The sequence below is a fragment of the Protomyctophum parallelum genome (assembly GCF_964188405.1).
Source record: "Protomyctophum parallelum genome assembly, chromosome: 15".
NCBI lineage: Eukaryota > Metazoa > Chordata > Actinopteri > Myctophiformes > Myctophidae > Protomyctophum > Protomyctophum parallelum.
In genome coordinates, this window is record NC_139710.1 from 15,724,101 (window position 1) to 15,868,279 (window position 144,179).

A 144,179-nucleotide genomic window follows, 5' to 3' on the forward strand; every position below is an offset into this window, starting at 1 on the left:
TCATTGTAATTTTTTTAAACATCCTCCTAATCTCCTCACCTGTTTTATACATGCATAACCTTACTGTCCACTGGGTGGGCCCCTAGTCCCATTTCCAGGTGGAATGACAATATCAAATTAAGTGTCCATTAAGTGTCTATAGTTTGTCAACCTGTGGATATTTATAACAAAATAATATATTTCTAATGTCAATAGCAACATCATTAGTATCCTGTTCTTCCAGAAATAAGGTTAACAAATAACAGGCTCCTGCTCCAATTCAAGTGGCTGTCATTATAATATTATTTTGGTTGTGTGGTGATATCATGATGATTCGTCTAGAGACTAGAGTGCACCTCCATAAGAGCTTTCACATCTAACCATAGGCTTAGGGGGTGCCACACATGCAAAAGGTGACTCATGCTTAATGACTCATTCTTAATTTATGCTCCAACAGCGTTGCACACCCAAAAATAGAAATAGTAGATGGGCTATTTTGGTTATGAGAAAGCATCTATGACAAAGTTATGTATAAATCAGGCTTTACACAGCCCTGGCCTGGCTGGCATTGATAGGCTATTCGCTCTGCAGAGCACACCTTCCTAGGATCTTTTTATTATTATTATTATTATGAAGGTTGTCTTTGGAGAAATATTTTTTCCCCTCCTATATATGCCCAGCTTTCCGGGTTTGTGTGAACATAAGCATTCTCTTGTGATTGACATTGGCTGATCACCCCATAGTGATGATTTGATTGGCTGAGCAAAGTAGCCTTGTATACTGTGATATGGATTCCCCTGAGTCTGCAATAAAGATTTAATTGAATTGAATAGCCTACATATTGAATTAAAAGGTGAGGGCAGAAAAGTGAAGACGCAAAAAGGATTGGCGGAATGACTTTTGTGATTATTTGATTGGCTGAGCACGGAATGTGATGTATGATGATGTATGATGATAAGAAATATGGATATTGTGTCTCTTGTACTTCTGACCCTGTTGCGAACACTAATTTGATTTAGGATAAGAACAACAAATATGTCAGATAAGTCTGTCAGTCAGTCAGTCAGTCAGTCAATCAATATATAATCAATCAATCAATCTGTCAGTCAGTCATACCCCATTGGCAGCAGCCATCTGTACTATGACCTCGGTAGCGACTCGGCTGAAGTAACGGCCGTCGCTGCCCACCACCATGGTACATCCCTGTCGATCCCGCAGGTCAATGGAAGACAGCACACTCTGGATGTAGTTCTGTAAATAGTTCTTCTTCCCCTCGAACACCGCTGTCTTCCTCCTCAGTCCATTGGTACCTGGCCGCTGGTCGTCGAACGGGGTCGTCTGGACCGTCACCACGGGGATGGGACTCGTCTCCATCCTCCACGGAACCCAACCAACCGAGAAGTCTCCTCAGTTCTCAGTCAAAACAAAAGTGGCCCCTGGTTAACTAGGAGCCCAGGGCAGGAGGCAATGTGATGATTCTTTTGATGTTCCGACTCGCTCGACAAAGACGGCGCACCAATAAACTCTCGATCAGGGATGAGTTGACTGGAATGGATCAGAGATAGACTCGCGTCAGGTTTTCCTTGCTTCGTGAACTTGTTTGTTTCCGTGCAGTGTCAGTGTGAAATAATAACGTAGGCTACCACATGGAAGATGTTGCTAATGATGCTTGTGTGCGTTTGTGTGCGTCTTCTTGGATTGGAAGTAGGCTAAAGTGAGTGCATGTGAACTCTCCTCTTCTGCTTGACAACTCCCTCTTTGACGCTCCACACGGACAGCCGCCTGCCTGCTAGAAACCCAGGGAGGGCCAACAGTCCCCACAATCAGCTGCCTGCGCCTCAGGACTAAAATAGACCATAATTTGGATTGAAGAGAGGATTGTGTCTGCCCGGTCTGCAACCGGACACTTCTTATGTCTGTCCACACTAGACCCGCTACGCAACACCGATATAACATGCTGCTAACGAGTCACGACCATTGTCAGCAGCCAGCCGGTTACTTTGACGCACGTTACGCACGTGCCACGTAGTTCTGTTTGAGGAAATGTCAACTTAATTAGGGCTAATCGGGGCTAATTAAACTAACTATTACCATCAAAAGCTACCTTGGCATTCACAACATGACATGTTTCAGGGCTACCTTGGCATATCATTTGCTTGGCTATTGTATTTTACTGTGTGCATTTATAGCCTAAATATGCTCAAATTATTTATGTTTTAGGAGGACAAAGCAATTTCATCCGAAATTACACCGACAACCCAAACATCAAGCTGATTGACACATTTGACAGACTCATTAGTAAGCTAGTAGCCTACATTTTATTTGTAGAGCACCTTAAGGCATTGAGAACATAATAAATAACAAAACAAAAGACAGTCAAAATGAAATCAATGTAGGCAAGCGTTGAAGCATCCCGTTCATAAACGTGGTCAACAGTGCCACCTTGAGGCGCGTTCGAAGAACAAAAGTTTTAGTAGACCTAGTAGTAAATTGTTATGCATGCATGATGTACATTTCCTACAATATATCATCATATCATTATTTATGGTTGATTTATAAATTCTGCTGTGGAAGCACATCATAACTGATGATGACGACCCAAAGAAGCACAAACTCAGTGCACAGAGGATTTAATAACGCCTTAATTAAAAACACTTGCTGTATGTGATATTTATATGTTTACCTTATTCATCTGATAATTCCTACAACATCGGTAATTGTTATTATTTGTTTTGCAATTAAACATTTCACACTTTTTTTGTTAAAGCTGACACTTTCAACTTACATGATGCTAAATGACACTGGCAGGCCTCACCTCGCCTCTGAATAGGCCACCGCCACACGAGAACGAGTGTTAAAAAGACATTGGAACATTAGCATTAATACCTTTGACCTTGTAAATTGATTTAAACACGTTGGGCTAATATATCTGCAGTGAGTGGCATCTTGGGTGAAAGAATGAAGAGAGATCCAGGCTTTATTGTTGGCCTTCCCTCAAAGGAAGACTCTCCTATATTGACAGTTAAGGCCTATTCATAGTCTGGATTTTCGGTGGTAAGGTGACCACCGCTCCGGTGGTGAGCTGACCACCGGAGCTGAAATAACGTTGAGCGGTGGTGAGTAAAAACAGAGAGAAGGGCTGGAGCGGTGGTGGTGGTTTTGCTCTTCACCGCGGCTCGTGACGTCATATTGTAGTTCGGTGGTCACCCCACCACCGTAAATCCAGACTATGGCCCTCATTTATCAATCGGGTGTAAAATCTGCCACAGATTCGAGTGCAGGTTTCGTAGTACACCCACGTCGCCACGGCATTTATAAAGTGATCGCAAACAGCTGATCCTTCCTTTATTTTGTTCTCACGTTAATAAATGTCACGGCTGAATTTGATCTGGCACGCCCTAAGAAATCAAGCCTCGCCCTCGTTTTTGCGACATGAACAACGGCAATACGTTTCCTGAAACCATGGTTACATGAAAAAATAGGTTTCTCCCGTGCCTTGCTGCCCGCCTCACCCCCCTCTCTCATACACACGCACAGCACGCACACGCAACTTGCAAGCCCAACTAACTGGTGTGTTGTTAAACAAATAAAGAACGAACACCTGCATGAATTAAATAAAGTTGTAGGCCTACCCTGTCTGTTTCACTCTCACCTCGCTTGCCTTGCTGTCATGCACGCACGCATCTACATGACACATTAAAATAAAGCTGTCTGTTTCTCCTCTCGCTTCGCTTCCCTTGCTGCCCGCCTCACCCCCCGCACGCACGCACGCACATATCGCCATTTGCAACTTTCACTGTGTGTTGTTAGTTGTATATTAAATTATTAAAGTATTTTTAATTTAATATACAACAAGATATATTAGTGAACGAAAACCTGAACCTGTGAACCATAATTAAATAACAAATAGGCACACACACGTGACACGCTGCTGTTTTGCAGCTGCTCCTCCTGTCCTGTCTGTCTGTCTGTCTGTCTCTCTCTATCACAGTGGTCCGTCCGTGACCAACTGACCATGCACGTTCCGACGTTCGACAGTCTATTTAGACTGCCTCGCAGACGTCGTTAGTCACTGCAGTGGCCGGGCTGTCAACTGTCATTATATGAATGTGCAGCCAAAACAGTATATAGCCTCATGTGGCTGGTGGTGGGCAGCGTGGGCTGGCTGGGTAATATACCTATATCTCCGATGCAGTTCCCACTTGCGCTGGGAGCCTGGCACGGTACATTTGGCATTCGAGCGACGCGTCGGGTTTATTATATTGCACATACCGTAAGAAAGACATCGGCCTTCATGCTGTAGATTAGGCTACAGTAGGCTATAGCCTACCTGCACGTTGGGACTCTCTGCAGCTGAGCTGCAGCACTGCTAAACTATAGCCTACTCTCCAACGTCCCGTCATGGAAATATTTCAGGTTTCAGCACAGACAGCCCAAATCCTCGCATGTATGCGCTGATGCAAAACACTGTTTAAATGGCTTAAGCATCTCTTGCAACATTGTTTTTAATTGCGCGATTTTATCTCCTACTAATTTCATATGACACATGTATTCCTTAACATTTTTATTTATTTATTTTTTACATGTAGCCCATATACATTATACATACCTTTTATATAAACATTTTAGGAGTGAATACATATATGTTTAGATGCCTGTGACAGCCTCTCAGCAGTTCAGACAAGGCTGCTCCGCTTGTGTAAGACAGAAAAACAGCCAAGGACAAAGCGTACGCCAGGTCCCGACCAGACGTGACTATTTGTCCTACTCAAGTTCAATTTCAAGCTTTGCCGGAAATGATAAATGCCGAAAATGTCGGCAATTTCGGCGTGCGCCCATATTTTGGCGTACGCACGGTTGATAAATGAGGGCCTATGTATGAGCCTTTAGCCTACAATTAGGTGACAAATTGGCTACTATTTGGCCATACAATGTATCTTGATTGATTGGATCAGACACTGTCACAATTGTGGAACAGGGAGATATTCAGGGTCCTGACTCCTGCCCCATGAAATAATCAGTGAAGGTAGGGTAGGCCTAGTTGTTTTCTTATTTGGTTAGGAATAACTGTGTTAGATAGCTCTATTCTGATATCATTTCTGTATAGTATACAGCAATGATATCAGAATAGAGCTATATAACACTTAGTATTTCATGGGGCAGGAGTCAGGACCCTATAGACTCAGTGTTTGTTCAGTAACAGGATAATCCATGTCTCCAGAAAATTCATTTTCAGGTCGGGATACCAATTTGATCCAATCAGGATAGAGAACTCATACAGATTAAACAAATGCAATTGGAAGTGATGACACAAATACAAATGGACAGACAAAATTGCAACACTAAAATAAGCTGATAAATCGGTAGCCTATAGCTGGCCCTCTACTCTCCTGACTGCATGGGTAAAATTATGCAAACCACCAAAAATGAGAGGTTGTCTCATTTTTGGTTGAGAGGTTGAGAGGTGGTCTATCTTTTCCTTCCTACTTGACTCCTTTAAAGGGATAGTTCCGATTTTTTTAAACTTAAACTGTATGAAATACTTGCCATTAATATAGTGGTTGCAACTGCATTAATTGATTGCCTATAGGTCCTGTGGTGGGAGTTCTGCTCTGGTTTTGGTGAAATATTAAGTAGTTCCGGTCATTTTGTGGGGGGCACTGGGGTCACTCATTAAAAGGAAATTAATCCACAAAACGTCCAACGTTAATTTTTTACCCCTCTATCACACGGAACTGTTTTTTGTGTCCATATCACTATACGCCCCAAAAATAGTTCCATGTGAATGTGATAGAGGGGTCAAAGTTGAACGAAAGTGCACTAGTATTTTAGAAATAGGTCAACAATACATTCGTTTTGTGGATTAATTTAATGAGTGACCCCAGTGCCCCCCACAAAATGACTGGAATATCCAAAACCAGAGCAGAACTCCCACCACGGGACTCGGGAAATCAATTAATACAGTTGCAACCACTATAGTAATGGCAACTATTTCATACAACTTAAGTTAAAAAAATATCCCTTTAATAGAGATGGTCTTTGTGCTAGTCTTTCTTGCCTTGTTGCTTAAATATATACTGTAGCCTATACAGTGTTTTTAGCTCAACACATGTGTGTCATGTGTTGTGAAATAAAAAAATCACACCCGTGTGAAGTCCAAAATGCCAATAATTACATTCAAAATCAATCATTGAAAAGTTACTGGCATTAATCTAAAACACATTTGAGATTTTCATTTCAAAATTCAAATGCAATCATAGCAGACCAACAAACATGCACATTTTTCTAAAATGTTATAGCTAAGTTTTGGTAGGCTATAAGTGTAGATGTGTGGTTGGTTGGTAGGCATTCTCGCAGGTATTCTATTCGCATAGTGCATATGGTCAAGTGATTAAATGAATAAACAAAGTATCAGATATTTTCGATCATTTATTTTGACAGGTTGGAACGACACAAAAATTACGTTCAAAGTCGTCAGACATTCACAAATATATTATCAATCTCATATTTACATTATAGTTCCATCAATAACTTGAACGTCAATGTAGGCACATAAATAACATGCAATTATTAACCACTTCTCTAAGAAATGCGCAGAAATCATCATCACATTATCAAATGTGAATGCTATTGGCAGTGTCTTTAACAGCGTGGGTAAGCCAGTCTGAAGTGTTCTGGTATTGAAGGAGCAGTGCTCAGCATTGACGGCGGACAGAATGGACTTCCAGAAGCCTGGAGAAGACTCGGAACCAAGCAGGCCGGGGGAGCCGCGAAGAGATGTTGACCATAGTTAAAAGACCTCTGCTGGGGATCCGAGTTATGTGGAATGGTGCGAACTGATTTGCTCATGATGCTGTCAATGCTGAAAGAGCACTTTGCCTGTGCCTTCGGTTCTGCGGGGGGTGCTGCTGTGCAAAGGGGCACAACAGCAAAGTCTCTGGAGTCACGGTCGGTCCCGTGGCTGTTGGGACCACCAGGGTAAGGTAGGTAGGAGGAAGGGAATGGCACGATGCCCTCTTGAAGTGGCATGTATCGAAGGGGTGCCGTCGGAGGTGCCTGGCCCTGGACACAATACGGCCTCCCGTATGATCGATAGCAATTAAAGTTCGGGTAAAACATAAGTCCGTCTTTGCTCAATTCGGGTTCGTTCCTCTTGAACCGCTTTCTGCGCCTGAGGAAGCTGCCGTTGTCAAACATGTCCTCCGAGGCAGGGTCGAGCGACCAGTAGTTCCCCTTCCCCGGGTTGCCAGGTGCCCTTGGAATTTTGATGAAACAGTCGTTGAGTGACAGGTTGTGTCTGATGGAGTTCTGCCACGCAGGGAACTTCTCCCTGTAGTAAGGGAACTTGTTGCTGATAAAATCACAGATGCCACTCAGCGTCAGTTTCTTCAGCGGATTCTGCAGGATCGCCATGGTGATGAGGGCGATGTATGAGTAGGGGGGCTTCACCGACGCGTCCTGGGGTCTCCTGGACAGTGGCGTGTCTGCGTAAAAGCTGTTCTCTTCGGAGGAGTCGAACTCGGAACAGTCCAGTTCAGCACCGGACTCGGCGGAGGAACCCGGGTCCGTGGCGCATTCTTTCCGATACAGCTGGCCGTTGGCAGGCTCGTCCTCTCCCATGATGTCAATATCGTCGTCCTCTGAAGACACGGTGGCATGGTGTGCAGTTTCATCACTGGAGAGCGTCATGACCAATTAAGCGTTGACTATTAATGGCGCGTAAAACTTCCAAGTTCCAAAGCTTGCTGTGCGTAAAAAGCTATATGCTATAAGCTCGCATAAATGTGCGTAAAAGCGCACGAAATCAAATGAAGGTACTACTGTCCCGTTCTCAGTTTCTCATTGCCTGGAGTTTGCAGAGGTCTGGCTTTATAGGGGTACAAGCTGTTGCCCTGCAGGCCATCCCCATTCACCCTCACAACCTATCAGAGGAGACTGTCGCCGCAGGGAGCTACAGCAGACAAACAACGTGCGCGCGGGGGGGGGGGGGGGGGGCTTCTGTAGGGGAATCCTCAAAATGCTAAATAGTCTATCTATGCAATCCCTTAAATTTACAGATCTCAGAATGGTATTAGGCTATATGCAGTGTTATATTCTAATGTTTAGGGCAGGCTATGTCCAAAGTTTTAACACTTACGCCTATTCCCAAATGTTAAATGTAGGAATAGGGCCTAGTAACAGAACTGAGTTGTATTGAGTTTGTGCTTGAAATGTACTGTAATTCTGCAAACTGTTAATAAATATTTCAATCAACCAATCAATCAAATAATAATAATAATAATAATAATACCAATAATATATATAGCCTAAATAAATGAAAGAAAAGAAGAAGAAAGAAAAACAACTATAATAATAATTCGTGGGGTAAACCAAGTAGGCCTACAAAAAACAACTGCAGATCTGCCCACATTATGCCGCTGCTTTGATAAACATTTCAACTTCAAGCATAATGTAGTAGGATGTGCTTTGAACATGGGAACATTTCCTGTTTTAGAAACCTGGGCTCAGCAGCACAGTAGCGCGGCTGGAGATGGGATGCGCTGGTAAGTTTTAACACCACACCTAACCCCTGATAAGAAACTGAGCGTTTCCCCCGAGGAACCCCGCGGTTTCGTTTAGTTTGCCACCTCTGGATGCCCGCAGGTGGCCTGACCATGAAAATGGCCGTGGCCGGTTCCCCGCGGCCTGGGGAGAAAAGGGGACTATAGCCGCCTTAACGAGGCGATCAGCATTAGAATCGAATAGGAAACGGCCCAGCTGCACAGTGCGCTCAGGGCTACGGGGATCAGCTCAGGTTTATGGCCAGGCTGAATGACCAAAGTGATCCTCAAAGCAAACGTTCCAACGCGAGAATACATAGATCGTCCATAGTCATTCATCTCCATTACAAATGACTACGATGGGAAAATCCCACCCATTTCCTCACCTGACTCATGTGTGCTAGTAAGCCTGAGTCGATTGACAAAACAGATGCATCAGTTTAAGATATAACAAACAAAAAACAACACAATTTTGTCGTGTAGATTGACAGTGTACCCAATAAATATAAAAACACATTAATCAATATACAATTCATACCTTGCTCATGTAACGGTAATGCTCCATATGTTACTAATGATCTCCATGAGCAATAAAATCTATAAGAAATGCCTTAAGAACAGTTTTAAGTTTCTTTTGAGATTCATTATTATAATGAACCTTGAATGAAACTTAGAACTGTTTCCAGCAAAGTGAGTTTCCAACACTTTCCAGTAAAGGTGCTATTGCTGGAGATGTGAATTTTGACAGAGAGGGGTATTGTCTTAAAAACAATAAAAACTAAGGTGTAAATGCACTTTAGGAAATGTAAGGTCTTTGTGAAGTACTATGGTGGTATTACTAGGTTAGATTAACACATAGCACAAAGCCATTCAATCTCCAATTGTCATGCTGATAGCCCAGAGTAGTCACCAACAACAGGTTATTTATATATATATAATCTGTTATGACAAAAAATAAAATAAGCATACCACAGAAAGATGCACAAACAATCAGTTCTAATAACTTAAACATACAAGGTGGTTTATTAAAGCCAAAAAACATTTGAAAATAAAACATTTGTGCCAAATTTGAAATGCAACTATATTGCAACAACATAGTCTCATCATCTCATTTTTCAAAAATAGCAGACCTACAAGTTCATAGCGCGCCATTCGGTAGCGCGCTATGAGCTTGTAGATCTGCAATTTTTCAATAGCTAAATTATAACATAATGTATGCAACACCAAAAGGGGTTCCCGCTCAAAATGGGTTAATACGGTGGATAGTGCTGTAAATCAAGACTAAAGGTCCTTGGACACATTTATTTTTCAGAATAACGGCAGAAAAAAAAATTGGAAAAACGCAGCAGTGTGCAGGGACCTTTATAGTCCGCACACAGTATAGCTATGGATTAGGGAGTTTGGCTCTGTGAAATTAGCTCAATCAAATACCGAATATCACTGATAAAAATATGTTCCCTGCATGGCCGAGAAGGTTTTATTATAAAATTATCATTAACAAACAGCCATAATACCGTTTTCAATATGCAAGTCTTGTATATGGACTGAGATTTTTTTTATTAGTTATCACACAATTATTCTACTACATAGTATCTCCATACTCTAGTCTAGTCTAAAAATCACCAAGCTTAACGGAGACGAAAAACTGGAGTAAAATCTGTCAAAACGGTCCCAGGTTTGTTGATGGTAGTTAAGTCCAGGATCAACTCTTGAGTTTACCATGAGAATCAGAGTGGGGAGGTTTCATCTAATCTCTGTTCTTTGCCTGTACCACGGTAGAGATAAACTGCTCCCGTAGAATGTCCCTGTCCAGGTTCTTACCTACAGAAGAGAAAGGGGACACAGTGTCGTGTAACACAAAACACCAGATGAGATGACAACACAGACAGTACATACAGCCTGTGTGAGGAATCATGTTTATACGTTTATTAACCATTTTGACCTGAGATCAGATTCTAAAAATGTCTTCTACATCCTGACAGTTTTCTCACCAAAAGGGGTTCCCGCCCAAAATGGTTTAAGAGAGAATCGTAAGGCAGCAAGCGCCAAACAGCATTATGGCTTTTGAATCAGTGCCGAATAACCGAGCTAAACTCTGGGAATTGATGCTATAAGTGGGGAAATGCAAATGTCATATATAACGAGCCAGCTTATTAATTAACCACTTATAACCCAATAGTCCCTATTCTGGGAATTTCATAATAGGCAGAACATTCCACAAACAGCAGATCTGCAAGCTCAGGTGGAAGAGAGGGGGAAAAGGAGGCGGCCAAGGATAGACCCCTGGGAGACCCAGGTCAACGATGTATACGGTTTAATTGGTTAATTGGAACAGCAGTAGATGTCCATTACATGGAGGGATGGAGAGCTTTCCACACTGTGAAAAGTTTATTTTGCATACATGCCAAATAATTGCGGGGTAGAAGTAGAAGTTGATGATGGTTGTGTATCTTTTACAAGTTTGTTTATTAACCTTTATTCTTTTAAAACTGGCAGAAATATAATTACACTTCAATGCTACATTGTACATGTCAGATTACAGAACAGCCAATAGAGGGTCGCAGTCCCGACCCCTTTCATGACCAAACGACAGGCCCAGGAAATAATTCCCCATGCATTTTCCCCATAGACATTTCAAAAAGTATTTATTTAAAGATCTGTAAGCCTTGAAAAAAGCCAACTCGGATCGTGACAAATCATGACAACAAAGACAATATTTTGGGCTGAACAAATAATTACAAAGAAGAAAAACAACAAAAAGTGTTTTTATTTTTCTAATTATTTGTTTGCCCCCAAAAATTGTGTTTGTTGTCATGATTTGTCACAATCCGAGTTGGCTTTGTTCGAGGCTTACAGATCTTTAAATATATGCTTTTTGAAATGGGAAAAATGCATGGGGAATTATTTCCTGGGCCTGTTGTCGTCATGAAAGGGGGCGGGACTGCGACACTGAGGTGTATCCAACAATCTCTAAAAGAAAAAAATAAATAGTCATAGTTGTATACCGAATATATGATGAGATGAGTCAGGATTAATGTGACAGAAGTGTGTTGGTACCTATAAAGACTAGTCGGTTGAGTCTTGGTTGCTCTCCCCAAATCTCTGGCGTTTCATCAAGCTCATACAACTCATGGACCCCCTGAAGCATTACCTGGTGGGCTTTACCTTCCACTGATAGTATACCCTGGGAACACGCACGCACGCACACCCACACACACACACACCCACACACCCACACACCCACACACACACACACACACACACACACACACACACACACACACATTAACCTACCGGAATTGAGCAGTTCAACCGATTAATGCAGATAATAAAGCAGTCGTTACTGGCCACTGCTGTCACAGTTCAATCCATTGTGCTCATCACAGCACTGGTCCTCAACATGGGGGCCAGGAATGCAGGGGGTCCCCAGGTAAATGATTGAACGTTAGGAACCAAATGGGCCCATATAGGTTTTAAACTCCGTTCAAAGTTAAATTAACAGAGGATTTTCCTGTGTCGAATGGAGTCCCAGATATAACAAGAAAAGATCAAAATTAGAGTATTGGGGTCCTTGAAATGAAGAAGGTTGATAATCAGAGTTCTACTGTACCTTTAACCGAATGATGTTCATGGGAAGTCCTGCTTTGTTCTTGAAAGTCTTCTCCCATAAGAGATTCTTAGAACAGTAGGAACACAGGAGTCAAAAGGACTATAACAATAGAACAAATCATTAACGAGTGTTCTGTCAAACAGTTCGCGAGTCCCAACAAATATGTAAAATGTACTTACATTCACTACCAAATAGTTTTCACCACAATTAAAATAACACACGTTATGAGTGCTTACATAGGTGTAGGCATTTAAACTCTGTTCTGATGAAAACACCAAACAAAACAACAGATCTACAAGCATTGTGAGCTTGTAGATTGGCGATTTACGCTACTTTTATAGAGCTTGAAAAATGGTCGCCCTACATAAGAGTCAAAAGGACTTTGGAAAAGAATAGAACAAATCAGTGATGACAGAGTGGAGAGATGTATAGTACCTGGATGAAAGTGTTCAAGACATCTTCTGAAACATCTCCAGCAACTTCAAATGTGGCTGTCAATATACTCTGAGGATCACACAAAACATAATGGGCCTCATTGTCGAGTGCTTTCTATGGAAGTCATTTTGTGCAATGAAAACAATTTAGCTGCATACAGTTCCCAGGTTGGGAACATTACAATTAGCAAATAATTCACAGTCTTGTTTAGTGTTTAATGTTACTTAGGAGAGTAATATGTTTACTTTACTTATTACTCATTAGAAAAACGTATCACTTGGAATCAAGAGTAATATAGTTACCGGTACATAATTTTCTTTATACTACTTTTCACCCGGGCCCCTTCCACCCACAAAAGAACACAATCTATTTAGCCAGCTCCTTTTACAACTGAATCCAATTCATTGGAATAAGAAGTCTACAATCAGCCAAACTGAACTCAACAAATCAACAATCTGAACTGCACACACATGGCTGTAGCATCTCAAAACAGACAGTATATATTGTATACATAAATAACAAACAATAAAATAAAGCAACAGACTCTGACCTTTTTGAGACAGACTGTTGATATTATATAATATTACATACCGGTATTACTCCCCCCCCCCCTCCCCACCCCCCCACCCGCAAAAAAAGGAATGTACAACAACACAATCTGTTTAGTCAGCTTCTTTTAGAGCTGAATCCAATTGTTTGAATACTAATATTAAGAAGAAGAGTCACCAATCAGCCAAAAAGGCTATAAAATAATAATGCACAATCTCTCTCTATCTTTTAAATTAAATGTTTTCAAACGGCAGCCAACAAAACAATAAAGTAATATGTGCTATTTTTGTAAATAGCAATAATATTACTGTTTTGGCAGAGTAATAACTTACTTTACTCATTACTGGGAAAAATAATAATATTACAGTAATATGTAACTAGTAACTCGTTACTGCCCAACACGTTATCATTTGTCAATGAGTTACATGCAGTCTCTGGAGAGGTGTGTCACTGTCTTTCAGACTACAGAAAATTGGGAGTGAGTCTGGAGTTCTGAGTGCAAAGGATCAGGGCTGCAACTATCATTTATCTTAGCGATTCATTTGTCCATTACTTTTTTGATTTATATGTATAATTTAATTGACACAAAAAAGTGATTTTTTAAAATTATAATCAATTAATCATTAGTCTGATTAATCCTCTATATTTATACTTTGTCGTACAACAGTGTCACACAAAAACAGCATATCTACAAGCTCACAAAATTGCATTGCGATGTGTTTTGTATGTTTGATAAACATACACATTTTTCCGCCAAAATCTATTATTTAAATCGATTTCTCTGTAATTTTGTATAATTGATTAAATCAATTAGTTTGATTAATTGTTGTAACCCTAATGGGAATTTTATTCCACAGGTTGGAACCCAGGAGGGAGAAGAGTCTAGGATATGTGGAGCGTTGTCCAGGGTGTTTTATGGTTGGATTGTGTCTTGAAGGTATGGGAGTGCCATACCTTTGGTTGCCTTGTTGTAGTACTAGACCAGCATCAGTGATTTCTAGCCAATGAAGTGAGCAGGAAAATATTTTGGGTGGTTGAAGTGTTGTTATCTGACAATTAGTTGACTTTTGGTGAAAATACCTGCATATATCGGTATCGGTTGATATCGGAATGGGAAATTAGAAGTTGGACAATATCGGAATATTGGCAAAAAAGTCAATATTGGACATACAGTAGTTGACGACTAGGCGAGCACCATAAACAAGATAAAGTGTTGACTATCTCATCATAAATGTGATGGCATTGATCATTGAATTTGATATAATCCAATCGGGATTAGTATAGGTTTACTGAAACATGGTTAAAAAAATAAAAACAGTTAAACGCGTCCAACGCCATTGATGAGTTTGTCAATGAATGTGTCAAAAACCACAGATCTACTCAGCACCTTAAAAACCAGCTTTGACACCCATCCTTATCTGCCTGCTTCACACACACACACACACACACACACACACACACACACACACACACACACACACACACACACACACACACACACACACACACACACACACACACACACACACACACACACACACACACACACACACACACACACACACACACACACACACACACACACACACACACACACACACACACACACACACACACACTTCCTTAAAACATTAAGGGCACTTTGCAGATATTTGGGGCTTTGTGTTGAAGTGTGAAGGTTACACGCTTCCTTTTTATTTGGTATAACAACAGAAAAGCAGCATTCTCATTTACATGAAAAGAGCAACGTGGGGAGGTGGGAAGGAGGGGAGGTAAGGGGGAATGAGGAAGCGTTAAACCCCATGCGGGAAAGGGGACCAGGAGAAAATGGATAACAATGCCTTATTTACCAACACACCCCTCTCAAACAGTTCACATGTCCCCTTATCCTGTGATAAAACTACAACTGTACAGCTGCTGTGGCTTACTTTAGTGTGATAAGTTAGCCACTATTAGTTAATGAAGGATGAATAAAGGCTTAATTCATGTGACTGTGTAATGACATTTTCTTCAAGTATTACACCAACTTATATACCATGAGGCTATGTAATGTAGATATATTTCTCATTGTACACTGTGGATTGTCATATACCACAGTCATATTTATATCATAATGTGGAGACAGAATGTTTAAGTAAACGTTGACTATATTTATACTGTAAATATTACTAATGCTGTTGATATACTGTTGGTGCACTTTGACTACTTAATTTGTACCTGCTCATAGATCATACAACATGCAAATCCTGGGCAGTCTTAAGTGCTGAGGGCTGAGGTCCCTGCACTTGAATCTCCTTTGGTACCTAACACCACGCCAAAATTCAAAAACTAGTCATCAAAAGCAGAATCTTTCCAAGTGCGACCCCAGCTACTCTCTTTTTCTGTATCTTAGATACAGAAGATTAGCTGTTGCTATGCACCAGCTAATGGGGATCCTAATAAAACTCTATAATACAACTCTATATCTGTCCTGTTTCATAATTAAAGTACTGCCATGACAACGGAATTACCCCTGTGGTCGTTACAGGCCAATCCATCCAACTAACTTCCCATGGTAGATCAACACTTCTAGTCATGTTCTGTTGTTAGCTACAACAACAGTACAGCGTGACACAATAGTTTAAGAGCAGCATTTATGACAGCTGAATTCAAATGACTGTAAACCACAAACGTCTAGCCAAAAGACTTGTTTGTCTAGCCAACGCAGTAAGCCAAGTGATGCCAAGAACAGAGAGTGATTCAATGTATATGACCCAGGTTGAACCCATTTGTCGTGTAACAAGACAACATCAAAAGCCTCAGGTCGATCTCAACACAAAAAACTAAAGGAGGGTGGGGAGGTTTCACTAGAGTGTCATGGCTCAAGGGAATGAAAGACACGATTTTAGCCTCAGGAGAAGGCATTATCTTCCTGTGTGGGCAAGGGAATTCTGAAATTAATCAAATCAGGAAAAACAGCTTATTAATTCAAAATATACTGAAGATACCTTGTCAAGATGTGGTCTTGTGTTCGTCACTATTAGTTGCATCTTCTCTGTTAAACTGAGGACAGAGAGGATTAAACGTTACACAATACTCTTTGCTCCATGTCACTCAAGAGGCTCACACTTGCACAAAAACTAATTTCACCCACTTCTTCACATGATGACATAACAATAAAACTGATATCCATGTTGCATTTACAGGCTTTGCTAATCTCATTCATCTACTGTGTAGAATGCATTAAAACTAGAAAAGTGCAATTCTGGGAAATTGCAAGTGTGGTTGCACGGATTCCTCGCGAGCCGCGAGGAAATGAATTCTGTCTTGAATTCTTCATGTATTCGTTCTTTTTCATGTGGGAATCCATTTGCACACTTGTAATTTCTGAGTCTATACTAGAAAGTTCTGCCCTTGATGAATTTTTGCCATTTATATTACATATTGTCCTGTAGGGACTTTAGGGGTTATAGAAAAGATTAAAAAAAAATTCCCATTGAACTCAATGAACAAAAAAGGTTTACTTCATCTGGCTTAAAAGTTCTCGGACCTAGAACAATGGGTGTTGCCTACAGCAACAATGCTAATGATTCAAATTAGCCTGTACGCATTTGTATGTATGCAGCAAACGCTAACTGGGATTGGGATGCTATGAAACCATTTTTATTGGCTTTGTTTGAGGTCTGTGTGAGTACACTGTCTGCATAGAAACTCTGTAATGCAATAAAACCTTTGACCATTCATGTTATGTTTGCAGCTTGTCTGTGTGCATTCCTCCATACATAATAGTTGGACGATGGAGTATCCTTATTATCTTTGTATATTTTTTGTGTCATGCACATTGTAATGGTATGTATGATGATGGCACTGTGGATGAAGACGATTCAGAAAATTAATAATTAAAACATAAAAAAATAAACCTACTACCACCCACACGCTGTAAGCAATGCAGCCCCACCCCTCCTTTTCGCTGACCTCACAAGGAGGCCAAACGTTATGTCCAGCAGCTTGAGTCCTATGTGCTGTTAGTACCACACAGGCAGAGCGGCGGGGGGCCGCTTCAAACAAGCAGTGTGGGTTCCCAGGAGGAGGGGCCTGGGCTCTGAAAAGCACGGGAGGCGGGGGGAGGAAGGGGGCTATCTGCGGGGACAAGGGAGCCTCCTCAGGAGCCAGTGGACACACACAGCTCTAATCCTCCACAGCTGGGCTCAGAGACACTGGCTGGGGGCGTGTGTAAAGAGAGCTTTAACACCACTGATGCTCCATTCATTAGACTGCAATTCTACAGGGGTTACAATATAGCGACCTCCCCTGTGCAGCATGACATGGGGACGTTCTATAGAGGAGTCCGTTAATTAAGAGAGTAACGTGGAGAACGACAGTATCAAAAGCCAGAGATCCCGCACTAACGGCGCAAAGAAGAGTGGTCATTAATGCTGGTGATTATCTTAAATAACATGTCAAGCGTTCTGCGTTGAGAGGCTGCCAGTATAACATGTCAAGCGTTCTGCGTTGAGAGGCTACCAGTAGACTTTATACATTTATTTATCAAAATACTGACTCAAGAGATTGTATTATTTATTATTATTAAATTAAGTATCCTTGGGAACCAACGACTCCCAGGCCATGTAGCCCATATATCCCCAGGACATGACGCTAATATGTCACAGGGTCTGATTACCCCCAATCCAACCCTTGATGCCGAGTGCCAAGCAGGGAGGCATTGGGTACCATTTTTATAGTCTTTGGGATGACTCAGACAGGGATTGAACCACCGACCTCGCAATCTCAGGACAGACACTCCACAAGGCCATTGAGCTGGTTGTTTACTTAGGCAAAGCCTTTTTTAGGGTAATTGATTGAAATCTATTGTTGTTGCCACTGTAAGGTCAGGACTGATTTGGTTCTCGCCCATTCTTTCATGACCCCCCCCCCCCCCCAACCCCCACCGCGGCGATGAACGCTTGTGAGGGATGACATGTTGATGATGCGCAATGCTACAATAGCAGGTTTGTGCAAGCAACATGTTTGTACAAACAGAAATACATTCAAGGACTTGAGGATAAATATTGAAGAAAATCAGGGAGGTGTTAAAGGCACAACGGTGGGTGGACTTCACTTGTCCTGCCATGTCAGCTGTGCCTTTTACACCAGTGATTCTCAAACCTTTTTGTCTCAGGTCACCCATGGCTGTAAACAATTTCATCCATGGCACCCCGGAATGACATAGTTTTATTTTTTCAGATTATGGTACGGAAATATGCAAATATTTCCCCCTAAGATACAGTATGTCACAAGGAAAGTATGAGAGATGAGTTTCCATTTAGGACAGATTGAAAATAACTTTATACTAGATGTTTAACCAACAAAGAACAGAACCCCAGCCAGCATTGCTAGTTTGTAGATCTGCTGTTTTTTGGTCAAAGAGATTTGGTGTAGATCGAAAAGGAACGTTGGATAAAGTATTGAGGATCCCTGAACCTGTGTCACGGCAGCCACTTTGAGAAACCCTGTTTTACACAGATGTCGACTCAGCTCTGGGACTCACTTCGCTGCCAGCTCAAAGGCGGCACGAACATTACCCACATTCCGTCTTCCGTCTGATTTGCAGCTCTGATGAACTAGAACAGGAGATGATGGTGAATTTAATGTGACTTCAGACCAAACAAACTTGTTCAGACTAGTCAAAGACTACTTAAAACTGCCAGATTGCAACAGACTGGCATTTTGTTTTATCAGCACGAAATCAGTCTGACGACAAAACATTATTTTCTCCCATGCAAATTGCAGAAAGCAGCCAGCAGTGCTGGTTTGCAGTGTTACCAGGTCTGCTTATTATAAGCGACTTTGGGCTGGTTTTCTTGTAACATAGCTTCCTATTCATAGTTGCCTGTTGCTTTATAGTTTGGGCTTATTTCTGAAGTGTAGTTTCTTATTTGGGCTTGCTTTCATGATTCTTTTTAAAAATAGCTAGGAGATTCTCACCAAAACAAGTTGGAGTTTATCTGGAGTTGATTGATTGGTATTATATATATTAATTGAGAGTTTAATTGAGAGTTCACACCAGGGCTGACTACACCATGACGAGCAGACTAGAAGCCCACTCTACAGTGGAGTAATTTACCCCCCCCCCCCCCCCCCTCATCACTACAACATGGATACCGTCGCTCCCGACATCGGCAACCGACCGGACATGTTCGGTTCTTCATCAACGGGTTCTGACGCGTCGATAAGGCAATATGGACGGCAAGCGACGGGAGCTTGCCATCGGGAGTCTCCTGCCGACGGTGGTTTCAAACTGGCCGACAGCTGACCGTCAGTGCTATGTGGAGGTAGCTTTAGATTGTATGAGAGAGGTCTCAACATTTCTTCTATAGTCTCTAGAGTCTAGACCATCGTATGGCTGGTTAAAATGTGAGAGTTTTGCCTGTCTATTTTCACTTTCCCATTGTAAGCCGCAAGCTTCTCTGGAAAACTGGCTAATTGGAATAGACTGGATTCCTGACATTTCAACCATGTAGCTCAAAGTAAAACCGATGCAATCAAACTACTTCATCTATATAAAATAAAGGTTGGAGTTGGCCTTGTCTGTGAAAAACGATATATATATATATATTGTTATTTGAGTCACACTGTACATAAGACACTCACTTTGCACCATTCTTATTGTCAAAGGCATGCAGATCTAGAACTTCAGATAGGTCCACCCTGTGGAGAAACGGTCAAAGGTTAATTTACAAAACATGATGAGTAACAATAAATTTGGGACTTAGCACTTGTCAAAAATTAACACAAGCGCATATGAACCTATATGAATTAATGTAAATCTATTGGACTTCTGGAAAATGTAATTGGTCCGTTAAAAGAAACCACCAACCGCTGACTGAAATCAGAGCTACGTACATGAACGTTTTTCTAATTAACCCCTCGTTGCACTGCATCTTTCATCTGTTTCACCCTGCTCTGAACTTTCCCAATGGGGCAGAGGAGAGCAGCAACACACCCAAGCCTTTGATACATACCGAGAGCCGTGTTTGTGTTCAGCAGATGCTACCAAGACTTCATAACACACAACATTCTAACACAAGAGCACACCTAGTAGGCTAGTACATACCATAATGCAGAAATATACAATGAATTAGGCTGCAAGCTAAAAGGTGGACTAGTAGAAAGTAAAGCATTCTGGGGAACTAGAGACACCACAGCATGGTGTGTTGTGTTAGCGTTAGCTCAGTATGTAAGGGCAGTTAGGTGGTGTCTCTCATGCAAGGTCATGCCTAAAAAAAAGATCAGAGCTAAAGCAGCACACGGCAGGGTGGCCATCTGTTACACGGAACAAAGACAGGAACTTATCTAGAGAAAATACATATCTTACCATATCAATATGTTTTGTTGGTGAAAATATGAGCTTACCTTGATTTCTGGGTTTCTAGAATCTTAGCGATGCCATTTATAGACCTGGAGTGACAGAACCAAATGTTCTCTTTTAGTATATTTAGATAACAAACGGAGGCTGAACCCTAACCCCACATTCCATCTCCTGCCTTTAAAGATTTTAATGTCTTACTTCAATGTGATCATATGAAACTGGAGTTTAAAAAGCATTGTCGTAATTGAGTAAGCCTGAAAGCCATGCAGTATTTATTAAGTATGTGATGTTGACCTGACAGTGTCTTTGAGCTGAGCCAGCTCATCTTCATTCACCAGATCTGTCTTGTTGATGATGGTTAGGTCAGCCACAGCAATCTGTCTGAAATGACAGCACATTCAACATTCTGATTATTTTGTGGTATTCAAAATACAGTGACAGAAAAACAGTTGACTTGAGATCCTATCAAAATAGAATGAAAATAAAAGAAATGTGCCAACCAAGGGCATACATATGTTATTCTTCTTTGTACCCAAGATGTGATCACTGGTCAATGCCAGAATTCTAATGCACCACAAAACAAACATTTCACCACCCTTTGGGCCCAACCTCAAAGTGTGTATGTGTGTTGTATACAGGTGGGCTAGCAGAGTGCAATACATGCTAATGTCATATGGCAAACTGTTTAGTTTAGAAGTGAAAACACAAATAAAGGCACAAAGTGCAAAAGGTCATGTGACAGGCATTTCATGCCAGTGGGAAAGGGCTTTAATTGGTCCTTAATCATCCTGGTATTTGCTCAGCAACAACACCAAGCAGCTGCTGGAAACAAAATGGCACAGTAGAGGGCAGACAAACAGACAGAAAGCCATGCAGGGAAGACGCAAGGGGGCATGGGGCGTAGATCATACTAGACAGACAGACAGAATACCTGGCTGCTTCATTGACCAGTCCTTCTGGTTTTTCTTCGGTTAGATGCTACAGGGAGAGGAGAGAGTGGATCTGAGTTCCATGAAGTCAAAACGGCCAGGACTTGACATTGGAGACCGTTTTGAGCGGACCCTGTGGGGCCTTCATCCAACAAAACCCAACTTCTATGCTTTTTTGCCTCTACCTGCTATAAGCAATAATATGTCAAAATTTGAATGACCTTTCGTTTTTTTTGTGGATATTCAGACAGCCAGCAATGAGTAAAACGCTCCCCCAAAGAATGTAGCCTCTGTGACACATCTAGGGGCCACAATCTGCATTCAAAGATGTTCCTAGAAGCTTTGCCTTTGTTAGAAAAAAACCCGGTCGTAATGACTTACCAATCAGGAAGTAAGTACACAGGCAAATCGACCAAGATGGGTCGACCAAGATGACCCCTAGATGTGTCACAGAGACTAAAATGTTTTGGGGAGCGTTTTACCCATTGCTGGCTGTCTGAATACAAAAAATGTAAAGGTAGTTAAAAATGTGACGTATTATTGCTTATAGCAGCTTTAAGTCTACACAAAAATGTCAAGAGATAAATGGATAAAAGACATTTTTACAACAGATAGGGTTATGTTGAGTCTCAGGAGTATAAGTGACTCACCAAACATTTGAATCCCCCTCTCCACCCACACCCACACAATAATACAAAATATAATCTTTTCCATTTTGTTTGTCTCATCTCCCGTGAGCACTGAGCAGTGTTTGCCTGCCAGTTAAATATGTAATAACAGATAGAGGAGTTTTTACCCCAGATCCTGATCCCTAAACATCAATCTGTCACCCAATGCATCTCTGCTGCTTCCTCCTCCATGTAAATGGAAAAGAACTAAAAGACTGCTTTCTTTTTTGCTCCTTCTACAGTCAAACCTGTGAACTCTGAGACAAAAGGCCTCGTATTGAGTTTGAGGCCAAGGGCTCAAGTGCTCTTTAACCCTATATTCATAGTTGACTGGAGTCCCCCAGGGCTCCTTACTAGAATCCCTCCTTTTTCCCTTCTATGCTAAATATCTTAGCGGAAAATAGCGGAAAATCTACAGGCTCACAAAGCGCCACTGTCGCCACATGATGTAGAGCAGCTATCTTTGCCAAATGTTGGCCCCCAGAATAGGGGTTCATATGGTTAAATCTATTGAGTCAGACAGAAGAGGGGAAGGGTGAGTGAGTGGCTGTGACAGCCATATTACAATGGTCACATCTCAGATATCAATTACTCCTTCACTAGGTATCATCCTAAATTGCTCTCTATCGTTCTTTTAACTTTTTTACTCGCTCCATCTCTTTCTCTCTCTCTCCATTAGTGATGCACTGAATATTCAGCCGCAGAAAATATTCGGCAGAAAATGTCTTTTTCGGCCTATTTGGTTTCGGCCCGAATAGGCAGAAAATATATCACTGAATAGTGTATACAAGTAATGCATTCAAAAGAGCTGAAAAAATGTTTTATGGACCCATAATAGTGATTATTATTTAAGTTAAGTTTTGCCATAACCATTTATTTGACCATAAATCAGGTAGCTTTAAGGTACAGCCATGACAGCAATGGTAGGAAAAAAAGATATATAGTATTAATCATATTCGGTATTCGGCCGACTGTTTCCTATAGTCGGTATTCGGTTTTGGTTTTGGCCAAGCATTTCCCTTTCGGTGCATCCCTACTCTCCATCTCTCTGAGGAGGACAGAGGCAGAAATGTGTCGCCTTACCAAGCATTGACACCTTCAAATTAGTAGCCTATTACCCAGGTGTCACTTGCCCTGTTTCTCTTAACTATTTCTGCACTGAGGATGGCTGGGTGTGCACATAATATTATCTTGCACTCTGGGCGGGGGTTAGTTCACACCAGCAGTACAATGAGTTCAGCAGCCTGCCCTACAGTTGCTTCAACTTGGCAGTTACAAGTGATATTAGAAAACATTAAGACAGCTTTAAACTAAAGCAATGTTGACCTTTGGTGGAACACACACACTGGAACAGCCAGGAGGACAATTAATGGCTTTTCCACTTACAATAGTACAACAACATTTGATCTCCAGTACCTGCGTAAGACAAGCACTGCTGCATCCATAAGTGAACAAAATAGTTGGTAAAATTATATACCAGAAACTTAACCCTAGCCTTACATGCGGGCAAAATGTTCTACTTTGCTAGTATAAAACATAGCATATCTGGACTTATAATATCATACACACAATCTAAAGTTCTACCCAAGTTCAACATCACCTTTAAGACTCATTATCATACCTGCATTCCATACTTGGCATCAATGACAGAAACAATGCCTATGAACAGAAGAATAAGTGAATACATGTTATTATTAGTGACAAGAGCGTTCAGGGCACTTACAGAACCTGTACTTTGTTATGAACTCCAACAGCCTTTTGGACTTTGGTTTGTCGAAGCAACTTTCTCCAAGTTATTTTAGCAAATTCCACTTTGGGACTGCAGGTCTGAAACATCAGCATAATGCAGGGGTACCCAAACATTTCTCATACAGTCTCATACTTGCTGTTGATTCTTCATACTCCTCTCATAGACACACAAACACGTTAAAAAAATAACTACACCAACAAGATGCTACTGCAAACATCTTACCATCCAAATAGATGTCACTGCCTAGTTCAGCGTCAACCCAAAACATGGAGGCCACAGCACCTGCAAAAGGCAATGAAGACATACGCACTGACATGTAGTGTGGATTTGTTTTTGGGTGTCGTTTAAAAAAATAATATGGAATGTTCCCATAAAAGTGTTACTTATTAAGTATCAACACTATTATTATGTGTAATCAATCACAACAACACATTTGCGGAGCATATTAGGTGAAGTAACTCAGATACATTCAACCACCACTTTCCTAAGAGGAAATGGGAAAGACATCAGGTTTGGTGTGAAATATTTGAAAATGCCAAAAACCTTTCTGTGCGTCAGCTAAGAACCATACACAGGTTACAGATCTCACCTAGCCTTCGAGTCCAAGAGAAGAAGCAGCCTCTCCATTTTTACCAATGCACCACGGTAGTCACCACTTACCAAACCAGTTAAATTATCTATCTACATATCACCTCTATCTTAAGCCATTTTGACCTGAGATCAGATTCTAAAAATCTAAATCCTGAGTTTTCTGAAAAAGCTGTTTCTATGTCAGTCGTTCTTCGATTTCTCAAAAATAGCAGATCTACAAGCTCGCTATGAGCTTGTAGATCTGCTATTTTTCAATAGCTAAAGCACCAAAAGGGGATGTGACCATTGTAATATGGCTGTCACAGCCACTCACTCACCCTTCCCCTCTTCTGTCTGACTCAATAGATTTTACCATATGAACCCCTATTCTGGGGTTCCCGCCCAAAATTGGTTAAGTGTAAGATTGAAGAGGGATACTATATTCACTGTACATGGTCATAAGATTGAGCGATATTGTTTGGGTGTTATTAACAAGTTACATAAATGTCCGTTTAATCATTTAATATATGCTGCGAGGAAAAATATTCTGTTGTCTTGGATTAATGAGGAATTAATGAGGATTTAAAGGAATGATTTTGTATATGATAAACATTATATTATCATCATATATTATCAACATAATTGCAATATCCTCATGGCCCACTGCTCTAAACCAAACTCACCCTTACGTTTTGGCATTCACACTCTGCGTCTCCCACTAGCAGGGGTCACAAATATTGTATGCATGTATTCTACTTGAAACTCCTTGGAACAGATAAAACTAATATCAGAATCTTTCAATTGTTTTTCTCCCACTGGTACATTTGGTTTGTTTCCATTTTCCTGTGGAAGAGGTTATTCCAAGACCCTATGTCACCACACCAGCCCCAGCTTGTTCACATAATGCACTTTTGTCAAACCGTCAAGCGAGAATAAAAAAGGTATTGTAAATATTTGATAGGCAAGTAATGAAAACACAGTTTCTGAGTGGCATCTCTCACATAACTCATCTGGTCCTATCCTGAATTGGAAGGGCAAGCCCCCTGGGAGCACTATGATCGACAAGACTGTCTGAGCCAATGACAGCCCTGTCCTTGCCAATAACGAGCCTGTCTCAGCCAATGACATGACAGAAAAGTGAACCAAGTCCCAGTCTGAACGTGTTCTGTTGCTTCCTGTCTATGCCGCCAAGTGGTGCGTGACTGCCCGTGCCACAGGTTCCTGACATCTGTCACTTGGCGATGCGCCCCAATCGTCACAGGGCGTGTTCCCTATTATTGATTCAGTCCTGGGAGACAAAATGGCTTGATAGTTTTTCTGACTGCTCTGATGAAAATAAGCTGCTGGGATATTCCCTTAACCTGGCCTTGTCACCGCAACACAGATCTGGATCTAGAGAGTTAAGAGTTAGCTAGTTTTGTGAAGTCTAATTACAAAGCACAAGTAACAACATACTCACTAGTGAGTCCTTGTCTAGCAGCCAATATTTGTTGGGCATTTGTTTGTTCTGATTAATGTAAAGTGGCAGCACTGACCAGGAGTAGAGGGTCAAGGGTCAAGTCAAATAATCCTTTACTTTAATTAGATATAATGGCAATTTAGAGTTAGACATTGGACAACGATTGTACTAAGGAATGGAAATGTACTCCCCGTCTTCCTCCTTCTCTAAAATGGTGCATTTTAAAAGCACCTCACACACACACACACACACACACACACACACACACAAGTTAGGGAATAATTAGGTAACAATTTGAACTTTTACACATATCTTTCACCCAGGTATGCATAGAAAATACTGCAGCATTGATTTGTATTTTATCCAAAGTTATTTGTTTTGTACTTTCACTACATGTGAATTACCTGGATCAGCTAGACCGGTGGTTTCCAACAGGATGTAGTCAAATTTACCTTTCTTCTCCATTAAGTTCTCTATGGCTTTAAGACCATTGTCCCTAAGAGGAAATAGAAACAACCATAAGTTATAATAAATAGATTGAGTTGGACGGTTGACCATTGGATCATTCATGAGACACGTACATATATTATGCTGTACGTAGTATACTATACAACACATGTCACGTGTCATTTATGAAGTACAATGCAGTGGCGCCATCGGAACAACAAAAAGTACGGGGACATTATTATTTGAGGTGGGGGGGAAGCATGCAGGCAGCCAATATACACCAACGATTGCGCAAAAAATGGGAACCGCGCTAGAGAGACTACCAGCGCCGGTCGGAAAAAATAAATAAATAGACCAGTCATTCCCCAATACAGACAGACATTCAGACCCTTCTGACCCCCCCTCCAGCACCTATGGTACGATTTAGATAAGCTTTATATTAAGGTTTAAGTCACTGTTTTCTCACAAGAACGTCTTATTTTAATTCAAAGAACTGTACACAACACATTTTAGGCTACCGTGTTCATACATACAGTAGGTGAAATGCTGACAATCTGTAATTGTGAATTACATATTTAGCCTCTTAGACATTCAACTTCAACTGAGATATACTACTACAGTACTGTGGTGACTCCATCCTATTTATTGCACATTCAAATATCTGTATCTAGGCCAGTAGGCCTACAGTTAGGCTAATGACAAGTTAATATGCAAATAAAAATTAAATATATGGTAGGCTATTTCCTATAATATCAAAGCAGCTTATATGAACAGTGCATTCTCGATATGTGCCGGCGGTGTATCGATTATTTCCCGCGTGAGGAAGTATCCACAAATATTGCAATATCAATATTTCAGCACACCCCTACTACATGGTCTATTACAGGCTACACTGTGTAACCTACGGTACTTGCTTAAAGCCACAAATCAGAACTAATCTTAATGAATAAAATGTTATTCTAATCAATCTGTATGATAGAGTATGTTATCCAATGTACAGTATCTATACATCTGAAGTGTTTTAGACCCCGGTGTCAAATAGGACACCTTCCGGTACTGCTTGACAACTAGTATTGCCTGAAGTTTATAGCAAAATAATTACCCTAACCAAGCATTCATGCCTTATTGGCAGAGCAGTACACATTATTGTTATCTTTTAAAAAAATAATCTAAACCTATTGTTCTGATATGAGGAGATCAATAATCTAGTGTGACTCTGTGTCTTCTGTGTATTTCTCTGTGAAATGTTGACATTAAATAATGGCTATAAACTGGCCATGACCGTGATGACACATACTTGACCGAGCAGCAGAGGCAGCCATTTCTGAGTTCTAACCACTCCTCATACAACTCTCCAGACTGGCTCACTGCCAGGGACTTCTCCAGGGCACTACCTGTAGGCAGTGGACAATCATATATTTTAAGCATATCAGTGCACCACTCAGATAGGCTAGCTAGATGTACATAATGTTTTTGTCACAACTTTTACAAGATCAACCAACATACAACAGGCAATACAAATGAGTAAAAATCCTGTGTGAAGTGAGTGGTGCAACTCCGCGTGGGGGTCGCCGGGGGGAGGGGGGGAACGCACAGGAACGCACCCAGGGTGCCGGCCCGGTTCTGGCGAGCCGCCCCGCGTCCGAAACGGTAGAGAAATGACAGTTACCGTGTGGGGGTCCCCAGAATATCCAGACCCCCGGGAACATGCCCAGGGGGCCGGGCCGGTTCCGGCGAGCCGCCCCGCGTCCGAAACGGTTGAGAAATGACAGAGTTACTGTGTGGGGGTCCCTCTACTGTACCCTCTACTGTACTGTACTGTTACTGTACTGGTACACCTGAAATCATCATATATACAGTTAATATGTGCGTGTGTGTTAGGTTGCGCACAGGTGGTGAAAAACAACCATGCTGTTTTCGTGCTCAGACGCACCCACCCAGCCACCCAGCAACCCACCCACACACATAGCTCCGTAAGGGAGTGGTTGAACCACAAACAATAAGTAATACGTAAAAAAAACAGGCTGATAAAAAAGTTGAAACCCTGATAATGTCATTGTAATCCAAATCGTTTCTAGTTATTTTTCAAATGAGAAAGGTTTCAAGTTCAGGCAACCCAGTCAACATAGGTCATCTCAGGCGTGTCTGAATCGGAGAGAAGTCTTTCAACAAACAGCAAGATAAAGATACTATAGCAGGGAATCAGGGATTGACCCCCAATAGAATGTTCATTTGGACAAATGGACAGCTGTCCAGCAGTAGCCTACTTCAAATAATGTGGGACATTTCTCTGGGTCCATTTTCTATTTGATGTTCTCGATTAAAGTGTTCAGCATTAGTGCCGATTACAAAACCTTAAAGAGCTTTTGCTGGCTGCCTGGCATGTTTTCTGGTGTAGGTTTAGTAGGCTGCTCTCTGGACAAACGTTTTTTTCCCTCTGCGGCAGCACTATGAGAGCTTTATCGGTTTAGGGAAGTTTAGGCCAGGACCTCCCTGTAAATCTGCCCACCAAAAGACATGAATGCCTATGAGATGTTGGCACTTTGGTTTCCATGTAAAGTGTTGGTTTGCTGCTCTCTAGTGGAAAGCTGTGGAAAAACTACAAGGACCATGACAAATCTCCTGGTTTGTGTAACATTAAAACATGCACTATTTGGAAATGGTCATGGAGTAGAGGAAGATGGCACAATGCTGTCATATAATCTATAAAACAACAAAAACATAGACCTTACCTTCTCCAAATTCATTGAGTATCACAGCAATTCGCTTGTTGTGGTTCTCTGTTAATATGTAGTTTAACAGTGTAGTCTTCCCTGCCCCTAAAAAATAAATAAACATTTAAGAAGATATTTTTTGCAAATGTAAATTTGACTGAATTTGAGAAAGACAGGAACATAAAAATCACACCCGTGTGAAGTGAGGGGCATCATCGTACATCATCATAGACCATCTCATTCCGGCCTATCAGAATTTGCGTCCTAACCTTCGTCTTCAATGTTTGTGTTACGCAATGTTTGTCTTTACACGAAAACTCAAACTTGTCCATTCATTGTCAATGATATTTAATGTTTGTGTAGGACAAAGTTTGTGTTTGCACACTAAAAGCTGGACATAGGAGGGTCTAGCGCCCCTCAATAAAACATACACCAAGCAGAAAATAACAGTATATAAATGACATAATACAACTTAAGGCAGAGGACAATAACTAGAAACTAGACATAACTAGACGAATAAAATGAATGTAAATTAAAAAAAAATCACACTTGTTTGAAGTGAGGGCGAGGGGCGCTCTTATCATACATCATCACGTTCCGGCCAATCACTTTTGGCGTCCTCACTTTTCTCTGGCCATTCACTTTTGCCCTCTCTTTTTTTTATCCTCAATTCCGTGGTTCACACACACAGAAAGCTGGCTATAGGAGCCAGATTTATGTGTCTGCAGGTGTCTCAGCCAATCAAATCATCGCTATGGGGTACACAGCACACATTGACATTGCTCCGCCAACCAAATCATCGGTATGGGGTAGGGTACACACAAACCCACAAAGATGGGCATAGGAGTGGCTAGAAGAATCTGTGTTTTAAGTGGGACCAGGGGCCTGTTTCACGAAACTTGGATTAGAGATTAAGCCGGGATTTAACACATATCCTGGCTTAATATATCCTGGATCAGCGATTAACCGGTTTCATGAAAGCTGGTTAATCTTGCCAGATTAATTTAACAAGTTAACCTGGATATGTTGAGGCTTGATTCGGTTTCATGAAAGTGATGCTACATTAGTTACCATGGAAACTAATGCTTTGGACTTAGCCTGCTCCGGACCAGGCTAACAGCCAGGTTTAACCTAATCCTGATGTCTTTACTGTTCATTAAACACCCAATGCATTCTCGATGGCAATAGCACAAACTTTGGCATGCTACTAGTCCTACATACTTACACCTAGAAACCCCATTCAAACCTATTTAGGTTCATCTTACGGTGGACATGTTTGCCTGAAAAGGAATCTTTGAAATGTTTCATAGTTTTAGAAATATAGTGCTTTCAAATTTGAGACATTCATAGTCAGATAGTGGCATGTCAAAAAATCACTTTCACCTAGAACTTTTTACTTTGAAATGTTTTGTAGTTTCTGAGTTATTTAATTTAAGCAGTCAAACTGATCACAAACCAATGATATTTTCCAGACTTATTCAATTATTATGGGTTTATGTTACCTTATTTGTATCGGTCTGCATTAAAGGACTAATTTAAGCACTATATAAAATCAAATAACCAAAATATATAGGCTGCACAACATCATGACAGCTTGTCAGCTGCTTTTGGTGAATGTTCCCCAGAATAGGTTTGATGTCGTGCAAGTGCACGGTTAAGAAGAATTATTATATTATATTATATTATATTATATTATATATATTTTTTTTGTAAAAGTGAAAACCACTAAATATTACCATTACTCATTGTTTTACAACATATGACCATTGTAACGTTTCACCCACTATTGAACCCATGACCCACAGTTCACCAGTCTGGCCCCTGTCTGGACAACAACCCCCTTCCCCAAAGGTAGCTCCCTCAGAGGAGGGAGTTATGGCCAAATATCACAATGCGACAATATCATTATGCTTACAATATTAATAATTCTGTTTTAAGTTAATAGTAGTGGTAAAATGTAAACTATATTTTTGGGGTAGTTAATCATTCAGTCTATCCACTATTGAGAGTATGTTCTCTCTTTAATTACAGCAGCAGTATTTATTTTAGAAGCTTAAGTCCTTGTATCAGTAAGTCTTGAATAGATTAGTAAAGATACTGAGATATAGTAATGCAACTATTAAGGATGCAAACTGCCATAATACCCCATGAAGAAGAAGGATCAGTAAATCTGTGTTCTACAGAATGCGTCTAGAGACAAAAAGTCAGGCTATCTATTCAGCCAGGCTTGCTGATCCCGGCTCGCCAAATCCGCCAATTCTGAGCCTCGCTTGGCTTTAGTGGAACGGAATAAACCAGGCTGTAAAGACCAGGATTGAAAAAGCCTGGTTTGGCCTAAATCCTGGATTAGTTAATCCAAGTTTCGTGAAACAGGCCCCAAGTGTGTGCAAGCATGTATGTGTGCATATGTGTGTATACATATGGAAGGGAGCTAAGCAATGGATTTGTTATTAACCCATTACAACCGAGAAAGCATCACTTTGTGCCCTGCTGCGAGCTTGTATTTTGAACATTTAAAAAGAACCAGGGGTCACTGGTTCAAACAATTTCCAGATGGTCAAATACAACTACGGTTTTAGAAGGCACTTGTATAATTCGCCTCAGGTCTTAATTGGTTAAGGCAAGGGCCATGAATGTAATGAAGAAATCCTATCCTGCCCACTGCCTAGCAGACACAACGATACCACCATAGCAAGCAGATTAGGCCAGTCTGTGATTGTGATTTATGGCTGACATTTTTTGTAGAATGAGCAGTTTCCTACCCAAGAATAGTGTGGTCTGAACTCTGAACCCATTCAATAGAGGGAATTGGGGGAAGGACTTCCTGACCAACAATTATCTGGATTCAATCATGAGCTGTTGTCAAGAAAACCTATATTTTGGAGCAATACCCTGATTGGAAATGGGTTAATTAATGTGCCTTATCAAGGCATTTACAGCACCCAGTGTCACTCTTAAGCTTCAGCCTACTATTTGTATTGACCTAGTATTATCACGTTATTTATTACGTATAATCATGTTGACACAGTCATTTTCTGTAAATGTCATTCAAATATTTGTATGATATCCCATAGACTTTTCTAAGAACATGCAGATCAACATACCAGTAGTGTTGTAGTAGTAATAGCCATTGTTGTTCTATCTAGTAGCCATTTTTTCAGACATTAATTCAAGAGTACACACCTCAGTGTTGGTCCATCTACTTGTAACAAAGCATCTGAGCATGTAAAAATGGAACCAAATGGATCTGTACACTGAGTTAAATTACACTAGTGGGGACTTTACAGTATTGCTGGTTTAAGGCAGTGTTATTTTTTTCAGAATATTTGTATTTAGTCTTAGTCTTTTGAATAACATACCATTTCGTTTTTGTCTAATTTAGTCTTAGTCAACAAAATTAACACTGGTTTAAAGATTGGTCCATGGCTTGAACTCTGGCCAACTCTGTTTCCTACCAAGGTATCCAGTAATGATGGTGACAGGTATCTGCTCAGTAGCGATGGGCACCAGCTCTGGGCAGTCATCCTCCTCCTCCATCACCACGCCATCCATGCTAGATGGACACACATTAACACAACATCAACCAATTCTGTAATAGGATTTGAATGACACCATGGTAATAGCTATTAGCTATAGCTAGTTCGACATAGTAGCAACTACTCTGGTAGCAATAGAAAGCAGAACAGCTTTCACATGTGCACAATTCAGACTTGCATTAACGAAACGGGTATGACAACACGTTTAAGCGATTAATAATTTAATAATTTACGAGGGCTTTCAATCGTTTACCCGATTCAATGGCAGCGAATGCAGAAGAATCAGAGATAATCCAGTGGTACTTAAAATAATGCACTATGCATCAAATTTGGACACTGTGCAGCACTGCCCACAGCTCCGTGTAAATCAGGAAGTGGCAACAATGGTTCCGCCTATTGCATGGGGCAGAGAATAGCTGCAGCACGTGCCACGTGCTAATGCTGTGCAGTACATTTCGAGTGTTGTCGACTTGAAGACAATACAACACTTTTCGTATAAATTAATGGCCAATGCATTCTATCAAAACTAACTTTGTAGATGTAGCATAGCGTCGTTCGTATGTGGTTCGTGTTCGTCAGAGTGCTATGTTCGTCCTCCTCTCCCAGTTGCACACAGACAGTGTAATGTACAATCAAGAACGACAGAGGGCGAAAGAAGCCAGTTTAGGTCTCGCTGTGTGCACCTGCAAATCAACCAGCTCACAACAATGCCACGCAGTTTGTACAAGTTTAGATGACTCGCTATATTGAGATATGAGTCTCTATATCTCAGGGTTAGGGTTTTGACATCTCGAATTATAATAGATAGATGTCACATTACGTGTGTAATAATCAATACGAATATTAATCTATATGTTTTTTTAAATAGCGATGTATAATGCTGCCTTAGTTACAAATTAATAACGTTTGGTTCGTACCAAACACTACGCACTACGGTATCATTACCCCGTGCGGCGTGCAGTGCATGCTTGGTGTGTGCGTGGAAAGAGAGCGGGAGGGAGAGAGACGAGACAGAGAGACAGACAGGCAGACAGACAGAGGAAGAGAGAGCCGCCATAACTAAAAGCAGAGAGAGAGAGATTATTAAACACGACTAGGGCAGTAGGGCTGCTTATCTCAGCGCGTGTGCGTGTCTAATCCATTCCATCCCCTCCCACCCAGCGAAATCCCGGTGTCTGACTGTCTGCTATTCTGCAGATGATGATGATGGTTCAAATGCGGAAGTTTCCACCCAGAGAGTGAGCATGAGGATTGCGATGACTTTAGTGCAGCAGACAGCAGTTGACTTGTAGCTCCTCCGGCGCGCTGTGTGGGACAGTGGGGAGAGTCAGTGGGGACACTGGACTAGATATTGGAGAAGCCACAACAATCTGGAGTTGAACTTCCATGGCTTCCCTGGCGAGCGCAGAGCGACGAGCTTTCGCTCTCAAAATCAACAGGTAATTACAGATCTTCTGCAGACAGTCACAACACAGTCACATATTGTTTTGTGTACAGTGGGTGTGGACTCTTAACATTGGACACTAAACTAAGCCCTCGTACACTAGTTCAATATAGCTATAACTGTTTGTACACGGAGAGTTTACAAATGCAGAAATGCTAGACTAGACTATCCAGAATTCATAGTATTTGATAGTAACTTACATTCTCTTAACTCCAGATTTACTGTGTAGCTGTCAAGAGAGGATTCCTGACAGGCAGCCACATGTTGTGAATGCTACTGCTCTTCTAGTTGATTTCACTTTCTAGTTTATTTAAACAGCAGTAGCCTTGAGGATAGAAGGACATTTTATGGTGCCCCGGCTATTCATATTTTCTATTCTTTATGCATGCTTCAGAAAACCTTGCATGACTTTTATTAGGCCTATATAAAATAGCCTGGCTTTAAATTTCTGGTATCAGTTACAAAGTACAAACTAATACAATGTTCCATTGTCACTATAAAAATGAATGAAGAATACCCGGTTTTAAATCTCCCACGTGTCGACAATAAGCTGGCATTCTGAAGTACCTTTGTCAACTTCATTTCCTCTGCATGAGGAATATGCTGTTTCTACACCAGACATTGTGTCGTGTGTGTGTGTGTGTGTGTGTGTGTGTGTGTGTGTGCACGCACCTGCGACTGTCCTGCTATGAGTAAGAAGTAGGGAATAGGGATGTGATGATGGTTCCTGTGCTGTGCCACTGGTCAGGTGTGGAGGAAGTGTTGCACATGGGAGTCTATTGTGTACATACATGCTTACTTTGCACCAGTCATTAAAATAAACACTGACACTTCCTATGGTTAGCACAGCGCATACATACAATGTCACAGCACAAGCTTATCATCTGACAAAGGTACAGCTGGGTGGCTAGTATTGTACTATCCATGACATGATCATCACATTACATTGAGTAGTCATACATACCACAAGCATGGTCAGTACTTTGTGGAAGTTGTCAGATGGTGATAAATGAGGTTGTTTATGTATTAAGTTTTGAATGTTTTTCCATTCCAGCTTTATTTCCAATTGTGATGTGAGAGAGAGAGAGGTGATGACATGCAGTTATTAACAGCCTAAATGTACTGCATTATTTAATATCCTTTCCTGCATTTGAATCAATAGTGCCTTTTATCTACCAAAGTACTTCTGAGTCAATAAACATTCATTCATTCAACTCTACCCACGGGGCACGGCAGTGAGGCACCACCAGCTAAGCTTCTTTAAAGGCCAGGGGAAATCTTACGTACCTCGTCCGGTAGAGAGCTGACGTCAGCTGCTGACCGAAGTATAGACGATCAGCCCCAAATCAAGTGATGATGAGGCAGCAAATTGATCTATCTCGGTAGCATGAGTGACACGATGTCACTGATTGGGTTGGACAAAAGCACAGGCCAACAATGTGTGGTGATGCACCTTGATTTGCCACAAAAAGGTTTTACTGAGTCTACGCCGCTGGAAGATGAACCAATCAATCCAGACATTCCCTGACCCTGAATGCTTTTCTCTCATATTGATTTTCACCAAGGTAGCGAGAAGCAAAGAAGTCATTGTATCTACTTCCTGTCCCCATCTCTCTATCAGCATGTTTTACTTCGCCTTTTTATGGCAATATTATTTTTATGGATTTAAATCAGGAAATACTAACTTCATCTCTTCTTCATTGCTCATGTGCATGATGAGGAGTGGAAAGAGAAGTGTCTGGCATAAAGCACAACTTAAACTCCATAAGCCAGAGCTAAATATATTAGTTGGTACTAATATGGATACTAACCTGTGATGCTCTGCCACGGCCAGTTAACGTTCCAGCATTGAACGTATTGTTACTTAACAGCATATGGAGGCAGGGGTGAGAACAGCTGTGGACACGGGGCCTCTTTTAGTTCAATACTCTCTAAATGGGTGGGGGATCAGTATTGGGTTCCATCTGGATTTCCTCTGGGTTTTGACTAAATAACATCTGTTAACTCTCATGGGTGTGGGTGGACCACTGAGTTACAGAGCAATAGAGGTGGACAAGCTGTCTAAAGCACTCACGGCTTCCTACAAGACCATTTATATAAGTGACAAACCTTGTGGGAGAAGCATTCTGTGTCCACACAAAGTCGTCCCTGTCTGAAGTTTCAGACTTGCGTCTTGGAGCACCAATTGGCTGATGTTTGTGGGTGCCTCGTTTCCGACAGGAAGCCAAGAGGTGATGGTAGTGATAGCACTAAGACCCATTAAGTCTGCAGGCATATGATAGTATGAGACATGTGGCGGGGGAATCCCATTGGTCTGCTTCCTCCTCTTGTCATATCCACCACACTACTCTCTGCTTTTCCTGTTTCCAGATTAGATGAGATGAGATTTATTTTTGACCATTGAAATGCCACAGCCACCAACCTCCAGTGGAATGACTTGAGGATCATGATAATAATAACTAGAAATGCACTCAGTCTCTGACCCTTGCACACAAGTAGGCCATGTATGGCCTACTTGTGCGCAAGCAGAGCGTGCCATGAGGTGCGCTCACCAGTCACCACTGCTGGTACGAGTCTTAAAGCTCCCTGCTGCTGTCTGGGTACGACTGCTGCTCTGACTTCTAGAGCTCTGTCTGGGTACGACTGCTGCTCGGAGTCCTAGAGCTCTGTCTGGGTACGACTGCTGCTCTGACTTCTAGAGCTCTGTCTGGGTACGACTGCTGCTCTGATTTCTAGAGCTCTGTCTGGGTACGACTGCTGCTCTGACTTCTAGAGCTGTCTGGGTACGACTGCTGCTCTGACTTCTAGAGCTGTCTGGGTACGACTGCTGCTCTGACTTCTAGAGCTGTCTGGGTACGACTGCTGCTCTGACTTCTAGAGCTGTCTGGGTACGACTGCTGCTGAGTCCTAGAGCTCTCTGTCTGGGACCTCTGGGTACGACTGCTGCTCAGAGTCCATATAGTAGAGCTCTCTGTCCGGGTACGACTGCTGCTTGGAGTCCTAGAGCTCTTTGCTGTCTGGGTACGACTGCTGCTCTGAGTGCTAGAGCTCTCTCCTATTCTTAATCCTTTAGACCCGACCTTATACCAACCTTGAATCGTACCTTATAGTTACTTCATCAAGAATGGTGGTCCCTTATTGGCTGTTGGAGGACACTGACATACATACATACATACATACATACATACCCAGCAGATCGCAGTAATTATGCGCTCTGCTTGCGCAAGTAATAATAATACATTGCATAAAGCATTATAGACATGGGATGCATAGCAAGTGTAACACTTGCTATGCATCCCATATCTATGATGCATTATAAACATACCAGTATCTGCTCATAACACTGTATAATTGTAGCTGTAAGAACACGTAATAATCACAATGCCTTCTAACAATCATAATATCATATCACATCATTTTTGATAGTGACTTATATTGTCAAGTGTTTTAATATTTCATATTGAGTGGACTTTCCCTGGCTATGGGTAATACTTGCTTGTGATTATTTATGAGTTCTTTTAACTACAATTACACATATGAGCTGATTATTATGTATGTTTAAATATTGGATGCATCATTGGGTAAGTGTTACCCAATGATGCAATAATATTAGAGTTCAGTGCATTTTGTGGAATGCTTGGGCAATGATTTCAGAAATGCTGACATGCACAAACCTTACCTACGCACAACAAGTGCTGGCCTGCTAAAGGCAGCCTGACAGAAGGACAATAGACTTGTTTGTTTCATATGGGAAGTGGATCTTTGGCTTGTTTAAGTACCTTCACATAATTGTATTGACCTGTCAGGAATAGTTATTGTTTTTGTCCTGCTCCATAGCTTGAGAAAAATTGCAATATGAAGCTGCAATATATACACTTTGCAATATGAAGCTGCAATGTATACACTTACAACGTCACAGTGCTTGACACGTGAAGATCTGATTTCAATGTTATGCATGCCTTTAAGTTCAACTGATTCAAATCTCTCAATGCTAAACATTGATGACTATTAGTATTAACAGGATTTTGTCAACCAGTCCAGATCAGTAGACCACATGTTTAATTGATTATATATTAACCATTCATACACAATACTGTACTTCGTTGACTGGGATCCCCAGAGGCTCTGTCCTTTTAGCCCCCTCATTTACAATTTCTCCCTGTACATTTTCTCCTGTAGCATTATTTTCTTTAAAAAAAAATATATATATATATTTTGGGGGCTTTTCTGCCTTTAATTGGATAGCACAGTAGAGAGAGACAGGAAACAGGGAGAGAGAGACAGGAAGTGACACGTCATGTGGCCAAGGCGGCCAGGCTCGGGAATCAAACCTGGCTGCACCAGAGCTCACAGGTGGCATGCGCCATAACCACCAGGCCATCCTCGAGGCCTGGTGTGTGATGTATTTGATGTATGGATAAAATGTGTATGAGTAATCTACAGAAATGTGTTTTGCCTAAATCCGCCTCATGGTGGCGCTATAACAGGCCGTTGAGGAATATTTGGGGCAGAGGTTCGTCGTTGGCATCCAGGGAGTGTGTGTGCAAAGTGTGGCATGGATCGGGCCAACGGTGCCGGAGATTAGCTGGTGACAGACGGAAGGACGGACGGACACACGCACACACACACGGACGGAGTGCAAAACATACTCTCTCCCCATGCCTTCGGCCTGGTGGAGACAACAAGTAATAAATATGAAATGGTGAGTCTTGCTGCCATGTTACACAGGTAAAAGAGATAACCTTATGTCCTTATCACATGCCTAATTCGTGATATATTATGTTGACAGTCACAGTAGTAATGTCATATCCATAATCCACCCCCATACATCTGTGCAGCCGTTTTAACATCAATCAGCTCATCAGTGTTAATTACCCAGATTAATTACCGTATTATATTATAATGAAAGAGACAGGAAGCGGGCAATTATTTTCATCAGGCACACTTAACGTTGCTCTCAGAGCGAAAATGCAATGTTACAATTCCTTCCATTTCTTGTTATTCTCAAAATGGGGGAACTGGTAGATTTAGGAAAGAAAGAATAAGGTTGCAAATACAAGCGCCCAAAATGAGTTTTCCTCGACGGGTGGCTGGCATCCCACCCTATCCCTTAGAGATAGGGTGAGAAGTTCAGTCACACGAGAGAGACTCGGAGTAGACTTGCTGCTTCTTCGCCTGGAAAGGAGCCAGCTTAGGTGGTTTGAGCAACTGGTTAGGATGCCTCTTGGGCGTCTCCCTAGGGAGGTCCTCGAGGCACGTCCCACTGGGAGGAGACCCTGGGGCAGACCAAGGCGCAGTTGGAGGTAACGCATCGACTCACTGGCCTTGGAACGTCTCGGGATCCCCCAGGAGGAAGTCACTAATGTTGCTCTGGAGAGGGAAGTCTGGAGCTCTCTGGTGGAGCTGTTGCCCCCGCGACCCGACTACAGAAGTGGTTGAAGATGGATGGATGGATCATGGATGGTAGATTTTGGCTATTGATGGTATTTTCAGTTTTGTCTTGATCCCAAAGTCAAGAGGTATGTTCAAACATATCTCGTTTGTAGATATTTATTTATCTTAATTGACATGAATTATTCTGTCTAATAATTATGTTTATAATACTTAAACATATAAAACACTCATGATAAGAGTGTCTCAAATTCCAGCTGATCAATGTTTTAATCTTAGAAAATCTCAGCAGCCAGCATTATCAAAGGCACAAAATATGGAATTAAAATGCTGAGCACTTTAATGCTGGATATCGCTTCCTCATTCACTAAATCTGACCTTTCACTTGAATTGTTACTTCAGGAAGTTGGGGGGGCCTCTTGTGCATTTCTCAATAGAGCTACGGCCTCTGTTGATTGCTGATGTTGGCTCTGTTCACATGGAGGAGTGCATCAGGCCCACAGAGTGGTGGTACAGAAAGTGCCTGAAGCAGAGTGTCACCGGAAAGATTGAGCCTAATTTTTGTCTCCACCAGGCCGAAGGCATGGGGAGAGAGTATGTTTTGAACTCTGTCCGTCTGTGCGTGTGTCCGTCCGTCCGTGTGTGTGTGTGTGTGTCCGTTCGTCTGTGTACAGCTAATCTCCGGCACCATTAATACCCTGAGTGCACAGGACGGACAATTATTAACGCCCAGCGCTCAAGACGGAGATTGATCAAAAGGACGAGATTATTGATAGCAAAACCGATCGCATCGCTCCACAGGCTGGGAGCGTCTGTTCTGTTGCGCAACATTCGATGTTGTGCAACAGTGGGACGTCATCGAAAATGTTCCCACCCAATTCTAAGAAAAGATTAAGTTTATGTGACGGCCCACCGCTGCCCTGTCGCTAATCGCGATAGAATTAATCATACCTCCCGTTGTTGTCGATCACCTCAAGAGTGTTTTGGCTACATCTAGCTACTTCAACCACATTCGGGATAACATCCGGTCAGTCGTAAAATGTGCTCAGCTGCTATAAATCGCTGGGTGCTATGATTTAATGGATTAAATAACCGTAGGCGTTCAGAGTGTTTTAACCTGGCCGATGCCAAACTTTGCACACACACTCCCTAGATGCCAACGATGAACCTCTGCCTCAAATTTTCCAGAACAGCCTGTTATAGTGCCACCAGGAGGCCGACTTTTGTAAAACTTTCTTTTTTATATTACTCCTCCAGATTTTGTCCAAAAATTCTGCAAATCGTTACACAGTATCTCTATAGTCATGTGCTCAAGACTGATCTGTCCGATCTTTCATATTCCGTCCTAATTGGCTAACATTGGCTTTCAAAGTTTGCAGGATTGGCCCGTTTTGAACAAAAAGCCTCAAATCATTAACGCAGCATGCAATTTACGTGAAATCTTTCACAGACTTTCCTACTAGGCTGAGGAATATATCCCACCCTTTTCAGATTGGCCTGTTATAGCACCACCAACAGGTGGATTTTTGAAAAAGACATTTTTGGAACAAAATGCCTCAATTCATCCAATTAGCCTGTCGCTAAGTCCCACCCAAGCCCGTTGTTGGCCAATACCACGTTAGCAACGGTTACTAGGTTTGGATCCTGGTCAAGCTTGCAATGCTGGTCAAAATGGTTTTGCAGTGTCAATACATATATGTGCTGTACACGTCATGTGTGGACCTCAGAAAGAGGGTTTGTTTTCTTACCTGTTATGAGCAAACTAGTCCATTCCATGAATTATTTCGCTCCGTTGTGCAGTTTAATAGTATCTATAAAAATAGGCTCTCATTGACTTCCATTGTAACGGGGAACAGCTCTCAAAACCAGTCAGTTAGCACATAAGCGAACACAACAAAAGCTGATTCTGACAGTTTATGACATCAGGAAAACTCATGCCGTTTTATATTCGTCTTTTGATAGATTTATAAAGTAACTATATTGGTTGGAGATATACAGTGAAGCGGTTCTGGTGTTCCTCGATCGTTTGTAAACATGTCGCCATGCTGTTTGAGATGCACCCAGCTGCAGTCCCAGACATTTCTCCTAAAGCGTCTCCCTCAAACACGTCCAAAATTGTGTATGGTGTTTGCGACAAGTGGACGAGATCAAAATCAGATACATTATTTTGTTTACATCCAACGGTCTGGGACCGAGGCTATATCAGGAGTGTGTGCACAGATTTGGACCAATCAGATCGTTTTGTAGGCAAACTTGTCAGGGTTGCCAAGTCTGCTTATTTCCCGCTACTTTTGGCTTAAGGCTAATAATTAGTACTGTAATACCAAAACATGAATTATCATAGACATAGGCCTACATAGTATTTATAATGATAAATGCATACAATATTTTTATTAGGATTATACATGGTAATATTATTGTGTTTGTTTTGGCTTGTTTTTCTTGATTTGGCTTTAAGAGTTGGCTTGTTTTTGGAGGTGGGTTGGCTTATATCTCTCACACAATGTGGCAACACCGAAGTCAAAACAAAAACATGTTTTTTATTTTTTATTAAAAATAAAACCGCATGAGTTTTCCTGTCATAAACGGTCATAATCAGCTTAGTGTTCTAAAAGAGTGAGTTTGAGAGTTGTTTCCCCGTTACAATGGAAGTCAATGAGAGCCTATTTTTATTTCTAATATGTAGGCTACTATTAAACTGCACAACGGAGCGAAATAATTCATGGAATGGACTAGTTTGCTCATAAGGTAAGAAAACAAACCCACACATGCTGTACAGCAAATATATTTATTGACACTGCAAAACCATTTTGACCAGCATTGAAAGCTTGACCAGGATCCTAACCTAGTAACCGTTTCTAACGTGGTATTGGCCAAGAACGGGCTTGGGTGGGACTTAGCGACAGGCTAATTGCCATTCAAGGCATAAGAAGAAATGCAACCCTTTTCCATTGGCCTATAGTGCCATTAGGAGGCCACAACCTGACCTGCCCTGGTGGAGACCTGTGCCCAGTAGGGCACTTTATCTATTTTCTTTGCGCACCCAGCGGTTCTTGTCTTCTTGTATTCGTTTTACTGAAGTTAAGGTTAGGAATACATTTTTTTTTTTTTTTTTTTAAGTGTCTGTCCAGCTGTCTCAACATCACAGTGCTCAAGTCTTCGATCTTTAGGTATGCGGTCAAGTGCAAGCCTGGCTCAGGGAGTACACACAGCAAGGGTCGTCAGGATCGGGACTCGAACCTGCGACACGCTGTAAAGCTGGCTTACCAGCCAAGGTGCCTGGACCACTGAGCCACGGCCCAGGCCTTTTACGGTTAGGTTTAGGCATAGTTTGAGGTTACTTTTAGGACTGTCCCAACGTTGCCACATTTGACCCGGACCAAGCGCGTTTTGGGGCGAGCGCACTTGTATGCATTATGACCACACTCACTCAGACATCACAGGCTTGAAACTTATGCCTTGGTTGGGCAAAAAAAACACAGAGGGAACTTTGGAGACCAGAGCACTCAACTTCAAAAGTGCTATTTTACAGACATGGACAACCGTGTGTTAGTAGAGGGTGGTGTAGCTGCCTTTTATAGCACTCTCCCTCTTCAAACAATCATGACCCCGAGTAACCAATGCTCTTGACCTTTTTGTTCTGTCAACCAACCAAGTACATTGAATTCATTGCTGGCGCTCAAATATTTGCCCCTTGGTCATTTTCACTTAAGGCTGAGCCAATTTGAGAATGTTTAAATTAGACTGTCACTGTATATACCGTATATACACAATATATACTGTATACTGTATATTGGTATACCACACACACGCACACGCACAAACACAAACTCCAGGCAGTTATAACTAGCAAACTCCAGGCAGTTATAACTAGCAAAGTCCTGAGCTAAGGATGGGCTCCGGCTCAGTTTCAAGCAGCTTTGGACATCAACAGTACTCTTAAATCATCGCTCTGGTACTGACTTTGAGCTTTGGTATTATGTAATGCTTGAGGCCAAAAGACACAGGACATTAAAGCGAATGACAGGTGCTGTCTGTCATGACAAGCTGTTTGTCTAACAAGTGGGAAAATAATGCCTGCTTGGCTCTCCTGGCAAGAGCTGATTACTGTTTTACCCGCCTAGTCTTTTTATAGTGTGTGCGTGCGTGCGCCGTGCGTGCGTGTGTACTCATGGCACTTAAATGTGTGTTTTGTATTAGCATGGGTGTGTAAGCTCTGTCTGCCCTCGCTTTGTATAATTATTTCACAATGGTAATGAGCAACATGGAGAGAAAGAAAGCGCATGTCAGAATGTGGTTATCAGCTCTGCTCTCAGCTCTCACTGTACATGGAGGTAGGCCATGTTTCTTTAGAAGGTGCTCCCATATGACAAGGTTTTGCTGGCTTTAAATGACCTTGGGTAGAACCAATATACCCGGCCACCATGCAGTCTGCCCTTGGAGAAGAAACAACATGCTCTATTATTTATTTCCCTCTGGCAATTCGGTGAATATCTGAAGACTGCAGAAGTCCATGAATTTATCATTCTCCCAAATTAATTTTTAATTTTTTTCTCCCATCATCATTACGCAGATTTTTTACAAAAGTGTTTAGATTTTCATTATCGTGAGAACGATGGCTTCCATTTTCGCATTGCAACTTTTCAGGACTAGAAAGCCTGCAGTTTCTATTAGCTTGTATTCCCCATCGATGATGTGACTGGAAGACGGTTTCTAAACTGCCCACAGCCTTTGATGGAAATTGGATGATTTGAGGCATTTTGTTAAAAAAATGTGTTTTGCACAAATCCACCTGTTACGATTGGCTGTAACAGGCCAATCCTTTTTTTTATAAATCTTTTTATTAAGTTTTTTACATTAATTGGAACTGCTTATTGTCCAACAGTATAAGATTTTGGTAGCACTGAGCAGCCCCGGCCCCCCAACTGTGTGTGTGTATTCATGAATGAAAGCCTGCAGTTCCTCTACGAGGCATTCGGTTAAATAAGGGTTAAAAAGTTCTCATCAACTCTGCAGGTTCTCTGCAGAGTGACTTTTGGAGTGAGTGTTGCATAATAACACTGCTGTGTTGTTGCCATGATAAGTGAGTGAAAGTTGAGATTGTGGTAAATGCATTTTTAGCTCTCCCTCTCCGTGTGTGTATGCAACTACAGTATGCATGAAATCTACTGTGTGCAGCAATAGTCTTAATATGAATTGTGGGTTCGAGTCCCGATCCCGACGAACTTTACTGTGTGTCTTCCCCCCCATCTCTCTCCCCGTTTCCTGTCTACCTACTGTCATCTATCAATAACGGCAAAAAGCCACCAAAAAAATCTTAAAAAGAAAAAGAAAAAGAAATAAATCAATGAATTACCAGCTGCATTATTATCTGCGGGGGTCCGCTATAACTGCCTCTGTGTCCGTTTCAGCACAGTAGTTTAGGTAGGAACAAAAATTATCTAAGGTGGAACTATTGTGTTCTGTTGTCTTCTGAGTCGTTCGTTTCCGCCCCGGACATTTTTGTGGTGCGCACATACTATCAGCCAATCAGAGAACCAGCTGGACTAGAGGACTAGCTTGCACATCGATGATAGACTCAGCTTGCTATTGCAGCTGGTAAAAATATAGTTATCTTCACTTCCCTTTACTGAATACAAAGTTTGTATGTCGGAAAGACATTCTCTCACCCATTCCCGCCTTTCCTTAGTTGCACTGTACTGTCTGTAGTGTCTGCATACAACATGTTACATGATTGACATGAGGGAGGGGAAAGTGCCATGCACAGCTTGTGTGTTTCAACTACAAAGTAAATGTATTTCAAGATATCAAATATGCATGGGTGGCAATATGTGGAGAAATTGCAACTGTTTTGGTTTGCAGAAAAAAGGCATTGGTGATTATTGTTTTTAGATTAGGCTTTATAAACGGCATCACAGATTTCACAAGAGCCTTGGCTTTGTTTGCAGCTTTTGTGGTTTTGGCATGCCAGCATCTCTCCATTGTACCGTGTGTTGATGGGATAGTGGTGGTGATTAGAAGCAGGGCCACCCTAACAATGGCCATGGGGAGTTAATGAATGCAATAGATTGGTCACAGGAGAGGTGGTTGGGAATGTGACCTATTTGGTGAAGATTGTTCATGCCCTCCAACTAGTGTGGTGGCTGTGGCCCTGTTGAAATACACTGGAGCCAATGAAATTCACTTAGCATGCGCGCGCATGCACGCACACACACACACACACACGCGCGCGCACACGCACACACACACACACACACACACACACACACACACACACACACGTGTAGACATCGGGGAAAATTTACATGCACAGACCAACACAAAGGCAGACAAGCTGCTGAGTAGCCTTTCATCATAGATAATAAAGAGAATAAAGCTGTTACTGTGTAGAGTTTGGATGGGGTCCAATAATATGGTAGATTAATCGGAGAAGTAGAGGGACAGTGCATTGGTTCAACACAGATGAGATGTGTGTGCAACAAATCAGGGCACAGGATTTATTCTCTTCCCCCCATGTTTTGTAGAGAGCTACACATACTGGAAATGCTCATTCATTCACTCACACATGGTGTGTTTGTCAATGAGTTCCATGTATTTGTATTTATGAATGCCCTTAAAGGGACACTTCACCCCTTTTGCAACCATATCTTATTTTAATGATGTTTAGGAGATAAGAAACCCTATCCCGGGGGGTTTCCAGGTGTATGTGGGTAATTTGAGTTTTTAGATATTTTAGTATTTCCAAGTGTCCATAATGTCATGGATACTGTGCTCACTTACTTCCTGGACTACATGTTGTCTCAGTAAGACAGCCCTCCCCCTATCCACAAGGAGGAGCAGTGCACCAAAGCATTATGGGAATTGTAGTCCAGCAAGGAAGTGAGCCCAGTGTCCATGACATCATGGACATTTTGAAATACTAAAATATCTAAAAACGCATATTGCCCACATAAAAACCCCAGCTAAGTGTTTCTTGTCTCCCAAACATAATTAAAATAATATCTGGTTGCAGAAGGGATGAAGTGTCCCTTTAATGTCATTAAAATGCTTTGTAAAATTGTATGGCATTTGCATGGATTTATGAGGAAGATTTAGAGATAGTTTTTTCCCTGTGCCTTCCAGTTGTCTGTTATTCATTCATGCAAGTGTTATATATTACTAGAAATGACTTGTACAACAGCGTTTTCCATGCCGTATAGTTCTCTGTCTTTGTCCTGGTCTGGTTGCATATTGTGTGTTTCAGCACCTTTTCCCTGTTCTGTTCCAGACACTCGTCTGCAGAGATCAGACGGCACTTTGGTGGGACCTCATTACAAGGCTCACAACAACACAGTCGAACCAACTCCAATGCCTCTGCCTCAATGTGCCTTAATGTGGTGAGTTCCACTGGTGTACCCAAGTACATTTACTCATAAGTACCTTTTCCTTTCCTTTACTGTCTGGAATATTTCCAATTTTCAGTACAATTTACAATTTTGGCATTTAGCAGACGCTCTTAATCCAGAGCGATTTACATTCAGCAAGAACAAAAGCATGGGAATACATCACATAAAAGCATTTATCATGAAACATGCGTAAGCTAAGAAAGTAACAGTGGAATATCTATATACTTTATCTATGTACTTTTACTTGTACTCCACTACATCTCAAATACAAATATTGTACTTTTACTCCACTATTATTTGAAAACTTGTATTAGATAGCCGGGATTTAACACATATCCTGGCTTAATATATCCTGGATCAGCGATTAACCGGTTTCATGAAAGCTGGTTAATCTTGGCAGATTAATTTAACCAGTTAACCTGGATATGTTGAGGCTTGATTCGGTTTCATGAAAGTGATGCTACATTAGTTACCATGGAAACTAATGCTTTGGATTTAGCCTGCTCCGGACCAGGCTAACAGCCAGGTTTAACCTAATCTTGATGTCTTTACTGTTCATTAAGCAGTCAAACTGATCACAAACCAATGATGTTTTCCAGACTTATTCAATTATTATGGGTTTATGTTGCCTTATTTGTATCTGTGTCTGCATTAAAGGACTAATTTAAGCACTATATAAAATCAAATAACCAAAATATATAGCATATAGCAATATAACATCATGACAGCTTGTGAGCTTGTAGATCAGCTGCTTTTGGTGAATGTTCCCCAGAATAGGTTTGCTGTCGTGCAAGTGCACGGTTAAGAAGAATTATTATATTATATTATACTAGCCCTTACCCGTTGTGAGATATTTGCCCCCCCCCTTGTGGCTGTGGGGGTACTGCGCCCGGTGCGTTTTTAATTCACTAATAAATTCATTAATAATCATTAATGTGTCAAATAAAAAAAAGGGCTTCGTTACGCCCTCCATATTCATATGGTCAATGCCTGTGTTAAAAGTGGGAGCGATTGGTGCAGGCAATGAGGAGCTACGGCTCTGACACTACGGCTCTGACACACAGACAGACAGACAGACAGACATTGTTAGAATTATAGTATGATTATATAAATTGTTTTAGTAAAAGTGAAAACCACTAAATATTACCATTAGGCCTACTCATTGTTTTACAACATATTACCATTGTAACGTTTCACCCACTATTGAACCCATGACCCACAGTTCACCAGTCTGGCCCCTGTCTGGACAACAACCCCCTTCCCCAAAGGTAGCTCCCTCAGAGGAGGGAGTTATGGCCAAATATCACAATGCTTACAATATTAAGAATTCTGTTTTAAGTTAATTAAGTAGTGGTAAACTAATTACTGTAATGTAAACTATATTTTTGGGGTAGTTGTCTCCACCAGGCCGAAGGCATGGGGCGAGAGTATGTTTTGCACTCCGTCCGTCCGTGTGTGTGTGTGTCCGTCCGTGTGTCCGTGAGCAGCTAATCTCGGCCACCGTTAACCCGGTCGATGCCAAATTTTGCACACACACTCCCTGGATGCCAACGATGAACCTCTGCCCCAAACTTTCCAGAACGGCCTGTTATAGCGCCACCAGGAGGCCGCTTTGTGCAAAACAACCCGGTCGATGCCAAATTTTGCACACACACTCCCTGGATGCCAACGATGAACCTCTGCCCCAACATTTCAACAACGGCCTGTTATAGCGCCACCAGGAGGCCGCTTTGTGCAAAACAAGTTTTTGCACAGTACACCTACAGATTTTGTCCAAACATCGCGCAAATTGGTACACAGCTAGTCTCTCTAGAGCCATTCAACGAAACGGGTCTTTCAGATTTCTCAGACTCCGTCCTGATTGGTTAAGATTGGCTTCCAAAGTTCACAGGAGTGCTCAGTTTCAAACAAAATGCTGCAAATCATGAACACATTGCGTGATTTCCGTGAAATTGTGCACGCACATTCCCACTAGGCCGAGGAAGAAATGCCACATGAACAATTTCAACTCAGCCTCAAGGTGGCGCTATAACTGGCCGAAAAGTGTTTTTACCTCTAATTTACTTTTGTTGGCCTTTTATCCAACCACCAGATGAAGGCAAGCTGCAATGTCCTACATTCCTATCCTGGTGGAGACCTGTGCCCAGAAGGGCACTTTTTCTAGTTAATCATTCAGTCTATCCACTATTGAGAGTATGTCCTCTCTTTAATTACAGCAGCAGTATTTATTTTAGAAGCTTAAGTCCTTGTATCAGTAAGTCTTGAATAGATTAGTAAAGATACTGAGATATACAGAAGGGGGCAGTAATGCAACTATTAAGGATGCAAACTGCCATAATACCCCATGAAGAAGAAGGATCAGTAAATCTGTGTTCCACAGATTGGGTCTAGAGACAAAAAGCCAGGCTATCTATTCAGCCAGGCTTGTTGATCCCGGCTCACCAAATCCGCCAATACTGAGCCTCGCTTGGCTTTAGTGGAACAGAATAAACTAGAAAAAGTGCCCTACTGGGCACAGGTCTCCACCAGGATGAGCAGATGTGAAGAATTCCAGGCAAAGGTTTTTCCTTGGCCTCTAGGGAGTTGGCATACAAAGTTATCCACAGATCCGTGCAGTTAGAGGTAAAAACACTTTTCGGCCAGTTATAGCGCCACCTTGAGGCTGAGTTGAAATTGTTCATGTGGCATTTCGTCCTCTGCCTAGTGGGAATGTGGGTGCACAATTTCACGGAAATCACGCGATGTGTTCATGATTTGCAGCATTTTGTTTGAAACTGAGCACTCCTGTGAACTTTGGAAGCCAATCTTAACCAATCAGGATGGAGTCTGAGAAATCTGAAAAACCTGTTTCGTTGAATGGCTCTAGAGAGACTGTGTACCAATTTGCGTGATGTTTGGACAAAATCTGTAGGTGTACTGTGCAAAAACTTGTTTTGCACAAAGCGGCCTCCTGGTGGCGCTATAACAGGCCGTTCTGGAAATCTGAAAGACTGGTTTCGTTGAATGGCTCTAGAGAGACTGTACCAATTTGCGTGATGTTTGGACAAAATCTGTAGGTGTACTGTGCAAAAACTTGTTTTGCACAAAGCGGCCTCTTGGTGGCGCTATAACAGGCCGTTCTGGAAAGTTTGGGGCAGAGGTTCATCGTTGGCATCCAGGGAGTGTGTGTGCAAAATGTGGCATCGACCGGGTTAACGGTGGCCGAGATTAGCTGCTAACGGACACACACACACACACACACACGGACACACGGACGGACGGAGTGCAAAACATACTCTCCCCCTAGCCTTCGGCTGGTGGAGACAACCAGGCTGTAAAGACCAGGATTGAAAAAGCCTGGTTTTGGCCTAAATCCTGGATTAGTTAATCCAAGTTTCGTGAAACAGGCCCCTGGTATGCCTGTAATATTGTAACTTAAGTTTCTTCACCTAATAACAGATCAATAGTTGTAGGTGAGAAGTTGGGTATATGGGATCAAGACGTGGGTAATACTGATTCCATCCAGTATGTCTGTAGTAGGAGAGAAAAAAAAGCATTGAAAACATAAATAAGCATGCCAAAGAGAACATAAACAAGTAACTAGATATCTATATACACATAGCATAAGACCATCAGCTAGAGCTGTGGTTCTCAAACCTTTTCAGTTGAGACCCAAAATATAATTAACTTTAGTGTCTCCAGGGGACCCAAATGTACAGTGTTTGGTTTGGGAAACACTGAAATTGAGATACAGTATGTACATGAGGTTAAGCATGAGGTTCCAAAGTGGTAAAACATTGGTATTTGGTAGGTCCACATAGTGGCAGTGGTGCAAAAAAATACATGAAGCAGAAACTTCACAGACAACCTTAGGTTACAGTTATGCTCAGCGATTATTCACACCATAGATATATACTGTTGATACCTCAGCAGCCACTGTTGTATAACACAACGTGTTGTGTTGCAAGCTTGTAGTAGCCATATGGGCATATACTGATGACATCAGCGATCTACATTTTAAGCATGGAACCAAGCCTGATGATATTTGACTCTTCCCCTGTCTGCATTTCCACGTCAGCCACTCCCGCTCTCCATTCCGAGTCCTTGTCATACACCTGTTCCCACTCCCTCTTCAGCCCAACAGTGCCATATGCCCTTCCACACCTGTGAACACTTCGGCAATTAGCCCTTCACTAAATCCCACCCCAAAAAGCGATTGTCCAATGCCAATCCAAATACTTTAGCAACGGTTGCTATGCAGGTCAAGCTTTCTTCGCTGCTAACATGCCTATTGGACAAGGATGGGTTGGGGAGGGACTTAGTGAAGGGCTAATTACCCTGCTCCCTATAAGACTGGACTCTTTCTACACTCCCACTGTCAGAACATACTTCCTTGTCCCCAGTGTTGTACCAGAGTTCCTGGTTCTCAGTTTTTTGCAATTCTGAAAGGCTGCATTTTTGGACTTTACTGCTTCGAAAGGTTTGCATGTTTGAACTTTCGGTTTACTGCTTTGTGCTTTGAAGAACCTTTGCATTTTTGGCATTTTCTGCATGCTGCTACTACTCGTTTGTTTTGTTTGTAGCTTGACTGCATTATGCTTTAATACATCAATTAATTTGTGCATTCCTGCTCTTGTCCTGCATTTGGGTCCTACCCCTTGACTCACCGTGACAGAATGTTCTGACCATTCTGGACCCAGCGGACAAGTTTTTTTTTTTTTGGATTTTAGTTTTAGTTTTTTTTTTTGCCATGTGTTGAGTCCGTGAGCTGCTGAGGCTGTCAAACATGGCCAGTAGCCACCAGCCCAGCCTACCGTTTTCGTTTAAAGACTTTGGAGTTACCAGGGATGTCTGTAATGAAGATCCCCATTTCTTGGAGCAACTGGCAAAATATTGGAGGCAGGATCCAGAATTTGCTCAGTATGTGGCTTTCTTTCCGGTGGGAGAGTATACAGGGGTGCACCTTTTCCTCAGTTACCTTCTGAAGAGGTCGCTCCGGACACCCCTGCCCTTCAGCCAACTTCCTCACCAGTTCTCCAGCCCAGCCCTCCACTACCCAGCCTGCCCAGCCCTCCACTGCCCAGCCTGCCCAGCCCTCCACTGCCCAGCCTGCCCAGCCCTCCACTGCCCAGCCTGCCCAGCCCTCCACTGCCCAGCCTGCCTGGCGTCCAGAGAGATCCTCCTGCATTTCTGCCTGCAGACCCGCCTCCTGTGACTGCAGTTCCGCCTGCAGACCCACCTCCTGTGACTGCAGTTCCGCCTGCAGACCCACCTCCTGTGACTGCAGTTCCGACTCTTTCCACACTCCCACTGTCAGAACATACTTCCTTGTCCCCTGTGTTGTACCTGAGTTTCTGGTTCTCAGTTTTTTGCAATTCTGAAAGGCTGCATTTTTGGACTTTACTGCTTCGAAAGGTTTGCATGTTTTAACTTTCGGTTTACTGCTTTGTGCTTTGAAGAACCTTTGCATTTTTGGCATTTTCTGCATCCTGCTACTACTCATTTGTTTTGTTTGTAGCTTGTAAAATAATTTAATTTGAACATTCCTGCATTTGGGTCCCACCCTTTGACTCACCGTGACAGGTATGTATTTAAAAAATAATATAATTAAATATTAAACTATGTTTGGACACAGAATCAAATCATATTTCACCAGGAGCCTGGATCGCTTGGTTCCAGGCTTAAAATAATTCATATAAATATGTTCGGAAAACTCTATGGGAAAAAATGAATGGGATTTCTATCTGTGGAACTATAAAATGTCTGCCACTGCTATGCTCTATATCAGGGGTTTTCAACTGATTGAGAACCAGGGACCAACACCCTGACTAAGAATCAAGCTGGGGACCACTGTTGTGTTGGGATATGGGCTAAGATTAGTGCTTTCGTAATACTTGCTAATGCTATGCAATATATACATACCACTGTTTCTCAACCGATGGTCCACGGACGGACTACTAGTGGTCCATGGGAAAATGTTTTAACCCATTCTGACCTGAGATCAGATTCTAAAAATGTATGTTTGAAAATGACAGTTTTCTGAAAAAGCTATGTTTCTATGTCAGTCGTTCTTCGATTTTTCAAAAATAGCAGACCTACAAGCTCTTAGCGCGCCACTCGGTGGCGCGCTATGAGCTTGTAGATCTGCTATTTTTCAATAGCTAAAGCACAACATAGTGCTAACACCAAAATGGGTGCCCGGTCAGAATGGGTTAAAATATAACTACATTTTCTTTGTTAGATGTATTAAATGGTAAATGTAATCAATCAATCAATCAATCAATCAAAATCAAAAGTAAGAATATGTTAAGGGCTTGATTTCATTAATTGTACGATACTATGTGCAACAAATTATATCAAGCCAAGGTATTATTAACTGAAATATATGAGTGGTCCAGAGACTCCAGAGCCAAAAGATATATCTTTTGAGGACCACTGATATATTCCTATCCCACGGTTACCCTTCTCTTACTTTATCCATTCTAACATTAAACTCAGGTTAACTGATATACAGTACTGATAGAGACAGTATATACAGTATAATAATGATGAGTCAATCAGGTAAGCTAGTTGGTAGACTGCACTTACCCTTCTTGAGATTCTAACTCCCTTTTCTGTGGAATTTCTTAACCTCAGACTTCCCAGTAACTGCTAACATTGATCCACTATAATTACTTTAAAATATATAAAAACAAAGACAACTAGATAAAGTGCCCTTCGAGGCACAGGTCTCCACCATGGCAGGTCAGGTTGTGATCTCCTGGTGGCGCTATAATAGGCCATTGTGAAAAGGGTGCCATTTCTTCGGCCTGGTGGAGACAATGAATATCCCTAGATACAAGAAACCCCTTCACTTGGTTTGGCCCAATTATCAGCCATGACACCACCAATGCTATTTAGTTGGAGAAATGCTGGTTCAGCGCTCCCCAAACATGGTAACTATGAACAAAAGAACACAAATGATTCACGTTTAAACCCGTAACCAATGACCCAATAAAAAATAACTTAAACCATGTGATGGTTGCTTTCAAACATCAAATGGTTGTTGAAAATTGTAAAGTAAAACGAAACCAAAAAACACATGTACAGGATATTTGGTCGACAAAACAATTATATTGAAGCATCTGTTCAAACCATGAAAAGGACAAAATGCCCGCTTTGTCACGTACAGTACATGCATACCCACAACTAAGTTACTATTATTCTATTGTCCTACCTGTAGTGGTGTAGCCTATAGGGCAGCATCTAATGACTATTCTCTTAATTGAATTATGTAGGACCATAAAATGGTGTAACAAAATGTGTTTATTTGCACACTCTTAATATTAAATGAACACTGTGTATTCGTGGATTTAAAGGTGTTAAGTGGAGTGCAATGCAATCTGTGGTCTGGTCGGAGAATGTGCTGCAGTCGCCATCTGTGTAGAAGTATTGTATTGTCTACTTTTGTGTGTGTGTGTGTGCGTGTGCGTGTGCGCGTGCGCGTGCGCGTGTGCGTGTCCGTGTGCGCGTGTGTGTGTGTGTGCGCGCGACACACAGTGGGAGACATAAAAGCACACCAGTTTAATAGCAAGTCCAGTCCTGTAGACTAGTGAAGGCCTCCAAAGTTCAATGAGAGCAAGATTGCCAAGGAATGTGCCTCCCAGTCTTCATTTTAGCATAGTTTTCAATGCCATAGTGTTCCTGGTGTTGACAGGTGTTTGACCCTAAACATTAGAACACTAATGGGCCTTTAATGCCATTTGAGATGAGTTGTTTTCCTGCACCTGTATTCAGCCTAGATTCTGGCTCACAGAATGATGATACAGTAGTCATTCTGTCCTGACATTTATACTATCTAAGTATCTATCTATACTTCTCACTCTCTAGGTTGTTTGGGCTTTTACATTGGTTCTCCAACCCAGTGGGTTAGATGTGGGTTAAGGCTCTCTGCTTATATCCTTGTAGCCTGCGGCACAGACGACAACATCTCTAACCTGCCTGGGAAATGGGTCAGAGCCTCAGTGCTGTGTGTGTGTGTGTGTGTGTGTGTGGGGGGGGGGGGGGGGGTATTTACCTTGCAGCTTATAAGGCAAATCTTGAATATGTCTGTATTCAGGGTGACAGAGAGGGGTTTTAATGCTCTAATCTTCAGGATACTATTTTCCCATGGTACATCATCATTCAGCTGAGGCATCTGACACAGCTGGGGCAGAGGTACAGTATTTGTTTTAGTTGCAGTGCGCATAACTGTCCAGATTATCATAACTCCCTGTGCTATTTTTAGTGCTGAGATCAGTGACATTTGCTGTAGGTCTAACCTACAAATTGGTGGATTTGTGTGTGTGTGTGTGTGTGTGTGTGTGTGTGTGTGTGGTTCTTGTTCCTGTTATTTGAAACAGCAGTTAAAGGAGGAAGGTTGTGATGATGTCACTTCCTCATGTGTCTTGTGGTTTCAACTCCAAACTGCAAGATTCTTCGCCTGAACAATTTGAACAGATCTCAAAACATTGTACAGGGTGAAGCAATCAAACTCAGCTCCACCCTTCTCTTTGGTTGGACTGGGTCACTTTTTGACATATTACTTACACTAATCCACTGTTTTCAGATCTGCGACAGCGTTCAGGTTTGAGGAATGAAGGCCTGTTTGGAAAGGGTTTTGCCCGTTGTCGTGTTTGAGTTTTAGCAATACGCATCAACCGCTGGTAGGCACACTAAAGGTTCCCATATCCGCAGTGCGCCATTTTATACTTCCTTTTTACTGTACCCTTTTCAGTATTCAGCAGGGTAAGTCTGAGTTTCCTTCGACCACACCTGTCTTTTATTGATGATTTAGAAGAAGTTGCATCTAATTTTGATGTCGTTATTCAGGACTCAGGACAAATAATGCAGTTATTTGGGATTGGATGTTGGATGTATGTGATAGCCTCTACATTACACTAGTTTCCTTTATCCGTGGACTATCTGATTTCTATGTTGTTCTGGTGGGTAATCTTGTTGTTTTGGTTTATATGTATGTTGTTCTGGTGATCTACACTACCCTATATAGGCTCAGAATAACTTCTAGTAATGATTGACATACCTGTAAATGCTCTTGACTGTAATCTGTGAGAAATTCTGTTAAAAATTTAAACATTTTGTTATTTTTAGGACAATCTGTCATCGTAAACATGTTGTTCCTGTTGGTGATTAAATTACAAACAGATCACCTTTACAATGACAAAATAGGACAGACAATCTTGCTGATCAGGAGCTAATTTCTAGCTACACATAGCTCGACACCATAGCAGAGCATGCTGTGGTCCAAGGCATGCATAGATTTGCATTCATATTGGTTTCTGTTGGCCTCCACACTACGCTATGCACCAGAAAGAGGCCATTATGGAAGTTTGGCTATTATGAATGTCCAAAGTTTGCATAAGTGAGAAGTGTTGACATGCATGAGCACTTTGTGCTGCTATACAGTGCAGTATGTGTTGACTCTGTTATCCATTTGGCTGTCTTTATTTTTTTCCCTTCTCTATTTTTCATCTGTGCATAACCATTGATACCAGTTGCTCTTGTGTTCCAAACTTCTAATTTCCTTTTCTCTGCCAAGTAGAGAAAAATATCCCTCAGGCTAGAATGATGTGCAAAAACATGTCTGGAAACAAAAGGAATTTCACTGTGTGTGTGCTTGACTCACCCAGTCACAGAAGTTCAGCCTACCAATATGTCTGTGTTACCTGTCTTTATAAGGTTAAAGGAACTTGCGACTTTTCTATCCCTTTTGCTGTTGTGCACAGTGCACATGTATTGTCTCTCACCCACCCGTTTGTACGCTACCTTGCTGCCACACAAATTATTTGTATGTGAGACAGCTGGCACAGTGTGCCACATTCACAGAAGAACCTGCTGATGCAGGATGTGCCCTCTAGTACCATCCCAGTGTGTTTATAAAGAGTCTTTAGAATAAAAATAGAGAGTCATATCGGTGTTGTTCATTTGGTAAGGTCATACTTGCAGAGTTTTAACGATACTACTAGCCAAAACAAGTCAACTTTGACCATATTGGAGACCTGCCCACTAAGTTGTAGCCACCTTTCATACAAAAACCAACAACACCTGTTTGACGCAGGTTCCGCTTTCATGTCATAACCTCAAACAGTGTACAGTAACATCAAACGCTACACGATTCACATCTGTTATTGTTATTATTCAAGAGTGCTCTCTAATGACAGAAGAGCCTGAGTGTTTATTTGGCTTCATTCCTCCCTATAGAGCGTTGGGTGAGGCTGCAAGGTGGGCAGCAGGCTGGCCCATTGTTGTCACATGATGGATACGACAATCAGGCTGATTCAGGGGGCATTGTGTGGTACTGCATCCTTTCATCAACGTGATGTGTGTCTGTGCACTTGTTTATTATCACCAACATAGATCTATATATGGGCCTACAGTAAGACTAAAAAAGAGCTCTGATGCAGGCTAGTTTGTTCCAGTTGCTATTTATACAGTGTGTACCTTGGCCTCTCGTTCCTGGTTAGGTATGGGGTTTTCCTGACACCACTTGCCCTGCTCCTCCTCCTCGCCTGCTCTTTTCTTTTCCACACTCTTCCCTAATATTATTTGGGTGTGAGTGTGACTTAAGGCTACACAAATTCTTCAAGTGCCACACACAGCCCTTCAAGGGTGATTAATCTTTTTTCATTATATGTGTCTCACTTTCTTTATCTTTCTCTTCAAACAAAGCCCAACAGGGTTGCTTCATTGCACATCTGTCTACATATTTCTGTAATCGCAGCCAGAAAATGCATATTGGATAGAAACGAGGGAAAATTCTCTTTATAACACATTAACAGCCTTAAGATATTTTATTATGGCTGTATTGTCCTTAAATTGCAATAAATTACTGGAACATTTCACCTACTTTTTGTGTTCTTAACCCCCATCCCCACTCTCCCTCCATCCCTAATTTTCTCGCTCGCTCCTTCACTTGGCATCTTCCTCTTCCCCCTCGTTCTTTCTCTCTCTACCCCTCCCCCCTCTTTCCCTCCCTCCTCAGCCTCAGTCGTATGAAGCGGTGGAGCCACTGGACCTGGAGGACTTCCTGATGTCCCAGCTGAGGAGTGGAGACGCGGCCCTGATGCAGGAGCTGGGCGACTTCCCTGACGATGACCTGCAGGTGGACTTGGTGGAGAAGGAGTGTCGCACCGCCAGACACTCTGTCCCCGAGGACGGGTAGGTCACAGGCCACATGTACATGTGCCACCAGTTAACTGCCACCGTTTGATGCCAAATCCACAAGCCCGGATTTGTTGATCCTGGGAAAAGTTGTATTATTTTGACTGCACGGCAGTGTTTTAGGACTGTGTATGAATACTGTGACAGGAATACGACTCATGTTGTGTCTTAGACTTTGAGTCGTTGAAATCAGTTTCTGTGTAGGGTTCTTGTGCTTTTGGAAAATCGATGCACCTGACCAGTGACCACACAATACAAATCAGGACATGCTTTGCAGGATAAATCAGCGGCAGTGGGTCTGGCGGAGAGCGGCCGCATGGTAACCGCGAGGTTTCCCAGTTCGATCCCGAGCTCCCCCAGAGTTAGTTAGTTTGCTCAAGTGTCCTTGAGCAAGACTCTGAACCTGAATTGCTCTCCTATATGTGCATGGTGCCTTGCATGGTTTCCTCCGCCATCGGTGTTTGAATGTGTGTGAATGGGTGAATATATCTGTTGGAATTGAAAAAGAGGCTACTCCACTTTAACTAGTCTTCCTGGAAATAGAGAAAGTTGCATCCACCAAGAGTACTCAAAAGTATTCAACCCAAAAAAAGTATTTCTCTCTGGTGAAACCAGAGAGGTTAAAGACTCTGAAAGAAGTTGACACAGGAAACCGTGTAAGCAAATCAGAATCTTTAGTATAGTCTTCGGTTCAATAGTTGTTACAAGAAATGACAAGGCAGCCGGAGAGAGATTCTCCGTGCTGGAAGTGTTCAGAACCCCGTTACATCATTTTGCACAAACATATATACTCGAAAACATGTCATAGATACAGAATTCAATTGTCACATTGCAATAGGTTGATCGATGATTATCAGAATACAGCGTCATGAGCGTCCGATTGTCTGAATCCTGTTTTTGACGTTTAATCAAGTCTTTGATTATAGGATTCTGTTGTTGACCGTTATCTCATAGGGTGAGAGGGTGTTTATATCCTCATCTTTAGAGCAAAGTTTGTTTGTCAGGTCATGCGTCATATTTTTCCATCTGGATAGGATGAGAGCTGATAATAGGATTACTACCAAGCAAATATGGATATAAAATCACACTGGGTGACAGGGCAGTCCTGTCACCAAATACAAAGTCATTTTTAACATAGAAATAAGATGTGAACAAAATACCAAAGAAAAATATCCATCAATATCTATGTAAAGCGCTTTGGATAAAAGTGTTATATAAATGCACCATTATAAAGATTTTGACTGGGAGCCATAGTGTGCAGACTTTTGTTTTTGTTTTGCTGGTTAGTCCTCTTTAACCTCTAGTTTTGTTTAGTTTTTTGGATCTGCTATTTTTGTAGATTCCTGATTTCCCCCCATGTATAGTCCCCCCCATGTATGTATTATTAACAGTTTGCAGAATGGGTATTTTTCACCTGAAAGCACAACTCAATACTGTTGATTTACAACTGTATAAGAGTTGTAAATGTGTTGTTTACAACAGGGCACTGTTCTTCCATATATATGGAGTCACCAGCCACTACTTTTCACTTCAGAGCGTAATGCGTGCCATTGGAACATGCTACCTGTAGGAGTAGTGCAGTGACAGAGACCACCCTCCCCTGCCCACATGAACACACCCAATTAAACACAACAGTCTCGACAGTGGTGTGAAGGAACTTTACCCCTGCATTACTCGGACGCCCAACTATGTAATATATGCAAGTACCGGTATAATATATTTTGAAAATGCAGCAGCTGAGAACCCACATCTCTTTTATTTCTCTTACTTCCACCCCTAATCCCGACTCCTACTTGCGTAGTCGACTGTAGTCGACAGCCAGTGCCCGTTCAACTTATTGAACCTGCTGCTTATCACTTCTGTGAGGTCAGACTACAGACAATATGCACACATCGAGCAGGTGACCCCACCCAAGCTGTTATTGTCCAACAGTTGGTCTAATGGATGTGCTATTTAACCAGCGTTCTTATATTAGGCATATCATGATAGGCGAACATTTGGTGAAACTAGTGTTGTTGATAGATAAATCATAGATAGTGCAGTTCTTCTACGCAACGGTAGAGTCTGTTCTCCTATACGGCAGTGAATGCTGAACCTTGAAGCCAACCCTGCAGAAGTCTCTCGATGGGTGCTACATCAGAATGTTGCGTGCAGTACTCAACATCAATAAGAGCACACATGTTACCAACACAAATCTGTATGATGGAATGCCAAGGGTGAGCCAGAAAATAGCAGCCAGGAGAATGAGACTAGCAGGACACTGCCAAAGACACCAAGAGCTGCCAGCCAGCAAACTAGTGCTATGGGATCCAACACACGGGCACCGGTCACGAGGACGTCCCACGCTAACATACGTGGATGTACTCAAGAACGACGCAGGAGCGCAAAGTACCAACGAACTGGCCAGATGTATGGAGAACCGGGATGACTGGAGGTGACGATGGAGGGCTCGTCTGAGGACGACCTAGAGAGTTCAGTTATTTTTGGCGAACATCTTTGGTGTATAGGGAAAAAGGAGGGGGCCAAGTATAGAGCCCTGGGGGACCCCTGTCAACAGAGTATACAGATTAGGGTTTAAGTGGTGAAGACATAATGTGACCATAGCTTGTGAAAACTATCCCGACTATGTATGCTATCGTAGCTTATGTGGGAATTTCATTTATCTCACACCTTGACCATGGCAGTGCAGATAAAGATAGGACAAGCATGTGGTGTTGTAAATATAAGGTGTGTGTGTGTGTGTGTGTGTGTGTGTGTGTGTGTGTGTGTGTGTGTGTGTGTGTGTGTGTGTGTGTGTGTGTGTGTGTGTGTCTCTGTGTCTGTGTCTGTGTGTGTGTGTGTGTGTGTGTGTGTGTGTGTGTGTGTGTGTGTGTGTGTGTGTGTGTGTGTGTGTGTGTGTGTGTGTGTGTGTGTGTGTGTGCATGTTCACATGATGGTGAGAAATATCCTCTTTATCCTGCTCATTCTCGCTGCTGCCTTGACAGGGTGGAGTTGGACCCACATGTGAGAGACTGTGTCCAGAGTTACACCCAGCCATGGCTAGTGGTGTCCAGAAGGTAAATAGTCTTCAAACAGCACCCTCAAACACCCAGAAATTACAGTAGAACCCTAATGACTGTGGCTCATCTTGAGAAGGTTTAGAGTTTTTGTTGTTCCAAAACCTGGAAATGAGCATTTTGCACTTCCTGGTTCTCTTTCTATCAGTCTTTGGGTTTTTTTTATGTTTTTGTTCTACGACATAAAGTAAATGTGAAAATGTCATCAAGGGCAGTTTACATCATCACGCCAAACACAAACATTCCTGGTGGTGATATTCAAGACATGTGATCATGGTGTTGTTTCTTCAATATACTGTATAACGTTAGCTTATTACTTCTGGTGATTGCATTTAAGCCCAAACAATTATAAAACACATACTTAAATGTTGTAAATATTCCAAAAGCATTCTATTGCAAATTAGCAGAGTGCAGTTTTTAAAGGAGTTTAGTAATTCAAATAATGATGAAGGAAACCTGTTTGGTGATTGTATTAGGTCAGCACTATTCATTGTGTGATGTGTGATAAATTGTTTCAAATTAGAATAATAAATTGGACAATTTACCAAGATGAATGCTTCATTAGCTTCTTAATTATCACGTGTTAACTTAGCAACCACAACCATTTTTCAAATGCATTGTCTTGGTGTGTGGTCTCACAAGTTTCACAAAGCATGAGCGGAGCACCAGTGAGATTGTCTGGCTTGTAATGTTCTTTGTGTAAACAGCCCTGAGATAAAGTCCAGACTACTGCAGGTAGCTGTAGAACAGGAAACGCATCAGAGGTCTGGGAGGACCTGATAAAGGTGTACACATTGGGATCGCCTATTTCACTTATCATGTAGCACACACGCACACACACACACACACACACACACACACACACACACACACGCACACGGTTGCTCTTTGTATTGTGAGTCTAGGGAATTCAAATCTGTTATCTAGTATCAGTAGTAGTGAGCTAGTGACCATATTTGCTGTGTCTGGTGTGCTTTTGTATGTGTGTGCGTGCATGTGTAAAGGTGCCAGGGAGATGGCTGGAGTGCATATTCAGAGAGAGCAGGCCTACACAAGCTCCTTCAAAAACAGACATTTGAATCGGACATTGACCCAGAGAAACAAGAGACCCCGGTAAGAAACATTAACACAAGGTCAATCACACACATCATTTAGACTTCGCTTTATAAAGTTTTTATGATAAATGGATGAGTACACATTGTCATATAAATTGTGTTTCACTGAATAAAAGCCCTATTACATGCACTTACCTTATCTCATAAAACAAATTAAACCCTATATACTATATACATTGACCGAGACCCCCAGGGGACTTATCTTTGTCCCCCTCTACAAAATAATAGTGTTCTATCTATTCTCATCATTCTTAGAAAGCCAAGACAATTGTAAATGATAAAGCCAGAGCTGGTGTCCAGTATAAAGTGTGTCATGCACATACTATATCAGATGTAGGGTCCTATTATGGAATAGACGAAACAAAAGAAAATATGATACCAGGCAGCTCTGATGTGTAACCCAGGACGGGTATCGACAGAGGCAAATAATCAACCGTGACGTCAGTGGATATATAGCTTCAGTATTAATTATACGTTACACATAGCGTGTCCTTTCCTAAGGAAACTTAATTTCCCTTGCCTTGTTGTTGTACTTGGACAAGTGAAGCCTTTTACGTCAGTAGTGTATGGCAGTCCATATGGATTACAGTTTGGGTGACAATGGGAGAGTGAGGGGGACGAGGTGCATAGAAGACATTGAAAGTGGGGTGTGTAGTTGGGTCTAGGGGGACTTGTAACAGTGAACACAGCAATGTTTTGTCATTCCTGTCACTCGCCCATGCTGGCACTGTTTACTCTGGCACACTGGCACTGTGCCTTGCACACAGATAAGCCTTCATTTTGCCCTCTACCACCATCTTAAAGGTCCTGGGATTTTTCTTTTTTTATAATAAGTTTAAATGGCTCTATATTCCACGTGTGTTACCGGCTGATACCGACAATAAGCCACTCCCGACCTACTTCAGTAGTAACACATCTCTCCAGCTGAGGTTACCAATTTCATTCATTTTAGAGAAATCTTACAGGATAAACAAGTAGATTTTGAATTGAATAAACAAACAAATGACCAGACACATTTTAAACTGGAACACAAGCTGATAAATGATCTTTGCTGGGTTCTCACCTGAACATTATTTTCTGTTTACTAAAGAGCTGGATAGACCCCTGTTAATGAACAAACACTCCATAGCAATGATTACTATTGGATTATAGACCTTTTTATTTATTTAGTTTTTAACCAAAAAAATATCACTTACATACACCTTTAACTCTTCCTTTCTAGACAAAACAAAGCCACGAACGGCATTGTCTTTTTTTCTCCTTTTTCCCCGCGATGTGCGATTCTATTCTATAGTTCTGCAGAATAGCATTTGCTCTATGTCCCACCCAGTCTCTTAGGCCGCCGGTGTCATTACAGATTTCCTGTCGTGGTCTTTCACTGACATCATTTCAAGCCAAATTCCCATCCTCTCTCCCAACCCTCTCTCGAGCCCCTTTGTCTAATCCTAAGAAAAATCCCTGGCCCCAGCACCAGACGATCCCAACCAGCCCAGGCAGTCTCACCCCCAGTTCTCGCTAGCCAAGCCACCCCAGCCTTCACAATACCACCAGCCTTCAGTCCCAGCACTGCCCTTGCCAAGTCTGGTTAATTAAGCAGCCAGATTTAAGGCCCTTATTGCAGCCACAGGCATCCCGTGATCTACAATCACTGGTTCTCAATGTCGGATCCGTCGACCACCAGGGTCCAGGTGGACCTTGACAGGTCTGTAACTCTGACAGTGTACAACACAGTCAAAACAACACCATCAGTAAGGTGGAATATATATATATATATATATATATATATATACACACACACACACACTGAACTGCTTGTTTCCAATTAGTCTGCTGAGTGAGATGAGCGACCTATCTGCACACTGTAGCTAACAAAGGACTGTCTAAGTCTATGTCGCAGTCACCCGGAGCTAACCCAGTGTCTCAGAGTTACACACCCGTGTAAAGGTCTATTTGGACCGCTGGTGGTCCCTGCAGATGTTGAGAACCAGTGCCAATCTGAGAGTGACAGAGGAGATGGGGGCGGGCAAGTCAATTGTCATATAATGTCTTTTATGGGTCTCCTCCTCCACTCCACTGGGGTTTGTTTTGGCTGTAGCCTGGAGACCATCACGTGTTGGTGCCCTTGCAGCTTCCTTTCCGAGAGTGAACAGTGAAGCCTCACTGGGGTGGAAGGCAGCGCATGGTCTCCCCTGGGGTTTCAGATCAAACTATTCATGTAGTTGACCCCTCATTTATGCAGGTTTATGGCCACGTAATATTCACGTTCTGTTGAATGTACTCATGGCACAAACAACACTTGCATGACAAACATAATTGTATATTAATAAGACCGTAATGCAGCATAATACTCACAGACCCCACTTTCATCTAACCTTTCTAAATAATGCTTCCCGTGGCATTCTCTGCGTTACCTTCCATCTCTCATTTCCCATTCACATGCATCAACTTATTTTTCTCTTCTTTTCTTTTACCCTCTCTGTGCCTGTGCCTCAGGTGAAATCTCCATCACTGGTGGTGTTGAGTGACGAATGCGGCCGCACGCTGACCTCCTCGGACTTTGACCTTCGGTGTTTGACCCCCGACCCCAGAGTGGAGGAGGGGCTGTTGTGTTTCAGTAGCCACGAAGAGCTGGATTGCTTCAACCATGAAGCCCGGCAGGGCAACAGGCACCCCGAGCTGTTTGCTCTCTACCCGCCAGCTGATGAGGTGAGACCACGACTTCCCATACCTTTTCCGGACGAGACCCAAGAGAGAGTCTCCCTGGGAAAAAACATTCAATATGAATGAATCACTTGAGTCCGATGTTTTAAAATGTGAAAATAGCTAATTATTATTATTATTATTATGTTTTAATTTAATTTAAGTGCTATAAATCATTTTCAAACAATTTGACATTTGTTTGAAAGTTGCAGATTTTGTATTTATTTTTGTAATCTTTTGAAGAAATGTTGGGAAATGTATTTAGTAGGAAAGGTAAACAAAAAAGGGATATTTAGTCGTGACCCATAAAAATGGGTCAGTGAGTCCTGGGACCGTATGTCTGGGAAACAATGGGTGAGACCAAAGATAATTAAACAGCAGGACCGATCCATTGTGAGCTTGTATATCGGCTATTTCCGCCGCGTACAAGAGCGTATAATTAGGCAATTCACACAATCACACATACAGTATATAGAAGAAAACCTACATGCAGATACAGCACAGACATCACACGTGAATGTGGATATGAATCTGTGCATTTTTAATTGTATAAGTGTTCTTGTTGTGTGCAGGATGATGCAGTGGAGATCCGCCCCATCCCCGAACGCCCGAAGGAACATATGGGCGACCGCATCCTCGTCCGCTGTCAGGCTATCAAGTATGTCAATATGAGGAGGACGGGCAATAACTGTATAAATTATACAGCTGCAATCTGATCTCACAACTTATGACGGGGGAATCAACAGAGAGATGCATTATAGAGGCATGACCAACATGCGCACTACTGTCTTCTTTCATGAGAATGTGACCTTTTACCCAGCACTTAGCACACAGTGCATTCTTGTTGTACGCTACAACTAACCATGACTTAGACTGACTGTAGAGTAACATGCTGCCGCTGGCATGAAGCACTTCTGAAGCATAGAGCTGGGTGGGAGGGTTGAGGAGTGTGGCTTGATGGAACATCTTTCTCTGCAGCGGTTGTTGGGTCTTCTCTAGACCAGTGGTTCTCGACCCACATGATATTGAGGGGTCCCCAGATGACAGTTTAAGGACTTTTAAGATTTTAAGATTTTAACAATTTAACATGTAAAAAAAATTACAAAAAAGAAAAGAAAATCAATTCAGACAGACAGAACCTGCCAGGGACACACAAGTACGATTACAGCATCAAAAGTAATTAACAAACTATACTATAAAAACTGGTGAAACAGATAGGCCAAATTGCCAAATAATATGAGTACGAGGCAAAAAAAAGAAAATCTACAAGTTCACTGCTATTTTCACAATATTTATCTGTGGAGCCTCAACTCCTAAGTTCCTGTCCGAGTGGTGGGTCGCAGGCTAAAAAGGTTGAGAACCACTAAGTCTAGAGTCTAGAGTAGACCTTCACTTTCTGTGGGCAATGCTGCCTCTGTTCCTGTACTGTGTGTAAGTGCGTGTGCATACTGTATGTGTGTACTGTACATCAAGTATTCCCTTTTCCTCCCCTGTTCCCCTTTCCCTCATTTGCGATGTCTTCCTAACACACTCACAGTCGCACACACATTTACACTTACAGCTGTTGCTTGTAATGATTGATCACCAAGTGAGTGAGGCTGTGTCACAAGCTTAAGGTTAATAGCGCCTCATAATGGTCTCGTCATCACTCCAGTCCCCTCAAACACGTGTGGAGCTGAACAGGAAAAAGATCACCAAGTAAATGATGAATGAAGGCCTGTCAGTGAAGGGAACAAGTTTTTCCACATTTCTCAACATTGTAGGTGAAGTTGACAATCTTTGTCATAATCAGAACACGGTGGTATCTGTGTCCTCAGAGATCACACAACACATAGACACAGCCTGACACCCTCTCATACGCACACACATGCTAGTGTGTGCACGCATACACACACACACACACACACACACACACACACACACACACACACACACACACACACACACACACACACACACACACACACACACACACACACACACACACACACATTTACTCTCCCTTTCAATCTTCTTCTCCCTCATTCCTCCTCCGCTCCATAAACCTGCCAAATATTTGAGTTGAGTCCATTTCTCTGCTTTGGTGGTTTGGCGGCCTGCTATCCTAACCTTAAGTTGACTCATTTCATAATTTTGTGCACACATTGCCTCTCAACGCCACATTTCTCTGCACTGCAGAGATACAACAGAATACAATGGAATAGTTTTCAATGAGCATTATAGCATGAAAACAACATTATCTACTCTATTTGTTCATCCAATTGTTAGAATAAGTCTCTAAATTGACTCTTCCTCTTTGCTTTTCATAGGTTTGAGATTGACATCGAGCCTCTATTTGCTACCCTGGCCTTGTATGATCTGAAGGAGAAGAAGAAGGTAAGAAACCACGTCGCTGTTGAGGGCACAGCTGGTGCCCAACAACGTGACTGTAGGCCCCTGCAATATACTGTAATAGAAAACATCTAAGATTAATGTAATGCCACAGATCTGTGCGGTTTTATTGTCTTAGTTGCTTGGCATTCTGTTGTGGCAGTGACTGGGATCAGTGTAATCATGTACAGGGCTTAGGTCTCAGCAGGACATCTGGAAGCTCTGTGTGCTTTTCAGTACCGTACCCACTCATGTTGTGGTAGCAGTGTACACTGCTTTCCCAGACAACATCTTTGGACCACAGTATTTTTGCTATGTTTGCTATGGATTTGCACAGCTGTAAAGGTTGTTTTCTTTTTGGGGGGCGTTGGGGGGGGTTGGAAGGATTTAGTTTGTGCTTAAGTGCTCGGGAATCTCTCAAATGAGATGGGCTTTTAGCCTCTGGCCTTGTCTGCTATTCAGCACAGTTCCTGGTTGGCTTCTAAAGCCACTGCAGGATTGTTGGACATTATGGTCTGGTAGGAGACGGTGTATAATACAATATTGAGCATCATTGTACATTAGTCTTTTTTACAACTTCATGTAGGCAGACTGTCAAAATAGACATTTCCATGTGCCGATGCTTGCACTTTACCTCCTTGATATTTGCAGTCCTCCAGCCCACTCTCTAATGTGTTTGTCACATTGGCTTTAACAGTAGCAGCATCATTACATTAGTTCTTGAGCCCAGCTGTGTCCTTGTGAAGGGTGATACAACTTCCTGCTTATTGGATCAGAGACAGGATGTTGAAGTTATGAAATGCATCTCTGTCACAGTGGAGGACAAACTCTCCAGCTTGTTTACTCAATTCTGACTCGATGAGGTGGGAATATGAAACATATTTTATTGTTTTTTTTCCTCTCTGTATCTTGCTCTTTGTTTCTCAGTCTCTCCTCTGTGCCCTTTTATCTAGAATCCTGTTTTCTCCTTCGCATTTCTGTCATAATATTGTCCAATTTCCTTCCATTCTCACTCTCTCCTCCTGCTTCCCTTCTCTGCTTTCTCCATGGCTCACTGTAGAAGCACTGTTTGTTGTTTCACATTCATGAAATCGGCTGCAGATGTTCATATTATTCCATATGATTCTCCAGTTATAAATCCTGTCCTTCCGGACCTCTCATCAGGGCTTTTGTACAAGACGGGGTACATGCATACAGAGGATTTTGCGCATCAACGTTCAACACGGGTGCTGCCTCTGATCAACTGACCATACTGACCAAATGTATTTTGCAAGGAGTGAAATACTTCATATTAAGCTAGCTATGAGTTATCTACACTACAGTATGTTGCGATGGATGATATGGATATGGAAAATTCTGGTCTGCGTTATGTCTTATGAAATACACAAAAGATTGAATTTCTCCTGTGAAGTCTTCATTGTAATTCATTGGAGCCTGTATACTGTTTTGATTTAGTGGGCTCTTGGATATTTATTATTTTATTACAGTTTTCACTTTTATTATAAGTTTTATTTGATTCTTTGACATTTACAACTGAGTTTGAATGTCAAGAGAATACCCTTGAGTTTAGCCAGTTGTTTTCAGTTACCAGACAACAACCAGCTCAGTGGCGTTGTGGTTAAAGTGTCCGCCCTGAGACTGGTCAGGTCAGGGTTTGATCCCTGGCCGTGTCATGCCAAAGACTCTGAAAAATGGGACCCAATGCCTCCCTGCTTAGCACTCGGCATCAAGGGTTGGATTGGGGAAAGTTCCTACGACATATTAGCGTCATGTCCAGGAGGTGTACTTGTACATCAAGCTGCTTCACGCTACAGAAACAGAAAATTGGCTTACTTACCAGACGGCAACAAACTATATTCGTGAACACAAGCATTTAAAAATGCTACTGTGATCTCCTGAGAGGTGTCACTCTGAGGACCCTATGAATGTTACTCAAACTGACCATAGTAAGCAGTTAGTGTTATTAGTAGTTGGATAATTACAACATGCAATACCTAACTGCACATCCCTGTATGATACTTAATTAACCACTTTCAGCCTCACGTCCCTGTTTGGGGGCATCTTATCCTAAGCAAATATTGTCAAAAACTAGTGAAAGTAGCAGATCTACAAGCTCTCAGCATGTTTCAATGTGAGCCATTTATTGTTATGTTAGACAACAGGGCTAACCTAAATAAATAATATTAGTTCATTTCGCAGGGAATAAATTTGGAGTTCAGACCATTATGGCTTTCCAACAGGCCTTCAAATGCTTTTTAAGATGGAACGTCAGAGGAGGGGACAGCTATAGGGGCCTGACGAGGAGAAAGGAACGAGGGGGGTAGGAATTAATGGCTGCTTAATGGAGAGGATCACATGACGCTCACAACAGGAGAGGGGTCAGGGCATATGGTCATGTTCGTAGCCTGGGGGTCACAAGGGAGGCAACTGGAGGAACATCAGATCGGACTGAGCGGATAGCATTCCACACACACAGCCCTGCTTGCTCCTGTAGAGATTATTCAATAAATGAAATGAGCATCATGTAACATTGTGGATATTGATTTAATTTCCCCTCCATTGGGTACAGTGGGGATTCCGTTATGGAATTTTATATCCACTTTGGGAGAATTGTGTCTTCTCCTATGCTCACAAATGTATGGCAGAAATACACAGCATTACTGTAAGTAGTAAATAGCCACATCCAGTATGTGCTTTTAACACATTGTATTTTTTCCTCTCTTTTGTCCAGATATCGGAGAACTTCTACTGTGATCTGATCTCAGACCAGTTCAAGGGTTCCTTGAAGGCCCACACCCCTAATGTGGACCTCTCGACCCTGGCCAGGTCTGCCATCTTTTCCATCACATACCCCTCGTCAGACATCTACCTGGTCATCAAGGTAATAGCATAGAGCACTTATGTAGTACAGTAGCTACTAGGGCTGCCCACATTCATAGCCCAATAATCGATTAATTGGTCAGTTTGGTCTTAGACGACCAAGACTTTGTTTAGTTAGTTTAGTTTTTCCATGCTAAATTCATTATTTATTGAAGAATTTGGACATCTCTTTAAACTCTGGGTGCAGCAAACACAAGCAGTGATGTAAATAGGTTTTCAATGTAATGAGTCCCGGGATGCAGGGATGGTCTTTTAGATGAGTCCCAGGGACATTTTATGAGTCCCACTTCAATGACGTTAGGAGTCCTATTTTGCCATTTTTACAAATTGCAGCATTTAACTCCCATTTCATTTTATATGGTTATAATGTGGTTATATTCATGTAGAAAACAGAAGAAGAAATAACTAAAATAACTAAATCTAGCAAAATAAACTAGAATAAACAGTACAGTATAGTACAGTAGTGCATCCTGTGGATGCAGAAGTCGTTGTTTTATTGCGTCCCTTAACTATAAACTGCATTTTGGGATGCAAAATGCACTCTATTTTAATGTTTACACATTTGCAGATAAAACGACTAATTGATTATTCAACAAATGCATCATGACTATTGGTTGACTAAGGACAGTCCTAGTAGGTACATCTATGGTATTCACTGACCTAAAATTGCTCTGCTATAGAGCGTCGCAGTCCCGCCCCCTACCAGGGCCCAGGAAATGATTCTCCGTTAATTTTCGTCATTTCAAAAAGTATTTATTTAAAGATGTTTACGCCGCGGACAAAGCCAACTAGGCCGAACAAATAATTAGAAAGAAGAAAAAAACGGCAGGTTACAACACTTTTTTGTTGTTTTTCTTCTTTGTAATTATTTGTTTGGTCCAAAATATTGTGTTTGTTGTCATGAGTTGTCACGACTCGAGTTGGCTTTGTCCGCGGCGTAACCGTCTTTAAATAAATACCTTTTGAAATGTCTATGGGAAAAATGCATTGGGATTCATTTCCTGGGCCTGGCGTCGTCATGAAAGCGGGCGGGACTGCGACGCTCTATATTCAGACTTCTTCTGAAAAGTATTAGTTGCCATCGCTCAGACTTGTACACAGTACAATTCTCTGTATTAGACTCTCTGAGATGAAAGGGATCTTTACTGTGCATACATTTCTCGACAGACATCCATTACATACTGTTCCTCTGACAAACTGCCATGTATGTTCTTGTGTTTAAGTGTTCAACTGGCATGTTGAATCATGTTCTCGCTGTCCTTGCAGATTGAAAAGGTTCTTCAGCAAGGCGAGATCAGTGACTGTGCTGAACCCTACACAACCCTGAGGGAGAATGATTCAACAAAGGTATTCTAACCTTGCGGTGCAAAAGCACACCCCAATTACATTTCATATCCTGTGGGTACACTGTAAATATTTAAGTAATTTACTAGCCTCTGGACAACATCTAAAACACAAAAAAGCAACACATTATAACCTTTTTCGGGCTTTCTCTGAGCCTTTATTGATGGCGAGAGTGTAGATAGACAGGATACAGGGAGAGCAGTCATCATCATTTTTCGACCGCGGTCGAGATCATGGATTTCACAATGCCACGCCAGACTTCCCGGTCCTTCATTACCATTCCCAGTTCCTGCTTACTGATGCATGTGTCCCTAGCGATGACATCAGAGAACGACAGTTTTCTAACTCTGGTCTGCTTTGAGAAGGGAAGATATAACCTCATTGTCGGCTCTGTAGCAGTGGCCGGCAAACTGTGTTTTTCTGGATTGGACTAGTGAAGAAACACGGGGAAGGTTGCCGTATATTAGATCAGTCGATGGGTGGCTCTTCCAAGACAGAATTTGCGCTCTCATTAGAAGGCGGGTGTAAGTGCCATCCAACCGTTTCTCTTGTTTCTTTGAAAGTGTCCATGTCTCGGAGCCATAGAGTAGAATCGGCTCAACGGTCGTCCTAAATATTTGTACTTTTAGAGAGTAAAAGAGAGCAGTAGTGACCTGCAGCAAATGGTCCGTCTGGCCCAAGAGTTGAATTGGAGACTTTCTGTCGGGCATTTGAGCCTATGTGGTACGCACCTTGACCTCTTAGCTATTGGGCGCCTCGTGGCAACATTTTAATTCTGACTTTAACCACAAATAGCGTCCCTATTCTGGGGGCAAACATTCAGTGAAAATAGCTGCTCAGCGTGTGTCTACGTATGCCAGATCCCAGTTTTGTCATCTAACCTCTGGACTCTGTGGGAGTCCATGCTTCCACGCTGTCTTCTGACTCTGAGGAGGATGACCTGACCTGAATGACCCCTTCAACCCCCAGTCTTCTACATTCATCATGTCTCTGTTTGTCCGTCTAGTCTGTCTGTCTCCTTTTGTAGATCTATTTTCCAGTACGTTTTTAATAGCCATCTGTTGTCTGTGATTGATGTGTATAGAGCATATACGTTTTATATCGCTTTATGTGGATCTGTAACGGCACAGCTAAAAAACAACTTTATGCCCTGAGCCGGTTGCTAGGCAATGTCTTGCTCACCCCCTCCCCCCACGCACGGAACGTGCTCACGCATGCGTAGACTACTGTTATAATTAGGATCTTCTCTGGCTCTTTTTTCGAAACTACGTCGCTGTCCGTTGTGCCGATCAGACAACCGAGGTTCGGATCAGATTTTTTTTTAATTATTTTATCGCATCGCGATTTATATATAAACGTTTCTCGAAAAACGGATAGCTATCGTGAGCTAATGCTAACATTAGCCTTTTCTTACAATGGAGTACTTGAGTAGTACTAATCTCCCCAATTCCGACACTGAGCATGCTATTACCACTTGTGGCCACACACACAGTCTAAGTGTTAAAGGGGCACTCCGGTAAACAAAGTATGTCACATTGAAATGGTTAATCTTGTTCATTTATTTATTTGTCCTCAGAACAAGGACAAGCTGGAGAAGTTGCGAAAGCAGGCAGAGGTGTTCTGTGAGAGGTTGGGTCGCTATCGCATGCCCTTCGCCTGGGCCACCATCAACATAATGGATGTCATCAGCACCGCCACGCTAGAGCGGGACGTCCCAGACTCGGACAGCTATCGAGGTACGCATTTTGTAATTGTGTGCGCCTGACTGTGCGCATATCTAGAGTATCTAATTTGTGCCTCAAATGTGACACTTCTCAGTGTGCACATAATGTACAGTAGATCATTTTAGCGATTGGCTAAAATTAACAGCTGTGTTTTAATTGGTCTCTTGTGCCTGTACTTGCAGGTAAGTCCAGCAGTATGGACAGGAGAGCACAGATGCCCAGGAGGAACTCGGAGCGTTTCAGCAGCCTCGAGGATCAACCGTTTAATGTTTCTGCCTTCAAACCTGCTAACATCACCATCAGCACTTTATTTAAGCAGGTAAGATTGATCACACACACATAACTAAATTATTGTATTATTATTATTATTATTACGTCTTTGTGAGACTAATGGACCTTAACACACTGGGAGCGTGACAAATAAACCATCCGAAAATGGGAACATTGGGAACATTTCACAGCAACCTATTCATTTGGTAATGTCTCATTCATACGCTTCTGTTCATGAAAAACCGATCTGGTGTCAAAAAATACAATTACTTTGCTTTATCAGCACATAATTATTCGTATTCTGTGTGGATGCACTCATGACACAAATGCTCCCGGTGTGTACGGACATTTAGTTTGAAAGGAAGTTTGAAGTTTTGAAGTGGAACCTAAAAATCAAGGCCTGTTCTGCTGCCAGTTCAGTTTCTGCTCTACTTGCCAACTCTGACGCACGCACGCACGCACGCACACACACACACACACACACACACACACACACACACACACACACACACACACACACACACACACACACACACACACACACACACACACACACACACACACACACACACACATGCGTGACTGCCTGCCTGCCTGCATACCTGGCAAGTAATTTGTAAAATGTCCTGTGTCATTGTTTCCTTGAGACACAACAGATATACTACATTCCACTCATGCGAGAGAGACAGAGGCAGACATGTGGATAATATTTTCATGTGTTTTCATCCACATATACATACATACATATACAAAAGTCTGTGCAGCCACAATTTCAGTTGGTTTTCTAAAAAGCGTAAGTTCTCAAACCTTTACCTTTAAAGGACCCCCAAAATGGCCTAGCAGTCTGGGCATGAGCTTAGAGTCTGACCTTTGCTGCGTGTCTCACCCTGTCTCACTCTCCCTCTTTCCTGAGGGACTGTGACCAGCACCAGACGTCAACTCTTCGTTTGTGTCCTAGACTGCGCTGACATTCCTGTCAATAATGAGACATGCCCTTGTACTGGGACCGGGTGCAATGCAGAATGGCTGTAACGAGTGAAGTCGAACTCAATGAAATCAAACCAAAACAGTGCAACCAAAACTCTGTGTTCAACTAATTAGTCTTTGGAATGACAACCGTCAATTTATATGCTATATTTGTTATATTGAAAGAAAAATACTGAGGGTTGAGTGTCGTTTGAGTTGTATGTGTCTACTTTCTTGCACCCTTTACAGTTTACACCTTTTGTTTTTTCAGGAGGGAGATCGTTTGAGTGATGACGACTTGTTAAAGGTCTTGTCAGAAATTAAGAAGACATCTACTCCAAAAGGGAGATTCAAGACCATACCAGGTTGTGTTTCAACTCTGGAGCTCTATTCCTTTTCTTTTCCGATTTTTACTAAGTGTACTGTGCTCTGTATGGTTCTAATAATGTTGTGTGACCTCTCTCCTGGTGTTCAGGTACCATAAAACTGGACATGTCACCAGTCAATGACATGCCACCAGCCTGCCTCTCCTCAGAGCTCATCCCTCTGATCCCTGTGGCTGAGAAGAACATTCGACCAATCAAAGAGGTGCTGGAGTTCCCCTCCAATGAGGTGTTGGTACCGCACAACATCTACCGGTGAGTTTGTGTTCAACACATTTATACATACCATATGTATATATAGTATACATATACACACGGCAACGTCCTCGAGGTCCCCAGGACCAATTACGTAACTGGGGCGATAGAGCTTTTGATTTGGCTGCGGAATGCACTCCCCAATACTCTCAGAGAAGCCCCAACCCTCCAAACCTTCAAAACACCTCTTCCTTATGGCTATCTCCAGCTAACGACTCCACACCTCAGAGATGTTGTTGTTGTTATTATTATTATCACACGCACATTTGTGCACTGTGTATAAATTGTACTTTGTATCCCTGCTCTTCCAAGGTCTTAAACCTAATCTAAGTGTAATGTACCATGGAGGTATTTAAATACAAATAGCTTCAGGTGTAAACAAGACATGTGTTTTACAGACAATGTACTTCTACTAGAGATAGAAATAGTTAGTGTCACTCGTCATCTCATCGTACCAACAGTTTTGGTCCACCCTGTAATTCAAGGTGCCCGTGAGAGTGTCTGATAGATGAGCACTGTGAAGAGACACACTAAAGTACATGCTTTTACAGTGTAATTGTTAAAAAATAACATATCGACTCAACCTGTTTGACTCCATGTGCAAACAAGCCATGTGAATGATAATTACATGCTAGTGGATGTTTCTGCTCAATGGCATCTCCCTTGTATATCAGGTTTCAAGTGTTGTGTTAAAACCCCAGGCGGTCAACAACATAGTATAGTGATAGTAATTATCACTTACTGGTAGTCATTCAAACTATTATGGTTGGATAACTTGTTCCTCTTACATGACTGATATTTTACTATGCCAAGGTTGCCCTCCAGTGGTCTTCATAAGAATTGACAGAGTTGGCTGTCATATATACATGCATTTAGAAAACAGAACAAAAACTAAAAACAAACCATTCAAGAACAACCAAGGGAGGATGACCAAACCAAACATACAACAATGGTGAATGGTGCATTTATATAGCGCCTTTATCCAAGGTGCTTTATATAGATTGTGGATCGCATTCACCCATTCACACACATTCATACACTGATGGCGGCGGAAACCATGCAAGGCACCAACCTGCACATCAGGAGCAATTAGGGGTTCAGTGTCTTGCTCAAGGACACTAACTAACTCTGAGGGAGCCCGGGTTCGAACTGGCAACCTTGCAGTTACCATCCAGCCACTACCCCTGAGCCACCCCACAGCAACAACAACAACAATACACAAAGCACATAATGTGAATCATTGTATAGAATAGATCTGTTCTAATGAGACTGAGTCAAAACAGGATTAATCAGTTAATCTGAAGGTGAGAGGACAGCATAGTTTTAACTATTGAAAATATGTTAATGACCGAATATGAACAGGTAGATTGTTCCAGTCTGAAGGAGTGTGTTTAAGACTTGAGATAACATTGTGTATTGAACAGAAACGATGTGTGATTCCTCGCCTGTCTTCTCTCTGTAGGAACCTGCTCTACATCTACCCTCAGAGGCTGAACTTTGTCAACAGATTGACGTCGGCACGGAACATCAGCATTAAATTCCAGTTCATGAGTGGAGAGGACTCCAGCTGCTCGCTGCCTGTAAGTGCAGCTCTGAAACACACGGGCCCTCATTTATCAATCGAGTGTCAAATCTGCCACAGATTCGAGTGCAGGTTTCGTAGTACACCCACGTCGCCACGGCATTTATAAAGTGATCGCAAACAGCTGATCCTTCGTTAATTTCGTTCCGACGTTAATAAATGTGACGGCTGAAATATATCTGGCACGCCCTATGGAATCAAGCCTCGCCCTCGTTTTTGCGACATGAACACATGCAATACGATCCTTGGTTTCCGTGGTTACAGGAAAAAACTGTTTCTCTCGCTTGCCTTGCGGCTCCCTTTCTCATACATACACACACACACACACACACACACACACACACACACACACACACACACACACACACACAGACAGACGCACACGCAACTTGTTGTATCTTAAATAAATAAACCTGCATGAATTAAATAAAGCTGTCTGTTTCTCCTCTTGCTTCGCTTCCCTTGCTGCCCGCCTCACCCCCCGCACACACGCACGCACATATCGCAATTTTCAAGCAACTTTCACTGTGTGTTGTTATAGTTGGTATATTAAATTATTAAAGTCTTTTTAATTTAATATACAACAAGATATATTAGTGAACGAAAACCTGAACCTGTGAACCATGAATTAAATAACAAATAGGCACACACACGCGGCACGCCTCGGTTTTGCATAGGCGCTCCTCTTGTCCTGTCTGTCTGTCTGTCTCTCTCTATCACTGTGGTCCGTCCGTGACCAACTGACCATGCACGTTCCGTTCGACAGTCTATTTAGATTGCCTCGCAGTCGCTAGTCGCTGCAGGGCTGTCAACTGTCAATTATATTAATGTGCAGCCAAAATATATGGTACTGGTGGTGGTGGGCTGACTCATGGCTGGGTTAGCCGATGCGGTTCCCCTGCATGCACTTGCGCTGGCACGGCACATTGGCATTCCAGTGACGCGTCGGGTTTATTAAACGAGGAGGAGATTGCATATACCGTAACTCCAGAAAGACATTGGCCTGCTGTAGATTTGGCTACAGTATATAGGCTACCCATGCATGTTGGGAATCTCCACAGCTGCATTGCACTATAGGCTACTTTCCAACGTCATGGAAATATTCCAGCACAGACAGCCCAAATCCTCGCATGTATGCGCTCATGCAAAACACTTTAAATGGCTTAAATCAAGCGCGATTTTAATTGTAAAGTTGGAAAGCTCCTACAAATTTCATATGACACAAAGACACATCTTGTAGGTCTATTCATTTTTTCTTAGCCCATATACATACATTTTTATATTAACATTTTAGGAGTAAATACATATGTTTCGATGCCTTTGGCAGCCTCTCAGCTGGTCAGACAATGCTGCTCCGCCGTTCTACGACAGAAAAACAGGTGAGGACAAAGCGTACGCCAGCTCCCGAGCAGACGTGAGTTTTGAACGTTGTCAAGTTCAATTTCAAGCTTTGCCGGAAATGGTAAATGTCGAAAATGTCGGTAATTTCGGCGTGCACCCATATTTTGGCGTACGCACGGTTGATAAATGAGGGCCATGGACTCCAAATGCTGCTGATACCACAGCAGAACTGATCAGTCCGTCTACAAGCTTGTAGTCCAAATGCTGCTGATACCACAGCAGAACTGATCAGTCTGTCTGCAAGCTTGTAGATCAGCTATTTTCTTTACAGTATATCATTGCACCTTTTCTGTCCAACTTTACTTTTCAGGAAATGTAAAAAAAAGATCCAGTAAAGTTATTATTTAGTTACAAGCCCTTGTTAATAACTTACTTTTCATTGGTTGAATATTCAGATGTTCATAAAACCCACAGACAAATGTCATTAGGAATGTCATTATAGGCAAAAACAAATATTGAAAAAGATTGGCTTTTGTAGCTTGGCTATTTTTGACAACAAACATAATGTTTAAGTGGTTAATGCCTTTTGTATTAGATTCACTTTGTGTAATTTAATCGATTTGAAGGATTTAATCATTTTCACCCTGTTTTTCACTCTCAATTCAAAGGTATTTTTCGGGAAATCGAGCGGTCCTGAGTTTGTGCGGGAGGTGTACACTCCTGTGACGTACCACAATAAGTATGTGGACGATACTGCTTTCAAACTAATAAACCACATCACAGGTTGCTACATATAATGTTGTCATAAATGTGATTATAATTACAGATTCTCTCTCTCTCTCTCTCTCTCTCTCTCTCTCTCTCTCTCTCTCTCTCTCTCTCTCTCTTACTATATCTCTTGATTGCTTGCTCGCTTTCTCCCTTCCTCTCTCTTCCTCTTCCCATTCACCCTGCTCTCTCTCCCTCCATCCCTCTGTCTCTCTCCCTCTTCCCACTCCCACCAGGTCCCCAGACTTTTACGAGGAAGTGAAGGTGGCCCTTCCCGCGCGACTGACCGAGAGACACCACCTCCTGTTCACTTTCTATCACATCAGCTGTCAGCAGAAACAGAACCAGAGTGGCAGCTGTGAGACGCTCATAGGATATTCAGTAAGAGTTCTGACCCCCTGTGCAGTGTGCAGCTACAGTAGGCCTGTCACAGTTATTACGTACCCGCCTGATCACAATTATTTTAGACGCAATTCATTTTGCATAATTATTTTTATTTATTAATTTGTATAGAATCACTCATTTCAAAAATATATTTTTTATTTTTGTTTGTTTGTCATGTTTATCATTTTTTGGTATTTTAAAGTATACAAACAGAATAGTAATTTTTATTTAATATATTTTAATTTATTTATATATCCTTATATATCCCAAAAGCACAATTAAATCGATAATCGCAATTATTTGCAAAAAATAAAGTTTATTTACAACAAAAAATTATCATAACAGCCCTATGTACGTAGTACGTACTACTACCTTGCAAGCAGCACCTTTGGAAGCAGGAACGGTTGGGGTTTGGTCACTTTGGTGAGGTGCTGATCTTCAAGGGTTTGGTCACTTTGGTGAGGTGCTGATCTTCAAGGGTTTGGTCACTTTGGTGAGGTGCTGATCTTCAAGGGTTTGGTCACTTTGGTGAGGTGCTGATCTTCAAGGGTTTGGTCACTTTGGTGAGGTGCTGATCTTCAAGGGTTTGGTCACTTTGGTGAGGTGCTGATCTTCAAGGGTTTGGTCACTTTGGTGAGGTGCTGATCTTCAAGGGTTTGGTCACTTTGGTGAGGTGCTGATCTTCAAGGGTTTGGTCACTTTGGTGAGGTGCTGATCTTCAAGGGTTTGGTCACTTTGGTGAGGTGCTGATCTTCAAGGGTTTGGTCACTTTGGTGAGGTGCTGATCTTCAAGGGTTTGGTCACTTTGGTGAGGTGCTGATCTTCAAGGGTTTGGTCACTTTGGTGAGGTGCTGATCTTCAAGGGTTTGGTCACTTTGGTGAGGTGCTGATCTTCAAGGGTTTGGTCACTTTGGTGAGGTGCTGATCTTCAAGGGTTTGGTCACTTTGGTGAGGTGCTGATCTTCGGGAACAATCTTAAAAAGAAGGAAAAAAGTTGGCACACTCCAAATGCAGTGATTTATTTGATTGATGTTTCAGAATCAACAGAAGCAGCACATTTTGAACTGCATGAAGCCTACAGTTATAGTCCCTACGCTGTGGTTAACAGTTAGCGACTTGTAGAATGACTACTAAACTCACACCGCCAAGCACTGTGACTGTGAGCTTATAGATGGTCTATGTAGAGGGACAAAAGGAGCGGACCAACTGTAGAACTCCGAGGGAACCTGGTAAACTAAGTACATAGGGCTTAAGACTTAAGACTTTAACCACTTAATAAGTGGTTAAATGCTATGTCTGCTGAGACTGAACACTGCGTTGTTTGTTGTGTCTGAAGGGATACACACATCCCTTACAGGTACAGTATATACACAGTGACATCCTCAGTGTTAAGTTAACACACAGAGTGCACTCTCTGAGTCAAATGAACGCTAAGGTTTGCCTCAAGAATTAACATCTGGTCGTTTTAGTGGGCTTACTTATTCCCCCATTTAATTTGAATTTTTTACTTAAACCACATAAGTGATTAAGGTTTAACCCATTTTGGGCAGGAACCCCTTTTGGTGTTATTTATGTTATGCTTTAGCTTTTGAAAAATAGCAGATCTACAAGCTCATAGCGCGCCACCGAGTGGCGCTCTACGAGCTTGTAGGTCTGCTTTTTTTTGAAAAATCGAAGAACGACTGACATAGAAACATGTCAAACAGACATTTTTAGAATCTGATCTCAGGTCAAAATGGGTTAAGTGATTCAAACCATGTCACCATTACAATATCCCAAATCCCATGCAGTAGTGTCATATCACAATATCCACCATGTATACAGTACACACATACTGAGAGCTATCCACTGTCTCTGCCTCTCGCCCAGTGGCTTCCCATACTGAACAGTGACCGCCTGCAGACGGGTCAGTACTGTCTCCCCATCGCCCAGGAACGGCTGCCTGCCAACTACTCACTGCACTCACCTGAGGTACGATTCAGCGTCCTAACACTGGACTGGACTCTCATTTATCCATTCTGTTTTTATTTCTATCATCGAGGCTAGTACGTGTATACAGTAGCATATATCTGTAGTATTACCAGCTATGGAACGGTGGGCACAGTTGGTAGTGCTGTCGCCTCACAGCTAGAAGGTCCTGGGTTCGATTCCCGCTGGGGACGCTGTGGGCACTGGCGGCGTGTTCCCTCCTCCGCGTCATCAGTGCCCATACCCGAGGCAGGGGTTGGCGATAGGGCCTTTCTGTGTGGAGTTTGCATGTTCTCCCCGTGTCCACTAGGGTAGATACCCTCACAAAAACATGCCGTAATCCTGGTCTCTAAAACTACTTCCCCCTGGCCAGCCGGGGCGCCTGATGGAGGGGAAAGGAACTGGTTGAATAACGTGTCCCTTCCACACGCTACGTCCGGCCGGGGAAATTCCCATCTGTCAGGTGGAAAGAAGCAGCTTGGACTCCTCATGCATAGAAGGAGGCATGAGGTCAGTCCGCTGCCCCCCCAGGTTGGCAGAGGAAGTGTAGCGCCCAGGATTACATTAGATAATTGGCACTGGGTGAAAAGAAAACTGGGTTACAAAATCGTGGTATAAAAATTAAAAAAAGAAGAAATCTATCTCTTTGTCCATGTAGAAAATGCCCACCCAAGTCCCTCCTGTTAAGTGGATGGAGAGTCATAAAGGACTGTTCAACCTGGAGATTCAGGCTGTGTCCTCTGTACATGCACAAGTGAGAAATGGACGCACGCACGCACACACACTCACAAATATACACTGAAAAGAAAATAATGACTACAAAATCTGTCTGTCTTGTACATGATAACCACCATTGCATATCTAATACAACACTCTGCTCCCAGGACAACCACTTGGAGCGTTTCTTCACCCTCTGCCACGCCTTGGAAGGCGGCGCCTCGTTCCCCCTGCGGGTCAGGGATGAGAAGATTGCAGAGAACAAGCTGGAGCAGGAGCTGAAGCTCAGCATCATCTCCCTCTCCTCCTCCAGACTAGAGCCGTTGGTGCTCTACCTCCACCTGGTGCTGGATAAGCTCTTCACCCTCATCATGCAGCCCATGGTCATTGCAGGGCAGACTGGTGAGTTACACCTCATTCATAGTCCATATGGCGGGGCACACGCTTGCCTAGTGGTCCAAGCGCATACCACATATATTATAGGCACATGCCTGGCAGCCTGTCGCGGGTTTGAGTCCCGGCCCCGACGACCTTTGCTGCCAGTCTCTCTCTCCATGTTTCCTGTCTATCTCCACGTGTCCTATCAATAAATAAAGGGTTGGGTTGAGCTATTTTCAGTGAATGACACTGTTATGCGATGAAATAGTACATTAAGCTTTAGAGATATGTGTCTGGGCGGGCCAGGGAATCAAAGGAATGCTAAATTCAACCTCCATTGGAATATTGACAAATTGGAACAAATTCGCCTTTACGCCACTTTTTATTCATTAGCTTTATTATAATATAATATACTATCATTTTGCAACATTATTGTAGGAGCCTCTAATGTTGTTTTGCATTTGCTTTTACAACAGCCAACTTGGCTCAGATAGCCTTTGAGTCGGTGGTGTCTGTCGTCAATAGTCTCCATAACAGCCTGGAGCTGAGTAGAGACCAGCAGGGCAGGAATGGCCTTCTAGCGTCCTACCTCTACTGGGTGTTTCGTCTGCCTGATGCAACGCGAGATATCCAGCTTGCAGGTACCTTATTTATCTTCCCGGTCAAAAAAATAAATAACCAGATTAATTATATTTTTGATTAAAATATGTCTTACTGTGTGTGTCCGTGTGCGTGCGTGCGTGCGTGCTCCCGTACGTACATACACATGGTCCTGCTGTATATGTAGGTCCAGGCAGTTCGTTGCCAGCTGCAGAGAATCGCTGCAGCACCATGAGCCGGGCTACAGCGTCTGCAGTCGGCAACATGCTGCTCCAGTCCAGAGCGCGCAGCAGCAGTAACCCTGACATCCCGGCTCCACACTCCTCTGCTGAGGATGCAGAGGTTAAAAACATCCTGGCCTCCAAGGTACGGCTCAGCACATACCTGCCATGTTTGCACTAATACATGGATGGATGGACCAATGACCATCATGTCTAGATGAGCTGCCAACAAACAGTCAAACACCATGTTTTTGTTCTTGCTTACTGTAAATAGCTCTGGATTCAGAGTGTCCGCTGAATGCCTAAATTGAATTTAAACAAAAGTTAAAACAAAATTTGTAGTGTCTTCAAAGAAGAACTGTTAAATACAGACACATCCACCACATTCATCACGTTCATTGTGATGGAACCTGTGTGTTTCCGTGTTCGTCTCCAGGGTCATAATAACCCAGGCTGCCGCATGTCTACCTATGTTGATGCGAGCAACCAGGGCTCCACTGGAGGCACCAGACCCTCCAACAGAAAGGTAAAGATCTTTTATACTATCAGTAATGTGTATTATGTCTTTTACTAATACTATTATAAGCAACATGAACCCTATTGTCTCTAATCTGGGACAGTGAACTTATAGATCAGATATTTTCAGTGAAGACGTTTTGTGTAGATTGAAAATAGTATAGAGCCGTGGGGGCCCGCGGCCATCTAATTATATAGGGTTTAAACGTTCAATGACAGTTTGGTAGAGGTTTCACTTGTGTAGTTTGTTACCATGATGTAACTCCAGATATTGGCGCGATATCTTGCTCTGTTGATTAGAAATTTATATTCAGTCTAAAACAGTCTCCTCGTCATCGTCACTGCATGGTAAAACAGCTCTCTTGTACAATGAAGGTCCTCCTCAAAAAAGATCTGGGTCCAGTCAAAAATGTCTAAATAAACGTGAAGTTGACATTTTTCTTTAACAGAAGGGTTAACTAGTGTTTGTGATGTTATATATTGGTATTTTGGATGATGAGTTCCTAATCAATGGAGCAAAATATCTTGCCAGTGTTTGGACTTACATACATCATACACAACCCAAACCTCTTTCAGACTATATAACAGTGTCATTGGATGTCTCATCTACACTGCCTCACTGGTCCTGGTCTGGCAAAATATATGCTATTATATGACATAAAAGAATAAAAGAGATTCCCCAAAATTCGTTGATCTCTTCTTTTGTTACCAGTAGTTACCACAGGGGGGCAGTGTGACATTAAACTCACAAGTAAATGAATAAATGTCTGATGCATAGGTCTGATGTCAAAAGTTCCCTTCATTCATCCTCCTGTTTATAGCTCAGCCTATATTCTTCTGAGTGAATGCACATAATATCTGTGTTGGTTGAATGAGTAACAACCCTCCATTAGAAGCAATGTGCCCTGAGTGAGTGGCTCTGTGTTCTGTCTCTTGCAGCAGTTCCATGAGGAGCTGGCCCTGCAGATGGTGGTCAGCACAGGAGTCTGCAGAGAGAACGCCTATAAATATGCCTGGTTCTTCTTTGAGCTGTTGGTCAGTATTCTAATCTATATGGGCCTGACTGTTCATTTAATAACTGTTACAAATTAATAAATGGACACTCTGAATTTTACTGTAATGCACTATTACTGTATTTCTGTCATTTTAGAATTAATAGGTGTGTGTGTGTGTGTGTGTGTGTGTGTGTGTGTGTGTGTGTGTGTGTGTGTGTGTGTGTGTGTGTGTGTGTGTGTGTGTGTGTGTGTGTGTGTGTGTGTGTGTGTGTGTGTGTGTGTGTGTGTGTGTGTGTGTGTGTGTGTGCACTACAGGTGAAAAGCATGGCTCAGCATGTCAATCATCTGGAGAAGCAAAATATTCCTCGAAGGAGTCGCTTCTCTGACCGCTTCAAAGACGACGTCACCACCATTGTTAGCGTGGTTACCGCTGAGATCGGAACCATCCTGGTCAAGCAACAAAAGGTATGGCTGATGACTGCTATGTTATTTTTGGATCTCTTAAATCGCAGTGTGTTTATCCTAAACTTTAGCCCAAAAACTCATTCAAAAGAGCTGATCTCTTGGGGGTGACCTCCGAGGCGTGGAGGTTAAACACTCGCCCACCGGGGCATTAGCCCAGGATTGCTTTCCAGAAGTGGCATGCCTCCTCCTCGCTCCAGCGAGCACAGCATTTGTGGGTTTGAGGACGGGAAGCCGGCAAGGGATTGTGTCCTTTTCACTGCACTATTGACACCTGCTGATTGGCGTGTGTGTGTGTGTGTGCGTGTGCGTGTGCGTGTGCGTGCGCGTGTGCGCGTGCGCATGCGTCTGCCTCTGCGTGTGTGCGTGCGTGCGTGCGGTCAACTGAGTAGACTAAATCACTGTGTCCCAAACAGTAGGTCAGGACCAAATTGTGGGTCCTAAACCGATTTTATTTGTGTGTTGCGAGTAAAAATAACTTCCACAAATTTACTTTACTTGCTATTTTCATTAGTTTGGGTCCTGGGGAGACAAATTTCTCTTTTGGGTCACAGACTAAAAAGTTTGGGAACCACTGGACTAGATGATCCAGTTACTGCCTGCAGCGAGCTTTGTACAACAGGCACTGGTGGAGCTGATGCCTGCGTGTTTTTGGGGGGGATGCGGTATGCACCTTATTACATTATTGATTGCCGTTTGTTGATTCCTCTTGTTGGTTTTTCAGGAGCTGGAACAGGCAGAGAAAGTCAACATAAGCCTGGCGTTCTTCCTCTATGACCTGATGTCTCTCATGGACCGGGGATTTGTCTACCAACTGGTCAGAAACTACTGCAACCAGGTATGACCTAGTCCTCATACTTGTTGCACATTGATAAAGGTTAATTTAACCCATTTAGACCTGAGTTAAAAACATTCACTTTGAATGAATATATATTCAAAGATTTGCTCCACATTTTTACGATTTTTCAAAAATAGCAGACCTAAAAGCTCGTAGCGCGCCACTCGGTGGCACGCTATGAGCTTGTAGATCTGCTATTTTTCAATAGCTAAATTATAACATAATGTTTAAAACACCAAAAGGGGTTAAGAAACCCAAACGTCATTTACTTGTTTCTACATAGATTCAGTTCATGAAGTTCCTCTTCGGAACAGTATAGTTTAATACTGTCTATTATGTTAACAGAGTCGCATCCCATACAAACAGTATACCTTACAGTTGCAGAACTTCAGTGAAAACCTATGAATCTGTGGCCTCCACTACTGTATATGAAGTCTTTGGTCTCGCACTATATGGGGTAACAATACCCCATACTCCTTACTCATGGCCTGGCGATGAAAATATTGTCAAGATCATGGATATGTATGATGTCTTTTGAAGATTTGCCCTTAAAATATGACACATGACGTCAACGAGATTTTCTGTAGAGGGAACAAAGGAGTTGGCCAAGGATAGAACCCTGGGGAACCCCGGCCAACAAAGTATAATAGGGTTTAAGGCTTACAGATAAGGAGGTACCAAAGAAAATGGTACAATATCTGATTAATTTGTTAGGATGTCTGAGGAATCCTCAGAGAGTAAACGATTAGCTTGGTGTATTGATTTTATTATGGACATAGCAGTTGATGAATTGCAGGGAGTTTGTCATGTAGCTCAATTTCAGACGATCAATGCAAGATTTAAATTATTACAGTACAAGTGGACTATGTGTACACATATTACCCCATCTCTACTCCATTGTTTTGATGCCAATACTACAGACCAATGTGTAAAATATAGTGTGAGAAAGGCACATTGTTTCACTGCTTAAGGGAGTGCCTGGGAATCATGAACTTTTGGAATGATGTACTGGGAAACAATTGCCGGGTGGGGGGAGGGGGGCGTTGCCAGTATGTCTGCAGCTGTGCATCCAAGGTCTGTTCCCTTTTTACAGTGGTTGGCACATTTTCATTTATAAAGCCACCATTGGGCAAATGTTGGCTATTTAAAATTTTTAATTGTAAAACAAGTTCATATAACATCCGCTCCCATAACATGCAACCTTTTACCGTCCCTTGTCCGTCCACAACATTTGGGAAGATTGCTTTTAGTTTTCACGCTCCATGATGGTCTTGGAATCAGCTCCGGAAAGACATTAAACTGGAGCGCTTCGTCGCTTTGGGGGGTTTCAAAAGTTTACCTCAGATTTAAAAAACTCAGGTCTGCAGCTGTTTTACTTTATTTGTGTTGTGCTTTTGTTTTCGCATTGTATGTTGTGTCGTAATCCCTGCTTGTTGCTCACTTGAGTCCCATTGAGATAACCATCTCAATGGGACTCACCTGGACAAATGAAGGATTAAATGCAATAAAATAAATGGTCTCTTACGAGCTATACACATAGTTGCAGATGTCAGACAATGCTCCAGGCTTCCTTTTGAGAAATTGACTTGAATCTTCCAAGAAGACATTACTTCTACATTTGAAAAATAATCTTTTGGGATCTGTTTTTTCAGCTTTTTGTGTAGTGCAATCATTGTTTAGTTCTTTGTTTTTAGCTTTATTTATTTATTAAAATGTTGTGTAATGTGGGAGGCAGAAGTGGAATGTGGAGTTGCATAATAATAATCTATATTGTAGGAACAAAAATGGATATATTTGTAAATTCCCCCCCGACCCATATTCTGGTTCCTAGATGTCTGCTAAGAATGTCCCCATGCCCACACTGATCAGCATGTTCTGGTTCCTACTTCCTAGATGTCTGCTAAGAATGTCCCCATGCCCACACTGATCTGCATGTTCTGGTTTCCTAGATGTCTGCTAAGAATGTCCCCATGCCCACACTGATCAGCATGTTCTGGTTCCTACTTCCTAGATGTCTGCTAAGAATGTCCCCATGCCCACACTGATCAGCATGTTCTGGTTTCCTAGATGTCTGCTAAGAATGTCCCCATGCCCACACTGATCAGCATGTTCTGGTTTCCTAGATGTCTGCTAAGAATGTCCCCATGCCCACACTGATCAGCATGTTCTGGTTTCCTAGATGTCTGCTAAGAATGTCCCCATGCCCACACTGATCAGCATGTTCTGGTTTCCTAGATGTCTGCTAAGAATGTCCCCATGCCCACACTGATCAGCATGTTCTGGTTTCCTAGATGTCTGCTAAGAATGTCCCCATGCCCACACTGATCAGCATGTTCTGGTTTCCTAGATGTCTGCTAAGAATGTCCCCATGCCCACACTGATCAGCATGTTCTGGTTTCCTAGATGTCTGCTAAGAATGTCCCCATGCCCACACTGATCAGCATGTTCTGGTTTCCTAGATGTCTGCTAAGAATGTCCCCATGCCCTCACTGATCAGCATGTTCTGGTTTCCTAGATGTCTGCTAAGAATGTCCCCATGCCCACACTGATCAGCATGTTCTGGTTTCCTAGATGTCTGCTAAGAATGTCCCCATGCCCACACTGATCAGCATGTTCTGGTTTCCTAGATGTCTGCTAAGAATGTCCCCATGCCCACACTGATCAGCATGTTCTGGTTTCCTAGATGTCTGCTAAGAATGTCCCCATGCCCACACTGATCTGCATGTTCTGGTTTCCTAGATGTCTGCTAAGAATGTCCCCATGCCCACACTGATCAGCATGTTCTGGTTTCCTAGATGTCTGCTAAGAATGTCCCCATGCCCACACTGATCAGCATGTTCTGGTTTCCTAGATGTCTGCTAAGAATGTCCCCATGCCCACACTGATCAGCATGTTCTGGTTTCCTAGATGTCTGCTAAGAATGTCCCCATGCCCACACTGATCAGCATGTTCTGGTTTCCTAGATGTCTGCTAAGAATGTCCCCATGCCCACACTGATCTGCATGTTCTGGTTTCCTAGATGTCTGCTAAGAATGTCCCCATGCCCACACTGATCAGCATGTTCTGGTTTCCTAGATGTCTGCTAAGAATGTCCCCATGCCCTCACTGATCAGCATGCGTCTGGAGTTCCTGCGTATCCTGTGCAGCCACGAGCACTACCTCAACCTGAGCCTGTACTTCAGTAGCCCCGCCTCCGCCCCCGCCTCCCCAAACCCATCCATCTCCTCGCAGGTCAGTTCACCTGTCACTCCACTGTACAGTGTACACCACTTCAATGTGTCCACATCTCAACAGACTGGGGGTCCTCGGGGTTACTACGGGGGGATCTTTGTGTGATTTTACCGTAACCACTTGAACCCTAATTTTCGGACGGGAACATTAGCTGAAAATAGCAGATCTACCAGCTCACAGCGGCTTGAGAGATGGTTGTGAGATGGTAGATCGGCTATTCATTTTAGTTTTTCTTTCAAAATGTTCCAAATATGGGAGAGTTCTGCAGTGTTCATAAATGGTAATGTCAAATTGTGTTTTTGCCATTCTCTGACCTTCCCTCTGTCTTTTCACGCAAAAGACAAGTTCCGGTACTTGTAGCTTCCAGGAGCAGCAGAGGATTCTGGGGCTTTTTGAGCTGTCACTGGAGTTCAAGCAGCAGCACTACCTCACAGGCCTACTGTTGACAGAGCTCAGCGCTGCACTGGACATGGAGTCAGAGGGGTACGCGCGCGCACGCACACACGCACACACGCACACACGCACGCACACGCACACGCACACGCACACGCACACGCACACGCACACACACACACACACACACTTCCTTTGGGATCGTTCAGAGGTGGGCTGAGGTGACACAAGTCAAGTCAGATGGCTGGAGTATATTGATAACTAGATGACCCATATATCCTACAACCAATGAAGAGACATCTACATTACATTGCGGTCATGGCAGAAATTCATTATTCATTGGCGTGCTTGTACACACAAGTACAACTTTGAATCAATGTCTCTTGTGCCGCATGATTAAGCGGGATTTATGATGTCACGTTTACAATAGAAATCTATGCGGATGATTTCACAGTATAATACGCTGGTTGATGGTTTGCTGCTGTGTTATCATTAGCCAATTATTAATTATTTAACAATTATCAAAACGTGTGCGCGTGCGTGCGTGCGAGCGGAAAGCTACAGAGGGAGGCCATCAAAGCCTCCAGACTGCATGCTGAACTGTAATGTTCACCTGTGTGTGTGTGTGTGTGTGTGTGTGTGTGTGTGTGTGTGTAGGGGTAAGGTCCAGAGGAGAGCCATCACTGCCACATACAGTCTGCTGTGTGCCCACGACCTGGACCACCGCTGTCTTAAACCTGAGGTCAGGTCCAAGGTCGCCACCCTCTACCTCCCCCTGGTGGGCATTATCATCGATTCCATCAACAACCTGGATTTCACTGGTACACACACACACACACACACACACACACACACACACACACACACACAAACACAAACACAGCACAAGGGGGTTGTTTCACTTATGAAAAGTACTGATAGGAGCACTTTTGTGGTAACTTTTTGCTTTGACTAGCATGTTTGACCCTTGCTTGTCTCCATAGTCTCTGAGGGACGTGGTGGGAAAAACAAGACAGGCGGACCTGAAGACGACCTCGAAAACGTCCCTCCCATCAATCAGTCTGTTGCCATGGCAATTGCCGGGAACCCCTTCAACACCCTGGCAAGAAACGCTCTCGTTTCCATGGCCTCGATGGTGAGATGTTCTCTGATCCATTCCTCATGGTTTACGGTGCTGGTGAATATCAGCATGGTTTACGGTGCTGGTGAATATCAGCGGGTTTACGGTGCTGGTGAATATCAGCGGGTTTACGGTGCTGGTGAATATCAGCGGGTTTACGGTGCTGGTGAATATCAGCGGGTTTACGGTGCTGGTGAATATCAGCGGGTTTACGGTGCTGGTGAATATCAGCATGGTTTACGGTGCTGGTGAATATCAGCATGGTTTACGGTGCTGGTGAATATCAGCGGGTTTACGGTGCTGGTGAATATCAGCAGGTTTACGGTGCTGGTGAATATCAGCATGGTTTACGGTGCTGGTGAATATCAGCATGGTTTACGGTGCTGGTGAATATCAGCAGGTTTATGGTGCTGGTGAATATCAGCAGGTTTACGGTGCTGGTGAATATCAGCATGGTTTACGGTGCTGGTGAATATCAGCAGGTTTACGGTGCTGGTGAATATCAGCATGGTTTACGGTGCTGGTGAATATCAGCAGGTTTACGGTGCTGGTGAATATCAGCATGGTTTACGGTGCTGGTGAATATCAGCGGGTTTACGGTGCTGGTGAATATCAGCATGGTTTACGGTGCTGGTGAATATCAGCAGGTTTACGGTGCTGGTGAATATCAGCAGGTTTACGGTGCTGGTGAATATCAGCAGGTTTACGGTGCTGGTGAATATCAGCGGGTTTACGGTGCTGGTGAATATCAGCGGGTTTACGGTGCTGGTGAATATCAGCAGGTTTACGGTGCTGGTGAATATCAGCATGGTTTACGGTGCTGGTGAATATCAGCAGGTTTACGGTGCTGGTGAATATCAGCGGGTTTACGGTGCTGGTGAATATCAGCATGGTTTACGGTGCTGGTGAATATCAGCATGGTTTACGGTGCTGGTGAATATCAGCATGGTTTACGGTGCTGGTGAATATCAGCAGGTTTACGGTGCTGGTGAATATCAGCAGGTTTACGGTGCTGGTGAATATCAGCATGGTTTACGGTGCTGGTGAATATCAGCGGGTTTACGGTGCTGGTGAATATCAGCATGGTTTACGGTGCTGGTGAATATCAGCAGCGTCATTTGTTTTTTAAGTGTGCGTTACGTTGTTTGAAATTGAAACGGTGCGTGAACAAGTGTGTGCATAGTATAATGTGTGTGTTGTGGCTCATAACAGGTGAGCTGCTAGAGGAGATAGATTGATTAGCTGTCAGAGCCACACACGCACTTCATCCATCCTGGAAAATCATACACACACACGCTCGCTCGCGCACACATGTCCGGGAGAGATGGTTTATGGGCAGGCATTGGCATCGTGAGTGAACAGGGCCGTCTTGTCTGACACACACATCCATCAAATGAAGCCATAGCGACAACACAGGCACTAAAACCTGAACACACACCACTCTTCTCTTACGGCCGCTCAGCTTTTTTCCAACAGATGTAATGTATGTTGTTATACAAAAGAGGAGGGGAGGGGGGGATTTTCCACACAGCAATACGATTGCTGCCATGGGCACATAAAGGAAGGGTCTAGCAAGGGCTCTGTCTTTATTTGCCTAACTTAGTTTAGTTAGAAACTTAGACACTGTTTTCATCTTGTCCCCATAGATGGTTTCTCAGACATCCTGTGGACTTTATTTAACAAATAACACTTTTGATGACCTGTTCTGCAGGATTCTTATCCTCTATTTAAGCAGGTAAAGTCTAATTGAAATAAAACATCACACCCGTGTGAACTAAGTTGTGCAACTCCCCTCTCTCCCCCCCCCCTCTCTCTCATTAGCAGGCAACAGTGCAGCACTATCTCTCTCTCTCTGTTTCTAGCACAACAGCACCCCTACTGGTACTCATAGTCATACTGGTGCTCATTAACACACACATTAACGTCACATAGGTGAACACGGACATTGCTGTTCCTTGGAGTGGTTGCACCACTCAAAATTACTATAACAAAAATATAGACTGACTTATATCCCCCCAACCCCCCCTAGTAACCATCTCAGCTTACGAGTAGGATTCCACTGGCCGACTCCACTGGAAAGAAAGTGGCTTCTGAAAAACCAGGTTGTAGGTGTGCCACCTGAAGCACAGGGAGGTTAATGGCTACATTCATCAGAGCTGCCACAGAGTGGAACAGCAGTAGCCTTCCGCCGTGGCCATTCATCATCCACGAAAGGAAGTCAAATTAATCAGATCCCACATCTACAGTAGATTTAACCCCTATTAAGAAGGCAGAGAGAGAAAGAGACATTCTTCACAGAGGGGCCAAAGTGAGAGAGATTCGTCAGGCGCCTTTGCTGTTTCTTGAAACTTTGACGATAAGCGGGGCTGATGAGTCTGGTACACACACTGCAGACACTTTGATAAAAAAGAACGGAGGATGTATATATATGTACACGTGGAAGTCTGGGGATGTTTGTTTAAATCATGCAACGGAACACTATCTTATCACTTTAAATCTGTACTCCATTCTCCTCCTCTCTCTTGGTTGATCAGTGGCCTCCCTGCCTGCACATACACTGCACTATAGCAGTGAGAGACGGAGACATCCAGTATGAGATATGGCACACTGTATACATCAGCGATGACGGACTGGAGATGTGTGTGTGTGTTTGTGTGTGCGCACGTGTGAGAGTGTGTGCAATTCGTTTTTCTACTATATGATTTATATCTGACATTTCTGTTCTATTCATATTTCACTTCGCTCTTCTTCCCAGCAAGGTAAATCGGTGGCCACCCTTGCGGCAGACACCAGCCGCCACCTGTTGGTGTGTTTCTTGTGGGTGATGAAGAATGCCGAGAGGAATCTGATCCAGCGCTGGACGGTAGATCTGCCCCCCTCCCAGCTCAACAAGCTGCTGGAGCTCCTCACCATCTGCGTTTCCTGCTTCGAGTACAGGGTCAGTTTGCATATTCGTCATGTTGTTTTGTACACCGGGGCATGAGTTACAGCACCCGTTTACATTGCAAATATCTTGTATTTGACCGCAGTTTAGTGAATGCTGTAGCTCAGAAATATGAGTCAGACGTTGTTTGTTTTGCTTGAGCCAGACTTTCGGCAAAATGTACCCACCTGTGCTGGGTTTGCTGCTGTGTGTTGGTTTCTGACTATGCAACGGACACTGGGTGCAATTTGTGCTGCATTATACTGTATACTGCTTATGCAGCCTCTAGTCTAGAATACATTAATACATAAGTAATGATAATACATTAAAGGGATAGTCCACCCCCAAAATGAGGGGGTGCCTTGGATGAAACTGTTATTTACAGAGGTGACCTGAGACAAAAACGTTTGAGAACCACTGCCCTATGGACACACAAAGGAAAGTATTTGTGTCTCCATAGGGGATGTAACTATAATTTCTTGCAGGGTAAGCAGAGCACTGACAAGGTGAGTACCCAGGCCTTACAGAAGTCCCAGCAGGCTAAGCTCCAGCTGGAGGAGGCCCTGCTGAGGGGAATGGGAGCCCGTGGAGAGATGATGAAACGGGTTGGAGGTACACGGACATCCTGACACACTAACTCACTTCCTCCATGTTCTCCCTCACACGTAAACCATAGCATCCCGATGTTGCGCTTGTCACATTAGGTGAACTTTCATCCAAAACAGCCCATCTACAACATGACACGTTGCGAGATATTGCATATTTTTTCCAAAGAGATTTGGTGTATCTGCTATGTGAACTGTTTGTTTATTTGTGCTGTTTCATTGTTTAATTTACTGTCTATGCTGCAACCCAATTTGCCCTTCGGAGACACTAAATAAACTTGAACCTTGAACCTAGAAGGAAATACTTAATAACCCCAAGTATAATAGGGTTTAAGTGGTTAATTGGCTAACTCTTAATATTAATTTCAAACTTTGCAGGCAAGACTCCTATTTTGTATGCAATTGAGTATCCTATTTGAACGTTTACTATGGCACATACTGTATGTACTGATCCCAGAGCATTATGAGCTTCATTTCGATTATTAGCTGTTAAGTGAGTGCCTTTGACCCGGGTAGGAATGGACAGGACCATGGGACAAAGGGAGAACCTGCGCTGGAGGAAAGACCTGACCCAGTGGAGACAGACCAATGACAAGCAGGACAAGTATGTCTGTCCTTCCTGTTTCTCTCTCCTCTTGGCACAACTTTTTTCCACCCTGTCCTTTACTTTCTCATTCGATCTTTCTTTCGTTTTTACGGTGTGGCTCCGTAAGAGGATAGCCGCCGTCTATGACAGGGTCTGTGACGTGTGTGTTTTCTTGGTCTGGAGCGATCAGTGCCAATCATTGTATGCAACCTGCCAGAAAGCCACAGAAGTACCTCCATAAATGTGTCATCTCATATTTGTGAAATTTGTAACTTTTAATTTTATAATGGAGTGGGGTTGTGCTGTAAGGAGTCATACGTCATAGACGACTGATATCACAGTCTGGTCACATGAGGTATTACTGTAGATCCACCCTGGATTGCTCTCTTTGTCCTCTAGAGCAGAATGTTGAGAACTGTCAATGTTTTTCAGACCAACCACCCCTTAGCTGGGTAAGAGATGAAGCCGGGACCCCCACTACATTTTAGAGATAGTTTAATATTTGTTTGACAACACGATCCTCTGTGTTCTGTTGTGTAAAATACATGGTATATTGTTCCCAGACATTTAACCACTTAAACACTTTGTGTTTAAGATACTTTGTAAGCTTGTAAGCTGCTATTTTCAGCTAATGTTCCCCCCAGAATAGGGATGCTTAATAGGGTTTGAAGTGGTTAATGTAAAAAACTAAAAACGGTCCCATCACACAAAGATTTGGCGGCCCCACTGTAATAACTCTGAGGACCCCCTAGGGCTAGGCCTAGGGGGTCCTGGATTGCCTGTTGAAGACCCCTGCTCTAGAGTAACTGTAACGTGTATATCTGTCCTCCCACCAGAACCAAGGCAGAGTTGGACCAGGAGGCAGTGATCAGTGGGAACCTGGCTACAGAGGCTAACCTCATAGTGTTGGACTTGCTGGAGACCATCGTCCAGGTCAGGACACCATGTTGCAGAGCGTATACACTGTCCAAAATAAATGCATGACGCCTCCTGTTACTGCCTTTGTTTATGGTTTATGTTGTTGATTTTACAATATTGTCCAATCTCAAATATAAGGATTGTACACATGCAGCATCACGTGATCTTGCAATTTGTTGATTGAGCTGTCCGTCTCCTGTCCAGGCCGTGCCATTGGCTGACTGTAAGGACAGTGTGGTGGGCGGGGTCTTGAGGGTGTTGCTCCACTGCCTCACCTGCAACCAGAGCAGCACATTCCTCTGTCACACCTTCAGCACACTGCGAGCACTGGTGGTCAAGGTACAGTACAACCAGAGCAGCACATTCCTCTGTCACACCTTCAGCACACTGCGAGCACTGGTGGTCAAGGTACAGTTACAGTACAGTTACAGTACAACCAGAGCAGCACATTCCTCTGTCACACCTTCAGCACACTGCGAGCACTGGTGGTCAAGGTACAGTTACAGTACAGTTACAGTACAACCAGAGCAGCACATTCCTCTGTCACACCTTCAGCACACTGCGAGCACTGGTGGTCAAGGTACAGCTGTGTGTATGTGCATGCGTGTGTGTGTGTGTGTGTGTGAGTGTGTATCAGAGTGGCTTAGAACCTATGCTTGAAGACCAAAAACGTAATACTTTCTTTGCCAGCTAGCATTAGCATTTATGAAGTTAACCTGTGCCACCATCCGTGTCCACTTTAAGAGAAGGATTTTGCCCCCCCCCCCCCACTCCACACACACACTCAGCACACACACATTAGCGCAAGCACACTGCTTACTTGTCGTCAGACATGTTTATACAGTATGTCTGGAGCGACGCGGTACAAAGTTACAAATTAAATCCAAACTTTGGATGGCAGAAGATCCACCAAGGACAGCTCTCCAAAATTCTGATTTATGGAGGTTTGAAACAGAGGTAAATGCTGATCAGATTTTTACGTCCCATAGCTGGAAGTGATGGGGCCCATGAACACCCGGGGATATTTAGGACCATTAAAACAGAGCGCCCAGCGATTTGCAGCAACGGAGCACATTTAGACAATAGACAATCTGAATAGACAATCTACTACAAGTGAATGTCCTGGGGAGACATACAATTTCTCTTTTGGGTCTCGGGCTAAAAGGTTTGGTTTAATTGGTGTTCCATCCCAGGCAATTCATAGGCACAGAATGTGACAAATGTTTGTTGATTAATTGAGTGATTGATTGATTGAATTAACATTAACATTCAATCAATCAATTAACAGTACATGTAGTACAGTCAAAGGTATGCTAAAAGTATATCACAAAAAGCCCCAGGGGCTTGTTTCCATTGTGGTCCATTGTATTGAATTGTGTATATGTGCTTTGCACTGACTGAATGGTCTCTGTGAATGCATACTTATACTTTTGTATTATTTACGGTATGTTTATCCAGTTTGTTTGTGTGTGTGTGTGTGTGTGTGTGTGTGTGTGTGTGTGTGTGTGTGTGTGTGTGTGTGTGTGTGTGTGTGTGTGTGTGTGTAGTTTGGGGACCTGCTGTTCGAGGAGGAGGCGGAGCAGTGTGCAGACCTCTGTCAGAAGGTTCTCCAGTTCTGCAGCAGCCATGTGGATGAGAACAGGAGCCAGGCCTGTGCCACTCTCTACCTCATCATGAGATACAGCTACAGCAATGCTAGCGTGAGCACACACACACACACACACACACACACACACACACACACACACACACACACACACACACACACAGTCACACACACACACACACACACACACACACACACACACACACACACACACACACACACACACACACACACACACACACCTCACACACACACACACACACACACACACACACACACACACACACACACACACACACACACACACACACACAGGGAGCAGGTGTCAGTCATTTGCTTCCTTCTCTGTCATATCAATCTCTAAGGCTGCACAGAAAGAAATGAGGAGGCAGCATCTCAACACTTCAATGTCAGATTATATTTCATGTAAGGTCACTTAAGAGGGTTGCTTCTGATACACGTGCACATTCACGCATGCACACATACAGTATGCACGCACACACACAGAGGGTGGGTGTTTCAAACATCCTCTTATTCCATGGTTTTCATTTTTCCTCTCTCACCCAGCTTTAATGTCTTTTCCATTCTATTCTGAGCTCAGTGGAGAACATTTCAGCTACAGGATGTGTCACTGAGCAGTGAGCATGGAGATATGTCACTGTCGAGCACCCCATTCTCCCTTCTTCAACTAATGACAGCTAGAACTCTTTGTGTGTGTGTGTGTGTGTGTGTGTGTGTGTGTGTGTGTGTGTGTGTGTGTGTGTGTGTGTGTGTGTGTGTGTGTGTGTGTGTGTGTGTGTGTGTGTGTGTGTGTGTGTGTGTGTGTGTGTGTGTGTGTGTGTGTGTGTGTTCTCTGCAACTGAAAGAAAGTATGAGCGTGTGCTTGATTGTAAAAGTGTTTGTGCAAGTGAATGGGACTCAAGGCCACAGAGAGAGAGTGAGTGAGTTTCAGAGGAAAGAAAATCACAATAATGTTTTTAGCCAGATAAGAGGTAAAGTGGAGAGGAAGGAGCTTACAAAAGAACAAAGTAGAAAAAGAAGAAGGGAGGGATGCAGGGAGGGAATGCAGATGAGGAGATAGTATGTTTGTGTTGTTCACTGTATTGTAGCTGCTGCAGCACTTGATGTTTTCTGTGTTTAGCATTGTGTACAGACTGTACACTAGAGCAGTGTTCTGTGTTTAGCATTGTGTATAGACTACACTAGACCAGTGTTCTGTGTTTAGCATTGTGTACAGACTACACTAGAGCAGTGTTCTGTGTTTAGCATTGTGTACAGACTGTACACTAGACCAGTGTTCTGTGTTTAGCATTGTGTATAGACTACACTAGACCAGTGTTCTGTGTTTAGCATTGTGTACAGACTGTACACTAGAGCAGTGTTCTGTGTTTAGCATTGTGTACAGACTGTACACTAGACCAGTGTTCTGTGTTTAGCATTGTGTACAGACTGTACACTAGACCAGTGTTCTGTGTTTAGCATTGTGTACAGACTGTACACTAGACCAGTGTTCTGTGTTTAGCATTGTGTACAGACTGTACACTAGACCAGTGTTCTGTGTTTAGCATTGTGTACAGACTGTACACTAGACCCGTGTTCTGTGTTTAGCATTGTGTACAGACTACACTAGACCAGCGTTCTGTGTTTAGCATTGTGTACAGACTGTACACTATAGACCAGCGTTATGTGTTTAGCATTGTGTACAGACTGTACACTAGACCAGTGTTCTGTGTTTAGCATTGTGTACAGACTACACTAGACCAGTGTTCTGTGTTTAGCATTGTGTACAGACTGTACACTAGACCAGTGTTCTGTGTTTAGCATTGTGTACAGACTACACTAGACCAGTGTTCTGTGTTTAGCATTGTGTACAGACTGTACACTAGACCAGTGTTCTGTGTTTAGCATTGTGTACAGACTGTACACTATAGACCAGTGTTCTGTGTTTAGCATTGTGTACAGACTACACTAGACCAGCGTTCTGTGTTTAGCATTGTGTACAGACTACACTAGACCAGCGTTCTGTGTTTAGCATTGTGTACAGACTGTACACTAGACCAGTGTTCTGTGTTTAGCATTGTGTACAGACTGTACACTAGACCAGTGTTCTGTGTTTAGCATTGTGTACAGACTGTACACTAGACCAGTGTTCTGTGTTTAGCATTGTGTACAGACTGTACACTAGACCAGTGTTCTGTGTTTAGCATTGTGTACAGACTGTACACTATAGACCAGCGTTATGTGTTTAGCATTGTGTACAGACTGTACACTAGACCCGTGTTCTGTGTTTAGCATTGTGTACAGACTGTACACTAGACCCGTGTTCTGTGTTTAGCATTGTGTACAGACTACACTAAAAATAAATCAAATAAAACAAAATAAAATAAAATCTACCTACAATACCTACCCATCCATCCATCCGTCCATCTTCAACCGCTTAGCCGTAGTCGGGTCGCGGGGGCAACAGCTCCACCAGAGTGCTCCAGACTTCCCTCTCCAGAGCACCCAGAAATTATGTCTTCTGTCCTTTTTATGCCCATATATGGAGTTATTTGTCAGGCATGCCCAAATATGGAGCCTCTGCAGACGTCAGAATGATGTCAGAACAGGCCAGCTCCATATGGACACTGGGCAGGGGCCCTGTCCAGGTTCTGGACAACTGTGGGTCAGACCGACTCGACACCACGCACTGCAGCCCCTGTGGTGGGTTGGAACGCATGTGTCGAAGTTGGTGGGGCGAACGGTTCTTGAGTTACGTGGATTACAGACGTACAGACGTATGTACACATGCACAGAGACTTGGTGCATTTATAGATAGTTCGTTTTTTCACTAGTTTGGATCCCGGGGAAACGTCAAACTAATCTTTTGGGCCCTTGGCTAAACAGTTTGGAACTACTGCACTAGACGCTACACACACACACACACACACACACACACACACACACACACACACACACACAAATAGTGTGTACACACAAACAGACGTCTTTAATTTTAGGTGAATTACTTGTAATTGTAACTCTCTGCGTTCCCCTGTTTGTTTACATACGGACTGATCTTAATTAGCGTAGCAGCTACATGACTCATCTGTATAGATTAGAGCCTCCTCTCTACCTATGTTTGTTCTCATCCCTCCATCTTCCATTTTCTCTCTGTATGTCTGTCTGCCGCTCTCTCACTCACTGCTGTCGTTTCTATTAGATTGTGGTAATATAAAAAGAAAAAGCTTTTCCCAGAAATGGATCAAATCAATAAAATGATCTTTCTGTGGTTCAAGTGGAGTTAGGGAGGGCTTGGAAGGGAGGTTGAGGGAATTATAGGGATATAAAGGAGAAGAGGGGTGGGGGGTGAGACGAGATGGAGAGACAGATGGGGGGATGTGTTGACTTAGGCCATCATTTAGGCTGCTTGTGAAACACCACACACACACACGCACGCACACACACACACACACACACACACACACACACACACACACACACACACACATAGAGTTGGGGACGAGGGGGGGCATATAGTCTCTGGCTCCATGCTCAGTTGAACAGAATGGGGCCGTAGAGATGATCCATGGGTGATTATGTCTGTGCTAATGGGAGATCATTTCCCGCTTAGCTGGCCCTGTACTGGAGATAGATGGGGACTACACACACACACACACACACACACACACACACACACACAGATCGGCATATATATACTGTACACACTCTCTGAGATGGATGGAAATGATGTTTGTCAGCCCTGCTATCTAGGACACCGCTGTGTGTGAGAAATGGAGAGACACAGGCAGGCAGTGAGGGGGACAGGGGGACAAATGGGGTAATGAATGAAGCAAAGAAATCTTCCAGGGCTGGTATTACTTAGTTTTTCAGAGAGGGTACTTCTTGCCACTTCCATTACCAGCAATATCAGCTCACTTAAATGAAACCCATCCCCTTTCCTAACCACTTGCCCTGTATATATGACCATTTTTGACGATTGTCTATAATGACCAAAATAGGGACACCGGTAAAGATTTACTCCGGAAAACATTACTATGAAGCTTACGTGAAAAGTAATCAAATAAAACAAAATAAAATAAAATCTACCTACAATAACTACCCATCCATCCATCCGTCCATCTTCAACCGCTTAGCCGTAGTCGGGTCGCGGGGGCAACAGCTCCACCAGAGTGCTCCAGACTTCCCTCTCCAGAGCAACATTAATGACATCCTCCTGGGGGATCCCGAGACGTTCCAAGGCCAGTGAGTCAACTTCAACTGCCCATTGGTCTGCCCCGGGGTCTCCTCCCAGTGGGACGTGCCTCTAGGACCCCTCCCTAGGGAGACGCCCGAGAGGCATCCTATCCAGATGCCCGAACTCTCTTTTCGTGTGGTACAGTGACTGCAATACCGCCCCTGCCGCTCCGCTTCTCTGGCTGGAGGACGGAGAAGGAGATCAGTACCTATACCCTACAAAACAAAAATAAGAAAATGTTGTGTGTCTCTGTGTGTAGGCGCGCACATACACACATTATCGATAATATGCAGGGTCAAATTGTCCGATACTGATATATTACATATTAATGTTAATATTAATATTTTTTTTATAGCCAACATATAAATGGTTAAAGTGGTTAAAAGCATGATTGTCTAATGTCTTGTCATGTCCCGGTCAGAACTTCTCCAGGGTGAAGATGCAGGTGACCATGTCTCTGGCCTCTCTGGTGGGCCAGTCGGCAGACTTCCACGAGGAATACCTGCGGCGCTCGCTGCGCACCATCCTGTCGTACGCAGAGGAGGACGCTGAAATGCAGAACACACAGCTGCCTTCACAGGTAGGCTAACGGGATCCTTTTGGATTTGACCCATTTTACGCTTCCTTAAAACGCTTGAGAACCAACAGTATTGTAATTCTATAGTGGATCAAGTCCTCTTGATCCACTATACAACTCATTCTGGTTCCTCAATGTTGGTTCCGGATTCCCGGGGCACATACAGTGTGTACAGTGTACATACAGTACATAGTATACCACACTAGATTCTATATACTGAAGAAATCTTTTCACCGAAAATGGACGATAACTGGTGGTAACTGTACAGGGCAAAGAGGACCCCCCCTCCCCCCTGGTCAGTATACCTACAGTACTATGCTGTAGCATCATGTTGTTTTGGTATCAACAGGTGGACGAGCTTCTGAGGAACCTCAACAGTATTTTATCAGACACGGTGAAGATGAGAGAGTTCCAGGAAGATCCCGAGATGCTTATGGACCTCATGTACAGGTGAGACACGTCTGTCTGTATGTCTGTCTGTCATATCCATCTGTCTGTTTAAAGTAACTGTCGGTGTATCTATCTACAGATATGTCGTATCTGTGTATCTCTCCTTCTATCTATCTGTCTCAAGTTTCTCTCACTGTCTATGTCTCTGTGCAGCTCTCTGTCTATACTGTTTATACTCTCTACATGTGTCTCCTGTCTTGTCATGCCGCTGGTTCTTATTTCTCTGTGGTCGGGGCTGTTTTGCTTCTATTTGCCGCCCTCACTATGGCAACCATGTGGTAGCAGTTTAGCCCTCTGATCTAGCTTTGTGTATATGCAAATGAAAAAAAAGGTGTGTGTGTGTGTGTGTGTGTGTGTGTGTGTGCGTGTGCGTGTGTCTGTGTGTGTGTGTGTGTGCTCATGTGGTGAAGAACAGACACAAAGACTGCATACATGTGTGGTATGTTGATTTAGGCTCCTTCCATGCATGTCTGCTAATGTCTCCTAGTACAAGTGTCATTCATCATGCAACTTTCTGTTTGGATTTTAGTCACAGTCACCTGATGTGTGTGTGTGTGTGTGTGTGTGTGCATGTGTGCGACCGTGCGTGTGCGCATGCATGGGCATGCAGCATCTGAGCAGAATAGCTAGTTAGCTTGACGGACTCACCTGTGCTGTGCACTGCTCACCCAGACGTTCTGTGTTCAACTCCCAAACACACTCGAGTCATTTGTGTAGAAGACATTTGGTCTCGAGATGCATATATTTATTCATACCCAAAAGTATGTTCACTCTCCCATAAATGAATTCATTCATGGGCCCCACCATATTATATGCTTGTCGCTCTCCTAGTGATTATTCGTGTATTATGCCAACTGGAAAACCATTTCCATATTTGTATTGCTCATGACAAATGCATTAAGACTGCCTCAGTACACCCGGAACACTCCAGCACTTAAAACACACATACCTATTTCACTTCAGCACACACACACACACACACACACACACACACACACACACACACACACACACACACACACACACACACTTATATTTGACATTTGGTGTCCAGATGCTGCTTACATATATTTATACCCAATTTCATGGACTCATCTGGCTTGAATTAGACACAATAATTCACCCCTTTTTGCATTGTCCTTTTTCACTACTGTTTATGTAGTCACAGGAAGGCTATCTCTATCATTTTTGAGTGGTGCAACCACTCCAAGAAACAGCAATGTCTGTGTTCGCCTATGTGTTCGCCTATGTGACGTTAATGTGTTAATGAGTACCAGTATGACATGACTATTAGTACCAGTAGGGGCGCTGTTGTGCCAGAAACAGAGAGAGAGATAGTGCTGCACTGTTGCCGGCTAAATAGAGAGAGAGAGAGAGAGAGGGAGGGGGGGGGGGGGGGGGGGGGGGGGGGCTGGGAGTTGCACCACTCAGTTCACTTTTTGTTAAAGTTTTGGCTTTTTGTGTGTGATGTAGTAGCTTAAAGTAGTGTATTTGACGCTATATACATGTACAGTATACATTAAATGCCCACCTGTTTCCTGGGTACATCACAGTAAACCCACTTACATTATCAATCTTGAACCCATTGAATCATATGGGATGCGTCATGGTTCATCCAGAACACTCCATATGTTCATAACCCACACCCCCCCCCCCCCCCCCAAAAAGAAAAAGAAACACACCTCTCTCCAGGGAGTCGCTGGTATAAAAAAAGAAAAAGGAATGGCCCATATGAAAGCCAATTTAGAAAAACACTGAGTGTACACTGCGGTTACAGATCCTAAAGGACACAATATTGCACATTTCACAACTTTGGCATGGTGTTGTAACCTCTAAATGGACTGTTGCCCGTGACTGCTCTGACAGCTGAACGCAATCGAAGGATGCAGAAAAGTTAAATTGTACATAAGTAGTGCAAGGGGAGCAATAAGAGCCATAAATCTACAGTATGCTGATGACTGCCTGATACAACCTCCCTCCTCAGGATAGCCAAGGGCTACCAGACGTCCCCTGACCTCCGTCTGACCTGGCTGCACAACATGGCGGAGAAGCACAACAACAGGAAGTGTTACACAGAGTCTGCCATGTGCCTGGTCCACGCCGCCGCCCTGGTGGCAGAGTACCTCAGCATGCTGGAGGACCACAAGTACCTGCCCGTGGGCAGTGTCACCTTCCAGGTAGAGGGTGCTGCATGCGTTCACACACACACACACACACACACACACACACACACACACACACACACACACACACACACACAGAATGTACGGAAGCATGAACCTTGTTGGTTCAGACAAATTAGATTAACACAATATTATGCTTAATAGGCACATATTGTATTGTATTTATTATTTAAGAATTGAATTGCTTGCATTTTGCCACAGCTTTATTTTAAGTGCATGTGACAAATTACCTTTGAAATGTAAAAGAAATGTAAAAACCCTTGACTACTAGCTGTGCTTGTAGTGGGTGTTTGGGTCCTATGCACCACACTGCATTACTCCTCTGCTGCTGCTGGTCCCCTCAGTGACCTGTGTGTCCAGATGGGGGAGCTGTACTCTCAAGACGTTAGCCATGTACTGTACACTGTACACTGTACTGTAACTAATGGTTGCGATGCAATGAATGCATTTTTGTACCAAGATACAGTAGTGACTGGCTAGTAAGTCAGGTGCACAGACAGTACACGCTGTAGTTTGCAATTTGTAGCAAATTCTTTAGTACATTTTGTGTTGCGCAAAAATATTCAATCTACAAGCTCACAATGCATCACATCATGAGCTTGTAGATAGGCTATTTCCTTCTGTTTTTGTTTGTTTAGTTTTTATTGAATTATTTTATTACATTTTCAATTCCTTTTTTATAATCGATTCAATCGATTTGTTTCAACTTTTACACCCCTAGTTCATTCATAGTACATCAATTTGTCGATATCAATACAATAACTAAAAAGAAAGCCAATTGCTGCGTGTGCACCTGATCTTCCTGCCTGCTGGATGGGTTGTTCTGCTGGGTCAGCACCTCTACTTATAGCCTACCAAAGACACCTGTGTTTGGGGGCTATCTTCAACAGAGAACAGAATAGTGAGTCATGCTTCAGACTGTCCCTCTCACCTGAAAACAAACCATGTCCGTGAGTCAGTGAGTCAGACATAGACGAGCACTGCTGTGGGGCTGGCACGGCACAGGACATCCTGACCTGTAGCAGTCAGCAGCAGGCCATTGATCGAATGATTATCTGATTAGTTCCATTTCCCACTGTAGGAAATCTCCTCTTGCGCGCCCATGGGTCAGCCCATCGATCATTTGATTAATTAGGACGGTAGCCGATTGATCAACTGACCGATTCCTTCCACAGAACATCTCCTCTAACGTGCTGGAGGAGTCTGCCGTGTCGGACGACATCCTGTCCCCTGACGAGGATGGGGTGTGTTCAGGACGCTACTTCACAGAGAATGGGCTGGTCGGGCTGCTCGAGCAGGCCGCAGAGCTCTTCAGCAGAGTAAGGCCTGCAATGACGTTAAATCTTAAAATATGTAGAAAATGATCTTAAAACTGTATTGTAAACTTACACCGGTAGTAGCTAAGTTTGTCACACCTTGGCTTCCATAGGGTGTGTGAAGGGGTGCTGGAGAGTTGGCTTGTTTTCACACATGGCAGTATAATTCCCCTTATTTATCACTGCCACAGATCACTTAATGAGGCTTGAAAGGACTACAGCAGTCATAGTTTAACCACATGAACCCTAGTGCAGTGGCTCTCAAAGTGGGGTCCTTGAGGGGGTTCCAATGGGTCCCCAGCTAAATTGCCTTTTAATGTTAATAGATAAAACTTTCCCTCTTGAATGATATCATGATTCTGCTAACCAACAGTAATGTCTTATTAGGGGAGCCTGTACGAGGCAGTGAATGAAGTCTATAAAATCATCATCCCAATCCTGGAGGCACGCAGAGATTTCAGAAAGCTGACTTCCACCCACGACAAACTGCACAGAGCCTTTGATAACATCATTGAGAAGGTATGTTTCTTTGCTTTTGTTTCATCAGGCGGGTTAATTACTACACAGCATATCTGATTTATAATTATACGGTAGGACACCTACTGGTTGTCAATAAAGTAATTTGAAGGAGATGGCACACTGAATATGACACTAGATGATTGTAACTTTGTTTTTATCTTTGATAAATTTTCTTTAATGAGTAATGGCAATATGAGTCTAATTATTTCTTTCTTCCAGGGACATAAGAGGATGTTTGGGACTTATTTCCGGGTGGGTTTTTATGGAGCCAAGTTTGGGGACCTGGATGAACGAGAATTTGTTTACAAGGAACCAGGGATCACACATCTGCCTGAGATATCCCAAAGACTAGAGGCAAGTGTGTGTGTGTGTGTGTGTGTGTGTGTGTGTGTGTGTGTGTGTGTGTGTGTGTGTGTGTGTGTGTGTGTGTGTGTGTGTGTGTGTGTGTGTGTGTGTGTGTGTGTGTGTGTGTGTGTGTGTGTGTGTGTGTGTGTGTGTGTGTGTGTGCGTGTGCGTGCGCACCAAGGGTGTTTAAGTGAAGCATTTATAACTTTCTGTCATCTAACTGCTATAGTAAGCTGAAAAAAGGTCCTTGAGTGTAATAGGGCTGTAATACAGTATCACTCTTTATACTATATAGCAGCATATAACTTTATATTAAACTATATCACTGTATCCTCTGAATCTAGAACTTCTACAGTCAGTGTTTTGGAGACTCCTTGGAGATGATCAAAGACTCCATACCAGTGGACCGGAACAAACTCAATCCCTGCAAGGTAGTTAAGAGAGTATTAGAATGAATCCACTTGTACTTATGGTGATGCAATGCTTGAGAATTTATCACGCAAATATCACTTACACCCCTTTTAATCTACTGTTGCAACTGTTATCATTATTCTGAATAACTCCTTACACACTAAATGTACATTACAGAACCATTGACCAATGACCATGTAGTTGGTATGTTAATGATTAACCATTTAATTGATTAATACTTGTATAATGAATAGTTTATTTTCATCAGAAAGCCAGGCTACTGACTAAACACTGATTTAAGTTGTATTGGTCATTTAATAAATAGCAGATCTGGGCGCCTGCTGGCCTAGTGGTCAAACATCAATATTGTGCATTGCCTTATTTAATAATTACCATATCCAAATGCAGGCATACATCCAGATCACCTTCGTGGAGCCCTACTTTGACGATTATGAGATGAAAGACCGGCTGACGAACTTTGAGAAGAACTTCAACCTGCGACGCTTCATGTACACCACGCCGTTCACCAAGAGTGGCCGGCCGCGGGGAGAGCTGAACGAGCAGTACAAGAGGAAGACCATCCTGACCACCATGCATGCCTTCCCGTACATCAAGACTCGCATCAACGTCATACAGAAAGAGGAGGTAGGCTCCATGTTCTACTGCCTCGGTACATAACACAAAAATGTAATGTCTGTATGCTTGATATTTGTGATCTATGCTGCAATTCTTTGATCTTAAGCATGCAGTACTCATGTCAACTCACATATTTTTACGTTCAAGTGGAATTTGAAGTTTGAGCTCTTTCAACTATTAGAGCCTCAATTTCATTGAAGCCCTTGCGTGACCAAGGGATAACCCTGTAAGATGTCCCTGGGTACTTATGTGTCATTGTAAATGAAGTAGCTCAAGGCTTAGGTTCTTCTCTTCTCATTTCTGGCTTTCAGAAACAGAATCATCTTTAGAAGAGTTGGAAGAAATAAAATAACACAACATACAGGAGTTTTGATCACACTTTACAAATCAGGATCCAACTGGCTCATATTGATTTTGGATGACAGTAGAAAACAGCATTTTTTTAACGGAATGTCCCTGCGAACAGAGGTTTGGAATCACCCGCCATGGCATCATTTTACAACTGGCGCATTTTCACCATTCTTTCTGTCTTGTCTCTCCAGTTTGATCTGACTCCTATTGAGGTGGCGATTGAAGACATGCAGAAGAAGACGAGAGAGCTAGCCATTGCCACACACAGAGAGCAGCCAGATGCTAAGATGCTACAGATGCTGCTGCAAGGCTCTGTGGGAGCGACCGTTAACCAGGTATCATACAGCTACCGAGTGGGGAGCGCTAGCTATTATTTACCGTTTCCCCATCTAATCCCTTCTTGTCATAACACAAAGCACCTGCTCTGTTGAGGTCTATTTAATTCAATGAACAAAATGATTGGCAAATGATCTGTTCTTCTTTTAAATTATTGCCCTCTGCGTAGCAACATCTTGTCCTTTTCTCTTAATCCCAGACGGATTCTCATTAGCATAAACAAACATAAACCAACCTGTATTTATTGAAGACATTTACAGTTTCCATAGTGCAGTAATCACAGGGCACAGGTGGGGGGACGTGACGTTGATTGCACATCAAAGCCCTCAGTCCATCCGCTGCCCCTAATCCTCCCTCCTCTCTCTGCCTTCTCTCCTGATTTAGTTAAAACATCAATTGGCATCCCCTTCTCCCCTTTCATGTTCCTGTGCCGCATGGCACACCGCTGAACTGCAGCTCTCTTTGATCTGATGGCTCCTAGCGCCTGTCGGCTAAATGTTGGAGTAATGACAGAGCTAGCTGCTACAACAGCCCCACCCCCCCAGATGCTTCGTCTTCTATATTCTAAATCTGACAGGCCCCGTGTTTCAACATGATGGCTATATATCATCTATGTATCTATATCTATATACTATCCTATATTACCAGTAAGACGCCTGAGGGCGAGGTCGTGTGCAGTGGCCATATATGGAGCGTGTCTTCAGTCTACAGGGTTTGATGAGGTCAGATGTCAGAACAGTTCAGCTCTATATTTATGTAGATCTAAGGGTGGCAGTGGGGGCAGTGTCTTTTTTTCTTTTTTTTTAAACATATGTTTATTGATTTTCTTTAAAGTACAAAGAAGTATTTTCAAAACAATTTACATATATTTCCCCCCCCACCACATCCCCATGGCAGCACAAATACAAACAAAATCTTATCACAAAATTATTTGACAATAAATACAGAACAAAAATAATAATGACAAAACTAAAAATAAAACGAAAATAAAACACATTACATACAGTTAAACAAAACACATTACATACAGTTAAACAAACAAATGCACAGTTCCCTACCCCCACCCCACAGCTGACTACTCCAATTAACCACTATACATCCAAAGCCTCTTCAATATCACCTCGCTTAATGAAGTCCAAGAACTTCTCCCATATCTTATAGAATACTGCAGGTTTCTTCCTAATTACATATGTTAGTTTCTCATGTGCCAAACTGGTTGTTAAGTTCCTCAGCCAAAAGCCGATCGTAGGGGCATTGACATTCTTCCAACATAGCGCAATTGAGCGTCTGGCCTGTAACAGGGGGGGGGGGGGGGGGGGGGGGCAGTGTCTTGAGTGTACAGGGTTTGATGAGGGCCCAGGTAAGGCCGGGCCTTAATTTTCGGGCATGTTGTGAGAACTCTAGTTTCCGCTGGCTGCCGTCGCCGCTGCACAAATAACTTTGGGGTAGGGAGTTTAAATGGACAGGTATCAGTCAAAAGGGACACATCAAAGAGGAAGGATGGATGGGGAAGGATCAACATATGGAATGTCTTCTTCTTCTTCTTCATGGGGTTTTATGGCGGTTGGCATGTCTGAACAGGTTCTGACATATATCCATATACTAATGTTGTTGACATCAGGGATCTCCATATATGGGCTTAATTGCGACAGCAGGTCGCATTTACTATGTCATAGTAAATGCGACCTGCTGTCGCAATTAATGTCATAGTAACTATGACATCCCTGATGCTGTCACGTTATGTTACGAGACTTGGGCACCATATTTGGGGGCTTTCACCATATATGGGGATTTTGAGTGATACACTGACTGACTGACTGATGGGAAATGTGGCTAGTGGGAGGGCCAGACGGCTACCAGACCACGGCCACGTCACTCTGACTCAGACATAACCATAAACACACCCGTCATCCCAATATAGAGGCATATAGATGGGTTTGGCAAGGATTCAGGGGAGTACGATGCCCACCATTGTGTAGTTCGGTATGCGGTTGTCCAGAATCCACCACCGATATATCCATATATGCCTATATATGCCTATATATATATATATATATATATATATATATATATATATATATACTGATTACTGATGACATCAGGGATCTCCATTGGGTATAAACGGACAAGGCCTGACAGATACAGAGATCTCCATATACAGTATGGGCAAAAAAGGGACAGTCGGGACTCAGACATCGGTCGAATTGGCGGTGCATCGTAGGTGTGAGGGTCAAGTAGCGGCCCAAACCGCAAATGTGCGAGGGCTGCATGGCCCGAACTGCTATTATATATATACTGTATACAGTATAATGTTCAGCAGCAGCCCCTGTAAACATATAACTCTGTAATAATGGAAGAGATATCGTGTTTTGGGGATGTCTGTCCATGCTCTAGCCCAAGAGAGCTGTTAGTAATGCTAATCAGCTCTGTTTAGATGTGCCTGTCATGACGGTGGGCGAATGAGCCTCGCTGTGGTTTTATGATAGGATAACAAGATCTCACACAGGGCGTATAGGAAGACAAATGGCAGGTCGGCACGGGGGTTTGCAAGTGATGTTGGCTGAATGTTTCTTTTTTGTCCCCTTGTGTTCGAAATCGAAATCTGGTTCGCAGTAGCAGTTCACCCACTAGCAAGCCATCTTCCTCAGAGTGAGAGAGAATAATTCTTTACCCTGTTCTTTAACCCATTCTGACCTGAGATCAGATTCTATAAATGTCTGTTTGAAAATAACCAAGTATAAGTATTTATTTTATCCATTTATTACACCAAAAGGGGTTCCCGCCTAAAATGGGTTAAATGCACATGCACACCGGTTGAACTTTTCCTTTCTCTTTATTCTTCCTCCTCTCTGCAGGGCCCGTTGGAGGTGGCCCAGGTTTTCCTGAATGAGATCCCAGCGGACCCCAAGCTCTTCCGTCACCACAACAAACTACGGCTGTGTTTTAAAGAGTTCATTATGAGGTACGATCCGGTCCAAACCTAGATCCAGTCTAACGTACATAACATGTTGCGACAACTCAGAAAAGAGGGGGAAAGCCCTTTGAACCTGTGGTGGGCCAGTATCCGAACAGGCTCCTCCATCATATTTATTTGTCCCCTTAGGGAGTGAGAGTTAATTTCGGGTGCATTTGTACACTTGTTGACTCGTTGAGTTAAATGAACACCCAGGATTTGACCATGTAAAGAGGGTACTGTGACTGTTGGAGAGATGGGGCTGATAATATATATATTGGATGATACTTCAGGGAAGACTGACAGGTATGATGAATGTGATTTATTATAACTCATCTTGACAAGGTCTTTTTCCATTTCCCACATGACATATAAAGATGTTTTTCCCCCATAATATTGCTCAGCTGGTTTTAATTTCAATGCAGTTGCAAAACATGATTGTTCCCAAGAGTTGTTTGAATATGTTTTTGAATATTCAAAACATCTGAGTGTGTATTTGCATGTGTGTATACATCTACATAACAGGACAATCTTTTCATTTTAATATCCTTAGCTTACAGTACATCACATTCCAACTGTTGTGCTGCGAGGAGGTCAGCAAATATTTACAGTAATTTCCCAAACATAATTTTCCCCCCTAATGCATGCAAGATGAGACTCATTTCTACAGAACTATGCCATGTTTTTTTTTCTTTTCTTTTTTTCAAAATGGAATTAAGGAAAGCTTCACTTGTATGCTATTCTTTCCACCTCATACGTTGGAGCTCATGTCTAATCTTTCAAATGTCACCCATTCCTTAATCCTGCTTATTTCAGTAATAATTAATTCTTCTTAATATTATTGAGGCTGTATGTACAGTATGTAACAAGTAACTCTGCCCACAGTGACTCTATACAGTGTATCAGCATCATTATAAAGGGCAATATTGTACGTGTTTTTGGCTTTTGTGCCTTTATTGATAGTTACAGTGAAGACAGACAGGAAAGAGAGAAGGGGAGAGACATGCAGCAAAGGTTGTCATGAACGGGACTCCAACACGCGACGTGCTGTCAGGCCAGAGCCTATATGTGGCATGCGCCTGGACCACTAGGCCAGCAGGCGCCCAGATCTGCTATTTTCACTGAATGTTTGCCCAAGAATAGAGATGCTACTGTATAAGGGTTCATAGAGATGCTAAGGGTTCAAGCCCTTTTTGCCAATGGACAAAAAATCCTAACATCTGGCTTTTGTCTTTACTGAAAGAGGTTTCAATTGACATTGGGACAAATGAGCAGTAGTCACAGGTATTTATCGGTATAATGGCATTCATTTTATTTATTTCTATTTGTTTGTATACAGTATATAATTGGAGGTTGCTACCGACACGGCAACATTTCAGCACTACTTCTGCAGCCGTAGGACAAATGTTGCTGCTGTTACTAACTGCAGTGTTTATTTGTTTTTTGGCCAGGTGTTTGGTGCCCCCCTGAGCTTGGTGTCCAGTTGTAGTTTTAGCCCCTAAAGCCTGTGCATTAAACAGTAACACAAACTTCAGAAGAATGTGGTGTTGACATAATGTTGTGACATAATGTCATTCAGGTTACATCTTCCAAATATGGAAGCTCTATCCAATCGCAGTTTGTGTTGTTCAATTAGGAAAACACACGAAAATGTAAAAGGAACAAACCAAAAGGGAGACAAAAAGCAACCTAGCATTCGTAACAGTACTAGAAGAATAAGGAATGGGTCACATATACTGTGAGAAGGAGTTCCTTGGCAAGTAAATCTATGAATTTACAAAATATAATATCATTCACAGTCGCATTCTCTGTACATTTCAAGACAGGAAGTGAGTTAATTAAATATCCGCAGATGCGATGGAAAATTCTCATCGGCAGTTCATAGACGATGTGCACATTTACTGTATACTGTTACACAACATTGCCGTTTTCCATATTACTCTCATTAAAAGCAGAGAGATAAACTCAGACATGTGTTTGCAATCTTCACCGTCTCTCCGCTTTCCTGCCCACACCAGGATTTGGCCCTTATACATGTCATGATGGAACACCCCATACCTGTCCTCTGCACTGACTTCAGAGCCTGTGGTGTTCAGCTGTCACCATGTACTCTCCCTTTCTCGGCATATGGGGAAGAATAGGATTTTATTTCTCAGCCATTTGTGACCGTGAAAGTCTATTTTGTTCCACTGCTAATACAGATGTCTTGGAAACGGCCCTGTAGGGAAGACATCGTTAGGTTCTCATTATAGCAGAGAATACTTGGAAACTACCAACAAGGCGCTCCATATACTGTCAAGTACATTGTTAACCCTTATAGAGAGGAACTGTGCACCAATATAGGTGATGTCATGCAGCCATTCATTCATTCTACCGTTCCACTAGACATTTCTCACTTACAGTATACCCACCTCCTCTCCTCATCTTTCCTCTGCTCTGCTCTCCTCTTCTCCACCGTGTAGATGTGGGGAGGCGGTTGAGAAGAACAAGTACCTGATCACATCAGACCAGAAGGAGTATCAGCAGGAGCTGAAGAAGAACTACAATCGCCTGAGAGAAAGCCTGAGGCCTATGCTGGAGAGGAAGATCCCTGAGCTGTACAAACCCATCATCAGACCACTTCTGGAGCACAGGTAAATATCTGTAGACAGGTATGTTCTTTGGAAGAACCATAGTTCTATAGTTTTTCTTTTCTTTTAATCTAGTTTTTTCGTAATGCAGTAGTTTTTATTTTATGTCTGTTTTGTGAAGCGACGTTGAGTAGTAGAAAAGTGCTATATAAATTGTATTATTAATCTGTACATGATTAGTTATTGGTAGTTGAATATTATTGCTTGTTTCCCCCAAAAGACTGTTTAGACTAAACCGGCTTGGAGTTTTTCAGATCATGTTATTTCCGGGTGTCTTCTTCTTCGGAAGTCCTAGGATCACTCAGGGTGTGGAAGAGCATTTTACCAGCATTAAACTTGAGTGTTTTGTGTCATCTCCCGCTGTCACTGTTGTGATTCAGCACCAAAGACACTTTCCCTTTCTGCCCGATGTGTGCGACTTGGACTAGAGAGACTTTGACCATTGTAATACATTGTGTGTTTGTTGAAGACAATGCTGAGAGTTTAGTATAGTGAAAATAGCAGATAATAATAATAATAAAACTTTATTTGTATAGCACCTTTCATGACATGAAATGCAGCTCAAAGTGCTTTACAGAACAATGGAGAATAAAAAAGAAAAGCAAGGCAACGACATTAAAATACAAGCAGTAATTCAATACAGTGAGGACATGAATAACAAAAAATAAAAGAGCAATTAAAAGCAATGTTGTAGAAGTGGGTCTTGAGCTGTGCTTTAAAAATGTCTACAGAGGCTGCCTGTACAGTGGGAGCTTGTTCCATGCTGACGGCCCGTAGAAGCAAAAAGCTGCTTCCCCGTATTTTTTAGTTGCCATTTTGTTAGGCAAAGCGAGCAGGCCAGCAGTGGAAGACCTTAGGGGGCGGTTTGTATTTCCTTTAGTTCTTTTTTAATTGAATCCTGCTCTTGCCCAATGTCAGTCACCAGATACAGGCATGTTTTGATAAAGGCCCATGTCTGGCTAAATGTCCATCATCCACGCCATGTTGCTTTCAATCAATCTCAGAGCAGTAGACTTAAGTGTTTGTAATGCATGTCTTTTTTGACATGTGAGGATGTATTTTATCTTGCTGTTATTGTGTGCTCCTACCACACCGTGCAAACCTGATCCAAACGGTCCCCTTCCCTGCTCTCTCTCTCTCTGCCTGTCTCCTTTTTACCGACTCCACCTCCTCTCTTCACGCCTAATCTTGTGTTTATGTCTCTCTGCTCTTCCTGCCTCCTCCCTCCTCTTCTGTACCCCCCCCCCCCCCCAAAGGGATTCCTTCAAACGGTTGAGTTTCCGCAGAACTCAAGAGGAAAACTCCTGAGATGCATCTCTGAGCGAGCATAAAGAAAAGGATGTCACACAGCAGAGACGGGAGGAGAAGAGATAAGATGAAAGAGGAGAGGACAGAAGAAAGGGACGGCTCGCTGGAGATGGCCCTGCAATGCTGTGTGGGGTGGAGAATTACAGTACAAACGTGTCTGTTCACAACAACACAATCTAGTTTCTAAGACCACTCTAGTGTTTTTTTTTTTTTTTTTAAGGTTGCTGTGTTTTGCTTTATTCTCATGTTTTTTCTTTTTTCATTCTTAGTCAGTTGTTTGCCATAGGAAGTGAAGGAGGAAGTGGGATAAGGACATTACGTAACAGTGGGGATAGAGATTGTGAACACAGTGAAGCTTATTCAAAATGCCAGTGCACCTTCATATTTCTGTTCTTGCTTCTATTTGTGTTGACTTTTGGGATGACTTAAAGTCCTGATAATGCTGCAAACCCTCTGAACAGAAAAAACCTCAGTGTCAATGTATTAATTTGTAACTGAGGATTTTACTGGGTACCTGTAGGCAGGTTGGATGAGGATGAGAATAGAGGTCCTTGCTGGCCCAGGGACTGTGTGTGTGTGTGTGTGTGTGTGTGTGTGTGTGTGTGTGTGTGTGTGTGTGTGTGTGTGTGTGTGTGTGTGTGTGTGTGTGTGTGTGTGTGCGCACACGCACCTAAGCAAAGCATGCTTATGACAATGTGTGCACTCAGAAATGTGAAAAATAAATGTGTATGCATTTGAATAGTATAATGGCAATATGCATTATATTTTGCTTGTGTGCTGAAGCGTTTTTTGTACTAAATGATTGATGTCAAATGATGATGATTCAAGGGCTTCTGAGCATCCACCCCTCTCAGTGTCACTGGATGGTATGTGCCACTCCGCACAGCAATTCTATGGATGGATTTCACTGTAAAAATAGATGCAACATATTCCTGCTTTGATTACCAAGTCCATGTACTTGATGTTATTTTTTGTTAGAAACAATATCCTGTGTAGATATTAGCAGAGTTTTAACTTATTAAAAGTGAACCAAAACAATTTCACTGAAGTCAGATATGGAATTGGTCATGGTACATAACTTAGCTGTATGTTGATAAATGAGGCTAATTTTTAAATCCACATGATAATATATGTAATGCTGATAATAAATTAGACACTTACAAAGAAAATGTTTACAATCTTTGAGAGATTATTTTGCATTTTATTCTACGGAAAAGAAACATTTTTAGATCGATGGCAATAATCATTTTATATTACCATGATTCTTGTGTCACAGTGATGATGCAGGTCTCAATAAATTCTTAGTAACATTGTACATATAACAGTGGTGTCTTAATTGATTGTAAATACATTATTTGTTAGGATATTTAGACTTATAGTGCCACATTTAAACCATTAGTTGTTTACTAACCAGAGCTGTGATGTTTTATGAGGTAGTCATCATATTGTGCTTTCAGCATACATTCCAAGATAGAAAGCTCTCTACTTGGCAGTAAATGTCACATTGCATTCCATTTAGTTTTCTGTTATAGCCTAGGCCATGTGTTTTCTCCACCCATTACAAATGTATAGACAATTGGTATCTGTTTGTTATTAATAGTGGCATTTAAGCACTGGAAACTGTACATTTTTCCTTTTTTTATGCTAACATGCATTGTATGTGGAATTATAATTCCTTTTGATGCACAAAATGTCAAGGTCACGCACCTGAATAAAACTTAATATATAAGTGTTGTACTGCAAATTCATCAACTCAGAAATGTAGCACTAATTAATCAATACAAAGAAAGTGTCAGACTTACATGTATAATGATACTTAACATCTCTGTATGGGTCCTCATTAATGTTCAATTTGATGGTACCATTTCTGTCTATAGTCATGCGTATGATGTGCGCGTTTGTGTGTGTTTGTGCGCGTGTGTGCATGGGAAAAGTACTTAATTTTGTTAAGTCTATACTTAACTATACTATACTTAAAATGATTTAATGTACCAAATCCAAAAGTAGAAAGTACTCATTATGCAGAATGTCGAAAACGAGATACAACTAGGGTATTCCTAAATAAATAATTTCAAACAAACAACTTTAAAAATGCATAAAAATCGTTTTAAAATAGTAGATCTACTAGTCAGGGGATATTAATAAAATCTGGGAATAAATGTCTTACCAATAATTTTCTTCGCCAATGTGTTTCTACTAACATATATCCCACATTGGTTTTGTGGCAGCTGCTGAAAGTTGGGGTACCATCAACAACCAATAGCCTATGCCCTATGATATAGGCTATTGGTATAATGACATTTAGAATATGCAAAATGTTCTAAATATCATTATACTTAAAGTAGCATGTGACGTGTCAAACTAGGGGTTTTTCATGATTCTGAAATAATTCCAAGCATTCGTTTTACACGAAAAACACTCCTTGGGCTAAATTCGGCCATAGCCACTTGCCCAAATGTGCCCAAATGTGCTGACCTCATTACATTTGTACATCACACATGCTACTTAAAGCACAATGACATTTAGAAAATTTTGCCTTATATTGGTTGTTGATGGTTGGTACACGTACCCCAACTTTTAGCAGCTGTCAAAAATTCCCCTAGGGTGGTTGAATAGAAACCAATGTGGGATATGTTAATAGATGATCCTTCATCCTTTACAAACACATTGGTGAAGAAAATTCTTTGTAAAGAATGCAGAGCAGAGAAGTGGTTATTGTATTTTTGTAGTAGCCTATGTTTATAATTTGTAATACAACACATCTATAAAGTATATAACTATAACTAAGTTGTCAAATAATTGTAGTGGAGTAAAAGTAATTGCCTCTGAGATGTAAACAAAAAATACCTCTAAATTATACTAGTAGTACTTCAATGAGTAAATGTACTTTTTTTTAGTGGTGCAACCACTCCTACAACCAGCAATGTCCGCGTACACCTATGTATATGGTCATGTACCCATGTGGTCATGAGCACCAGTATATGATTATAGGGTACCAGTAGGGGGCGCCAGAAACAGAGAGAGGTAGGCATATAGTGCTGCAATGTTGCCTGCTAATGAGAGAGAGAGGGGGGGAGCTGCACCACTCAGTTCACACGGGTGTGATTTTTGGTGTCACGGTGGGGTGTGTGTGGGCTCCGTCTTTTGAGCTAATTTAGAACTTCCTGTCTGAGAGCTAGCTAATTTAAGACATCCGGTTGCCTTCAGAATAAAATAAGGTTATTTAATTAATAATTATTACATTACATTATTAGTATTATTATTACATTACAGTTATTGTAAAGACACACATTATGTTTCTGTGTAAAAATAAGTAATTAAATAACATCAAAAAGTTATCTAAATGGATAAATGCTATTCACTGGAGTGAATATTCTATTATATTCTAAAAACGACTTATAAATCCTAAAGCCTTGTTTATACTTCACTGTGCAACGGTCCTATGCTGGACAATAGCAGATATGCAAACTCACAGCACATCTCATTCAAGACACTGAACTTGCAGATCTGCCATTTTTGAACACACTATAAAGTTAACCATTTATCATGCTGCTCTACGTGGCACTGCATTCTGTGACATTAAACCAAATGGCATTTTCCACTCTATGACACTACTGTTCTACATTTTTGTCTAATAAAATAGGCTATTAATTTAATCAATCAAACTGCATTAACTAACAGAGATACTACTAACCAAGCTATCCATGTCAACATGCTCTATGGGAGTCTCAATAACAGGTATAAGTAACGTTTAATGTTTAGTAATGTTTAATGTAGCAGAAGAGGCCATTCATTGAACAGAGTTTTGCACAATTTTAACATCCCAGATCGATTGAAATATGAATCTACTGTGCTGTGCTACACCATGATATATTAAGAGTAGCCTACAATAACATTCCATTGTGAATAAAAACCTATTAACCACAGTGTAATGCTAAAGGTTTCATCACAGGGCTGTCTGCTTCATGTAATATCATTAAAAGTGTTGTTGGTGACAGTTATATGAGTTAGAAGCATTAAGACCCATTTTAACCCTCAATGGCTTCCTTTCTGACAAATAACGTTATTGTAAAAAAAAAAAAAATTCACGCGTTCATATGTAGCTATTTTGCATTAGAAGCGGATGGGACCAAGGGACCCGGATGTAACGTAAGAGGACTACAATAGATTCGCGGTTAAATCTCGCGGGCGTGGCCTCACACCGGAAGGAAGTGCCGCCGCCCTCAAATACGGAAGAGACGCGTGGAGGTAGGTTTGGTCAGTGTTTGTTTGGAACGTGCCACGTCACCATCGCGGGTCCGTCTTCGGAGCAAGTAAGTGATTAAATGTTATTTAATACTTAACGCTGTTGTTGTTTGTGTGTTCAAACGTCTATCACTTGAAGTTACTTGTTATGATGTTTATATATGATGTTTGTACGAAACTGTAAAACAGTGTTTCAGTAGCCGAATGGTTAGTGTCGAAGGTTTATAAACAACTATGCCCGGCCTCAATGTTTACTAACCGTCGACAGTACCCACTCGACTACCGAAACACGGCTTTAAAGAGTAGTATTTACATATCTAAACACAACAAGTAACTTCAAAAGTGATAACATGTTTGAGCCACGGACCACCATTTCACATTAATAGACTCTCACAATGGTGGTCAGTGGCTCAAATGGGTCTGAGAGACTAGATGGCCTCAAATGGTGGTCCGTGGCTCAAACGCTGAATAAATAATCGACTAGAGGTGAAAATAGTATTGTTTGGTAGGTAAAAGGACAAACGTTCTGTGAAAATTGGCACGAAGCAACAAACATTCTTTGAAATTGGTGGGAAACGATCCCGGGCACTCATGTTAACAAAGCTCAGTCACTAACCACTATGCTACAATCAGCATTATATAATCAAAGGATCAAAAGTAGCAATCTTCTACATTCTCTAATTGTGTAGTTTTTTTGGAAATTAAGCAGATGCTTAACAACAATTGAACTATTGAGACTGAGAGTGTAAAGATCTACTATTGGGGTCAATTTGGTTACCTAAATTAAATTGCTCTGTATTGTGACAGTAATCATTGCTATAGTGTGTGTTCAGTAACAGTGTTAAATAGCTCTATAGTGTGACAGTAATCATTGCTATAGTGTGTGTTCAGTAACAGTGTTAAATAGCTCTATATTGTGACAGTAATCATTGCTATAGTGTGTGTGTTCAGTAACAGTGTTAAATAGCTCTATATTGTGACAGTAATCATTGCTATAGTGTGTGTGTTCAGTAACAGTGTTAAATAGCTCTATATTGTGACAGTAATCATTGCTATAGTGTGTGTTCAGTAACAGTGTTAAATAGCTCTATAGTGTGACAGTAATCATTGCTATAGTGTGTGTTCAGTAACTTGCAACACAGCAGCCAAGTATATGCAGAACACATATACACGCATTTGACATAACACAAACAACAAGACAATTTACATACATAAAGACATGAAGAAAAGAGCAATATCCACCGCTTAGATTATCCTGTGGCTACTACAACTCCTGATTAAACCCTTTTCTATTTATTAAAGAGCTGGAGAGACAGGAATATTCCTGTTACTGAACACACACTATAGCAATTATTACTGTCACAATAACTTTGTACTTTTGCTACTGATGTTTGTGTGCAACATTTGAGCTGGTGTCAAGTCACCTTAATTCAAGTGATAGATTATATACAGGGGCATGCCATATGGTCTACCTGCACAGCCTTTGTGATTACTGGTAGATCACGATGTACCTTTTGGCCGGGCACCCCTGCAATACAGGATTCCTGTCCAGAATTGTTTTTGGGTGGGTATGGTTTGAGAGTTTGTGATGCTCAGTTCTTTTTTTGCGTCTCGGTTCCTCAGGTGGAAGCTGCATAGTTGGGTTTTTGATGGGTTGGGTTTCAAGTGGCTGGTCGTTTGTTTAGATATTAAAAAGGAGGGGGGCGAGCGCGCTACCTTGTGGGAGGCCGTTCTTTTCGGCTTTCCATTTACTCCTCTGGTCATTTAACTGAACATAGAAGCGCCTGTTGTTGAGGAGGCTTTTCCTGACCATTGTGCGGTGTTGGACAGTGTCGTAGGCAGCAGAGAGATCTCTGAATGCTGCTCCAGTTATTTGTTTCCCCTCAAACCCATCCTCAATGTGTTGGGTGAGGTTGAGCTCTGTCCAGCACAGGAGCGGCTGGGACGGAAACCAGCTTGGTCTTTAGTCAGCTTGGTATCTATGAGTGGCAACAAGGCGTTGGAGTAGCAGCTTCTCATATAGCCTTGTAGGTGATGCAGAGGGAAATGGGTCGGTAGCTCTTTGTGGATAATGGGTCTATGCCAGGTTTAGGGATTGCAACCACGTTGGCCTTTTCCCAGACAGAAGGGATGGTTTTCTGTGCTATGCATGTGTTCAGCATCCCCACAAGCCAGGTCTTTGCGTTGGGTCCCAGGTGCTGTAACATTTCTGCCAGTAGGTCATCAATCCCTGCTGCTTTTCCGGGTTTCAACTTTCCCATTGCAGTTTCAAGTTCTTCTAGGTCGAAGGGTTTGGTTTGAGGGCTGGCTGATTGTGGTTGGTCTGATACCACTGTGCGATGGTATTCTCCTGTGGGTCGGTGGCGGTCTTGGTCACAACTGGTGGCCAACAGTTGTAACCAACACCGCCACCGACCCACATAGAATACCATCGCACAGTGGTATCAGACCAACCACAATCAGCCAGCCCTCAAACCAAACCCTTCGACTTAGAAGAACGTGAAACTGCAATGGGAAAGTTGAAACCCGGAAAAGCAGCAGGGATTGATGGCATACTGGCAGAAATGATACAGCACCTGGGACCTATCGCAAGGACCTGGCTTGTGGGGATGCTGAACACATGCATAGCACAGAAAACCATCCCTTCTGTTTGGAAAAAGGCTGGAGTAGTTGCAATCCCTAAACCTGGCAAAGACCCATTATCCCCGAAGAGCTACCGACCCATTTCCCTCCTCTGCATCACCTACAAGCTCTATGAGAGGCACTACAATTTCTGAACAGACTATATTTACATCAATATGTCTGGGTCCCCACCTACTCACTCAGGGTTGACGTGTCACACCTGCAGTGATGGGAGGGGCACCAAAATGTGGTATTTTGATTGTTTAATGGGGGCACTCCCTTAGTATAAAAGTGTATGTTTTGTGTACACATGACCTGATGAAGGTCAAATGGATCGAAACGCTGTCAGTATTTCAACAAAGAACGTCTTTCTTATACCTGTGGTGTGCGGGCTCCATCCAATACCTACACCAGTTGTGATGCAACAGAGTTTGCTGTGACCGTTGTGAATTATGGGTGGTGTGGTTTTTGCCAAGACGGTGGATTGTGGCCCATGCCTTCCTGCTGTTATTTGACATGTTGGTGTTCTCTATATCTTTTCGTCCTGGGCATGACGTTAAACTGTTCCGTTCGAGAGGACCAGCGACCCTCGAATGTAAACGGCCACGAAAGGAAATTATGTGTGTGTGAGGTGTTCTCTATAGGTTGGGTTTCAGGTGGTTGTATTGTAGTAGCTTGACATTTCTTGGAGGGCACTTTCAAGGACAGACTCAATCTTCTGGAAGTCTGCTTGTTGGGTCGTAATGCAGAGGTTGTCGGCGTAGATGAAACGCTGGCATTAGGCATTGGGTAGTGGCTGGTCGTTTGTGTAGATATTGAAAAGGAGGGGGGCGAGCACGCTACCTTGTTGGAGGCCGTTCTTTTGGGCTTTCCATTTACTCCTCTGGTCATTTAACTGGACATAGAAGCGCCTGTTGTTGAGGAGGCTTTTCCTGACCATTGTGCGGTGTTGGACAGTGTCGTAGGCAGCAGAGAGATCTCTGAATGCTGCTCCAGTTATTTGTTTCCCCTCAAACCCATCCTCAATGTGTTGGGTGAGGTTGAGCTCTGTCCAGCACAGGAGCGGCTGGGACGGAAACCAGCTTGGTCTTTAGTCAGCTTGGTATCTATGAGTGGCAACAAGGCGTTGGAGTAGCAGCTTCTCATATAGCCTTGTAGGTGATGCAGAGGGAAATGGGTCGGTAGCTCTTTGTGGATAATGGGTCTTTGCCAGGTTTAGGGATTGCAACCACTTTGGCCTTTTCCCAGACAGAAGGGATGGTTTTCTGTGCTATGCATGTGTTCAGCATCCCCACAAGCCAGGTCTTTGCGTTGGGTCCCAGGTGCTGTAACATTTCTGCCAGTAGGTCATCAATCCCTGCTGCTTTTCCGGGTTTCAACTTTCCCATTGCAGTTTCAAGTTCTTCTAGGTCGAAGGGTTTGGTTTGAGGGCTGGCTGATTGTGGTTGGTCTGATACCACTGTGCGATGGTATTCTCCTGTGGGTCGGTGGCGGTCTTGGTCACAACTGGTGGCCAACAGTTGTAACCAACACCGCCACCGACCCACATAGAATACCATCGCACAGTGGTATCAGACCAACCACAATCAGCCAGCCCTCAAACCAAACCCTTCGACTTAGAAGAACGTGAAACTGCAATGGGAAAGTTGAAACCCGGAAAAGCAGCAGGGATTGATGGCATACTGGCAGAAATGATACAGCACCTGGGACCTATCGCAAGGACCTGGCTTGTGGGGATGCTGAACACATGCATAGCACAGAAAACCATCCCTTCTGTTTGGAAAAAGGCTGGAGTAGTTGCAATCCCTAAACCTGGCAAAGACCCATTATCCCCGAAGAGCTACCGACCCATTTCCCTCCTCTGCATCACCTACAAGCTCTATGAGAGGCACTACAATTTCTGAACAGACTATATTTACATCAATATGTCTGGGTCCCCACCTACTCACTCAGGGTTGACGTGTCACACCTGCAGTGATGGGAGGGGCACCAAAATGTGGTATTTTGATTGTTTAATGGGGGCACTCCCTTAGTATAAAAGTGTATGTTTTGTGTACACATGACCTGATGAAGATCAAATGGATCGAAACGCTGTCAGTATTTCAACAAAGAACGTCTTTCTTATACCTGTGGTGTGCGGGCTCCATCCAATACCTACACCAGTTGTGATGCAACAGAGTTTGCTGTGACCGTTGTGAATTATGGGTGGTGTGGTTTTTGCCAAGACGGTGGATTGTGGCCCATGCCTTCCTGCTGTTATTTGACATGTTGGTGTTCTCTATATCTTTTCGTCCTGGGCATGACGTTAAACTGTTCCGTTCGAGAGGACCGGCGACCCTCGAATGTAAACGGCCACGAAAGGAAACTGTGTGTGTGAGGTGTTCTCTATCATTTCATTCCAGACTTCACTGTCTATCTCCTGTGTTTTCCATTCATCTTGAGCGTTACACAGTCGTCTGATGTGCGGGGGGAGGTGCCGGCTAGCGCATAAAGGCACGGACGGGACAGGTGTTGTCTTGACCCATCCCGTGATGATGCGACAGGTGTCATTTAGGGCTGTGTCGACCAATTTGGTGTGACGTGATCGGCTCCAGCTTGAGCAGGCATACTCTGCTGTAGAGAAAGACAGGGCCATGGCAGTTGCACGGATTGTTTGTGGGTCTGCGCCCCACTTGGGAGTTCACTAGTTTTCACAGGATGTTATTGTGGGTGTTGACCGTGGCTTTTGTGTTCTCCAGGTGTTTTTTTGAAGAAGAGTGTCCTGTCCAGTGTAACTCCAAGATACATGGGGTGGGTATGGTTGGAGAGTTTGTGACCATCCCAAGTGACGCTCAGTTCTTTTCTCGCGTCTCGGTTCCTCAGGTGGAAGCTGCATAGTTGGGTTTGTGTGTCTTTCTTTTTCTGTCTTTCTTTCTTAGGACGGAGATCAAGGTAGACGCCATAGGAAGGCTCAACACTAGCCGATGCCCCTAGAGATCCATCCCAAAGCTTCCCTCAGGGAGCACAGCAAGCCAGCTAGCCAGCAAGCCTGCCCAGTCAGCCAACGCAGCCAGTCAGCTCCGCCAGTCAGCCAGTGTAGAAAGTCAGGCTGCCAAGCCAGAGCATATCAGCCCTTGCAGTCAGCCATTGCAGCCATACCAGCCTTGCTCAGTCAGCTCAGCCAGGCCTCTCTTGAGGCCTGGCTCTCTGTCTGCCTGGCCCGGTCTGCCCTGCCCTGCCTTGCAGCAACAGAACCAGCCTTTCTGGAAAGCCAGCCAGCTCAGAATGCGAGCTGAGCAAGCCAGTGCAGCAGCAAGCCCAGACTAGGTTACCGCAGCCTTACTGTGCAGCCACAGCCACTCAGTCTAGACCAGCAGGAGCTGGCCAGGCTCCAACCCTTGCAGCGCAGCCTTAGGCCGGACAGTCCCCCTGCCTGCACTTTGTTGCCTTCCTGGCCTGTCTGCCTGCCTAGGCGCCTCGGTCTTCCTGTCTGTCTGCCTTGGCCTGCCAGTCTGAAACTGGTTTAGACTAACTGCGTGCTTGCCAGCTGCGCTGGCTTGCTGAGCTCGTATTCTGAGCTGGCTGGCTTGCCAGCAAGGCTGGTTCTGTTGCAAGGCAGGGCGGGGCAGACCGGGCCAGGCAGACAGAGAGCCAGGCCTCGAGAGAGGCCTGGCTGAGCTGACTGAGCAAGGCTGGTATGGCTACAATGGTTGACTGCAAGGGCTGATGTGCGCTGGCTTGGCAGCCTGACTTTCTACACTGGCTGACTGGCGGAGCTGGCTGGCTGCGTTGGCTGACTGGGCGGGCTTGCTGGCTAGCTGGCTTGCTGGACTCCCTGAGGGAAGCTTTGGGATGGATCTCTAGGGGCATCGGCTTGTGTTGAGCCTTCCAACGGCGTCTACCTTGATCTTCGTCCTAAGAAAGAAAGACAGAAAAAGAAACACACACACAAACTCAACTATGCAGCTTCCACATGAGGAAGGCAGGCAGGCACGCAGGCAGGCACAAGCTGCCTGCGTGCTTGCTTCGCCCTCCAGTTGCTGCTCCAGTTATTTGTTTTCCCTCAAACCCATCCTCAATGTGTTGGGTGAGGTTGAGCTCTGTCCAGCACAGGACGGGACGGAAACCAGCTTGGTCTTTAGTCAGCTTGGTGTCTATGAGTGAGTGGTATGAGGCGTTGGAGTAGCAGCCTCTCTTGTAGGTGATGCAGAGGAGGGAAATGGGTCGGTAGCTCTTTGAGGATGATGGGTCTTTGCCAGGTTTGGGGATTGCAACCACTTTGGCTTTTCTCCAGACAGAAGGGATGGTTTTCTGTGCCATGCATGTGTTCAGCATCCCCACAAGCCAGGTCTTTGCGTTAGGTTCCAGGTGCTGTATAATTTCTGCCAGTATGTCATCAATCCCTGCTGCTTTTCCGGGTTTCAACTTTCCCATTGCAGTTTTGAGTTCTTCTAGGTCGAAGGGTTTGGTTTGAGGGCTGGCTGATTGTGGTTGGTCTGATACCACTGTGCGATGGTATTCTCCTGTGGGTCGTGGCGGTGTTGGTTACGACTGTTGGCCACCAGTTGTGATGCAACAGAGTTCGCTGTGACCGTTGTGAATTATGGGTGGCTCCCTGAGGTCCTTGATCGCCATTGGGTCCAACAGTGGTCATTGAAGCGTGCACACACATGCACACATGCACCTACACACACAGGGGCACATGCGTATGCACACCTGGACCTTTAAATGAACAACAACACAAAAACTAAGGCACTGGTGTCGGACTTCTGGTTTACCGGAACGGGGTTCAACTCCCTGCAGTGCCCTGCTCAATGTGTTGTATTTCATTCATTGGTCCATGGTCTCAGGTCATTGAGCGGCGCGCTATAGTGTGCGATTCTTCATCATTGTTGAGGATTTTTTAAAGGTGAAAATCAAGGAAAAGCAAAAGGCTATAGTCCATGGTCACGGACCGCATACTGGTCAAGGTCATTTATACTGGTGAAGATCATTTACTAGTCTTCTAAAGGTCATTTATACTGGTGAAGATAATTTACTAGTCTTCTAAAGGTCATTTATACTGGTCAAGGTCAATTACTAGTCTCATGAAGGTAATTTATACTGGTCACAGTCATATACTGGTCACGGTCATTTCTACTGGTGAAGGTCATTTATACTGGTCAAGGTCATTTGTACTTGTCAAGGTCATTTATACTGGTCAAGGTCATTTACTAGTCTTATTGAAGGTAATTTATACTGCTCAAGGTCATTGATATTGGTCAAGGTCATTAAGTGGCACGCTATAGTGCGCGATTCTTCATCATTGTTGAGGATTTGAAAAAAGGTTAAATTGCAGAAAAGCGAAAGGCTAAAGTCCATGGTCACGGAGGGCATACTATAGTATGTTGTTTTTCTTTTTTTTGGTGGTGTGCGGGCTCCATCCAATAACTACACCAATTGTGATGCAATAGAGTTTGCTGTGACCGTTGTGAATTATGGGTGGTGTGGTCTTTGCCAAGACGGTGGATTGTGGCCCATGCCTTCCTGCTGTTATTTGTCATGTTGGTGTTCTCTATATCTTTTCGTCCTGGGCATGACGTTAAACTGTTCCGTTCGAGAGGACCGGCGACCCTCGAATGTAAACAGGTGTTGGGACAGGGTCAGGTGTTGTCTTGATGCATCCTATGATGATGCCACAGGTGTCATTTAGGGCTGTGTCGACCAATTTGGTGTGACGGGATAGGCTTGTAGGTGATGCAGAGGAGGGAAATGGGTCGGTAGCTCTTTGGGGATAATGGGTCTTTGCCAGGTTTAGGGATTGCAACCACTTTGGCCTTTTTCCAGACAGAAGGGATGGTTTTCTGTGCTATGCATGTGTTCAGCATCCCCACAAGCCAGGTCTTTCCGTTAGGTCCCAGGTGCTGTATCATTTCTGCTAGTAGGTCATCAATCCCTGCTGCTTTTCCGGGTTTCAACTTTCCCATTGCAGTTTCACGTTCTTCTAGGTCGAAGGGTTTGGTTTGAAGGCTGGCTGATTGTGGTTGGTCTGATACCACTGTGCGATGGTATTCTCCTGTGGGTTGGTGGCGGTCTTGGTCACAACTGGTGGCCAACAGTTGTAACCAACACCGCCACCGACCCACATAGAATACCATCGCACAGTGGTATCAGACCAACCATAATCAGCCATCACTCAAACCAAACCCTTCGACCTAGAAGAACTTGAAACTGCAATGGGAAAGTTGAAACCCGGAAAAGCAGCAGGGATTGATGACCTACTGGCAGAAATGATACAGCACCTGGGACCTAACTCAAGGCCCTGGCTTGTGGGGATGCTGAACACATGCACAGCACAGAAAACCACCCCTTCTGTCTGGAAAAAGGCCAAAGTGGTTGCAATCCCTAAACCTGGCAAAGACCCATTATCCCCGAAGTGCTACCGACCCATTTCCCTCCTCTGCATCACGTCTTTCTTATACCTGTGGTGTGCGGGCTCCATCCAATACCTACACTAGTTGTGATGCAACAGAATTTGCTGTGACCGTTGTGAATTATGGGTGGTGTGGTCTTTGCCAAGACGGTGGATTGTGGCCCATGCCTTCCTGCTGTTATTTGTCATTTGTCATTATGGTGTTCTCTATATTTTTTCGTCCTGGGCATGACGTTAAACTGTTCCGTTTGAGAGGACCGGCGACCCTCGAATGTAAACAGCCACGAAAGGAAACTGTGTGTGTGAGGTGTTCTCTATCATTTCATTACCAGACTTCACTGTCTATCTCCTGTGTTTTCCATTCATCTTGAGCGTTACACAGTCGTCTGATGTGCGGGGGGAGGTGCCGGCTAGCGCATAAAGGCACGGACGGGACAGGTGTTTTCTTGACCCATCCCGTGATGATGCGACAGGTGTCATTTAGGGCTGTGTCGACCAATTTGGTGTGACGTGATCGGCTCCAGCTTGAGCAGGAATACTCTGCTGTAGAGAAAGACAGGGCCATGGCAGTTGCACGGATTGTTTGTGGGTCTGCGCCCCACTTGGGAGTTCACTAGTTTTCACAGGATGTTATTGTGGGTGTTGACCGTGGCTTTTGTGTTCTCCAGGTGTTTTTTTGAAGAAGAGTGTCCTGTCCAGTGTAACTCCAAGATACATGGGGTGGGTATGGTTGGAGAGTTTGTGACCATCCCAAGTGACGCTCAGTTCTTTTCTCGCGTCTCGGTTCCTCAGGTGGAAGCTGCATAGTTGGGTTTGTGTGTCTTTCTTTTTCTGTCTTTCTTTCTTAGGACGGAGATCAAGGTAGACGCCATAGGAAGGCTCAACACTAGCCGATGCCCCTAGAGATCCATCCCAAAGCTTCCCTCAGGGAGCACAGCAAGCCAGCTAGCCAGCAAGCCTGCCCAGTCAGCCAACGCAGCCAGTCAGCTCCGCCAGTCAGCCAGTGTAGAAAGTCAGGCTGCCAAGCCAGAGCATATCAGCCCTTGCAGTCAGCCATTGCAGCCATACCAGCCTTGCTCAGTCAGCTCAGCCAGGCCTCTCTTGAGGCCTGGCTCTCTGTCTGCCTGGCCCGGTCTGCCCTGCCCTGCCTTGCAGCAACAGAACCAGCCTTTCTGGAAAGCCAGCCAGCTCAGAATGCGAGCTGAGCAAGCCAGTGCAGCAGCAAGCCCAGACTAGGTTACCGCAGCCTTACTGTGCAGCCACAGCCACTCAGTCTAGACCAGCAGGAGCTGGCCAGGCTCCAACCCTTGCAGCGCAGCCTTAGGCCGGACAGTCCCCCTGCCTGCACTTTGTTTCCTTCCTGGCCTGTCTGCCTGCCTAGGCGCCTCGGTCTTCCTGTCTGTCTGCCTTGGCCTGCCAGTCTGAAACTGGTTTAGACTAACTGCGTGCTTGCCAGCTGCGCTGGCTTGCTGAGCTCGTATTCTGAGCTGGCTGGCTTGCCAGCAAGGCTGGTTCTGTTGCTGCAAGGCAGGGCGGGGCAGACCGGGCCAGGCAGACAGAGAGCCAGGCCTCGAGAGAGGCCTGGCTGAGCTGACTGAGCAAGGCTGGTATGGCTACAATGGTTGACTGCAAGGGCTGATGTGCGCTGGCTTGGCAGCCTGACTTTCTACACTGGCTGACTGGCGGAGCTGGCTGGCTGCGTTGGCTGACTGGGCGGGCTTGCTGGCTAGCTGGCTTGCTGGACTCCCTGAGGGAAGCTTTGGGATGGATCTCTAGGGGCATCGGCTTGTGTTGAGCCTTCCAACGGCGTCTACCTTGATCTTCGTCCTAAGAAAGAAAGACAGAAAAAGAAACGCACACACAAACTCAACTATGCAGCTTCCACATGAGGAAGGCAGGCAGGCACGCAGGCAGGCACAAGCTGCCTGCGTGCTTGCTTCGCCCTCCAGTTGCTGCTCCAGTTATTTGTTTTCCCTCAAACCCATCCTCAATGTGTTGGGTGAGGTTGAGCTCTGTCCAGCACAGGACGGGACGGAAACCAGCTTGGTCTTTAGTCAGCTTGGTGTCTATGAGTGGTATGAGGCGTTGGAGTAGCAGCCTCTCTTGTAGGTGATGCAGAGGAGGGAAATGGGTCGGTAGCTCTTTGAGGATGATGGGTCTTTGCCAGGTTTGGGGATTGCAACCACTTTGGCTTTTCTCCAGACAGAAGGGATGGTTTTCTGTGCCATGCATGTGTTCAGCATCCCCACGAGCCAGGTCTTTGCGTTAGGTTCCAGGTGCTGTATAATTTCTGCCAGTATGTCATCAATCCCTGCTGCTTTTCCGGGTTTCAACTTTCCCATTGCAGTTTTGAGTTCTTCTAGGTCGAAGGGTTTGGTTTGAGGGCTGGCTGATTGTGGTTGGTCTGATACCACTGTGCGATGGTATTCTCCTGTGGGTCGTGGCGGTGTTGGTTACGACTGTTGGCCACCAGTTGTGATGCAACAGAGTTCGCTGTGACCGTTGTGAATTATGGGTGGCTCCCTGAGGTCCTTGATCGCCATTGGGTCCAACAGTGGTCATTGAAGCGTGCACACACATGCACACATGCACCTACACACACAGGGGCACATGCGTATGCACACCTGGACCTTTAAATGAACAACAACACAAAAACTAAGGCACTGGTGTCGGACTTCTGGTTTACCGGAACGGGGTTCAACTCCCTGCAGTGCCCTGCTCAATGTGTTGTATTTCATTCATTGGTCCATGGTCTCAGGTCATTGAGCGGCGCGCTATAGTGTGCGATTCTTCATCATTGTTGAGGATTTTTTAAAGGTGAAAATCAAGGAAAAGCAAAAGGCTATAGTCCATGGTCACGGACCGCATACTGGTCAAGGTCATTTATACTGGTGAAGATCATTTACTAGTCTTCTAAAGGTCATTTATACTGGTGAAGATCATTTACTAGTCTTCTAAAGGTCATTTATACTGGTCAAGGTCATTTACTAGTCTCATGAAGGTAATTTATACTGGTCAGTCATATACTGGTCACGGTCATTTATACTGGTCAAGGTCATTTGTACTTGTCAAGGTCATTTATACTGGTCAAGGTCATTTACTAGTCTTATTGAAGGTCATTTATACTGCTCAAGGTTATTGATCAATATCAATGACCTTGATGACCCCAAGGTCATTAAGTGGCATGCTATAGTGCGCGATTCTTCATCATTGTTCACGATTTGAAAAAAGGTTAAATCGCGGAAAAGCGAAAGGCTATAGTCCATAGTCTCGGAGGGCATACAAAAATGTGTGGTGCTATACAGGCCGTTCTGGAAAATTTGGGACAGAGGTTCATCGTTGGCATCCAGGGAGTGTGTGTGCAAAATTTGGCATCGACCGGGTTAATGGTGCTGGAGATTAGCTGTTAACAAACTGACGGACGGACACACACACACACACACACACTCACTCAGAGTGCAAAACATACTCTATCCCCATGGCTTTGGCCTGGTGCCATACCGTTATTAATTATTGCCTACAATGTCAATTGTGAAATTACTTTACCGTTGCAATGCAAAATTTACATTTCAACGAATGGACCTCGTAAAACAAAACAAAAACCAAGGCACTGGTTGTGGTACTTCTGGTTTACCGGAATGGGGTTCAACTCCCTGCAGTGCTCTGCTCAATTTGTTGTATTTACATGGTTCATTTTTATTTTCTGCTCATTGTGTTGCCTTTTCATAGATGATAACCCCCAGGTTCTTTAATGTGTTTGCACTCCCTACAGTTAGGTTACCAAGTCTATTTATTTATTATTTCTGTTCACTAGAACTAGAACCAATTACCAAAGTAGGCTTTCTAATGACACAACTCGCCTTTGTTTTTATGTGTAGCAAAAACGTTCTTTTTATTTACGCCAAAGAGTAGAGGCTGGTCTGCATTCATGCGAGCGGGGAAGTTTAGAGTAACATAGCTCTAAATGAAACGCATTAGAGCTATGGACCAGAGCTAGTAGTCATAGCACTTCATGGTATATGCATAGTTTATATAGTTTCATTATAGATATATTAAACAGAGAGGACTGGAGTCAATTGGGTTATATTATGTTTAACACTAATTTGAAGCTGTCAAAATCTGACAGACTTCTGGCGGCCATGGCCACGCCCACCTTTTGGTAACGCCCACTTTCGGCCAAGCCCACAAAAAGGACCCCCCATGTCATTTGCCAGGCAGGCTCCACTCTCAGACAGATATTTGGCTCCGTCTTATGAGCTAATTTAGAACTTCCTGTCTGAGAGCTAGCTAATTTAAGACATCCGGTTGCCTTCAGAATAAAATAAGGTTATTTAATTCGTTAATTAAATAATTGTCAATGCCCCAAGGCACAGCACTTTTTTGAGCGTTGACCTCAGTAGAAGGTCTGCTGCCGTGAATTTTACACCTCTCCCACTTAGCGGAGAGTGGGGTGTGGTACAGGACATCTCCCCGAACGCGTGGGTATATTGCATCTACAAGTAGTACAAGATAAATTGAAACCATTGACACCTACTTCGATGGTTCAGTTGTCATCTATGCCGGGGAATTTAGCAGCTCTCATTCAAGCGTTTTTTCAAAATCCAGGTCACACATTTGATTGCAAAACAATCTGTGGTGTCACTCAACAACTAGTGAATAGCATCTTACTTGGCCTTAGGAATGCACAATGACCCATTAGATTTTATACACAAACTAGTAGTTTGGTTGAGTATGTGTGGTGTCCACACAGTTGTTCAAGCAAAACATACAGACATCTGTACATTCTGTGCCTGGACAGTTGAAAGCAATTAACAGAACAATAACGTAGGACAATTTGGAAGAAGATGATGATGATGTGGTTTTATGCAATGAAAGTCTAAATGACAATATGTGTGAAGCTATACCATTACCAATTCTAACATTTCTACAACAGACATCTGCTATCAAAAACACACGGCTTGAAGAAGCAGCAGCGCAGGACTCAACATTTAGACGGAAACTTGAGAAATTCAATCTAGCCAACACATCAGTGTCATTAGTGTCTCAGAAATGTTCTAGGACAGAAGTATGCACCATATTAAATAGATTTGTAGAATACACACTTCGGTCTCCTTTCCTTGGAGATGACCTGCTTTGCCTGAAAAGTCTTAGTCTGTATAGTTGTACTCAATGTGGTGACAAGGCCTTACCATCTACAAAGAACATGTCACAATTCATAGTGCAGCCACTTGACGTGTCACAAAAAGGCATCTTAGACACTATTGCACAAATATTACCTGCTCAATCTGAACAATGTGAAACATGTCAGCAGGAAAAGAGCTTATCAACATATGAAGTAATTAACAGCCCACAGACCTTACTTCTCCTGTTAAGAGCTGGCACAAAAATTCCAAAAACGTTCAATTTATCCTGTCTGTACCACCAAAATGAGTATGCTTTGACCAGTATGTGTGTATTTTTCGACAGGCCACCATATGCGTCATTGTACATCCTTAAAGATCATAAATGGCATATCTGGACAAATGAATCGAATGACACAGCAGGCTATACCTTTGAGCTGATGCAAAGAACATCCGCTCGACAGCACACAAAGACAGTAGTCACAAGTAGTTTCTATGTCGTGTCATACGAGAAAATAAACAGTCGAGAAATAATCAAGTTTCGTCAGGACAAACAAATGCATAAATGCACAGACAGATGCAATCAACGCACACAAGTGACACCCATTCCAAAGCTAGAGGTAACTCCTTGACCTGACTTAGCTTGCGTAGAGAAAGTGATTTCATGTCAATGCCCCAAGGCACAGCACTTTTTTGAGCGTTGACCCCAGTAGAAGGTCTGCTGCTGTGAATTTTACACCTCTCTCGCTTAGCGGAGAGTGGGGTGTGGTAGAGGACATCTCCCCGAACACGTGGGTATACGTCCAGATAGTTGCCTCGCGGAGGCCTCTTTGTCCAGTGTCCATTCTGGGTCCGGAAACGGTACTTTTTGTCAGCATTGACCCCAGTAGAAGGTCTGCTGCTGTGAATTTTACACCTCTCCCGCTTAGCGGAGAGTGTGGTGTGGTAGAGGACATCTCCCCGAACGCGTGTGTATGTCCAGATAGTTGCCTCGCGGAGGACTCTTTGTCCAGTGTCCATTCTGGGTCCGGAAACGGTACTTTTTGTCAGCATTGACCCCAGTAGAAGGTCTGCTGCTGTGAATTTTACACCTCTCCCGCTTAGCGGAGAGTGGGGTGTGGTACAGGACATCTCCCCGAACGCGTGGGTATGTCCAGATAGTTGCCTCGCGGAGCCGTCTTTTGTCCAGTGTCCATTCTGGGTCCGGAAACGGTACTTTTTGTCAGCCTTGACCCCAGTAGAAGGTCTGCTGCTGTGAATTTTACACCTCTCCCGCTTAGCGGAGAGTGTGGTGTGGTAGAGGACATCTCCCCGAACGTGTGGGTATGTCCAGATAGTTGCCTCGCGGAGGCCTCTTTGTCCAGTGTCCATTCTGGGTCCGGAAACGGTACTTTTTGTCAGCATTGACCCCAGTAGAAGGTCTGCTGCTGTGAATTTTACACCTCTCCCGCTTAGCGGAGAGTGTGGTGTGGTAGAGGACATCTCCCCGAACGTGTGGGTATGTCCAGATAGTTGCCTCGCGGAGGCCTCTTTGTCCAGTGTCCATTCTGGGTCCGGAAACGGTACTTTTTTCAGCGTTGACCACAGTAGAAGGTCTGCTGCTGTGAATTTTACACCTCTCCCGCTTAGCGGAGAGTGGGGTGTGGTACAGGACATCTCCCCGAACGCGTGGGTATGTCCAGATAGTTGCCTCGCGGAGCCGTCTTTTGTCCAGTGTCCATTCTGGGTCCGGAAACGGTACTTTTTGTCAGCCTTGACCCCAGTAGAAGGTCTGCTACTGTGAATTTTACACCTCTCCCGCTTAGCGGAGAGTGGGGTGTGGTATAGGACATCTCCCCGAACGCGTGGGTATGTCCAGATAGTTGCCTTGCGGAGCCGTCTTTTGTCCAGTGTCCACTTTATAAAGTCCATGCACTCCAGTGAATAGCATTTATCCATTTAGATAACTTTATTATTATTATTATAAGGATTTAATTACTTATTCTTACACAGAAACATAATGTGTGTCTTATAGCATCATATAGCATCATTTAAATGCTTAATTTGTAGTTTTAATGTGCAAATTAAACTTTTTTTCAATACTCTAGAGGGTACTCTTATTTTGAAGAGATCGTCCACCGGAAGTCTTAAATTAGCTCACTAGATTAGCTCACTAGACGCTGCCGTGTGTGTGTGTGTGTGTGTGTGTGTGTGTGTGTGTGTGTGTGTGTGTGTGTGTGTGTGTGTGTGTGTGTGTGTGTGTGTGTGTGTGTGTGTGTGTGTGTGTGTGCGTGCGTGCCTGCACTGCTGCTGTCGCTTAAATATGTATCATCAATCATTGATGATACATATTTAAGCGACAGCAGTGCTTGTAGTTTTTTAAGAATAAATGGAATATTCTCCTTTCACAGCCAGGGTATCAAAAGTTCAGCATAATATTCCATTTATTCTTAAAAAACTACAAGCACTGCTGTCGCTTAAATATGACGACATGTGTTTGCCGAGAGGATTAGGAAGTATCTGCATGCTGGATGCAGGTCGGTATATTTCATGAGCTTCACACTCACGTACAGTACCATAGTAGTCTGCACTGCTATCAGCTGGCTACATTATTTTTTTAATTGCGCGTTATTGTCATTCAAAGCGTCATAACGTTCCAATATAACGAATAACTTTATTGTAGCGCTACCGGCGTAGGACTTGGAATAAACAAAAGCATTGGATGCTCTTTGCTGATCTGAGAGCGGCTTGATTTCACTAAGGAGATTAATAAAGTATTTCTATTCTATTCTAAGTCTTGCCGCTGTGTCGCATACCTGCTCAAGTTACACCAGAAACCCCCCGCAAAGTAAAGCATCTATAAATCAGAATGAGTCACTACCCATATTAAAGGATTTCCTTTCACATGACAAACGGTACGCCAAACGCGCGTGTGGTGCTACTCATCTATGAAAGTTTATGACTGCCGCAATTATTTTTGCTCTGAAAGTCTTTTAAAGGGAAGCTTTTAAGCTCCTTTGATAAGGTGGGTTATAAGTTATGCTGTCAGAACCATTCTCTTGTCCAGTATGTATGCCAGCCAGGCGTGTTGCTACCTGTGCTGCCTTTAAGCATACAGCCATTAACCAGTTTCAAGACTCAACATTAAAATGCCAGATTTACTTGTGAGTCAGCTAATAGGCCACAGGCTCTAGATAATAACCTTTTATTTATTTAACATTCTTAAGGTGTTGTACCACCAAGCGAGCCCATACCAGCCCCACTGCTGATTCCCACCACCCTTAAACACTTCAAGTACAGTTAAGAGTGGTGTGTTTTGGACCTGTCTGGTGAAGGAGGGAGATATAAGCTTCTCTGTCTCTGCCTGTAGCTCTGTAGATTATCCCATGTTTTTGTGCGATCAAATGTGTTTTTATGGCTTCGGTGCTACACAGAGAAAACTCTGAGGAATTCTGGCTGTAAATGGTAATTGCACCTTTTTCTTGCCAAGCTTCCTTCACGCCCGGGAGCATTCTAAATGGAGGGATTGTGACAGTAAATACGTCCATATAGCAGACCTTTAATATAGGATACTGCACGCAGTTAGCTGTTCCGGGCAGTGCGCTGAGGCGTGTTGGTACTACCTCTTCATAAACACTTGTGAAAATGGGATTGTGAAACTTGTTTTCCTGTTTGTGTGCTCGGAGGAATGTGTCAACAAATGGAGTTTGACACTTAAACTAGAGTTTACACTGAGCATACGGACACTGCACTGCCATAACACACACTCAGACTGAACTACTTTGGTCTGAAGAGAAGTCTAGATAAGCAGTGATAGTCTAGTTTGAAGACTAGAATTATATTTACACACAGAGTTTGTGCCTTTGTTTTTAGTACTGTGTAAAAGTGTGTTTACCATTAAAGCCATGACAGATAAAGCCATATTTCACTCGTGGTCTTGTGCTCTAGTTTAGGATCAACTGTAATTTTCTAACTTTAGTTTTGACCCTATCAGTGTGACTGTGACATGGAGGATGATGATGTGGACCTCAACCTAGATAAAGATGACCTTCCACTCAGAGCCAACACCAGCGACATATTGGTCAGACACTATGTACTGGACATGACCATTCACTTCCACAGAAAGGTCATCAGTGGCAGCATTGTTCTGTTCCTGGAACCTGTTGCTGGTCCTGGAGCATTGGCTAGTCCTGGGAGAAGAACTGAAATAATTGGTGGTGAAGGAGTTAGGTTTGGACAGACTGGCAAGACTCCAGCAGAGTCTTGGTGCATTACTGGACATGTGGGTGAAACCGGTGCCAAGTTTAAGGATAAGGCTGTGACTGCATTACAGGATGATAGGAAGGATAAGACTAGGGTTGGATGTGGTGTGGTTTCTGGAACCGCAGAGGAGGAAGGAGCAAAATCAAGGAACAGCGGAGAGGCTGTGGGGGTGAGTTGGGCAGCAGCCGACATAGCTGGAACAAAATGTCAGCCTCCGTCTGACGTCGGCAAGGTTCACAATGTGCCACAGTCTGCGATACCACACCCCAATGCATCCTGGGAGAGCACCAGCGATGGTGACTTCACCTTGGTGCTGGACTGCTGTGACCTCACTGTGTCAAAAGTTGAGGCGTTAGACATCATCTCTGTGCCATCTATGTCCGGCCTTGTAGAGGAGGTAAAATGTCAGAGGTCAGGGCTCAGCACTGTGGACCAATCAGCAGCCCTGATACAGAAACTGGTGTCCATCCCTTCTGGTCAATGGAGGGAGCAGCATCGTCTGTTCTCCCAGTGTAGCCGAGCCCCTGCTTCCCAGGGTGGGGGTACGCTGCAGTTCCATACAGACCGCTGGAGTCTGCAGGTGAGGAAGAGGGGGGCAGGGACACCTCAGGACTTCCCCCGAGCTCTGAGGATCTGCTATGAAACGAGGCCGGAGGGAGGCTCTGTCACATGGACCAGAGATCAGGACAACAGGTGGGTCAGGAAGGAAATTAGTAAAACCGCACAAACAAGCAAATGGTATGATAATTGATAATGCCTTAACCCACTAATTCAAAGTAACCAGTAATTCACAGTTTCACACAAAAGATCAGATGTACAAGCTTGCGAAGTGTTGCACTGTGAGCTTGTATATCTGACTGCTATGTAAAATGACACAGATGGTTTCCCTGTCTTAATCTCTTAAGGCTTACCAATATTGGCTTACCAGTCCGTACTGAAAATGTAGTGTTTACATAACATTGAAAAAAAGTTCAGCTTTTAATGCTATGATGCATGGAATATTAATTAAATAATTGTAAATTTCGCTATTAAGCTGTCAGTGTTCATTTTCAGTGTGCATGCATGTGTGTGTGTGTGTGTGTTTATTTGTTCACCCTTTGAGCACTGGAACGTGTTTATAGTTTACCCTTGTTTGGCCCTCCAGGGTGTGTGTTTACACTGCGGGGTCCCCCATCAACAACCGAGCCCTCTTCGCATGCCAGGAGCCGCCTGTTGCCATGTCAACGTGGCAGGCGAGGGTCCGGGCCCCCAGTGATTGTGTGGTTCTGATGAGCGGGGAGAATCAGGCCATGCCCACTGAGGAAGAAGACACAGGTAAGGCATTTGCCCGCGCATGTAATAAATAAAGAATATTCCCTGCAGTTCTACTCTGGCATGCCAGTATCTTACAGAAGGGTACTGGTTTTTGTTTAGTTTTTTCACTCTGAACAATGTTTTTCTCACTTTTTCTTTTTCCCTTAACTTTCCTTTCCTCCCTTCTCCCATCCACAGGTCTCTTATTCTGGGACTACTACGTCACTATGCCCATGCCTGCCTCCACCTTTACCTTGGCAGTGGGCCATTGGCGCCAGGCCACAGCGGAATGTACCACTGCCGCTGAGAGTTGGCCGAGTGGCAAAATGGAGTGTGGGGAGACGGCCAAAGCTGGGCCCGGGTCAGAGACTGTGGCCGGGCCTGCGGCTGGAGCTGGGAACTCCACCAGTGAAGTAATAAAGTGCTCTACTCTCCAGACTGGCAGGTATTTTATTATTTTTCCTGTGTTCGCTTCCTCTGTTCTTCTCGTAAGGCTGCCGCCTCTCCAGTGTGTCCTTAACCCAAGGCTGGCCCTGCAGCCCTCCATCTATGGCGGAACGTTCCCCTTCACAATGCCATAAATGGAGCAGGTGAATTACTGTAGGCACAGTGGGTAGCACTTAATCAAGGGCCTCAGTAACATTTGTTTTGTGTGGCACAAACCCCTCTTTAACAGGACAGCGTGCATAACAGCATAACACGATGCCAACATCCTGCTTGTGGTACAAAGCCAGGAGGCAATAAAATAAAGTATCTCAGATACAGGATGTAGCGTGCGGCCCAGGACACTATTAGCACCAGGGGCCAGGGCTAAGGGTGGAATGGAGTTTGCCTGGACTGGTGTGTGGCTGTAGTGTGGGCAGGGCCGGGTTGGTCTGGGGTCTCCCTCTCCAATGCCCAGAAGCCTGGCAGGTCTTCCTCTGGGTTTCCAGTAATCGTCCTACTCCTCCCCTCATGGTTTTCCTCCAGGAGCAGCCCAGCCGTAGCCTGCTGCCGGCCCCAGGCATCTCCAGCTACAAGGACAGCCTTTATTTTCACTGAATGGCTGGAAGGAAACTTGGAACCGACTCGGAACCCCTGGAACGACTCTTATACTGGCGATGAAGTTAATGCTGGATATTGGATTTTTAGTGTCAATGAGATTGAATGTCTGTTCCTCCAATATGTTTGGGCTCTCTGCTGTTTGCCCTTGTGACGCATATAGTCCGCATTTCCACTGCTGTCGTTTCCATGCCCTGCATAGAGACAGGACACATTGTGCTATATTTGGGTTCCTGCCTATAGCCCTGCATATCCTTTTTTTTTAAATGTATTCATTAGTTTTTTATTAACCTTGGTTTAAATGTTCCTTCCCATTTCATTTTTTCCCCTTTGCCTGCTGTGCACAGCGGAGACCAGACAAGCTCAAGCTCGGTGTTCTGTGACTCTCAGGGCCACTCTGTGGCCTGTTTCCCAGACACGGTTGATGAGAGCGTCTCCTGTTCCCATGGCGACTATCCTTGCCGATTCACGGAGCCGTCTGCATGGTCACAACGAGTGGTGCCACACCGTGTGTTTTCCCCTGACTGTCTGCTACAGAAGGCCCAGGTAGAAGGCTCTGGCAGGGACACCTTCACCCTGTCATTCTTATTTAAATAGATAGAGGTACAATGGATCATTCTTAGCCAGCTGGCTCATTTTCAATTGCATCTGGGCAGGATGGTAAAGCCAGTCTGCAGTCTATTAATGAAAAAAAAATACATTGGAGAATAGAGAGTCTTAAAAATATAATAATGGTGCGCTGTCATTTCTTTCTGTTTTCCCAGATGGGGGTCCTCTCCCTGCTACCTTGTTGTTTGGCTGCAGCCCACGCTGTCCTGGGTGTTCATCCATTCCCCCGCCTGGACCTTCTCATCGTCCCCGCAGGATTCTGCAGCCTGGGCATGGCCAGGTAATTGTGCCTGGGTCTGTTAGAGGAAGGAAGGGGCGGACGGACGGTCGATTGTTGGCTGTGAAGTTGGGCATTGGTTGGATATTGACATATTTGTGTGGTGGAATGTTTAGGTTTCCGTTAAGCTGCCATCACTGTCATATACTTCACATCACACATCTCACATCACTCTGTCTCCCTGCCTCAGCCTCCTCGGTGAATTCTGGTATGCACCAAATGCAAGAGGTCAACCGTAACCTCCACACACTATTTAACTCTGTCCTAATTGCCCACCCTGCACAACTCTGCCATAACCATGAACCCTCTCTTTAAAATGGATCCTCAATACTAGAGCTATATGTGATACGTGTACAGTGTTAACCAATAACAAGGAGGCTGCCAGTTCATTCCCTCGGGCCGAAAGATAGATGCATTCATCTGTAACTAACCAGAGGTTGGATGACATTGGTATAACCACTGTGGTGCCCTTGAGCAAGGCATTAAACCACCACTTTTCTTTTATCTTTTCCTTCATGCCAACTCCTGCCGCCCTCGCGCATCCCTCCAAATCATTGTTCTCCCTTTTATCTCGTTTCAGACCTCCAACCCACTCTGTTCCTTTCCTCAACTGTCAATCTCTGCATGTTCTCACCTCATCCCATTTCCCAACTCCACCGACCCCAAAACCCCTAACCCCAAAAGTCCTGACCCTCCGATGCGAGAGCAGGCTAAACCCCTCTCTCTGACACAGTCAATAGCCTGCTGTGTTATGTTGTTTACCAGCAGTGGTTTCAGGTGGTCCACAAGCTCACTGCCTCACACTAGGCCTGTGTGTGTGTGTGTGTGTGTGTGTGTGTGTGTGTGTGTGTGTGTGTGTGTGTGTGTGTGTGTGTGTGTGTGTGTGTGTGTGTGTGTGTGTGTGTGTGTGTGTGTGTGTGTGTGTGTGTGTGTGTGTGTGTGTGTGTGGAGAGAGTGATATGAAGGGTAATGCGTTGGAGCAAAGCCACAGGCTGACAGATTCTACAACCTTAACCCACCTTCCTACCCCCCCGCCGCCCCCTCCCATCCCCCTCTCTGTTGACCTCCCATTCAGCATCTCCTGACTGCCTGGCACTCTGCTGTTTCCCCTCTCAGTATTCTCTTATGCCTCTTTTCTCTCCATGGCTGTTGTGATAACTGATGGTTTCCATTATGCCTCTTGTAGACTACATGAGATTTCCATAAATCTTAACCCTGAAGGCCAATTGGGTTAATTTATGACATACATGTTTTTCAAGGTGTATTGTATTACAGGGTGCTGAATCCAAATCGCACGCGCGTGTGTGTGTGTGTGTGTGGGGGGGGGGGGGGGGGGGGGGGGGGGGGGGTTAGGTTGCTCAACAGTGCCACTTTAGGTCACCCAGCGGTATTGCAGATGTTCATACCAAACATACATAGGGACACATGCGGCCAGTCATTGGAGCGGTGTGCACCACTGAAAAGCAATAAACAAATATATTATATACATACATGATACATACAGTATATGGATTTAAAAAACTCCAGACTTGGAGACCGAGCATCAGGTGTATGGGAAAGATCGTCTCCTAAGTGGGGATAGACAGTGGAGAGACATGGCCTCTGAGGGTGTGGAGATGGAGATAGCTCCACTATGGCACTTGAAGCACAGAAAAGCAAAGTTATAAAGGCAAAGAAAGCACTGGGCTTCTAGTCCTCTCCCATGTCTATAGTGAAAAACCTACAACAGCTGGCTCAGACATGTCCCATGACTCCCATCAAGGTTATATAGTGGTGCACATTGGGTGGCCAGGAGGAGTGCTCAGTGGGCAGAGAGTGGGCAAAGACCTCCATGTGGTGCATGGTTATCATTAGGCCAACAGGGATGTCAGTCTGGCTCACTGATAGCCCCGCTGGTCCCTAGTGGACCTCCAGGCAGATAATGCTGGCTCCTATGCCCAAGATAGGCGGAAATAGGTAGCGAGGACAGTTGGTCCCCGCCCCGGTGGTGGGGTTTTTAAGACCTCCATGTTGTGCTTGGCTGTTTGTCAGGCAGACACATACATCCCTATGTCAGACTGGCTCACAGGAGAGTAGGTAACTGGTACTTTCATATTTTTCTAAGACCAGTAATATTTGGAGTCCCTACAAAGTTCTGATCATTATGGCCCAGAGGATCCTGTGTTGTTCCCTTTCCAACGTTAAAAACCTCCAGAACAAAAATACTTAGTCTTAGCATCGGGTGTACTGTATGTGGAAAGCATTGCTTGTCTGTCAGATAGCAGCAGGGTCAGGGGACATGGTCCCTCCCTTACGGGCATGGGGGTCGGTTAGAGCAGCATCATAATGGGAAGGCTGTAGAAATTCTGTCTAATCATTTATAACCATTATTTACAATGCACATTCATTTCTTAATGAACAGCCTTGCCCACTTTAAGCCCTGTTATCAAAATTCTTTCCAATTTTCCATTGGCAAACTAAGCTCTCACAACTTGTAAATCTGCCATTTTTAAGTGTTTTTGCAATTACTTACCCAAAATAGGGACACCAGGTTGAAAGTGATTAATGGATGCTACAGGACCTTTCTCGCTTTTAGGCTAAGCTATATTTTTTACGGGCGCTAGTTCCTAAAACGTCTGGCTTCCAGACATGATGTCATATGGCGGCCAAGTCTATGGACTTTTCATGTTTGTCTTATTCATGCGGCCCAAAAAAATCAGCAAGCCTCCAAAAATCAGCATGCCCCCCCATGACATCATGTGGCAGCCAAGTCTATGGGGTTTTTGAGGGGCGCTAGCCCCTCCTATGCACAGCTTTGTGTGTAGGTGTGTTTGAGCACGTGTTTGTGTTTGTAGCACGGAATGTGATGATTTCATTTGCTTTATATCAGAGGTTTTCAACTGGTGGTATGTGGACCACTGGTGGTCCGTGAAGGTATTGCATGTGGTCCCTGGCCATGCA

The 144,179-nt window shown here is 43.3% G+C and overlaps 5 protein-coding genes across 6 annotated transcripts in view; 2 read left to right on the forward strand and 3 right to left on the reverse strand.

Annotated features, from left to right (window-relative positions):
* The window catches only part of pgm5 (phosphoglucomutase 5), a 34,421-nt gene extending 32,702 nt beyond the window's left edge, over positions 1-1,719 (reverse strand). Inside the window, exon 1 of the mRNA XM_083783762.1 lies at positions 1,096-1,719. Within this exon, the coding sequence (XP_083639888.1) occupies positions 1,096-1,353 (258 nt within the window). The 5' untranslated portion in view covers positions 1,354-1,719. The remainder of the gene's footprint in view (positions 1-1,095) is intronic.
* Positions 1,720-6,621: 4,902 nt separating this feature from the next.
* Positions 6,622-7,668, reverse strand: foxd5 (forkhead box D5; the record flags this gene model as incomplete). Its single annotated transcript, XM_083784383.1, has 1 exon — positions 6,622-7,668. The coding sequence occupies one exon, from the start codon at positions 7,666-7,668 to the stop codon at positions 6,622-6,624; it is 1,047 nt and encodes a 348-aa protein (XP_083640509.1).
* A 1,857-nt stretch (positions 7,669-9,525) lies between these two features.
* Positions 9,526-33,065, reverse strand: cbwd (COBW domain containing). The gene is made up of 16 exons (XM_083783225.1): positions 32,788-33,065; positions 32,454-32,551; positions 29,017-29,103; positions 27,582-27,678; positions 26,242-26,333; positions 24,031-24,090; positions 23,680-23,717; positions 21,393-21,439; positions 20,756-20,842; positions 20,506-20,550; positions 19,744-19,800; positions 16,101-16,155; positions 12,565-12,633; positions 12,130-12,195; positions 11,577-11,703; positions 9,526-10,340 (listed from the first exon to the last, which is right to left on the reverse strand). The coding sequence occupies exons 2-16, from the start codon at positions 32,548-32,550 to the stop codon at positions 10,267-10,269; spliced, it is 1,098 nt and encodes a 365-aa protein (XP_083639351.1). The 5' UTR covers position 32,551; positions 32,788-33,065; the 3' UTR covers positions 9,526-10,266.
* A 517-nt stretch (positions 33,066-33,582) lies between these two features.
* Positions 33,583-117,121, forward strand: dock8 (dedicator of cytokinesis 8). 2 transcript variants are annotated; one of them, XM_083784499.1, is made up of 48 exons: positions 33,583-33,973; positions 46,637-46,745; positions 57,754-57,929; positions 60,917-60,988; positions 61,993-62,101; positions 64,597-64,809; positions 65,376-65,461; positions 67,113-67,179; positions 69,905-70,054; positions 71,320-71,400; positions 72,974-73,133; positions 73,304-73,440; positions 74,629-74,722; positions 74,833-74,995; positions 76,458-76,575; positions 78,587-78,657; positions 78,923-79,067; positions 80,940-81,041; positions 81,697-81,792; positions 81,923-82,157; positions 82,610-82,774; positions 82,921-83,099; positions 83,391-83,480; positions 84,410-84,505; positions 84,781-84,930; positions 85,652-85,765; positions 88,841-88,996; positions 89,337-89,479; positions 90,047-90,210; positions 90,373-90,524; positions 93,265-93,447; positions 93,918-94,044; positions 94,554-94,641; positions 95,460-95,556; positions 95,746-95,880; positions 97,089-97,241; positions 101,806-101,964; positions 102,311-102,411; positions 104,396-104,588; positions 105,770-105,913; positions 106,298-106,429; positions 106,649-106,783; positions 107,119-107,205; positions 107,594-107,830; positions 108,364-108,507; positions 111,364-111,470; positions 113,924-114,094; positions 115,348-117,121. In XM_083784499.1, exons 1-48 carry the CDS (start codon positions 33,921-33,923, stop codon positions 115,397-115,399), a joined length of 6,291 nt encoding a protein of 2,096 aa, XP_083640625.1. In that variant the 5' UTR covers positions 33,583-33,920; the 3' UTR covers positions 115,400-117,121. The 2 variants fall into 2 exon arrangements, with proteins under 2 accessions (XP_083640625.1, XP_083640626.1); XM_083784500.1 differs by lacking the exons at positions 33,583-33,973; positions 46,637-46,745 and adding an exon at positions 55,302-55,499.
* A 20,641-nt stretch (positions 117,122-137,762) lies between these two features.
* aopep (aminopeptidase O (putative)) overlaps positions 137,763-144,179 on the forward strand; it is a gene marked incomplete at its 5' end in the record, with an annotated part of 103,559 nt that continues 97,142 nt past the window's right edge. Inside the window, 5 exons of the mRNA XM_083783336.1 lie at positions 137,763-138,712; positions 139,164-139,333; positions 139,511-139,757; positions 140,701-140,899; positions 141,118-141,242. Of these exons, the coding sequence (XP_083639462.1) occupies positions 137,763-138,712; positions 139,164-139,333; positions 139,511-139,757; positions 140,701-140,899; positions 141,118-141,242 (1,691 nt within the window). The remainder of the gene's footprint in view (positions 138,713-139,163; positions 139,334-139,510; positions 139,758-140,700; positions 140,900-141,117; positions 141,243-144,179) is intronic.

Excerpts from the sequence above, each read along its gene's own strand:
- cbwd (XM_083783225.1), bottom strand. The coding sequence starts at position 32,550 with ATGGATGGCGTGGTGATGGAGGAGGAGGATGACTGCCCAGAGCTGGTG. Across the intron at positions 19,801-20,505 it reads CTAGAAACCCAGAAATCAAG|GGTGGACCTATCTGAAGTTC; the intron begins GTAAGCTCATAT and ends GTTTCTCCACAG. Across the intron at positions 16,156-19,743 it reads GACAATAAGAATGGTGCAAA|TTTAACAGAGAAGATGCAAC; the intron begins GTGAGTGTCTTA and ends CTCTGTCCTCAG.
- dock8 (XM_083784499.1), top strand. The coding sequence starts at position 33,921 with ATGGCTTCCCTGGCGAGCGCAGAGCGACGAGCTTTCGCTCTCAAAATC. Across the intron at positions 73,441-74,628 it reads TCAGCACTTTATTTAAGCAG|GAGGGAGATCGTTTGAGTGA; the intron begins GTAAGATTGATC and ends TTGTTTTTTCAG. Across the intron at positions 76,576-78,586 it reads ACTCCAGCTGCTCGCTGCCT|GTATTTTTCGGGAAATCGAG; the intron begins GTAAGTGCAGCT and ends CTCAATTCAAAG.